The 125,625-nt window shown below is 42.5% G+C and overlaps 5 protein-coding genes and 1 long non-coding RNA gene across 30 annotated transcripts in view; 2 read left to right on the forward strand and 4 right to left on the reverse strand.

Annotated features, from left to right (window-relative positions):
- Window positions 1-1,631: 1,631 nt before the first annotated feature.
- On the reverse strand, window positions 1,632-15,340 carry CASP3 (caspase 3). 5 transcript variants are annotated; one of them, XM_052683107.1, is made up of 8 exons: window positions 14,794-15,337; window positions 9,762-9,898; window positions 8,567-8,659; window positions 7,404-7,528; window positions 6,831-6,959; window positions 4,810-4,985; window positions 4,256-4,373; window positions 1,632-3,084 (listed from the first exon to the last, which is right to left on the reverse strand). In XM_052683107.1, exons 3-8 carry the CDS (start codon window positions 8,638-8,640, stop codon window positions 2,858-2,860), a joined length of 849 nt encoding a protein of 282 aa, XP_052539067.1. In that variant the 5' UTR covers window positions 8,641-8,659; window positions 9,762-9,898; window positions 14,794-15,337; the 3' UTR covers window positions 1,632-2,857. The 5 variants fall into 5 exon arrangements, with proteins under 5 accessions (XP_052539067.1, XP_052539065.1, XP_052539068.1 ...); XM_052683105.1 differs by lacking the exon at window positions 14,794-15,337 and adding an exon at window positions 12,589-12,686; XM_052683108.1 differs by lacking the exon at window positions 14,794-15,337 and adding an exon at window positions 12,589-12,686 and having other exon boundaries at window positions 9,758-9,898.
- Window positions 12,767-27,065, forward strand: PRIMPOL (primase and DNA directed polymerase). 3 transcript variants are annotated; one of them, XM_052683102.1, is made up of 13 exons: window positions 12,767-12,892; window positions 15,881-16,065; window positions 17,067-17,158; window positions 18,074-18,215; window positions 19,445-19,592; window positions 21,556-21,846; window positions 23,458-23,620; window positions 24,659-24,753; window positions 25,329-25,415; window positions 25,489-25,597; window positions 25,908-25,990; window positions 26,074-26,120; window positions 26,376-27,065. In XM_052683102.1, the coding sequence occupies exons 2-13, from the start codon at window positions 15,886-15,888 to the stop codon at window positions 26,664-26,666; spliced, it is 1,728 nt and encodes a 575-aa protein (XP_052539062.1). In that variant the 5' UTR covers window positions 12,767-12,892; window positions 15,881-15,885; the 3' UTR covers window positions 26,667-27,065. The 3 variants fall into 3 exon arrangements, with proteins under 3 accessions (XP_052539062.1, XP_052539061.1, XP_052539063.1); XM_052683101.1 differs by lacking the exon at window positions 12,767-12,892 and having other exon boundaries at window positions 15,872-16,065; XM_052683103.1 differs by lacking the exons at window positions 12,767-12,892; window positions 15,881-16,065 and having other exon boundaries at window positions 17,077-17,158; window positions 18,079-18,215.
- A 94-nt stretch (window positions 27,066-27,159) lies between these two features.
- Window positions 27,160-38,482, reverse strand: CENPU (centromere protein U). Its single transcript, XM_052683104.1, has 11 exons — window positions 37,103-38,482; window positions 36,093-36,210; window positions 35,141-35,246; window positions 34,219-34,306; window positions 33,056-33,128; window positions 31,916-32,033; window positions 31,462-31,540; window positions 30,663-30,710; window positions 29,352-29,413; window positions 28,264-28,420; window positions 27,160-27,511 (listed from the first exon to the last, which is right to left on the reverse strand). Exons 1-11 carry the CDS (start codon window positions 37,151-37,153, stop codon window positions 27,374-27,376), a joined length of 1,038 nt encoding a protein of 345 aa, XP_052539064.1. The 5' UTR covers window positions 37,154-38,482; the 3' UTR covers window positions 27,160-27,373.
- Window positions 38,483-38,613: 131 nt separating this feature from the next.
- Window positions 38,614-73,742, reverse strand: ACSL1 (acyl-CoA synthetase long chain family member 1). Of its 4 annotated transcripts, none has more exons than XM_052683097.1 (21): window positions 73,619-73,742; window positions 64,118-64,345; window positions 59,317-59,431; window positions 58,835-58,899; window positions 57,449-57,550; window positions 54,443-54,542; window positions 54,109-54,287; window positions 52,587-52,619; window positions 52,359-52,410; window positions 51,543-51,616; window positions 50,201-50,278; window positions 48,371-48,505; window positions 46,664-46,798; window positions 45,695-45,790; window positions 44,533-44,605; window positions 43,759-43,847; window positions 41,964-42,080; window positions 41,298-41,441; window positions 40,576-40,677; window positions 40,428-40,499; window positions 38,614-40,240 (listed from the first exon to the last, which is right to left on the reverse strand). In XM_052683097.1, the coding sequence occupies exons 2-21, from the start codon at window positions 64,313-64,315 to the stop codon at window positions 40,100-40,102; spliced, it is 2,100 nt and encodes a 699-aa protein (XP_052539057.1). In that variant the 5' UTR covers window positions 64,316-64,345; window positions 73,619-73,742; the 3' UTR covers window positions 38,614-40,099. The 4 variants fall into 4 exon arrangements, with proteins under 4 accessions (XP_052539057.1, XP_052539058.1, XP_052539060.1 ...); XM_052683098.1 differs by lacking the exon at window positions 73,619-73,742 and adding an exon at window positions 73,058-73,081; XM_052683100.1 differs by lacking the exon at window positions 73,619-73,742 and adding an exon at window positions 73,002-73,026.
- A 34,737-nt stretch (window positions 73,743-108,479) lies between these two features.
- Window positions 108,480-109,781, forward strand: HELT (helt bHLH transcription factor). Of its 2 annotated transcripts, XM_052683111.1 has the most exons (4): window positions 108,480-108,710; window positions 108,786-108,890; window positions 108,983-109,079; window positions 109,182-109,781. In XM_052683111.1, exons 1-4 carry the CDS (start codon window positions 108,684-108,686, stop codon window positions 109,598-109,600), a joined length of 648 nt encoding a protein of 215 aa, XP_052539071.1. In that variant the 5' UTR covers window positions 108,480-108,683; the 3' UTR covers window positions 109,601-109,781. The 2 variants fall into 2 exon arrangements, with proteins under 2 accessions (XP_052539071.1, XP_052539070.1); XM_052683110.1 differs by having other exon boundaries at window positions 108,480-108,890.
- An 841-nt stretch (window positions 109,782-110,622) lies between these two features.
- Window positions 110,623-125,625, reverse strand: part of LOC128079965 (uncharacterized) — a 37,474-nt gene continuing 22,471 nt past the window's right edge. For 8 of the 15 annotated variants that reach the window (XR_008206398.1, XR_008206403.1, XR_008206394.1 and 5 more), the window contains 4 exons: window positions 117,086-123,721; window positions 115,859-116,952; window positions 111,379-114,975; window positions 110,623-110,944 (listed from right to left, as the gene is read on the reverse strand). This is a non-coding gene — a long non-coding RNA (uncharacterized LOC128079965). The remainder of the gene's footprint in view (window positions 110,945-111,378; window positions 114,976-115,858; window positions 116,953-117,085; window positions 123,722-125,625) is intronic. The other 7 variants (XR_008206408.1, XR_008206405.1, XR_008206400.1 and 4 more) reach the window with 7 other exon arrangements.

Genomic DNA, 125,625 nt, shown 5'->3' on the forward strand with positions numbered 1-125,625 from the left:
ATTTCATCCTCGGAGGCTTTCAGGATTTGGCTAAAGGAAACTGCTGCTGGGTGCTGCAGCGCTGGCAATGGGGCTGCTTTGAGCGGGACGCTGGAAATGCCCTCCAGAGGCTCCCTCCAAACACCACTTCTACAAATGAGCCAGCAGCTACCGAGAAGACAGCCTTATCAGGTTCCTAAGGCGCCTGGTACTGCTCCAAAAGCACTGCTGTCAGACACCTACAAGACAGAGACACGTATATGGCCATAGCTGAAACTGACATTTTGAGTATCAAGGGTGTGAGTTCTGTTCTACGCGTAGCACAAGGGCAGACTCTTTAGAAGGACTTATTGGCATCAGTGTTTAACTCACCTATTTTCATTTTTTTTTTTCTTTTAATAAAGGTAGATTTGAAAATATACACTCCCAATGGTTGATGCAGGAGAGGCCAAAGTAACTGCACTGAATATAAGGATTTGCTTTGCCAGAACAGAGTTCTTGACCTGCTATAATAGACCAAGCACAACAAATTGCCTATCCAGTTTCAACCTGGGTCTTGATTCTCTTTGATCTTCCATTGCATAGCAAATGCATTTAAAAAACAAACAAACAAAAAACACTGAATATTTCAGTTTTCCTGGTTGAATTTTTTCCTCCCCAGTTTTTCTAGAGAAAACAAATATCATTTCACCTCTGTGTCATCTTTGTTAGTTTCCTCACAGATTTATGGCAGGTTTGTGGTTCTGGTTGGCTTTTCAAATCAGCTAAAAACTAAGGTCAGCCTTCTTAAAAGCCTTTTCAGATACTATTTACACCAATGATCTAGGTAGCTGTGAGAATATCTCTGTTTAGTTGAAAACACAAGCACTTGTTTTCCAAGGTCAGCTTAAGAACTGCAACATTTGGTATGAATGCCTGCTCCAGAAGAAGATTCCAGTGAAGAGCTTCCAGAAAACAAAGGAACAAAAACCACAAGACAACAATTGCCTCCCTCATACTTCAGAAGTTTGTTGGACAGCATGTCTTCCAAATTACTCTTTCCCCAAGCCCTACATCTGCATCCTCCTCAACAGCCTACACCTGTTGTAGCTGAGCTCCTACTTAGTTTCTTTCCATTTTAAAAATACCAGACAAGTGATAGAATTATATTTTTCTTTAAAGAACCAAAAACCGAAGTGAGATCATTGTCTGTAATAACTGCTCATTAAGTCATGCTAAATCTTGTAAGGCAGGATTAAATAACAGTTCTGATATGCAACAGAATCTTCATTAACACAATGCTTCTGTTTCTCATAAGGGATTATGAAGCATTTGCTGGTAAGTCTTGGTTCTCATATTATAGAGCTGGAAAAGACAGGGTTGAGGTTTACCCAGCATTTCACTACACTGTAGCAGAGCCAAGCCCAAAGCCTGTATATCCCAGCTCCAGCTTGCAAAAGTTGAGTAGAATTCTGTAACACCCTCAGGACCTGGAGATGCAGGAACTCCTGCAGTCAGAACAGCTACTTTGGAAGAGTGGTGTACAATTAATGAATATACAGATGTTATGGTATAGCAGCTTCTGGTGTTAAAGCAGAAAAGGGACTTTTTTTTTTTGAGAAAAAGGGATGTAATTGATCAGATCCTAAACAAATAATACATATAGAAAAGCATTATACAGTTTAGGTGACAATATTTAATTAAAAAAATCCAAATGCCTCTGGAAGACATCAATTCGCTAACATCATTTATGCTACACAATACAAAGAATTAAGTCGTTTTGCAAGCCCCAATGCCTTCCTCTGTTCATCAAAAGACTGTCACAAGCTGAACCATCATCAAAAGCATATATGCTTTACAATTTTTTAAAAGTCAATTCCACTCAAAACTAAGAGACTTATATTTACTATTCATTAACATACTAAATTCTTTTAAAAGACGTGTAATTAACCCAATCGATAGCAGACAAGGAAATTTCACTGGTACCACCATATTTAGGCTTCCACAAAGATCAGATGTGAAATATCTGCAGAAAGCAGAACCACTCCAATTTAAGGGTCAGAAAGAGGAGAGCTAGCTTTTCAGAATGCAGATTTTCTCTTGCATTGAATCTTGTGGCCTCAAATGTGCCCCAGGAGTATTGAAGCTCTCCCTAGGAGCTGCAAAAGAAAGGCATTTGGGAAGACTGGTCCCTTAGTTACTCAGCTTCAAGGCTAAACTTACTTAGAAACAGATACTGTGTTGATAAAATTACCTCATCTAATGTTCCATATAAAAAATTACAAAATAATCAAGACAAAAATGAACTTATTTCTAAAGATGCCTCCTAAGCACATGTAAAAAATGAAACAGCCGTTTTTCACAGTTTACATCTTAAGTAACACAAGAAGTTTAGGCTATTAGGCTACCTTATAACCTAAGTTTTAAAAACTTGATTTTTTTTTTTTTTTTAAGAAGAAATGTGTAATGACACTACCATCACATTACTATAATTGCAAACAGATCCCATTCTGAATCTTCTTCCTACTGGTAAAGATATGAAACCAAAACATTTACAAGACCTGTTTCTTTTCTCTGCTCCTTCTGCAAAGTGAAATGTAGCACCAAGTAGGCCTTGTAAGTGATGTGACTTCCCTTCAGTCTCCTCATAATTTTTCCAAATTCTTATTGTGTTCAAATTTTCCTGTGTTTCACCTACCAGGTTTGCATTTCTAACTTAGCCATCCCATGGGTTTCTTCTCATAACGGACATAACCAACTCTCAGATAGTTCATTGTGCCATATGTGGCAGTGAACAGTAATTCAGAATTAAAAGTGGTTTTCTGTACTGACAGTGTATAAATTACAGATAAAAACCTGAAGTGAAAAATTGCAAAGTGCAATTATTTTTTTTTTTTTTTTAGCAAGGAAAGTAAAATTCTTTGGTAAGCATAGACACAATGCAAGGAATCTGTTTCTTTGCATTGAAATCCTGTCGAGTGGAGCAGGATTCATACTCTGCCACTCTGCGATTTACACGAGTTAAGATCTGCATGAGTTCAAGTTTCCTGGCATGTTCCCTCAGCATTCTACACAGAGACTGAATAAACCAGGAGCCTTCAGCTGCGTTCCTCCAAGAGTAATAGCCTGTGGAAGACAAAGAGATCAAGCTGATCAGATGTAGCAGCAGGATAGGATAGCAGTTACAGAATGACACAACACACCCAACAGCAGAGAAGGTCTTAAAATAAACAAATAAAACCCCCAATCAACACAGTTAAGATTTGATAGTCCCTTCAAATTTCAACCTAAAAGATTTTTCTAGCCATCCATTTTTTTCTAATGTGAGAAAATTTTAAATAGGTAGAAATAAATAAATAAATAAATAAATAAATAAATCAAGAGACAGGAGAATTATTGCATGGGAACTGCTGAATCACGGCCTGAACCTCTGGTTGATCACCTGAGGTGAGCAGTGAGTCAGCCACGGGAGCACAGGTGAATTCCACCTGCCAGAAGGGGTGGAGCATGGCTGCACCCCTCCTAGACCCATCTAAGAGCTGACTACCAGCTGGGAAGGATTTCTTTCTGGAGATCCTTCCTTTGGAGTTTTCCAGTGAGCCCAGGACAAGGGTAAGCTTTTGTGTGTGTGTGTGTGTGTATGTGTGTAATTAGCCAAACTCTCTTGTATATTTCTTAATTATAACATCTGCATATTCACTGATTATACAATTATCTTCTGCTCTTACACATTAATTGTTTATTACTTCATTACAGAATACATGTATGCAGGAGCAGCAATAGCACAATGAGAGCTGAAATATAAAACAGATTTCACTGTCACTATCTTCAAGTCCAAAAGCATGAATTGAAGACTGACTAGACTTTGCTTCTGAAAACTGATGATGTAATGGGCATACGAAGGGTCCTGTCACCACTAATTCACTTAGGCTGCAATGAAATAGAACTGACAACCAAGTAATACTTAGATGTTTATCACCATTTCTGTATGCATAAATATACACACATACAAATATATATAGATGTTCAATTGCTCTATTCTTTCAGAATTAATGTATTTTCTCCTGTTGCAAATTATTTGCACAACTCAGATTAAATCAACCTGCAGATTAACATTTGAAAAAGATCTAAAATGAGCTTTTTTCTGGGAATTGAGAATAGCAAGTGCTTCAAAGAAAACCAGAAGCTTCAGATTAATCAATCACTGAGTGGAGAACACTGCAAACTGCCTGTATCAGTACAAGCAGATACACAGATACAATTTCAGCAACAAAGATTTTCTTTGCAAGTTTCTCACCTGGAGCAGTAGAATATGCATACAGGAAGTCTGCTTCTACAGGTATTTTTTGACACACTGTTTCATCTGGTCCACTGTCTGCTTCAATACCAGAATCTAATTCTGTCCCTCTACAGGCCTACTTGTTGGACAAAATGGACAACAAAAAATAAATGAGAAAAAGGCAATGATCATAATGGTAAGAATATTGTAATATTTTCAGCTTTGAAGATGATTAGGATAGTAAGACTCATAAGAAAAATAACTAGCATTTATTTATATTAATTACTGTTTGGTTAGAATGGATATTCATATGAAAGTACATTCAGAAGCTCACTGAGATATTGGCTAGCGTTCAGAAAAACTTTGCATCACCTTAACTCATTCAAATTAAGGTGATTTCAGCTATTACAGATACTAAGAGGGCAGACTATTCCAATATTAGGGAATCTTATTCTAGAAGTAAATCCCTATAAGGCTATTTCAGGAATAACTACTTCGTACTTATAACTTGTGGGAAACAATTTTTTGAAGTATTCTTATGAACTGATGATCACTGTTCAGTTGTAGCTCACCTGAATGAAAAAGAGTTTGGGTTTCCCCGCTAGACTTCTGCACTTGTCACCTCTGAAAAGGCTCGTTAGTACCTTCAGTTCAAGAGGGCCATCTGTACCATAGAAGAGTCCTTCGTCGCCATGGCTTAGCAACACACAAACAAAACTGCTTCGTTTGCTGTGATCTTCTTCAGAAACTTGAAAGAAAAGGAGAATCAACTTACTGCACTCCCCAAGAAGCTTTGAACGTTGTGCAACAGAACTCATTAAGAACAACTGTTTGCAGACCTAGAAACCTCAAACACTTCACTCCTAATGAAAGGAGCCAGTGTACTTCACTTCATAAGGTCGGACATAGAACCCTAAACTTAGGGCCAATCCTATGCCTTGTAGAATGTGGCCACGTGGAAAAAATGGCTATGAACATTGTGAATGGACAAAGCGAGCTGGGAGCAGTGATTCAGCACACTATCTCAGATTCCAAATGATGCACCTCACTTATAATGGTCAATAGGATCAGGCTGATGGGAAGTTCTGAGTTTCGGGAAAGGACAGGGAAGTCTTGTTTCTCCTTACATTTCAACACTGGATTACATGGCAACTGCAGTATGAAAACTGTTGCTGCTAGATGGACCTAGCTACTAATGTTACACCTTTCCCTTTGCTCTTGCCTTCTAGAAGCAAGGTCTAGCAAGATTTTTCAGGCTTCCAAGTTTTGTACTTAAAGACCTTTAAGCAAGACATAAAGCTTTTCATCCTGTGGTATGTAAAGATATAGAAAATATGTTCTACTATGTTTTTTGTTGCCTGAAACCATGGGGATTGTTCTTGATGACCAAAATGATTCTTTTAAGTGTACAAAAAGATACAAACAAGGTTTAAAAGAAGGGATCCAAAAGGAGTTTCGAATGGAAGTTTCAAGAAAATGCAAGAGTTCATAGACAGAAGCTGTAAACTTCTGTTTTACAGCTTGCTGAATACTGGATTTCTATTCTGGAAAAACTGAACTATTTGTATTTTTCTCAAGCAATGCATGCTCAGGCACTTCTATAACCTATGGACAAGCACTGTGTCTAAAAGAGTCAAGAAAAGCTAGTTTTGGGGAATCTCTAGTTAGGCCAGAGTTTACACCATCCATGTGCAGGCCCTGTGTACACCACAGGAAAGACAGAAGCCTGGAATCAGAGAATGTGACCTTCCACTTTTAGCTACTGTCAACAGACAAGCTGCAAGTTAACGTTGTCTAAGAGTCTTCTCTGGTACAAACATTAACTGGCACTAAATAGCCAAATCCACACTAGCAAACATATACATTGAAAAAAAAAAAAACCAGGATTGCTGCAGACTAATTTACTGTTGGGAATACTCTCTGGAACACTTTGACTGCTGAACTGTGACCTGAAACAGTCTGAGAGTGTGCCACAGCTGTACCAGAGAACCTTCTGACAGTTTACCAGAGTAGACTATTTCAGGGCAAAAAAAAAAACACTTCAAGGCACCATTTAATTGACTAGTCTAGATGTATCAAGTCCAAACAAAACAAGATCAGCACAAACAGTGGTATAAAGGGTTTCACTTGTAAGAGAGCTGCTTTGCATCACAAGCCAAACAAAATGTGAGTTATTTCTCTAAAAGAGTAATTCAGTCCACATACAGAACTACAGTAGTTCTGATCCCCTGATAAGGACACCTCTTGGACCACACTGCCCACACTACCCTTCTACCCAATTAAGCAGGTTTCTTTCCAGCTCACAGTTTCTGTGATTCAAAGGTCAGAAAATAAATCTTCCTGCATTTAAATTTCAGCCTGTTTTTCCAGCCCTCTTTAGAAGATAAGAAAGGATTCTGAGACAACGGTCATGACACAAAAGAGGGAGAGACAGCAATGATGAATTAACATAGGAGCTACAACATATATGTTCTCTTTAGCAATAAGGAGTTGTGAAGTACTTTGTAAAAGAACCACAGAAGAAGAGATTTAAGTACTAGAAGTGATTTAGAAACAGTAGACTTGCACACATTCTGTTCATACCTGAACTTACCATTTTTCAATAGCTTAAAAATATCTCTGCTTGACAGATCATTGTTAAGCTTGACTTTATATCCCAGCTTCATGAAAACTTCTCTGACACTTGCAGCATCTGCATCCGTGCCTGAACGAGATGACAGTCCTAGACATAAAAGACAGGTATTATTTTGATATAAATGGCACAGTCTGAGCCAAATTATTTATATCTGCATCAGTCTAGAATATTATTCCATTACTCCAGATCCACTCTGAGAAAAAAACATCATACTATTCATGCACACTCCATCCCCCCGTACCTATTTCATATAGGTATCTATTACTTACACCTACCCATCTATATTGAGAAAATTACCTTATATACATTACAGAAGTCATGACTAAAAGGCATGGCAGATTTGCACACTGCCCATCAGCTTTTCCTCACCACCACTCCCCCTGTGCATATTTAGAAGAATACCCTGAAATACCCACTCAAACCACTTAATTTTTCAATACAATCAAAACTGGACTGCATATTTAATTCTGAAGAATAACACATCAAATTTATCTGAAATACAGAAAAAAAAGTAATAATTGAAAGCAGTACCAGTATCTCGGTGGAAGTTCTTGTTGTTTATTATAACACATACTCCCATCTCTGGATAATCCATTCTGTAACTGTCATCAGGCAGAATTCCAGAGTCCACAGACTTGCTAGCAGGTAAGTTCATTCTGAACACAAATCAGACAAGCTTCAAGTATTAATTTCTGTTCTCTCTTCTCTGATTTCTTAGTATCTAAATAAGCAAATGGCTATTTAAGAAAACAAGTGAAAGTGGCACTTGATCCATGGAAGTGATGCCTGTAAAAATCAGTAGACAGATCCAACGTGAGACTATTGAAAAACGCATTTGCCCAGAGGTTGGAGTAACCCATGAAACTGCTTTGTATGGTTGTGCTCCCAAATAATATGATTGATTCAAGTTCCATTAAATCTATGCATACACAAATAAACAGGTAAATAAAAGCAATTTGTATTTGTTGTAATCTTCTGTGCAATTTGTAGCAAGCTGAAAACTCAAAGCGTCAAGAACAAACTCTCTTAAGTGAGAACACATTGTTTTGAATTGAAAACACATTGAGTTTTACAAATAAAAAGTGAGTAATGGTGCTAAATTGACTCTTTCTTGAAGCACTAGAATGAATGACTTCAGAAGGAAATTATCTTCCCAGAGAAGATGTAATCTGATCATAGCACTACACCAATGTAACCACAATGTCACCAAGAAAAATAAGACTGCTCATCTTCTTCCCACTGCTGTAAATCCCTCTTGTGCCAGTCCTTCTGCACAAGTAGGTCTACAGAAGGGCAGTTTAAGAGACTGAACTGGCTGCTGCAAGTTCCAGCAAGATCTAGAAGCAGTTCAAGGAAAGGTGTGAACATTTGGCCAGGGTTAAGACAGAGAAATTTCTTTTCAAGAACAGTTAATGACTTGGTAACTGCTAACCCATATCTAACTGCATCTTAAGTATCCTGCTTTTTATTTCCTTGTTCGTACATATAGCCTGTTTTGTCAGAGATGGTATACTTTCAAACCCAGCACTTTATATAAACTTTAATATGTTGGGTTTTTTTTATGATTAGCATAATTTACCATATTTGAAAACTTAATTTTTAACAGCATCTTTTCTACAGCTCTCATCTTCAGTTACAGCACAAGATTCCTCAACACTTACATTGAGAACTTAAGCCCAAAGTATCTCACTTACCCTTTGGAACCAGGAAAAGATTTTGCATCTGACAGATCTTCCCCTAAGCGTGGCCCATCTTTTATGTCAGTCATTATGGCTCTTGATTACCAGCTTGAAAACAGAAGCAAACAGAAACATGTGACAATTCTCATGCAGCGTAATACCTTCAAGAAGACCTTCCACAGAACCATAGAGGTTGGAAAAGACCACTAAAATAATCCAGTCCAACCATTAACTCATCATTTTGTTAGTTTTTCTTAAACCTCTGCACAGAGAGTTATTTTGTTTTTGTTTTTTAAGATTATGGAGAAAACAAGAAAGTGCAAAGGCAATAGTCACATAGAATGACTTCAGCCTAAGGATATTAGTAATAGTAGGCAACTATAAGCATTTCTCAGTAACCTCTACATATCTTGTACTGTAAAGAAGAACAGTAAATATTTTTCTGAATTACTGCATTCCAAAACAACTTTGGAAGAAAAAGGGTAGATCTCATGAAAAGCAGGACAGACAAAGAAATTTAAAGTAATCTCCAAAATATTAAAAATATCCCTAAATGCTTTACTGACATTTTAACACTATGGATATTGTGCCACATTTGGATCATTCCTTGTCACGACAATGGAGAAATCCAAATTTAATTCTCATCAGTGTAAGTGAAACCAACTGCAACTTAAATTACGTAAAAAAATGCAACAACACATCTTTAAATAGTTGATGGAATGAGTTCTGCACTGTGGACTGCTACTTAATTCAGTGCATAGGGAAAAAAGTGTTGAATGATACCAAGGCAGAAATCAATTTAAAAGCAATGATTCTTCCTTCCAGTTGATGGTTTGATTTGGAAGGACCCTTAAAGCCCCCCCACCCTCAAGAAAAAGGCAAGGCATGAGAAAGCAAGAATTTTAGAAGAACTTGCTGAGCGACCTCTGGTGAACTGGGATCTATAAGTAACCAGGCCAATTAGAAATACTATTAAGTATATGTTGAAATTAGGACAAAGGTTCTTAATGTGAGGCTCACAGCTAAATTTGCCATCTTGTACAATCATTTTATTGTCTGCTATCTTCTTTCTTATATTCCAAATAACATCCCGTGAATATCCTTGGGACCACATATTTTCTGTGGCAGCAACTACCAATACATGAGAAGCACTATTCTGGGTATGTATGAGCTTTTCTCTTTCCTTGTTTCCTATGAGACATTTACTTACTATTTTAGTATCTCCAAAAGATCCTCAAGGTTATTCTGAATACTGTTTCTCTGTATCTTGAAGCACTGACGTAATTAGGAAATATGGTTCATAAGATGATTCCAGACTTGAGAACTATATCATAATACGTAGATCTCCTGAAAACCAAATTACAGAAGCAGCAAAAAAGCTGTTATTTCAGAAATAAAGCTTATAAAATGCATTATCAGTTTATATTTTAGAAATGTACCCCAAGTATCATGAGGTGGGAACTCGGTTGATAATTCTGAAGTTACCAGCCAAACACCATGATCTGGATTCACTCTGCCTAACTACAAAGTTTAATTTCTTAGAAGTTCCCTATGTGAAAAAAAGACACACACTTCCAAAGGGTAACACAAGTACAGAACTCTCTGCTTTTCAGTTGCAGTGAACTGTAGAGTTTGTGGCTGCTGGGAACTGGCAAGAACAGCTGCCATTGAGAAGAATGCCCAATGTCCCCCTGCTCCAGCCCAGGTATTTCTGCAATTCTCCAGCACTGTGAAGGTCTGCAGTACCAGCACTTAAGGGCTGGGCCCAGGCAGTGTAAACTAGCAAATATATGACCAGCTGAGATGTGGTCACACCTTGTCCATAGCATGAGCCGACCTGGGCTACCAAGGACTACTTTCAGAAAGATTCAGCCAAAGTATGGGGACAGCTATTGACTCCTTGGCTTACAGGGTGAATTTGAGATTGTTACAGAGGGCAAGTGGATTACCAGGCTGCTCTGGATTCACTTCAGACTGCTCCAAACAAACCCCTGCATCCCATTAGGGACTGGTTTCAGTAAGCAGCAACATGAATAACCCCGTCAAACGGCTGCAGACTTCAACAGACAACTTTAAGACTTAGCACAGTCTGCAACAACTGAATGCTTCACTACCACAGATATCAACACTTGCCACAAATGGTAAGAATAAAAAAGGATATTCAACAACTAAGTAACCTTAAGTTAAGGCATCTTCTTGACTTTTTTGTAACCCTGATTAACAACTGGTGTTGTTGATCCAATGTCAAATTGGATTATAATGAATTACAGTTATTTGCTCCACAGCACAGTTTGCAGTACCATACTACAAAAGTATGTCTTACTGTAACACATCCAAGCTTACGTTCTAACCGACAGTTTCAATTGTTTAATCAAGCATTAAAATCTACTGCATTCAGCTGCAGCTCGAGTGGAGCTTGTCAAAGTATCTTTAAAGAAGCTGGAGACATTATGCAGAAAAGCCTGGTATTCTACATTAGCCATTTAAAATATGTGCACTTCATCTGCAGAATCTGTAACTCACCTTTAACATTTGTGAGTTTCTGAATGCCTTAGTGCACCAAGTCACTTGCACTTCTCTAAAAAGCAAGAGACATCCACAAAGAGAGACCTGTTTCCTTACTAGGCACGCAAATCCATGCTTTCTGCTCTAAAGCACCCGTCGGTGACAGCAATGCTCCCTGCAGGATGATGCTGATTCAAACGGACTAGGAATTACCTCATCCTAGTCGAGGTAATGCAATGATGTCATATTCTGTCAAGCAGAACTCACATTTCCCTGTGGAGAATGATCTCATGCTAAAAGGGACAGGGAAAGAAATCAGGACAACGCTTCAAAAAAAATTAATAGAGAACTTCTTCTGCCCCTTGATACTCCTGAAAGCTTGGATAAAAAGAGCTTTCAGTCACAAGCAAATATAAAAAAAGCAAGCAGCAAGCAACTGCCTTTTAAAAAATCTTGCAGAGTATGTTCTGCAGATTTCAGGAAGCCTATTTTTACGACCTGTTTTACAATATCTTTGTTTCAAGCCACACAAACTAAGCAAACAAACTGTGAGATGGAGGTACAGGGCGTAAAGGTAATCCTACGGTGATCTCTAGCAGTACGATGCGGCAAGAGCAGCGCTTGAAAGAAGCACAGAGCTCAGCAAGCTATGAGGAAACAACCAGCATCTCCTGGACAGCAACAAAACCAAAAGCATATTTAGCTCTAAATGCAGTTGTTTCAATGCTTTTGTTGTGAGAGGGAGATGATAAAAATTTATGTATTTAGTTTGTGCAAGCCTGGATTGACTTACTGTCCCCAGATCTTCGTATATATCACTGCTGCCACATAAACAGCACCAAATTTGGCCAGCGAGGTGGTGGATGCCCCATCCCTGGAGACAGCTGAGGTCAAGCTGGGGGGCTGCGAGCACCTGATGGAGCTGTAGATCATTGTAGATCAACTGTAGATCCCTGTTCAGTGCAGGGAGTGGGACCAGGTGGCCTTTAGGGGTCCCTTAAGCGATTCTACGATTCTCTTCTCTTCAAGGCACTGCTTGAACGCCCAACCGCACAAGCCATTCAGCGATGAGAATAGCCAAGCTTCCGAGAAAGGAAGGGAAGCCGCTATCTGACCCGCCCCCAGCTGCCTTCACAGCCGGGCAGCCAGCTCCGCTCCTGCCCGCCAGCTGCTACAAAGCACCCTGTGTCACAACCAAAGCGCGTGTCCGAAATAGAAACCGCAATCGTACAACCGCAGTACCGGCGACAAAAGGGCACACTTCGCCGCGCGTCACTGCAAACGCACAGTTATGTGACTGCTAAAGACCGAAAGCCGGTATTTGATGCCCGCAGATACACGCGGCAACGCCACCGCAGCCGCGCTCCCTGCGGCCGCAGGGCCGCCATGGCGGAACGCTGGTTGGAAACAAAGAGCAGCCCGCCCCGCCGCGCCCCTGCCCTCCTCAAGCCGCACCGCCGCCGCGGGGCCGCGTCGCGCAGCTCCCGCCACACCCTCCGGTCAGCCGGCTCTATTCCGCCGCGCCTCCTCACCTCCTCCAGCGATGCCCGCTCCGCCGCGCCGTCGCCGAGGGGCCGGAGGGCCGGCAGCAGGCAGCCCCGCCCCGCGATCCCGGCCCCGCCTCCCAACGGCCGCCGTTCGAACGCCGGCGGCGGCAGCGCGCGGGACGCGGAGTGGCGGGAGGCGGCCGGGTCCCCGTGCTTCAAAGCGGTAACGCTGCGGTAACGCTCGGTGCGAGCGAGTAGCAGGCAGCCGTGCGGCGTGCCCCGCCGGGACCTGAGGTGGGCCTGAGCCGCCGGCTCGGGCGTGCTGCGGGCGAAGTTTGGGCTCTGCGCTGTAAGTACGTGCCGGCCGTGTGCCGACCTGCGCCGAGCGGCCTCGCGCTCTGCTTCGCTTCTGTCTGCTGGAAGGAATTGCGTTTCTCTGGAATGCCCCATCCCTGCAGGTGTTCGAGGCCGGGTTGGATGGGGCCCAGCGCAGCCTGGTCTAGCACTCAGTCTAGCAGTTAGCAAGCCTGTCTGTGGCACAGGGGTTGGAACTGGATGATCCTTGAGGTCTCTTTTAACTCAAGCCATTTTATGATTCCATGTGATGTTCCTTGTTACTGCTGAGGAAAGATGAGCTGCATTCATTAGCGTGCCACAGGTCAGCTCAGCATCAAGACAATCAAGCTGTGCTTCACACATTAAGAAATTTATCACTAGGGAGAAAGCTATCGAGTAGATTCCTCTAAGACTGAATGAACTTCTTGGCGGTGAGTGATACGAGCTACAGAGCTACTCAGAGCTACATGCCTTGAGTCATGTAGGCCAGGAAGCCAATGTAAACAAAAGGCATTATTTTAAACAGTGGCTGATTTGCATGTCTGAACTTCATTTCCCAGCAGGTGTGGAGGGTGTTTTGTCCATAAGCATAATAGCTTTTGAATATGAGTTTTACTTAACAAAAACAGTGGGTACACATGACAAAATTATGCATATCCTTCCTCTGTCGCAAGGAGAAAGTTACCACATCTGAAATGGCAAGTTCACTTGTTTAAACACACCACCACAAGGCTAAGGTATAAATAGTTAACAACTCTAATGTTCTCATCAATTAACGAAGCAGTCTTTCATCAAAGGAGGAAAATGAAATAGCACATCCATTAAGTCGTCTCCCAACAGATACATTTTCTCAGCATCTTCTTGCTATCATTCTGCTGAATCAAAACCATCACACACATTGCTAAGATGATTTCTTTCTTGAATTAAAAATAATCCTTCCTCCTACTTCTGGGACAGAAGTGACCAAAAGAAACCAGGAATTTCCTGATAAACCCAGAAGTCTGGCTGGTCTGTAGGTATAAGTGTACATGCTGGGAAAAACATGACATGTTGGACTGCTGAGAAGCTAAGAGTTGTTTGGACTGAAGTAACAGCAGTAGATGTCAGAGCCATCAACCTCTGCCCAGGTTCAGATATCACCCCAGCAGCTGTTTCTGGCAGGGAGCATTAATCTGAACAGGAAGCTGAAAAGGAGCACAAAATTAAGGGGATTAAGCTTTTTCCCCCTCTTCTTTTGAATGGTCACCTAATGGGAAGTTTCTGATCCAGGGGAATGTCTGTTGTGCTTTGACACCCACTTCGCTTACATTTACAGCAGGGCTATCAGCAAAGCGAAACCAAAGATTTACTTCTCAGAAATGCTGACTGCTGTTAGAATTTCTCTTTTTGTTTCCAAAGAAGAAACTAATAGCCTTAAAAGGAAAGGAGTAGAAGAAATTAGTATGACAGCAGACTGATAGCATCTGTAGACATGTATGAGGTCAAACGTGAAATTAGTACTCTTATTTAGAGTGGACTAAGCTATCAAAACACAGGTAACCAGGAAATTTTACTATGGAAAACTTGCAAGGGGGATTCAGAAGCCCTAACATTTGGGCTTTGAGGCCCATGAGGATATTTAGATGTGTAAACTCACATTGGGGGATGCATCTTGCTAAAGGTTTGAATGCTTCTAAGTAATACCTAGTTTCATTTTTTATCTTCTATTGCAGCTGGCACGTAGTTATGAGATCTAAGGACTGGATAGTGGTTGAGCCAGGAAGAACAGAAAATATACTTCCAGGATTTTTTTGTGGGCTTTCTTTTTCTATTTTACTACTTCCTCTTCCTGCTTTTAAAGTAGCAGCAGATACTGTTGCTTTAAACCCAAAAAGGTAGCAGTTAGACTTCAAGAATAAAGAAGGAATCACTTACCCCCTTTCTAAGGACCAGGGCTCACCAAACATTCCAAAGGAGATGACCTCCAAGTAGAGATGCTTCCCTTGTGGCTGCCAGCCCTTAAATGAAGTTAGGGAGGGGTGGAGCCAGGGTCTGCCCCCTGCCAGTCACACAAGTGAATTGCTTCCAGCTGTGCTCCCTGGGCTGGCTACACCTCCTCACCAGCTGCTCAGTTGCTGGTTCAGGCCATGACCAAACAGTTCCCATATACTGCAGTTTCACATTTTCCTAGCTATGCTCTTACCCATCTGCAGGAGTGCTGAGGGGCATTGGATTTTCAAGAAAAATAGTTAATATAATTTAAAAATAATTACACATGTGTTATGTTAATGTACTTATTTTGCTTTACTACTTTACTTAGTAGCATTTGGATTACTTTATATGACTGTGAGTTTAAAGGTTGCGTGATTATGGCATCACATGCTGTTTCTTGACAACAGATAGGATTGCTATTTTAAATCTGCAAGAAAGGATATAGAGTGTGAGATTGTAAAGCAGATGAAAATAGTAACTGATAGCAAGGGTTGGCAGCAAGTAACGGAGCACTTAATTTGAAAAATATTTCAAATTTTTTTACTTTGAGAATAAAGAAGCTTAGAGCTAGAGTCACTCAAATCCCTTTATCAGAAACCAAAGTGATGTTTTTCCCACAAAAATCAGTTTTATAATTTATCTGAGTGTGAAGCAGTAGTAGTTTTTTTCATTCCTTACTAGTGTTGTTTTAGCTGCTTTAAACCGCTCTGTATATATTTTCAGGAGGAATATATTAACACCATACTGTAAGCAAAAGTGAAGCTTGCTAGGCCTTCCCTTACTACATCTGTTGTGTTGATCTTTGATGATATTAATAGGAAAATAAATCATTTTCCAAAACTGTCTGAAAGTATTTAATGTTGAAAGCAGACTCGTAGGCAAGGTTAGGTGTTGATTCAGAGTATTGTCTATTCCTAGTCATTAAATAAAGTATGCTCAACAAGAGAAAGAATCAAAAGCTATGATGAGTACCAAAGAAGTTAGAAGTGAATCACAAAAATTGATAATGATCTGTTTGTAGTTGCTTTAGGACAAATGAAGAGAAAATGGGAAGAAAGAGTGAAGAAAGTTGAAGAACTAGCATCTTACTATGAAAGAAACCCTATTCCTACAGTTTATAAACCAAGGCTGTCCAAACCTTTTCAGCCATCCCGTGTTTGGAAAATATTTTGTCGGCAGGCTGAAGCTTTCAGATTTGTGAAAACCTGCAAGGAGGTAAATCGTTAGTGAATATCTCTGCTCTTTGGTGCTTCCAAGGTTGAACTTGACCGAAAAACTTGGTGAACAACAAAATCTTCATCACATTGCAAGATCCCCTTTTTTGCAGACCTGATATATTGTTATTTTTATTTTTTTGGAGATAGCTCTAAGAAGTACTACTTGGAACATAAGAATTGATACCCGGATTTAACCTCTAATAGGAACAATAGCTTTTGGTAATCTTGTAGTGATCATATCTTCTCTCTGAAGAGAAGGCAGCTTTCAGGTTTGGCAGAAGAATGGGAAGGAAGTGAGAGTTGCGTAGGAAAAGAAGCAAAACTGAGGAAGAAAAAGGGAACGACAAGAGTCAGAGACAAAAAGACAAACATTACAACTCTCTACTACCATCAGGGCAACAACATCAGATGCTGTGAAGTAATGATCCAAATAAATATATTACGCAAAATGTATCTTTTCCAGTTCTCTGCATTTAATACTTTTCAAATTGCTGCTTCTAAAGAAAGATAATGCAATGTATCATTTTCCTCTGCTGCATTACGTGTTCAAGTAATCCTGATTGTCTCACTTTCCTGAATGTACTTTGACTGTATCAGCTGTGGTGATGTTTTGGTTTTGGTTTCAGATTTCCATTGTTGTGGATCTAAATGACATAGGGTCTAAAGCCATATGCTGCCATCATGTCAGTGATGTCCTGTCAGGACACTGGCCTTCCTCCAATTACAGGCAGTTGCACTTCCTTGATCAGGAAAAAAGGACTTACAGAATTTATATTGATGCACAGCAAAGAAAAGCTTCTTGTTTTCACTCATGTAAATAAAATTAGGATGATGTTAAAAACAGATACTACTTCTGTTGAAAAAAGATAAGTGATCTATACTTAGAATTTCCTTGTGTTCACTACCTTTTGACCAAAAAATGGATGTTGAATAGGAACTTCTGATGCCTTCTGATTATTTTTTTTTAATAAATAAATAATTCTGTTTATGTTTTAAAAGGATGTTCATGTATTTGCCTTGGAAAAGAACACACAAAATGGACAGAGGTTTTACCTCGTGACTACATATAAAGAGCTCTGGCATTATTACACGTAAGTATTTGAAAAAAGTACTCTATACTTTATTGGTGAAGTGTCACAGAACTGTAATGGGATGACTAAGGTATGATCTTGGTCATAGGAATAATCTTAATAGTGACAAATCTATCTATTCTACAGTGGTTTTCAATTTTCCTTTGAGTTGAAGTCGGCCATTATTTCCTGTGAATTAAGGATTCCACTCACTGAATTTAAAACAGTAGATTTGACTGTCAGCTTTCTTTAGGGATCTTGTCAACAAGTGACACAAACATCTCTCAGTGATTAGTCCTATTTCAACTTGAATTGGCATTAGTATTAGTATAAACATCCAATTACCAACTGTCTTGCTTTTGCATGATGTAGTTTCAGATATGGAATTAGATCATGTGCTGAATATTTTTTTGTAATTTTTGTTTTACATTAAAATACCTGGTTTTAAAGCAAAAGACAACTAAGAGTCAATGTTTGTATGAACTGTAGACTTGAGGGTTTTTTCCTCAATTTAAAAACAAGATTTTTCTTAATATTTAATTTAGTTGAAAGAAAAGATCTACGTAACCTCCCCTTTTTTGTGCTTAAAACATATGAATGATAAGGTTTTTTTTCTGTAGTTTCCATCATTCCTTAAATTCTCAGCACCATTTCTGCTGATAGCACATACTGTAAGACCTGGGAGGATGTGAATGGGAAAGGAGATACTTTCCAAACTTAAACTCATTCTAGACCAGGCAAAAATCAGTAAACTTTCTGAAGTTAGTTACATTTGTTTTCAAAGTGTTAAAGAGCCAGTACTGGTTTGAATATGAGTGGCTGACTGAAAAATAAAAGAATGTTTAGGACTTGTGGGATTCATGCTTGCATTTGATGAGTATAAACATCTATAATGTTTATCATGAGAGGTTGTGATTTGTTTTTGTTTTTCCTTAGCAAAGGTTATAAAACAAGTCTTATGCATTGCTACGAAGTAATTCCTGAAAAAGATGTTTGCAAGCTTTATTTTGATTTGGAGTTCTACAAAGCAGCAAATCCTGGTGCCGATGGCAAGGATATGGTTGCAAAGCTAATTGAGGTAAACTGGAACACAGTCATGCTGTAGACTAATGGGAGTTTGATTTTATATTAAACCAAAACCAAAGTATTTAGCATTTCATCTTGATTGTTCTGTAGTAAAGTGAAGAATTAGAGAGCTAGTGGGTACTTTTAATGAAGTGAAAAGTAGATTTTAATTACAGCTCAGGTTGCCTGCTTCGTGCTAGAGCATGATGGTTGTCAGAACACTTGTATTTGCTGTAGGTTTACTGTTATGAATTTGCTTGCAGATTGTTTTATGTGCTCTGGCACTTCAAAGCTGTGAAAGTGGATGAGTGTTTTAGTTATTCTTCAGAATAGCATCAATAAAAGTTCCGTTTGAATATTCTTCAGATCATTCCCTATGCTAACGGATGCAGTCACATCAAAGCTCAGACGAAATCCTCCTGCTTTTAGGCACCTTCACTGTAGTTGATTTAGATAATGATGTAGAGAAAATCAGGTGACTGCACTCATCAGTTTTGATGCCTAAAGTTAAATATGTTTGCCAACTGCCAATTCTATTAAATATTGCAAATTTTTGTTCTATTGCAAATTTGGAAAATGAGACCCAGAGCAACTGCAAAATGAGAAGTAAAGCAGGCTCTTAGAATGTCTTATGTTCCATCGTAACACAACATCTCTTTGTCAGCGGCTGTTTATTTGTAAGACTTCTGATGCTTATGTGTCTCTAGCTAGAATGGAAAGAAAGATGACTGAGGCCATTCCTTTGTAAATAACCTTTAGATGACATAGAATCTGGAAGGCTGTACTCCAGTGTAGATAAGTTCTGAAATCTAGAGATTTCTAGGGTTAGGAAGAGATCTTTGGATTTGCTGGGGGAACATGAGATGCTATAAGTTAAGCTTCCAGACCTGTCAATTCTGAATCCCAGTCCTAAAAATGTTTAGATTGTAGTGGGTGTGCATAGCTGTGGGTGTGAACTGTTGGGGGCGGCCAGGGGGGGAATGAGGATAGAGGCACTACATTAGATTTTGACCTGAAAAACTGCTCAACTTATCGCTGCTAGTGATTTGCTCAATTAAAAAGGTACAATATGTACCAAACATGGAGTCCCATTTTTGTATATTGAGTTAATTAATTGTACCCACAAAACGAGAGAAAGACAAGTAAAAAAAACACCAGAATCTGCATTTGTGTTAGATTTCACAGACTCTGCTTTAAAAATCCTAGAGAAAATGGCCAAACTGATGTCCATATAATTTTCAGCTTGTCAGCCAGAAGTTAAAAGAACTGTATGACGTTAACTGCTCAGCCAGAGATGTCTTGAACTTAGATTCCAGTACTGATGAAAAATTTAGTCGGCACTTAATATTCCTACCCTGCAAGACTGTATTTAAGGATAACATTCATGTTGGTAAGTGTGTTCTTTTCCCCTACGCGCTAGAAGTAAACGGTAAGGTTTTGCCTCTTTGCAGTGCCATCTCACATTCAAATATTTATTTTTATTAATTTGTATGTGGAAGCAAACATCATCTCAGAAAAAAGACTATTGCTATTTAAGTGCCATTATTCCTCAACTCATCTTTTATTTGCTTTTTCTGTAATTATCATTTGTTTTTGTAAAATCATAACTTTTTGTGTTTCTGTTTACTTATAAAACTACTGGCAGGAGTGTTATTTGGCTTGAAAATTATTTTACAATAATCAGTTAATTTTCAGATTAATGAAAGGATAATAAAAAGAAAATAAAGTTAAGGCTGCTGGCTGTAAATATAACTGGTCTGGGCTCCGCACAGCATCAGAAAGCCAAGACAAAGATGGCTTCAAGCCACTGGTGCATATAAACATGGTTCAGAGAAAGCTGAAAGCAATTTTAATTGATGGAAGTTGGGATTTCCTGGGATAGAGCAATTCCAACACACAAAAAAATTTGCCACGTCAGGATTGTCTCAGAACCATTTTTAATTCTTAGGAGCACTGGAATCTGTGTCACTAAAACTTTTGAGGAGTAGCTCACTTGGCAAAGTAAGCAGACTGTTGAATTTACTAGCAACTTGCTTAGGAGATTGGCTGCCATTCCCAAATGTGACCCAGAACAGTTACTTCTTACATGACGCCATAGCAACAGCAACAAACACAAAGGAGCTGCATAGGATCACTGCAGTGTTTATTTCAAAAGTATGGTCTTTAATTCCTGTGCCACTAGAAAATTCTTATGTAATACATGGATGATAAATAATTTGGTATGACAGAAATTTAGCCTGTGATCCCAATAACTAAATTGTGTTAGTCAGTTCTTTCAGTAGAAGCTTAAACTATTTATTCTAGCTCATTAGCTAAGAGTTTTGTCTCTCGACTGTTAAGTGAACTTGACGTTTACTTTCAGATTAAAACATATAGAGAATTATATATGCTCTTGTTAACAAGGCCTTTGCCTTTTCAACAAATATTGTAGTCACGGTGTGAATGCATTTTATAATTGCAGTCTGTCAGTTAAAGTCACGCGTGTTACCAGTAATACTACAATCCAGACTTTTCATTAATGCATTTTAGTAACCTACTTGATAAACCCATCTGAAAACTAACTTCATACGTGGTGCAAAATGCTCTGTGGTAGGAAATAGCTAGGAATGCAGTTTCATAAAATAACTTCACATAAACTACATTAAAAAATATGTATTCTTTAATGTGACAGGAAGATTCCAGTCTAATGTTTAACTTAAAAGAGCTAATATATTTTTAAGACTTGTTCAGATGTTGTTAAATTTATCATAGTTTGTTGTTCTGGAAAATGAATGACCTCATCTTCAACAATACCATTTCTCAAGCATTTTGTTAGGAGTCACGCACAGAATGATGTCTTAAAAATGCGGCCTTGACTGGCAGCATGAAAAAACTGCAACAGTGCAGGTGTTGTGATGGGTAGGGGAAAACATTTGAAAGTTACAAAAGACAGTTGTTTCATTTTTGCTCTTTTATCCGAGACTGAATTTGATTCAGAATCTTGGCTTGGAAAACTGCACTGACAGCCTATGCATTTGTTTCATTATTTTTCTTTATTTCTAATGAGGTGGTTGCCAATGCAATTTGTTTCTCTGCAGTAATATTGCAAAGGGAAAGATAGCAGCCATATGACACATTTAATGCACACACAAAACTGCTTATTTTCTTGTGTTTAAAAAAAAAAAACAAAAAAAGTATAAGTTTTTGCCAAGCATTGGTTCCTTATTCACTAGCCACGACTTGCAAAATCCAGGAGATGAAAAAAAAAACCAAACAGCTGCACCCACTTCCATCTTGGCTGTTTTGAAAATGTTTGCACTAGAGTGATAAAGATTTTCTTGACTCATACAGTTGTGTTTTGTTTTGTTTATAAGGTAACTTTGTGAAAACCATTTTGCAGCCTGCCATAACGTTAATGGAGAGTAACGTCACTGCTCCCATTGCAGAAGGAGGAACAGGATATATTTTCCAGTGCTCTGCACCAACAGCTGAGTTAGATGGTTCTCTTACAAACTTCACCGCAGTCAGAGATGCCTCCAAAGGCTGGCCAGCCATTGCTGACCAAAGAAAAGAAACAGAAACATCATACCATGGAGAAAGCTCTGAATTTTCTTTTCTAATAGTAAATAACAAAGAAGGAGACAAGCAACTTTTTGTGGATCTAGGTACGTATAAGAAGTGCTTTTAAACCTGCTTAGGATGCAGCAACAATTAAGCAATCAGACCTTTAATCTTTGATAACAGAATTGTTAAGGTTGTTCTTGTTTTTTTCTTAACGTTCAGAATTTAAACCAAATACTATCCATGCTCAAACAACAATCATAAGCTCCAAAGGAATCACAGATTCTTGGCTTTGGAACTTTTTATATTTACTATATTGAACTACTTTGTTCAACAGTTTGAAGAAATACTCGCTATGTGGCTCTAATGGATTTTGTTCCAAAGGACTTACTGCTCCTATTTGATTGAAAGGGGACATATTGTTATCGTTTCAGTTGAATTAGAAACTGCCTAATTATAGAGCAAGCATTAAGGGTGTGGTCTTTTGTTTTGTTATACACATATGAATTGAGGTGTCTTCCTCTGTTTGGAATGACAGCTATTAGATTTTGATGACAGAATAATAGAAATTAGGGTTGGACACTTCATGCCCCACCTGTTCTTTGCCTATACATGGCATTAAAATGTTAATAATCTTTAGGAGCACAACACCCATAGTCAAACTGAAGTTGGAAATTGCCTCCACCCTTATGATCTGGAGTGTTTACCCTGAAATGAAAATAGCTTTGCACACTTTTGTGCAGTGATTTATGTGTCTGAAGAATTACCGTGTTTTTTCTTAGACTTCACTGAAGAACCCCTCTGACTTCAAATTCTTCTAATGGAATACACAGGATCATTTCTATTGCTAGCCTTTAGTACATCTTGAGTACATCTGATCTGTTGAAATATAATCCCAAAATTGGTATTTTGTTATGCTTCTTTATTACTGATTCAGGATCACTTTATACATTTAATAACTAATATTCCTTTGAGATATTAGTTAGAGAATGGAAACTAAAGGAAAGCAGACTGTTTAGTCTGTCAATCCACCTTTTAAGGATTTGATGTTAGTCCTCAAAATCAACTATCTTTAATATTTATGCCACCATCTTACCACAAAACTGGAAAGCTAAACCAGACTACCTGGAGTACTGAGTTACAGCACAAGGCTGCAACGATAGAAAGGCATGTGACATTGCAGAGTTTTTAGTTCCTTTTCCTTCGTGCAAATTAAATGCAATCCACAACTAAAGCCCCCACCTCTCTGATAAAGCTTGAGACAGATTAGGTGATGTTTACCTTTTTAATTGTGTTTGGTTTTGAGATTGGAATTACATTTTCTTGATACGCACTTCAGACAAGTCGTGTCTGCAGAACACAGAAGTCTGCTAAGCGTGATGTCATATCTGATTAAAATAACTGTAGCTTTGTATTCTCAGTGGTATTTCACAAAATTATTGTGAAATCATGTTTTATGTTGAAGAGAAACCTCCACAAATAACGTCAGAATGATGCTGATGTGAAAATGCTGAGTGTCTTACATATGATTTAAGAATTTATGTTTGCATAATCTTAATTGGCCACATTTCTTCTGTGAGAAGTGAGCTGAAACCACTCAGTTTTCAACCATTCCTTAAACCCTCAGTTAGGTCTCAGAAAAATAGTTCTATTTACAAATATACAGTAAATCCTAGCAAGCACTGTTATTTTATGAAGTACTTGTTTTCCTGTAGGAGTTTACACAAGGAACAGAAATTTCCGGATGTATAAGTCATCAAAAGCAGGAAAAAACGTGATTCTGACAATAGCAGAGGATAACAAGTTTGTCCCTAACTGTGAAGAGAACATTTCTTTGGAGGAAGCATATTTTCTTTCCTCTTTGGTCTGCAACGTTAGGTAATGGTTTAATTCCAGTGGAATTTTAAATATTTTAAAATACAATTTCAGTGATTTTTCTCCTACAGCACTTATGAGCAAGTGCTATGGACAAGCAGGGAATCCATGAACACTGTTACACTGCTGTTTTTCCTGGAATTCCTTGCCTTTGAAGAAAAAAATCTTGGGACTCCGTTTCCATTTTTAACCCACATTCAAGTGTCCAAAGTATGTTAACAAATTAAAAGATTTTTGTACATGTTTACTTGCACAACAGATTTCCCCTTTGTTACAGAGACTTCCTTAGATTGGTTGCTACCTCACATAATAATCTAAACTGTTTGTTTCTAACCTGACCCTCAGGTATGTTTTGCCCTACAGTGACTTGTAGCTTAAGATGATCCCAGTAAAATAGTGTTACTGAAAGAGGGCTAAATGGTATCTCTGTGTATAATTTCATGAAAACAAGTTTTTTGTTGCTTCCATTTTCTTAAGTGTTCATTTTCCTGGGCCAGTAGCCCAATAGCACAAACCATATATTGTATTTATATCACAGAATCAGCTGAATGTCATAAATATGGGTGAGAAGTTCTGCTGCATTGAATTTGGCCTCCTGTAATCAGCTGGCTCATAATTAACAATATGGAAGGGCAGTTCAGTGCAGACAGAACGGAAAGAAAAATAAAGCTGAAACATTTCAAAATGCTCAAATATTACACCTAGAGCAAACATTTCTGTGAATGTGTACCATTAGTCTCTAAATGGCTGGCACCTGGGATTTCTGCCAGGCAAGTTTGGCTTTTTTGAAGGAGTAAACCCTGCCCTCTGCTGAGCAATCAGAGGCAAGCGTCCAAAAGTGCCGCAGGGACAGTAAGAGGCATTATAGGGGGGTAAAAGAATGGAAGGGGCCTCTGGAGGCCTTGTGGGCCAGCCCCTCGCTCAGGCAGGGTACCCAGAGCTGCTGCCCTGGGCTGTTCTCTTATGCTGTGCTGTGTTATATCATAGTGTGCTATGCTGCAAGAATCATACATTTTCCTTTGCGTTCTCTCTTTTGTTCAGATCCAAAGATGACACAAGAATTCTATCTAGCTTTCTAGAAGAGGAAATAAAGATGTCTGCTTTTTTAAGAAGTAAAACCACCAGAAGCACCAGAGGTACTGCAAGCCTTTTCTGCTCTATAGAGAAGGGGCACAAAAACAAATATACATTTAAGTTAGATGTGCTGTGACTTACACACCCGATAGCTTGTATGAGAGCTCTTCCTCAGCTAGATTTCTGCAGAAGGCAGAGTAGGGATGATCTGTACCACCTCCAGCACTCTGCTGTGCTTGGATGCCACTTACCTTCCCTCTTCGTCCCCAAGCAGTCATGATCTGCTCCAGTTCTCCATCTCTTGCTGATGGTGGTTGGGGAGAGGTCCCTACTTGCCATTCCATGCAAAGCACCAGCTTGCTGCCACTGCACGTGTGGTTGCAGTGCTGGATACTCAGAATAGCACAGTGAGAGCACGAGTTGAGAGGCCTCTTTTCTCCAACCCTTTTGCCCCAGAATGCCTCACTAAAAATCAGAAGAAAGCTCTACAGGAAATGATCACTGGATTTACCCCTGCTTTTATGTAAGGAAGGGGTGGGATTTGTGCCTATGATCTATCTAGCATGTAACAGTACATTACCACTATGTTATAATTACAGAAGCATTATGCATGTGGCTTTTTTTTTTTTTTAAACAGAGTCCATGGAAGGCTATCAGGATTCACCATATCCAGAGATTGATTGTTTTGTTCGTTCTTTGATTAATAAAGATGGGGTGCAAGGAGGTAACGACTGTGCCATTATTTCCAGATGAACATTCAGCAGCACTATTTTTAAAAAAGTAATTTTCTTTTTCAGGGATAAGGCAATGGAATTATTTCTCAGGGGAAGAAATACTTGTTTATGATATTTCTGGTTACCGTTGGTGTGAAAATATTGGAAGAGCCCACAGAAGTAACAACATCATGTATGATCTTTAACTATTCAGTTTTCACTTCAGATCAGATCTATTACATATTTTTCTGCTCAGCTGCAATTCTATGAAAATATTTAAATTCTCATCACCTGTTAAAATTTCTGCCCTCTTACTCTGTCAGGATACAGTTCTCCTCTTAAATTTACTTTGTGATGTAAGAGCCACATATCAGTGTGAAATCATTATCAGTAGTTTGTGGACAAACAAAACCTGTTCCTTCAGTGTCAGAGTTTCAAAGCTGGGTATATTTATTTCCTTTACATAATGTTAGTAAAAACCAAAATTATTATTTCATTTGTAGGATTCTGGTAGATCTAAAAAAGGAAGTCTGGTATCAGAAGTGCCACGATCCGGTCTGCAGAGAAAAAAACTTCAAATCACAAAGTATGTATTTTGTTTGCCAAGCCATTGTACTTAACACTCTTTGGAATCTTAATTTTAATTAAACACCTTATCTTTGATTTTAGGTCTTCCATTGCCACCTAGGATATGTTTGTCTTCCCTTTTCATAGAGGTATGTGTTTTGTCTTATCAACATGCTAAAAGCTAAGCCTTCTTTAGCAAAAAACCTATATACAATACACTATTTTTAGTTTGCTGAAAACTAACGCATTCCTATTGGTATTAAAACAGGCTTCCATGGGGTAGTGTGGCTATAATTTAACTCCTTGGAAACTTGTTGGCCAGCTTTCTGTAGCATTCATTATATGTAACAGTTGCAAGAGTTCAGTTAGAAATACCAAATAAAGAATGGTCTTGTTTCTAAAAGGAGGAAGATCATAAGGTAACAGATGAACATGAGAACACAGAAGAAAAAGTAACATCACATTCCAACCCAGCAGATCTGTCAGACAGCCCAGCCTCTCGAGAAGACAACACATCTCAAGACACTCAGTGGGACACTGCAAGTGATGATGCCTATTTGGTAGAAAGCGCTGAAGATGTGGAGCTAGCAGAAGCAGCAGATGATAGTCTGGGTTACAACACAGAAGAAATTCCTGATGAAGTTCTTTTGGAATTGTCATGGAAACAAGACACTTGTAACAAAGAAGACAGCTAACCATGGACTTAGCTAGCAAACAGACTAGTAGCAACAAAGCTTGCTTTAATACAGCGTGGGTATCACATGCCTTCAGTGAAAGATACTGTGATGTAGTTCAAAAGCACTTTTCTAGAGCTGTTAGACAATAAAGCTAGTAACTGCTACAAACAAGCAACCCTGAGAACACATTAAACGGGTGTAAAGAGATCACAGGGGCTGAAGACTGGGCTGGAAACTCCTCATGAAGGCTGCTTCAAGACATTTAGCACTTTGAAGGCTTACTGCCTTACAATTTCTGTTTTCTTAGCTGTTTGTTCAACTTCTACCAATAAGCCAAATAGTAAATTTCTTCACTTCCAGACATGGAAGAAAACTACTTTTTTCTGATACAGATTTAATAAAGAGATTTGTCTGTCACTGGTTCATCCAAAGTCAGTGCATTCCCTCTTTAAGGTACATATTATTTAAGATCACATCACTTAAATAACCAAGGATTAAAAAAAAACAAGTGTTGTTGACAGGGTACAGGAAGTTTTACTATATTAACTGGAATTGTTATTTCATTCTGAATTAAGTTCTTAGGCAAGCTATTCTACCATACAAAGATACTATCTGATGAAGTCGCTGACTTCCTTTAAACACCAAAGACCAACAACAATTCGCCAAGCAAAGCACAGTCCATTACAATAATGATCAATTATTGTCAAAAAGCCTATTAAAAGAGCTTAATGTTCCTTAGATAACTTCCCTCTCTGTACCTCCAGGGCATCTTCCAGTTTCCTATTAATATTCTGAAAGTGTCTTTCTGCTTGTAGAATTGTCCGTGACTCCACCAGAAGAGCAGGTAAGCTGGAAGTTCCGTACTGTTGTGAAGGAAGAAGTTACAGGGCAATGTTTGGTGTTTTTTTTCTCCCCAAGAATTAAAAGTCACATACCTATCTGTATTTATTTTTCCTCTATCTGAAATAGTGCAATATAACTTCTAAAAGCAAAAAATAGCCGAGCTAGACAGTCTTCTAAAAGAGCAGGTTTCCTGCTCTTTTATATACAGCAGGCACCTAGCACTGTCCACAGATTAGCACACCGGGTCACGAGGACAGCCACAGTAAGAGGGGACAGAGATCTAAGACTAATGAGAAGTTAATCTGGTCACAAAAGACAAGTGCAGTTTTTACCAACCATTGACCACATTATAGAACATGTATGTCAGTACCAGAGCCTTCCCTAACATTGAACGAGCAAAAATTGGTTACCTGTTTCTCACTCTTAATATTCCTATAGTTTCTATTAAAAAAATGCTAGACCTGAGGATAACAGTTATGTTTACGTGCTCTTTAATTTTTGGACACAGAAATGGGGGGATCAATTTTCTCTCAAATATGTCAATTTCTAAACACAAGAGAAAAAAAGAGCGAGATGCTGATAGAGCAATGACTCGCAAGTTGGTTCCACAGAAGTGTTTTTATCAGAATACTGCTATTTAATGTAAGTCAGATGTAAGTAGAAATGCATGTCTGTCCAGAAGAAAAAGCCTCCAGAAGGGAGGCTGATCCAGAACAGTTCGAAAACACGCAGAAATATACTATTTCTATATAATATATAGAAAAGTACTCACTGCCACTTTCTTTCTTGGGTTTTCTTCTCTGTAATTCAAGTAGTCATGCTGTAGTTCCTTTAAATCAGCAAGGAATTGAACTACTTGCCTCAAGGAAGATTTCCTCTCCTCCACCTCATCATATTCTTTTCGTAGTTTTATCAGTTGTGGTTCAGTTCTGAAAAAGATCATGCTTTGATCACTATATCTGAATATTTATGACATGAGGAATTGTGAATGCATTTCCTCTGCAAAAGAATTAAGGAAAAAGTTGATCCGAAATATGAACAGAATAACAGAAACAGTTAGAATAACATACTATTTAAACAGAAAAATAGGTGGATTACTTCAATTGGAGTACAGGTCCAAATCCACAAGAACAAAAAAACCCTTCACCTTTTTAGTTCTCACATTTTTCCACACTTTACCATCAACACAGCGAATCTCTTAAGCACTTCTGTGCCTCTGATGTTGCTTAAATATGCAACCTGCTTCTGCAGACACCAGCTTGCAGGCTGAGGTGTTCTGGGCCTATGCTGAAGCATACTCAGGAGCTATAAACGAGATACTCCTCTGCCTAAGAAAGCTGAAGGACTCAATCTATTAAATGATGTTTGAAGCATGATCAGCACTCCAGCAACAGAACACCCAACAGCCATTTTCATTTCAGTATTGCCTCAGAAAGGCTTTCTTAAAATGATCAGATGATTAAAACACAACAAATAAGAAATGTGAAGACGGCTTTGAACCCACGAGAGAGGCTAGAGACATCAAATTCTCATACTATCAAAACAAATTCTGCACTGTCTTCGTTTCATGACTTACTATTCCAATTGTAACAGGGTTTTCTTAGAAACATACTATCTGAAGTACCACCCCTGCAACTACAGTAACATAAGAGAGAACACTGCAAGAATTACTCTAGCAGTCTGAAACATGGAAGGGTTACCCAAAGCTTCTGTAAAAACACAAAGCAGTACAGAACAGAATTAGAGTTTCACCAAAATAAAACGTAAGAGTTGCTTTTACTTCAGATTTAAAAAAAACAAAACAACAAACTAGCCTCCTCCAGCTTTTCAGGCTGCTGTTGTGCGTTATCAGGAACATACCTACTTAGCTTTTCTCTGACTTGCATCAGTTGCTGCCTTTTCTTGTTGATGTCTGCCACCACCTGTAACAAATGAGGAAACACTTTGAACTTGTTTGAGACTTCACAGGCAAACAACTCAAACATTGAAGGCTTTTTTTCTTTGAGACTCTAGTGCATGTGATTCAGTATGGCTGCTGGAACTATGAAATTAAGCATAACAAAGCTTTCTTTAATAGATGCTTTTTAAAATTCTCTAAAAATTTTCATTTTTGAGCTGTAAGCTTGAGTTGAAACAAATGTATAAAGCTCAAAATAAGAAAACAAAACAACTGTGAATGCTGGATGCATACTAAAATTTTTGTTTTTACAGAGTAGTTTACTGTATGAGCTCAAATTGCTTTTCATCCTTAACACATTAATTGCTACCTGTCAGAATATAATCTCTTCTTGTTAAAAGCTATTTAGCCATCAAAAAGTTTGCTGAAGAGGTTAATCGGTGCACGCTGCTTGCAGCTGTTAAGTAGGCTGAGTTGCTTAATCATTAAATAGAAAGATATTCAGGAAAGAGAACAAATTTCAATCTTCTGTTTGGTCCAACTGCCCTTTCACACTTAGAATTACAAGGTCCAAAGGCAAAAAGTTCTACAGACACTTCTCATGTGAGAGACCAACTGTAGCTATAATATATCATTAGAAGATAGGGCCTAACTTGCTCTTAAGTCTCCCTGCTGTGGGGGCATTCATCTCTATCCTGATGAAACCACTCCACAGTTCTCTGCTCCTACACTGGTTTCTCCACCTGTCTGTATTTCTTGTTTTGCATTTCAAGTGCAAACAGAGGAACTGCATTCTCTGAACAAAAATCTTGCATGCACTAAGAGAATGTATCTCCCTTAGACTTCTGTTATTTAAGCAATCCAGTGCTATTCCCATAGGGTTTTGCTGCTTTCTTCTGAATTTTACATTAATTTATGTTTCTGGAAGGTGAGTTTCCAATATTTCATTGGTTCTCCAGAGAGTTCACCAGTGCTTGCTAAAAATAAGTGAGCATTTAAGAAACACGGAGTAGTTCACATGCATGAAAACCACGCATGTCCTAATGTATGTCTGCAGTCCAACAGTACGTGCATGCAGTTTGCATTCTACCATGCTACTTCAGTCCCTTCCTCCAAATGTCCTAGGGTTCTTCATGCTGCATTTGTGCTCTTGTTTCTGTAGTACAGTACAATTTTTTTGTCACATATTTCTTCCACCCTACTGTCTGAATTCTCAACATCACCTCTGCATGCTGTAATTTCAGTGATAGCATGTATTTCAGACATGTAATTACCTTAGCATTTTTTTTCTTTATGTTCTTTAATTCCTGGACTTCTATTATCTGTGGAAGAAGAAAACATTAGGGACGAATCTGGATTTCATCTCTATACTCCTAAAAACATTGTTGTAAGAATTACTTTGCAATCACACCAAGAAACTATTCACTAAAACACTGTTCCAAAAGAATATGACAGGTATCTCAGTTGTTTATCAACTCTTCCCCCATGCCAGAGGAGGACTGTTGCACACCATTAATCGCCTGCACCAATTAGCATTACTCCACTGTGTAACACTGCCTATGCTATTTTTTCTATTACTTTACAGGAAATGTATTAATCTAGTCATTTTAAACCTGCTTCTTCTGGTGAATCACTTAGGACTATGATTGCAGTACTCATACATTTTATTCATCACAACAAAGTCTGACTTCATTTTACTAGCTATAATTAGTGAGATTGTACAGCTCTCCAGTTTTACTGCACAATGTTTTAACTATGGCACTAACTTCAAGATTATTAGATGCTTCCCTATTCTCAAAAACTGGCAGTTTTGCAAGGTGTTTCCATGATAGCAATATTGTCTAAACGCAATTCTTATCAAGGTCAGCACAGAGGCAACAAGTCATAACATACAAGTAACCATGCTTTCATTTAATTCAACCTGATGAGAGAGAGAAAATGTGAAGTATTAAGAAGTAAGCTTTTAAGGGACAACGTAAAGCCATCGGCATTTTCACTACAATGAAAATACATATTGCAGTGTAGCACACAGCTCTATAACCATAACCACTTTCTTCCTTACTGTGTACTTACAAGATCAGTGATTTGGTCCTCAAAAGCTGAACAGAAGGCACTGATAGCTTTTCTGCACGCCTTGGATTCTATGCTTTGTCTGGAGAAGTCAGAGGGATAAAACACAACTCATTTGTTTTAGTGAAGGAGAAATCCAGATATATTCTTGTGAATACAAGTACAACCCAATGTTAAACAGCTCGTAGCACAAGCAGCTGCAAATCATTCACGTGCTAGCAATAACTTAATTTCTACACTGGAGAACATCTACTCAGATGTGCTGTACTTATATTTGGAAAAACTCCAAATTCCCAGGATCACATGCAAAAAAACTTCAGAGAAACCTACCAGTCATTAAAACAATACCAGAATGTAACTAATGCTGCATTACTTAAGGGTCAGTCCACTAGCAGAAAAGCACATTATTTATTTATACTCCTCTGAGCATTCAGTCAAATGAAAGCAGAATGTTTACCTATAGTTTGCTGCTATCTTTTCAAATTCAGCCAGAACAACATCCAGTTCTGTGATATCTCTGGATGATCTTTTCAGCTCATTGGGACACCAAAGAGGTACAGAAGATGGGCTGTTAACTGAAACAGCACAATAAAGACAAGCATTATACAATTCAGGTACACGCTCTGAAATACCAGAAGTTATTGTACCCAGCATTAAAATAAGAATTAAGAACATTTAAATATAAAAATTTTATAAGGAAAATATTAATTAATTCCATGTTTTAGGCTGAGCAATTATGATGATTTTGGGAAACCATAAAATTATCAGAGAACACAGAGATTTGAATGATCAATCATATGATCTTATTACTTATTCTTCATCATTTCAAGAAAGTCCATTAATTGCACCACTGATAAACTACACAGTGCCAAAAACACTGCTGGCTGCAAAGAACTATCAGCCTGAGTTTGGGAAGCCTGCATTACTCAAAGAATCATGAATTGCTATGTCATATTTGTATCAATTTTCTATTGATAGCAACTTCTGAAACATGGAAGGTATAACAATATCTTCTTTTAAACTTTGAAATAACAATATTAATGATTTCTATAAAAAAAAATGTTTCTTCATGCACATCTAAATGTAAATCTAGCCTCCTTGGAACTATAATCCATTACATTCAAGTACAAGATGCCCCTGGGAAAGTTTCTCCCTACCAAAAAATGCCACGGTCTTGAAGCTCCCTGTCTCATGGGTCTTTACATTATGTCCTTGATGTAAATCTGGGGAACCCGGTGTGCTCCAGGCACCAAGACCAAGAGATCCACTGGGGCACATTACAGCTCCATACCCAGGGACCCAAGTTTCTCTCAAAAGGAAACCAAGTACATGCAAAGAGTAAAGCAAAACACCTCTGCTCTATCTCTCCAGCGAGGAATAGACAAGTCCAGAGATGCAAACCACAGAAATCAGAACTGTGTGGCACACCAGCTCCTCAATCCATTGCTAAAGAGTGTTCAGACCCAGATTAAAACTGGAACCTCCCAGAAAAGCGAGCGTGCTGCTACATACCAGAAATCAAAACCATTGAGTTAGGGAGAAGTATTGATCTTGAATGAGGAAAAGCTATACAAAAGTTCTGAAAGGTCTGCTTTACCAGAAGAACCTGGTGTGCTCTTCTTTGAAGGTCCCTTCTTTTTCACCTCAGATTGAGTAGCACTTGGAGTGTTCTGCAATTTACAGAAACAGATTAACTATTAAGAACCTAGGTGTGCTCGTTTGAAATTCTGAAAGATAGTAATTAAGCAGAATGCAGGGAAGTATTTCAGCACCTCATGACAGAAATGTTGGTACCATTTACTTAGGTCTGTTTCACCAGACTCACAGCGCAGTGACTATGCAGCTACCTGGCTGCACAAAGCAGGTACACAACAGGTACTGGCAGGAAGAACACTTGTAAGCAGCTTAAGGCCCCTCAGTTCAGCACAGGCACCAACCTGTGCCGACCAACAGGCACCAGTTCTCTGATCAACAGCTCCTTCTCACCTTTTCACCTACATCTGTCCCAATTATTTTCTGATTCTGAATGCTTTTCTGTAACACAACAGCCATCCTACAGCGGTTCTTCATATGTGCAGCTTACTGATGAAAGTCTAACTTAGGTCCTGAATTTTACAACACATATCTCAATAATCCAAATTAATTTCAGTACATGAAAAGCTTTTACACAAACCACTCCACAGCTTCTTCTACTATAGGTCTACTTTCTCAAGTCTGTGGGAAGGTAGGTACCTTCCATAGCCCCCAGAAGCTAAGCTGGCCAAAAGTATTTTGCACTAATTCAGGTCTGAGCATGGAAAAACATTCATTCAAAATCAATTGGCTTTAATCTAATTCTAATACGTTTTCAAAATTCATTTTATCAGCAAAAAATTCAATTCTCCCACGTGTGCTCTTCAGTACCAAACAAGAATAAGTAATTTATACATTATGTAGCACAGCACTTGAAAAAATATATTCTAGATATAATTAAACTCCTTGAAAAATTCAGAAAGTGAAAGTCACATATTCCCAAATGAGCAATAAAATGGACTACAGGACCCTGGCTTTTACATCCCCCACTGATGTGAGCAGTGCAGGTTTAAGAAGTTCACCTAACGCTTGGCCATCCCACAGGAATGAGTAGGTTTGCTTATTTGGTACACAACTAAGTATTAAAAAAAGCAAAGGAAAGGTCTTCCTTCCCTGCCATTATACTGTGCAGGCATGGCACAAAGCTAAACTCAAACTGACCAATACACTTGCACATTTTCTCCCTACCAGATTCTCCTTACGGGGCTCGTGTACAGAACCACTCTGGTTGAACTTGTGAACACCGCCCTCAGGCATCTTCAATTGCATCTTTTCACTAGAATAAAAGAAAAATACCCACATGTAAACCAACCACACGCTGAGGAAGAGTAGTTATTTTCCAGATACAATCAACAAAATCTTTGGGGAACATTTTGTACTGCTGTGTGCAGTCTGACCGCTTTAAATAAATTACATAAAAGGTTCCAATGGCATACACAGGGGGCAGAATCCTGATCCCTCTACAGAAAAGCTCACAAAAGCTTTGAAATCATTTCTAATCAACCACAGGAATAGCCGTCGTGTTTTCAGGAGAAACTTTGAACCAGTGAGAAAGCTATTACTTAGTATGTTTTAGAAGGAATGAAGAAGTCCTTTCGGGACTGGAGGGCTGAGGGGGAAATAAAAGAGCAATGCGTACCCTCACAAGTACTGTCTGGGTAATTCCTTCAAATCACACCTTCACTGAACTAAGGCTGGCACCAAACCAGCATTAACAGACAAGAACAGTATTAAAACTCATATTAAAAGGTGCTCTAAGTTATTTTTCTTGTTGCATATAGTTTAACAGATTTTTACTTGTTAACCTGTTGTTACCATTTCACCGCTTCTCAAACTCTGACACCAAGATTTAATGGACAAGTTACCTCACAAAGGCATTCTTTTCTCTAAAAAAAATAATCCAGTAACTATTTAAGTCAACATACTGCCAGTAAAATGCAGGCTAATTTATTTACTTACCTTCCTTGCTTTTCTTACTCTTTTTTTTTTCTTCCCATCTGAGAGATTTTAAGCATGTCTAACAAGCACTTAGAGAAACCAGACAAAAGTTTTCTCCATTTAATCTAAAAAAAGAAAAATTAAATGCTGGCAATTAATTTTTCCACCAGACCTTCTTTCCACATTTGTCCTTTGTGGAGCTGGAACACGACTAGATGATTCATTTTCTGACTGCTCCTCTCCATAAGCATCTAAAGCAGTGCTGTGCAAAGGCTGATCTGCAAAGAACAGAAAACAAGCTGTATAAAATTGTTCCTATCTGTTGAGACAAATACAGGTATATTAGCACTGTCTATCATTCAGCATTTAGAATTTCTGATGTTTGCTCACTCTAGCTATACTTGTTAGAAGCACATTTGGAGGTTATGAAAGGTATGTGTAATCAAAAGTTTCAGTGTCTATACTCATATCTGCTGTTGGCAGGGCCTGGAAAACAAGGCCTACAAGGAGTGGCTGAAGGAACCGGTGCTGCTTAGTCTGGAGGAAAGGAGGCTGAGAGGACCTCATTGCTCTGCAGAAAGACAGCGTTGGTATCTTTTTCTCAGGAGACAAGTCACAGGACGTGAGGCAATGGCCTCAAGTTGCACGGGGCAGCTTCATATTGGAAGTCAGGAATGGTTTCTTCATGGAAGGAGTGGTCAGGCACTCGAAGGGGCTGCTCAGGGAGCAGGTGGAGTTGCTATCCCCTCTAGTTGCTATCTAGAGGGATTTACAAGACAAGCAGATGTGGTACCCAGGGACGGGGCTTAGCAGTGGACTAAGACTTAATGATCTTGAAGGTCTTTTCCAAACTAAATGTTGCTAGAACTTTATTTCTCTACAAACTGAAAGTGAAGGTGCATGAAAGCTCAGCAAATACATATGTACACGCAGTACAGAGTAGACAAAGGTTTAGAGCTTTATTTAAAGTCTTTCTTTGCTATAGCTTGTATCAGTCTTTAATATATTTATCTGACTACTTTCTCTGAATTCTTCCCTCCTCCCCCAGACAACGCAGCACTGTTTCTTATGTAAACACTGAGATATTTAGCTGATGAAAAGCAGACATTCAAGTTCATACTAACCAAATGAATCACAAAGCTCCTCAAGTTGGTTTACACCTGCAACCTTTGATATCCTTGAGACATCAGGATCCTCAGGGAGAAGAAATTTCCGGCGAGGATGAGAACTGCCTTTGTGCTCCTGGTAGGGTACAAAATTAGCAGCTGTCATCCCACTGACTGAATGTATGACAGACTAAATAAGACAAAGAATTTCAAGATTTTTTTATTAGAAATTAATTTAACATGAACTGCTTTGACTATTGGCCTACAAAATAAAACATTCGGAGCATACTTTTTTCCCCTTTTATTATGCTTATTCCCTAGGGGAAGCAATGGTATAACATCAGCATGTACTGCTGGGTTAGGTTAGATGTTAGGCAGAAATTCTTTACTCAGAGGGCGGTGAGGCACTGGCACTGCTACCCAGAGCTGTGGATGTCCCGTACCTGGAGATGCTTGCAGTTGGATGAGCCCTGGGCAGCCTGAGCTGGTGGGGGGCACCCAGCCCATGTCAGGGGTTTGGAGGGGACCTTAAAGCCCTCCTAACGATGCCGTTCTATGGCACGTTACTATGACTTGTATGTAGCACATAGTTTATCTTATTTTATAAAGCCAAGCACACACACCTAGTAATCTTAGAGCTGTCTGATACTAACTTTCTATGACCTGTAGCCTTTTCCTCTTCAGGCATTAAAGCATCTCCTTTCATCTCTATATTCACACAACATTCCTGGTTTGTCCAGCTGAATGCTTTTTAATCTAAAAAAAGAAGAGTTCTAGTGCAGCTTCGTATATAGGTTAGAATTAGTTCGTAAGTTAAGCATTCCACAGAATAACTCAAACAGAAAGGGAAGGGCATCCGCTCATTAGGTGTCTGTAACCGTTCCGTTCATCCGCAAACACGGGGTGAAGTTTTCTCAGACGTTTGTGCATAAGGAGAGGAACTGACAGGAAGCACTGCTCAGCAGGAATCAACGACACAAGCGTACAGTAAAGCAACACAGGATTAAGTTCAGAGTGGAGAATTTTACCTTGAATTCATCTTCAGTACGATTTCTCTTCGTTCTTTTCTTAGAAGACATCTTACTAAACCGCTAAACATACAGCCGAATACAGAGCTACCGAAGAACAGCCCTGAATACAGATGCGCTTTCCTCGTCTTAAGACGAGCAGCCAGAGGCCTCGCTTCACCTCACAGCGCCCAACGGCCGCGCCGCTGCGATTCAAAGCAGCCGCGAGCACCGCCGGAAGCGGAAGCGCGAGCGGCTGAGGCGTCCCGCCCCGCCGCGGGAAGTTGCAGCGAGGGGATTGGCGGGAGGGGAGCCCTGCCCGCCCTCTGTGCCGCCCGTTGCCCCCGTTTCCGCGGTAATTTAGAGCTGTCCTTTCAACGCGTCGTCACAAATGCCATCCAACCGGAGCGGCAAATCCCGTGTTGTTCGGTGCTGGCTGGAAACTCATCGTTACCCAGTCACAGTCCTCCGGCAATGTTCTCTCTCGTCCTGTTTTTGCTGTTAACATTTTCTGGAAGAATCCCTCTTTATTAACCCCCCCCCCAGCACCCCCAGTTACTGGCTGCCTTCAATCCGCACAAATCAGCTCCCTGCAGTGGCACACAGCCCCCGCTGATGCCCTCCTGCACCCATACACTTTCAGCCTGAAGTCATAGTATCACATTAGTATTAATAGGAAATCTCTATACTCAGAATTCGTTGGGTATAGCAACAAAGCTCCATTTGGTAGACCATAAGCCTTAGGCAGCAAGCAATAGTACAGACGATAGTGCTGCTTGGCTCCCACAGAAAGCTCTCTCTTACAGGGTGAGAAAAATAAACCATAGACTCAGCTCCTTAAGCTATTTTCATCATGAAATATGGTAAAACTACACTGTCTGTCCAAGCAACAGGCACATATTTGAACACAGTACAGAATTTGTTGCAAAAAGGAACTTTAGAGTTCCTTCAGTGGGGGAAGAATTCATAAAGAACATACAGATGGTTATGGACAGTAGCATAGGAACAGCTATAAACATAATCTTGGTGACACTTCATCTACCATGGTTTGCATGATTTGCCCATTAACTCTTTCCAATTGCTCCCCAGATTAAAGCTAGATACACAGTATATGCACAGTAAAAGTGGAGATAAATACACACAAGGGAACAATGATACCAACCACCCAAAAGTAGTTTAAGGTTGGTAAAGCTACAGATTTCACTTAAATTACAGTGCTAAGTGCATCATGTGTCAAAGACTATAATGATGGCAAAAAAAAAAAAAAAATTTAAGGAATACTGATGGCGCAGGTTGCAAAATGATATCTTTCTTACGGACATTGGTCAAGAACTTGCACATAAATAACAGATCAAAGCAGATTTAAGCAGATTCACATTCCAAACAAAGCATCTACAGACAGCATTTATCTTGTACTATGTTAAATACAGTTGTAGTAACAAAGTTTTACAGCTCATCAGAATTTCTTCTGATTGTCCCTCAGCTTGTCCGTCAGCAGCATACCCACTTGATTAAAGAAACACTTCACTGAGTTGAAATGCAGAAGTATTTATTTTGGTTTCCTTCATTGGTTTTGAAAATTGTTTTGGTTTTATAAAACATAGAAATAGCCAACACTAAGCAAACATTTGAATTCCAATGTAACAAACTACTGCTCTAACAGTTGACTTGGATTCGTGTACCTTAACTGCACACAGGTATGAAATTATGCTACAGAGTAGTGCATTACAATCACACAAATCTTAGTGCAAACCTTGTTGTGCTTGTATCTTACATATATCCATGTTTTCAAAAAACAGTAATGAGTTCTAATGCAAAACCAACTCTGTTAAGGGTAGCAAAAGACTTATGTTGTCATAAGGCTTATTTCTGCTGATTTCTGAAACAAAGGGTAAATAGTTCTGTAGTTTATCTGGGAATTTGTTTCTTATCCCTGAACAAATACCCATTCAGTGCCAACACTGTTCATTGGCACATCTGAATACTTCCAATTACTGCAAAGCATCAGGCAAAAAACATTCTACCTGACCTATTTTGCTATTCCATGAAGAATACTCAGTGGCTCATACACAAAGCACAGAAAATGGAGGTTATGTCAGAAGCTGTTCTGCTTAGAGGACCTGGCACTTTTTCAAAACACATTTTAAATCCACATTCATTCATGGGGAAACAAGTGACTAGTACAGGTGGAATACTTACCTGACTGTCAGCATAGCCCAGCCTCTTAGATCACTTTTATTTCTAGATCTCTAGTGTTCTTGCCAGAGTTAGAATCTGCCCACTAACTGGACAGGCACTACTCTGAAATTGTGTTAATGCAGCAAAGGCTGCACTTGCTGAATTAACTGTATCTACACGTCTAGTGCAGAGTCACCAAATGCAAGCTTAGCCTGAACCTGTATTAATCAGTCTCCTTAGTACCGAGTCCTGACTTCTACCTTACAGAAGTAAGCCTCAGAACTGGCTGTAGATATAGAAGGGAAGAAACCCTTGCCTCACCCCAGTTAACATTAGGACCAATTAAGATGCAATATCAGCTATATAACTGTAAGGTTGTATATTGGTGGGTTCTCTCTCCCCTCCCCCCAACAGACTAAGTAATCCTCCTGAGGCAGCAATATACATAGAGGCATTTTCAAACCTGCCAAATTCTTTTTTGAACTGAGAACTGCAAGGTACACTGCAGACAGCAAACATGCTGGCAATAAGAAAATCTTCACTCCTTGTTTAAGGAGAGTCCCATTTTTGGCCAATGAAGTCTTAAATAACTTATATATAGTTACCATTTATAGTTAAGGCTCTTTTTGGAAATTGTAGGTCACCATAAAAACAGTATGCAACACAACTTGACAGTAAGGCAGTGTTCCATTTCTTCAATGTTCCTATGGCAAGTACCCATCCCATTTTTGTACAAGTTTATGATTGCACAGTTTCCTTCCCTATAATCACTGTAGTCAAATTACAGATATGACGACCAATAGTAGACATCAGATGTGTGCCACTTTACTCAATCCACCGTTACATTTTGGTATTAGCATAGAGTTCATCTATCTGTGACTGGAAATATTTCCGTAGTTCTGGTCTCTTTGCCTTCAGTGTTGGTGTCAGCAGGCCATTTTCAATAGAAAACATTTCTGTGTGCATGATAATGTCTTTAACCTGGAAAACAAACAGCTAGTAACCAAGCTACATTCTTTGGAATACACAAGACCTTTAATAGAGTCACCATAAAAAAGCATATTACTTTAAAATATTTCCAAATGCAAATTAAAACCAGTTCTTAGTCTGACTATATTGTTACAGACTGTTTAAAGAATTAGATGCTCAAGTCTAATCAGCATCTTACCTGTTCGAATGACTTCAAACCAGATTCTTTGCCAACTCTCACCATGTCTTCTAGGATGTGCTTTTTGACATCCTGTGGATACAAGAATACATTGTACAGCTCAAAAAAAGTTGATGCTGAATAGCTAGCTGTTTACTTATTTACTCACCTTGTTTTTGCATAACTTTTCATATGAGCCTTCAATTCCTTTTTTCTTGGCCCACTTGCACAAAGTCTCAGGATCAGGTACCACAACAGCTATTAAGAAGGCCTATAAAGAAATTTAAGTGCCTTTTTTTTTTTTTCCTGTTTTATTTATTCATTTCAAACAAAGCGACACTGGTTCCTAAATGCTTCTTACTGGTTTTCTGCCTGGTTTTGGGTGGCAGTTTTAACAATGAAACTTTTTTCTTAGAAGTTTCCACATACACTGTTGGCAGGTTATATATAGTGCTTAGTAATCAATTAAATTAATCCATTTCTACTACCTGGTCTGAAACTAGATCCAGAAGCATATTCTGTAACGGGTGGAATCCTAAGTGAATTGAGAGCTGAAGCGTGCAACACTAAACAGACACTAGGACAGGCTGCCCAGAGAAGCTGTGGATGCCCAAACACTAGAAGTGTTCAAAGTGACGTTGGATGGGGCTTTGGGCAGTCTGGTCTAGTAGAAGATGTCCCTGACCATAGCAAAGGGAAAGGTGGCCTATATCATCTTGAAAGGTTCCTTCCAACTCAAACCATTCTGTGATCCTACTGGAAGTGTAAAGACTAATCTCAAAGTGAGGGGCAGGGAGGAAGGAAGAAAGGAAAAAAGAAAGGAAAACCCTTTTCTACCATCTCTCTCTTGCATTTAACTTCTTTTTTTAAAATTACCAGAAGAATGCCTACCTGCAAACTCTCTCCATAGACAAACACTTGAGCAAGTGCTTCACTTCTCAGATACACATTTTCTATCTTCTCTGGAGCTATGTACTCTCCCTGGGCTAGTTTAAATATGTGTTTTTTCCGGTCAATGATCTTCAATGTACCATTCTGTTGACAAAAATAATTTCCACTCAGAAAAGGCACTTCAAGTGATAACCAGTCTACACAATGCATCACAGCAGATCACATAATGCCAGAATTCAAGTATATGAACAAGAGTTTGCCTCTACTTATTTCTATTTCAGAAATAAGTGCCTTTTATTAAGCTTTCAAGAAAGGATCAGAAACAATACTACTGAGGCTTTGTCTTAACATGACCTTAAATGCTGTGCATGATTCAAGACAGTTTATTGACAGAAGCTATTATCAGACACCACAGGAGAGCACTGTCAAACTAAGGTTAAAAGAAGCTCTGCACCCATCTAACCTGAACTAGAAACAGTCTCAGGTTCACATTATTTTTATTATATTTAGCCCCAGATATACAGATTTGTTTCATACGTAATAATTCTCCTCATAAGGTTATGTATTTGTTTTTTAATTCACTGTATTAATACATATATATTTTTAAATTGTTAAGTTATTGCTAATAGCCACAGAAATACCTTACAGCTATATACATTGACTTACTGGCAGCCATTTCCCAATATCTCCTGTATGAAGCCAACCATCTTTGTCCAGAGCTTCTGCTGTTTTTTCAGGATCTTTCAAATAGCCAAGGAATACATTTGGCCCTTTCACACACACCTGAAAGACAGCCATTTGTGTTATATATTACCATGAAGGAAAATAATCATCAGTTTTTGTAAGGAATGCTCTCTGACAGTTCTCAGCAACCACCACTACAGTAATGAAATATTAATTTAACTTTTTTTTTTTATTTTATTGTAGGGGCTTGTTTTGTGCAGGGGCAGGCACAGATTGAGACATTTTCCATTGATATGAAGTATAATAAAAAGCTCTTGCAAGTAGAAAGCTTTAAAAGTAATCCAAGGGTATACCTGGGTGTAGGGAATTCTAATGATTAAAACATGCCTATGAAGTTATGAGAAGTGCCAACATGATATTATGTTATCATTATTAATAGTTACCAGGATTTTAGAATAACCCTGGAAGAGTTAGAGAATCCAGTTCTAAATCAAGGCCAAATTAGTAATAAATATTAATAGTGACAGACAAATACCAGGTCAACTATTACTCTAGGGAATTAGTACAATTGTAAAATAGGCAAGGAACTGACTAATGCCCATTAATTCTCAGATTAGAGGAAGTTACTATTATAGTTCAGAAACTAAATAAACTCATCCCAAACATTTTTAGTGCTTGCCCTGGCATAAAATAGCATACTGGCAAACTGAACTACTGTACAAGTAAACAGAAGATATCATCAGTTTGAGGGAGGACAAAGCATTAGTGGGGGCCATCAGAACCTTGCAGGGACTGTACCAAACTCACAACCAAGCTTAAGTTTTAAAAACTAAGTTACTTTTGCTATAAGAACAGAGATTACCTGGAAGAATATGTAGAGTTTTCCTCTACATATCCTAGAGAATTGAAAAGCTGCTTTATTGAGCTTTATGACTCCTTCAGTCTTAGCTAGCAGTAGGTAATGGTTTCTCCCAGTAGTGACAGCAAATCATTTATCTATATCCTTCTAACTGGCACTAAGACCTCATCTGTATATAAGCATACATAATTCTACTTACAAGTTTTTCTTGAATGTGGATAACTGACTAAAGTGAAGAGAAGGGCTGACAGGGCTAAGAATATTGAAAGCTTATTCTCAGAAAGAAGGACTAGAAGTGCTGAATCCAGCTGATGATAGTAGCTAAAGAGCAAATTAAGAAGATCTATTTTAGGCAAAGCAAATTTACAGCTATGAATTTCTATGCTGTGCAACAAACTATCAACAAACTATACCACTTCTGTTAAATCCAAAGAAGTTTGCACCGAGGAAATTTGAATAAAAATAAGATACTTAATTCTAGGAGACTACCATATTTGAGTCTAAACTCACTCCTAATTCAGCAAAATTTAATAATGAGTAGAAGAAAAACATTAAAATATATATATTTTTTTACTATGAAAACACACAGTTGTTAGAGAAACTGAGTATGCTTTTAAAGCATATTTAAGATGCAAAAAAAACCCTCAAAAAACTGCTGAAGAGAACTAGCAATTAGGTCATACACACAACTGGAAAGAATCTGAATGCTGTTCTCCATTTGCCAAAAGATAGCCTTCTATCAACAAACAAAAGATAACCCTTAAGCATTTCTGGGAATTAAAATCCAATGATTCATTTCTACTCAAGCAAATAAAGCACAATCCTTTTGTTTGTCTTGGTTATTTGTGATGCAAATCAGTTATTTGCTCAGGCAATTTTCCCTTTTCCAAGAAATCTTGACATTTTGAAGTTACTCACCTCACCCTCTCCTTTGGCAGCCAAGTAATTCATCTCTTGCACATCAACAAGCTTTATGATATTACATGCCATCGGTGCTCCAACATGACCTATTTAACAGGAATTCTTTAAAAGCCTGAATGGATTGTTAGTCAGATTCTAGTAGCTATAAGCTGTCTATATACTAAAGTAATACAAGAAGAAACAATTTCTGGTAACACATTAAACTGTTACTGTACTGGTGTTGGTGTAATTTGTTGGGTTTAAAATGTTAAATTCTCAGACACTCCCAGAACATTGTAAACTGAACAGTGTAGCCAGGCTCACTATCTTTATAGTATAATCAGACTGTGGACATTTTAAATTAGCAGAACGATTACAGTAACTTTCAAGTATCAGGACTATAACAGTTAGGGAGCTAGAAGTAAAACATAACAAATGGAGACTGTTCCAACACTAGAAAGCATCATTTGAATTTCCAGTATTTATGAACAGATTGCTATTCTACAAGACTAGAAGTTAATACTACAATCTCTTCTCTCCTACATCTACTTCAACTCACAAGGGCAAAGTCTTTTGAAAGTTAAAAGAATTACTGAACGTTCCTGGCTATTTAAGAATAATAACTCCATAAGAGCCTTTCAAAGTTTTTTTTTGTTTTGTTTTGTTTTTTTTTTACATTACTTGAAAGGTAATCTTACTCTTCACAATGGGTGTATAATAGATAAAAATCCTGTAATTTGGCTTCTATAGCAATCAGAACTTTAACAGGCAGGTAGACATTAAACACTGTACCTGCTGTCCAGTCACCAGGCATAGACAGCGAGCATCCAGCTGTGCATTCAGTCTGTCCATATCCTTCATAAAACTAGAAAGGAAAACCAACACTTACTCAGAATTCTTACTTCTCAATATAGTTTCTTCATTACAGTAAGATTTTGCTTTCTTCCTAATCCAGATTAAAATTAAGTTTAGAAGATACTGAGGATTATGCTAAAGAATACTGCCATATTAAGAAGCTTTATTTTCAATACACACTTTTAAGTAATAATATTCCACCCTCAGTTCCAATACTTACTCAGTATTTCACAGTATTTCACATGCCATGTGTGACACCTGCACAGATCAGAACTCAAAGTGACAGAGTGCAACAGGAAGAGACTAAGAACAAAGGCACTAGAAATGACTTCATATTATTTAAGGACAAGTTTGCTCACGAAAGTCAAAAACAGGATCCCTATATCTCATCACAGCTCTGTTGTTACTATATACAAGACATAAGTCCTTTTCTGTGCACAACACTGCTATACTAGCACACTACTGAAATTCAAGTCACAGAAGCCTCAATTTTTAGTATGTCAGTGCTTTCCACCCCTGAAATTTATTTCACATTTATTCCATCCTGTGCCATTGTTAGATTTAGTCTCTTCAGATTTAACCTCAAAAGAGCACGTATTTGGAAGAGGCTTTGAAGAGAAATTGAGCAATCTAATTCTACCCAATCTCATCCTTAAATCAACAATACTACATGATGTTGAAGAGATCCTCTACAACAGAATCATAGAATGGCTTAGTTTGGAACGGAGCATGAAGATCATCTAGTTCTAACTTCCCTGCCGTGTACAGGGATGGTCCTGTCGTGAATACTTCTGTAAGGACAGCAAGATCCAGAAACTTAATCCAAGAACATTAATTACTGCTTACAGCATCCTATGAATCTTTTTTCCCCCCCTTTAGTTTAGATGTTAATATTTCAGTTACCTTAATGACTTTGAGATGAATATAGAAGTCTCAGAGGCATGAGAATCTCTAGAAGACAGTATGTACTTGTACAGCTTCCAAGAATACCAGAAAGCTATTTACCCATATAGTCAGATCACTAGAAGTGCTCTTACATTAGATCTTTAATCAGGCACTTAAAAGCATTATTGTTTTTGATTAAGGCTAGGAAACTCACCTGACAGCCAAGAGCTGTTCTCAGGAAGGTCAGTACACTTGCAGATACAGGTGCTGCTCCTGTGACCATTAGCCGTACTTTTCCTCCCAAACTTGCCTACAACAGATACAAGATACTGCAGACACCAAAAGCATTTTAGAGATATTTCCAGAGGTTTTTTTTTTGTTTTTGTTTTTTTTACATTCCACCCCCAGCTGCTATCCACCTAGAAGTGCCACCCACAAATGTTAGAGACTAAAATTTAGAAATGTTTCCGTTTCTTTAATGGCATCTCAAGTACATAACATACAGAGGCTATGCTGTAACGTCACAGACTCAGCCAGAAGCTGATATAAATTATGGCCCTGCAGTGAGGGTTTTTACTTTTAGCCTGCCTTCTATTAGTTTCTCATGCATTCTAAGTGCTATAAAAGCAGCCACAGGAGGGTGTTGTACAACCAGAGTTCGGGCCATTGCAAGAGAGCACCAGATACAATATCAGGCATACTTACTAGTGACCTACAGTGAGAAAATAGTAGTGTCTACATATAGTACTAACATTCAGCATTCCTCCTTCAAAGAAGGGTGTTCACTCTTAAAGAAGGAAGCACCAGACTCTTAGAGGAACTACGCAGTTACTCTGCATAACCTAATGCAGTTATCTGATGCAGTAAGAGCAAGAAGAATGAGAACAAGAGTTCAATTTTACTCTGAGAAGCCAGATAGTCTTCAATGAGAGAGGGAAAGCCATATCACATCACACTATAACTGTCCATATCAAATTCAGCAATTGCAAAGTGATACCTATAAACTACAAAGTAGATACAATGATGCTTCAGACTCCAGTATTAAGAGCACATCATACTGCTGTTCTGTATGAAAGCAGGCACATTTGGAGTTCTTTTCAAGATTAAAAAAAACAAAGACATCGATGCAACAGTAAAAAAGGTTCAATATCCATAATATAGAGACCTAGACTTCCAAGTATACCTGTATTTTTCGGAAGATAACTTTATCCCAGAAACTGTTGTTTCTAATTATACCACTTCTAAGTTCTGCTTCTTTCCTCTTGGAAGCAAAATCCAGCATCCACTTCTTCAATGATGTATCTGCCTGTCCGAAAATCTATTTAAAAGATTATATAGCATTAGAGTGCAATAGCCTGATACTTTTCTTCTTATAGTAGCATGCATAAAGACTCAGCCTAAAACAAGCAATTAGACAACTTCCTAGTAAGGATAGATTTTGATATTTGTGACTTGGCCTTTTTCTTTTGTGTTCATTTAAATTGGCGCTGAATTCTCTTCCCAGTCAACTGTGCACAACATTCTCATTAACAAGTTAATCCATTGAAAAAAATAGTTTAATAGATCAGCAAGCAAAACCATCAGTTTTTATTCTAGCTTGGTTGAAACGCCAGTTAAGCATAATCCCTATTATGTTCTAAAGTACATACACACCTCACTAAAACCTGGAATTTTGTAACGGGCAAACCTTTTTCAGAAATGCCTAAATACCAATTTGTCTTGTATACATAAGTTCCCTTTTTAGATCTTTTTAAAGACTCCTTCTAGTTGTTTCCAGAAAGCTACAGAGCAGAGTTAACACCAGACCATATTAGCATTTTCACTTAATAGACAGACCCAGCAGCCCTTCAGAATTATGAGGCTTCCCACGTTGATTTTTCACTTGCTAACTTTCCAGGCTACTACAGGGCTGTGAGAGGTTGAAAATGTGCCAAAGAAGTATGAAACTATCATAAGCACCAAGCACAACAAGCAAGAGAACACAGCAAAAGGAGAAGGGAGACCCAAGCCTTATCCCTGTTTCTAGAATTCCAATACAGAACACTGAACAGAATGAGGGACAGAGTTCTAAGCACTACCTGCAAATGGTCTTGGGATTTCCTCCCCTTACAAAGGGATCAGAGTTGTGCTATTTGTTCTTGGGGCTAAACAGAGGTGTTGCATTACTTGCTGTTCTTCTGGTCTCATGAAAAAGACAGCTGACGTCTGCCATTTATTTGACAACCACAGACTACTTGTATACTTCAGCTCCTCTGCCTACCCTGAGATATCCTGATACCCTGAGATATCAACTATCTGTATATAAAAAGGATCATTAAAAATCTTCCATACGAAGGGCCAAGAAAGACCCTACTTCTGAATACCCATTGCAGAAGATGGGAAGACTGAGAAGGCAAGTAGCAAGCATAGGAGAGAATGGGTCTATTGACACACCATCTCTCCAGCACTACAGACTGGCTGGTTTGTAGTTCTCCCCGCTAGAAATTGCTGGCTGCTATGTAGGAAACTTGTACGTGTCCATGCAAACATAGCAGACACCTGACCTTGATTTGCAAATTCCCTTCCATGAGTCAGCTGCTAGAAATGCAGCATGCAGATGCTAAGCCTTAAGTTCACAGTGTAGACTGGACTTCAGCTTGCTCAAAGCAAAACAGTGAGCCCTTAATAAAGCTGGAGAGAACGAAGTCTCCTAGTCATACTTTTCTATGCCAGTGCTGGCTGCCTGAAAATGCTTTAATACATTCAGCACTACTCCCTGTACTTTCTGGTCTTTTAGAAAAACACAGTAGTTCAGTGGCATCCCAGAACACAATTACTTCTGCTATGTCAGCACAGACTTCAGAAAGCCCCTCAAAACCCTGAACAGCTCTAGACTCAGCTTTAAACTTACCTTGTCAAACATCCTGTTCAACAATCGTGGTACTACTGGAAATACAGTTGGCTGTAGTGTTTTTAGGTCATCCATAAGTAGTCTGATATCCCCTTGAAAGAATCCTATCCGACCTCCATGGCACAAAACTACACACTGTTAGAGAAAAGTAAGATGTCTGAAAAATGTATAATATGTATGACGCACCCTGACTATACACGTACTACTTTTAAATGTGGAGTGGACTGTGCAGGATCCACTGATGTGGACAAGTCTTGCAACATTCTCTATTAAATGAGACTGGAAAGATAAATGGCAAGACATCTGTTGCACATGGACCAAAGGTTTGGAGACAAAAACAAATACTGTACAAGAGCCCCTAGCTGAAAAAGCAGTTGGCCAAATAAGTTCGTGCCAGGAACTCAGAGGCAGCAGAAGATTCAAAGCATTATTCAACAAACTTATTTAAAAAAAATATACTAGAACTTATTGCCTTTATTTGTACTACAAAATCCTGCATTAAAGTCAGATTCCTGCAGTGTGCTGCTTGTGAAGTATTCTCTTGCACTCTAGTTTTCCTTCCTGTTTCACAACAAGGATGTGAACAGTTTGTCATTAGGTGATCAAGATTACGTTTGTTGAAAAAAGTAAGCAGAGCCACTGCTTATTTCAGCATCTTTTTAGACTTGCACCCATGGAGGCAGACTTAATCCTTAGTGTTCTATGCTGTCTGATAGATTAGAAGCTCCACCTGTTGCACTTGTCCACAGGATCCATCCCTTCCCAGACCTCGTTTAAGGGCTGGCAGTAGAGGCTAGGCTGTCTTGCTGGAAATCCATGCCTGCTTGAGGCCCTCTAAAGGTAAGCAGCTTTTTTCTTTTGTTTCTGCATCCACAGCTGCTGCACTTGGGCTTATCCTCACTTGCTGCAGCCTGGGACTCTGCTACTCTGCCACCATTGCTGAGTTTTCCATAACTTTGATTAAGTTACATCTATTCCCAGTCTTCACAAAAATGTACATATATAGATCAAAGCCTTTGAGTAGAAAGCTCAGGGCTCCTATGTGAAATTGTGGAAAGATTTCCATTCCTATTCATCTTCTCACACTTGCATGGAGGCCGTTTATTTCCCAGTTTATGAAAGGGAATAATCAGCTTCAAAATTCATGTTTGCTATTTCATCTAAGGGAGCTAGGTTAATTGAACTCGAAGTAGAACTATACTGCTTACGATTAAACATCTGCGCCTCCATTATACAACATATTTAAGGAACCTTATTCCAGTTGGATATTGCTTAGTAATGATCTTTCAACCTATGACTAAAGTTGCCAGCACTGAGACAGCCTTGAATCCCCTCATCCCTAGAAGTGAAACTCCAGGTTTAGCCTTACAGGCAAGAAAAACTATTCAAGAAAACGTTGGCTTCCAATCCCATTTAGTGACAAATTCTATTTTCATTTCCTGGAAGAAAACTCAACTGAAACAAAATGCCTCTCTTCTCATTCAAGTTTATTGGAAGCAATAGTAATTCTAGACAAAGCTAATTGTAAGTTGGTTAAGAGAGTAGACCACCACATTACACAATTAATAGTTATGTAACTTTTGCAGATTAAATTCTAGTGCTGCATTGATTATATTAGAGGGAACTTAGGCAGTAAGCATATGGAGGACTTGTCTCCTGTTCTAGTAAACCAGTTTCTCTCTAACACTAGCTCTAAAATTAACTTTTGAGATGTTTTTCAAAGTTTACCTCAAGTTTTCACATGTATAAAATCCAAAACAAGTGCTGTTTATCACAGATCTCTGTAAGAAAACATGTTTCTAAGTAGTTCTGTGAAACAAACATGCCTACCTCAACGATTCTCTCGAACATATGAGCCAAGGGCAGGAATGATATCAGAACATCTTCAGGGGTAGGCATGAATGTTTTCTGAAAGTGAAAGTGTTAAGCAAAATAGAATTATTTTTGTTAAGCTAAACAATGAAGCCAGGCACTTGAACTCTAGAGCACAGCCCTCACTACAGTTTGGTTAAAATAGAGCTTTGCTGTCTCTCATTCACTAAAGAGACTATATGTACTAGAAGTCATTGCTGTAATTGTGTTACATCTCCATATAATAACTGCTCAGATTATCACAATATACATATGATTATGAACAAAAGCATGTTCTGAGAGAAGCTCCGAAAAGTTCCATTATACACACCACAGGGGATGGTATGGAGATGAAAGTGGTTTGTCCTTGGGGATAAAAAACACGTTCACTGCAGGTCACAAAGTTCATTTGTCCAGTTTATAAGCCATAAGTCTAATATCAGGAGTACCTCACATGATCTAAACATGAGACCAGTTGCTTAATTTAGAATTAATTCTATAAGCAGTGTACACAAAGTAGATATGCCAGAACTTCTGCATGAGAGATCTGCTTTTCCCCACATGCTCCTGGCCTACAACATCCTAAGTAGAGGACTTTGCCACTGGGGGGGGTCTAAATGCAGTCCTCTGCCCATAGTTTCCCCATGAAGACAACAGCATGTAACAACATGCCAGAAACTACAGCTGAAGACACCAGCTCACTTTTAACTAAGCAAAATGGGCTCTGGCAGTAGTGCAGTTACACTATTCTAGACTTTTTCTATACTGATAAAATAAACGTTCAAGAGAACAGTCCAAGAGCTACCCTATGGCCCAACTTCTGCCACATCTACACACTAGAAGCAAAGTTGCAAGTTCTCCAGCTGTGCTGGACCAATAGTTACTAACATAGTATCAGCTCAGTGGGGTTGGGAAGGGATGAACATCCCCCCAAAAAACTAGCAGACCTGTATTAATTCAAGAGCAATACTCAGTTGCTATTTCTGGTCCACAAGAAGTTACATGCATAAGAAACCAAGGAGGAGCTTACTGAAGAAAAAACTAAGATCCATGCAACTAAATCTATTAAAGTCTTATAGATTTAGAGAAGTCAAAAACACCCGTTAGGTTTAACATGAATTACATTATGCAGCTTCTCACATACCTATGAAGTAAAAGAAAGAGGCCTTAGGTAAACATTGACTTCTGAACCAGCATAGACTAAGTGTTGACAAGTCACATTTTTCAATTCAATCTTACTACATCATGACTGAAGCTTTTGAAATTTTAGTGTTGCTCCCCTCCATGCAAACAAACCCATAATGTTAGCTTTGCAGTTTACCTCTGTAGTTTTCAGAAAAGCTGAAGAATTGCTGATTATGTTTTTATGAGTGATCATAGCTCCCTTGGGGTTTCCTAAAGAAAAAGCACATCAGTATGTAACAGTGAATTTGTCAGATCCTGTAAGTTACCAAGCAGAGGTAAAAATCAAGCTAATAGCATTTCAATCGGTTCCATCCTGGGCATTAAAGAAAAGACTGAGCTAACTAATGTGTTAGTAAGAGAACTATTACCAACTGAAGTATTAAGTTCACATGTAAGTACTCAATTTAATAAAGAGAGCAAATCCTCCAGAAACAGGTAAATTTCTTAGATCAGCTTTTCAAAATTTCTGCGGAGGCAGCTATTAAGATCTCAGACAATTCTGCTCTTAAATCTGCTACAGAAGTGTAACTAATACCATTGTATTCTTCCTTTTCACGCCCTACCGGTGTTGGATATTGTCATATGCTTCACATTTGTGAGTTATCTAAACATCTGGCTTTCCATTTCAGTTCTTCACTGGGGGGGAGCACAATGCACATAAGCTACATAATTCCTGCTACTACAAAAAAAACAATTAAGTCAAAGTCTAACAGTAATACAGCTTCAGTACCTATTTTTCCAAACCCAGAAGTGTTAGATTCCTGTCTGACAATACTGCAACTTTGTACCGATCATCAGGAAAAACCAAAGGAAGCCTTATAATAAAATATCCCCAGATGCTACTTGCCCAAAAAATAAAAGGTTGCAGCAGCAGCAGCATAGGAAAGTCTTAGAAAACAAAGTAGGAGGGCTCTCTGTGCTGATCAATCATGCAGAGTGTAATTAGGAATACCTGTTGTTCCACTGGTGAAACAGATGACTGCTAGATCTTCTGGCTTTGGAGGCTATGAGAATTAAGAAAGTATTACTATGGTTAAGATTGCTGGAAAAAAAGAGACTTGCATAAAATTTTGAAATACACACTGAAATGGAGTTACTTTTGAGCTATAGGAGACAGCATTACACAGACCAAACTAGCATAGTCACCCTAACTTCAGATTCAATTTTTAAATCAACTCACCATAGGTTTTTGTCTGTGTGCTTTTCCCAGTTCCTACAGTATGGAAAGAAGGGAGACAAGTCATGAGCTTTAAATTTACAAGACCAAATTTGGTAACCTACATTACTAACTACCATAACTTCTATCATTAGACTGCCTGTTAAGGCTTTTTTTTTTTTAAAAAAAAAAAACAAAAAACTTACAGAAGCAGAACAAAGGCTGTGAAGGATATAGCAGAGTTAGTGTTCTACAAATACAACAATAACTAGAATTCATAGAATTCACCCTACCCCCTTCTAGCTAGTAAGCCAGCAGCCATTCATGAAAGAAGCTCAAGGCTGAGCAGTGCAATGACAAAATCCAACACCTCATGCAGAAGATGTGTGTCACTGAACAAGTGAAGCAGTATTCACCTCAGTGAGCACCTTGCAGGTTTCATCACTGCTTGTGATGAGAACGACTGAGGTTTCCCCAGGAAGGGGAATTGATGAGTTACAGTCCTTTTACACTAATATTTAAAGGCTTAAGTAAATTTCAAGTTGACCTCTTGTTAAATACAGTTTTGCCCTCAGTGTGCAAATGTATTAACTTGGCGACTGCCTTTACATTCTAAATCCACAGGAGTATTATTATGCATTCCTTTATTAGCCCTAGCTTTCCTTGCGCATGGGTAACTTTTAGATTCCTAAATTACTCACATGCATCAAAGTTTAAGGAAAAAAGAGCATCTGGAAACAGTTGAACTGTAAGCTTGCCTTTTTGAAACAGGGCCATTATACAAAAAAAAACCAAACACGCCACTACAACATAGCTGTCTACTCAAAACAGCATCTGCATTTCAAGCACCACCGACAGCTCAATACTTCCCTACAGTCTGAGTGAGCCCCATTATTTACTTTTGATACACAACTGAGATTTCTACACATTTTTATACCTATTACTACATTAACCCCAACCATCAAGTGTTCTTATAACAGCATGGAAAAGATCTTAGCATGTTAGTCGGAAGTAGTTACTTCAGCATCTAGATTAAGTATTTACCGCTAGGTTTTTTCTGTAGCTAGATGATTCAGTGGGAAGTATCCTCCTATACTAAAACTCCTGCTTGAGGAAACATTTACATTCTCCCTACTGGAGACGATGCCTTTTTTCTCCACTACATTACAAGAGCCTACACAAATTCTTTGAAACTAGTATTTCTGTAGTATTAGTCATAGCATACAGTTAAGTCTTAATCACAGAATCACACGGAATTGCAGAGGTTGGAAGGGACCTCTAGAGATCATCAAGTTCCACCACCCATGCATGCAAGGCTTTATGTTCAGATCTGAGTTACACGTGGACATATTCTTCCATCATCTTGCATACATGCTTTGACTCTTTGAGTACTGTGAAATAACACTAGTAGGTTATTTTCCTTATAACTGTCTCTTGCTTGAAATTAAGTCTACGTACTCTGCTCAGTCCTGATATCTGTACAGCAGACACTCTTATTCTTTCACAAGTAAATGGGAGATTGAAGCAGTAGATTGAGAACGCTTACCTCTATTTCCCTCATGCTGAAGATTTCTACCCCACACTTCTTGCCACGTTCCACAAGATCTGTGCCAAAAGGCTCCATGATCACAATGGTGCTGAGGATTGGAGTTTCCCCCTTTTCTACAGCAGTTAGCAGAAGTTTAGCCTTCTCAGGTGTGTCGCAGAAAACCAGTGATAAGTCAGCTGATGAAGGAGAACAACATTATCAACATGACAAGTTCAGACTAGCTCCATACTACAGAAGTCCGCAATGGAAGAGACCTCTGAAGGCAACTACAGATCTGTTCTGAGTCAGCTCCAGCATACGTTCACTTGCTGAGCTATCAGAAATGCCCTACCTTTGTTCACAATGTAAGTAATCGCTTCAGTTCCCAGTGTATCATAGAGTGGCACCACCACCATGGAGTACGTATAGCAACTCTGTTCAATGATAACCCACTGCAAAGAAAAAAAAAAGATGTAAGTCACTGTGTTTACCTAAACTTTTAAGAAAGACACAGAGGCATTATGATTATTATGCTGTTAGGAAAAAGTTCATTTGGACAAGCTCCCACTAAAAAAAAACTCAACTGACCTTAAGAGCAATTTTAAGTAGTCTTAAAAGAACAGTTAACACATTAATTCTTTAATTTACCTACTAACAGCTGGAAAGTGATTAGGAATACTATACTGTTTCCTATCTTCAGGTTCTCAATGAAGCCACTGAAGCCTTCAAAACTTTATATTATCATTTATGAATCAATAAAGGACTTCTAAGTTCCTACACACACAGTATGTTCTCACCTGTACGTTACCTGCATCTCATTTGAGGACCAGAAATGCAATACATTACAGATAACAGAATATCTGATAAAATTAGTACAATTTCAGCTAACTTACTGGTATGTCTTATATCTGCATTAAAGATTAATCAGGCACATCTACACCAGCCATAATGGGGTCTACTGAACATTTCTCTTCCCAGACAGCATCTATCTGCCCCATCCCTAGGGATGTTCAAGGCCTTCAGCCTTGATCTGATGGGGTGCAACCCCATCTTCCACAGCTGGGGCATGGATATTTAAGGTTCCTTCCAACCTAAGCCATTATATGATTCTATCATAGATGTTGATTTTGTAATAGATGTAACCAGAGGGGCAGCTGTACAGCAGTTTCAATTTTAGTAGATATGTCTACTACAGTAACAGACTTTTGAAGCCACACACACTTAAAGCTTCCCATTATAGCCTCCAACCATTTGTGCATACTGTGACTGTCAAGACAACAACCAACATCCTATTTTCTGGACCACCATGACATCTTGCTTCCTTTTTAGCTCCTGAAGTTAAAACCATACTTAAATAGAACTATTAAACCTCAACACTTCAGCTCTCTCTCAAACCCTAAGCAGATAGTACAGAACAGAGACAACAGGCTAGAAGTTTCAATTTCTTTCCTGATAGGGATGTGATCTTCTCTTAAGGGAAACTGCACATTTAACTGCACTGTCTTCTCAATCTGTAACACTATTTCCTTGCTTGCAGAAAAGATTCTGTTGTCCAGTTACTCAAAATGAAAGTAGATTTTAATAATCCAGATTTATTTTTCCAGTGATATTTCAGGAGGTAACATGCTAGGATTTCAACTCCCAACTCCAGGGGATTTTCCCAGCAGTCATTCCTGGAACTGAAAAGTATGAATCACTGACAAAAGTCTTTACGTAACCTGGACTACTGATTCTATTTGGAACATCACAACACTTGTTCAGTAGTTTTCAGTAGGGAAAGTTCCAGATTTAAAACTGTTGGTTTCAACAATTCTTTCCAGCTCCCTTCTGATCCAACTCAAAGTCTGCCAGAGCAATGCAACTCAAGTACATTTGGCTTTCATGATATTTAAGCCAACCACACCATCATGCTCTCCTTCAGAAAGTCCACTGACCAAATAACCCCAGAACTTATCTTTCAGGTCAAAAGTCGTAGTCGTGGAAAAGTAGTAGTTTCTCCTTGCACCTAAAGTCTAGTGTGACACTAACATCTGGCTCTCCTCCACACTTTTTTCCTAAAAGAAAAACTTCCACTTAATGCTATAAGCTATAAGATTCCTAGTTGGAGACAACCCAGTTGTTTATTACTGAAGAAAGCCTGTAGCTATTAGAACCAGTATTCCAGCAGGAAAATGCATGCAAAGTACCAGATTTAAGATCCAGAAAAAACATTTATTTGTCTGTACAAATTTTGTTTGTTTTTTTGTAGTGGGAGTTAAGAGAAGAAGTTGAGAGGAGGGTCCAACATCACTTGTCATCATGGTTTTTGTTTGTTCAGGGGGGGGTTTTGCTTTAAGTGCCAGAAGGGACGGCTTAGTGACAAACTGAAAAAAAAGTCAGAAGGGATCTAAAGTGGTGTATAACTGTTTGAATGGCAATATTATAGGTTGCCCTAAGTAACTCAATCCAGCTGCTGGTATTCATTGGAAAGAGTCAACATTTTAGACAAAAATTTATCAACCATCCTCCCATCTTGATACAGGTTTGGTTTAAGTGGCCTACCACAGCAAGTACCAGCTCACTATTAATCACAAACACAAGGCTGCATTTCTGTAACCTACCAGTTCAATCAGTAAGTTTTAAGAATCAACAAACATGTATCAGTTCATACTATTTTTAATAACAGCAATCTAGAATCACTGCCAGATTACTATGATAGATACTAATAAATCAATCTAAACATCCCCTTAGTTGTCTCAGGCTTGTGAGATTTGCCTTTGATAAATGATCTTTAGTTATACTACTTCTAGTCCATCTCCTTGAGTTTCAAAGAGTTCTCTATTTTTGCCTTTCTTAGTTTTCTAATCCAAAATCCTGATGTTCAGGACCTCCTCCACAGAAAACAAAGATGAAGATGACAGAACTTCGCACAAACATTTCATCATTAAAGGACTAAGCACCTTGTGACTTCCAATCTCTTTCAGTTACTTAGTACTACAATGCCATTTTAAGAGAAAGCAAATTGTGATGAACATTAAATCAAATAAGTGCTGTACTGACTTCCTATTAAACGTCTTCTCTATCAACTGAGGGGAGAAGTAGAGAGTTAAGTTCGTTTGGATTTCCTAATGATTTCTGGTCTTCTGCATACAACTCCAAGTCCATAAAAGAATATAACTAACAATTGTGTCAGTTATCCATTTCAATTCTTAGTTAAAGATGCTACATCTATGGGTCTACAATAACGGCTCAGCCTTTAGCCCCAACTCCAAGAGCACCCTTAGTACAGAAGCTCAGTACACTGCCAATAATTAATAGACTAAAATGGTGGGCCATTTCAAATAACAGCTAGACCACTAACAGAAACACTGTCAATTACCTCAGGTCTGTTTTGTGCAAAGACGCCTATGTAATGGCTGTGAGATGGTTTGAAGCCTCGGTGAAGTAATGCAGAGCCCACATACTCTGCTCTGTCTGAAACCTGGGGGGAAAATGAAGAGAAGCCAAATGAAAAGTTGAGACAAGCTCCAACAATACCCATGAACTATTTTTGCCTTAAGTCTAACAAGAAGGACAATAACTGATGTGAAGTAGACAGCGGCTTTCTAGAGTATTTTAGATGTTCTCTAATTTTGAGGAAACCAAAGATTGAAGTAGCATTACTATAAACTGAACATAGACACTACACTTACATCCAATATGAAGCAGAAGAGATGCTTAATCCAGCTGGACTTTCATTTGTTAAGTAAAAAGTTTTGACTCCATACTCTATATATGCAGGAAAGGCTAGAAATGCAATAATTCAGCTTTATACTGCTGTCTGCAACAACACCAAACAAGCTATCTTTCTGCTTCATTCTTCAGAAAAACACTGAACTCAATTGCCTACAAGAACATTTCACCCTTCAGGAAGCAAGAAAATAAAAAGGCGAAATCCAGTTAAATCTATAAACAAAGTTTTTGGGAAGGCAGTTCTCTAATTCCTCCTTCCACACAGCATATTACCTGAATCCACATTAGTCACTTGCCTCAACCAGAAGTGCTTTGCTGATGAGGTTGTACCAAAGAGATGCCCAGCAAAAGTCACCAGGAAGTCACCTCTGCTATCTACTAAAGGTCTTTAAGTGATCCTAGGGTCTTCAAGTGACCCTAGCAGTATGCACTAAATAAAGCTTATGCAAATTTTAAAGACATCAGCTTACTAAGTCAGAAACAGCCTGAAAGTGCAGAGTTGTTCAAGTTTAGCATGAAGATATATTTTTAAAGACATTTTTAGCGATGACAAAGCAGCAGTGTGCTTATAGGTAGAAGTACATTTATTAACATTATAATGTGTCCTTCAGCACTACAGAGACAGGCAGCCAGGAAGCACAGGTAAAATTTGTAAGTAGGGCTCTTTCTACTGTAAAACTAGTACCAGTCTGCATCCCTGAATACCATTTTAAAGCCACAACCCTTTAGAGGCAGCATCCAAATTCTAAGCAATTCAGCAGCAAGACACTAAGCTGCAAAGATAAGACAAAAACATTCAGGAATAAAGCACTGAATAAATTAAGTGCAGGAGGTGGTGTGCTTCCCTTCATATTTATTTTTGAGGCTATTCTTTTAAGATACTCTATTAGGAACTAAAAATCTTTCCACAATGTTTTGATACCAATTTAAGAACATCCATACATAATTAAGACTTCATATTGCAACTGCATGTTGCACCAATAGCCCCAGCAAAGAAAAGCAGTTCTAGAACTAAGTGAAAAAGACTACTTACCTGTTTATAGGAGATCCACTCATATGGCTGGTTTGGTTTTCTAACCCCTAGACATGGACCATTATCTAAAAACAGCAATTAAAAAAGTTACACAAAATGCAATCCCTGCCTTTGTCTTGCCACTACACTAATTACACATTCACCAGCATTAAGCCGACATCCTGTGAATTCTTTGCAAATACCTTCTGAAGACAGCGTTGGTTTTTGTTGTTTTTTTTTTTTTATTATTATTATTTTTGGAGGTTGAGAACAAGCAGAGAAGGAAGCCAGAGAAGGATACATTGGTAACAAGGCTTTATTCAAGCATCCCTGTTTTTCAGAAGGTCATAACTGGATTTGCCTTCTAGATAGCTCACACTCTATATATTCATCTCGCTACTAGGTAGACATCACTCTCCCCTCTCCAATCTCAACTGCATTTCAAGAGCTCGGACCTTTAGCTCTTAACATTGCTGATAAAATGCATTTTGAATTCAACTTACTGGATACATGTAGCCCCCTTTGGAACATATCATAGACTGTTCTCACATCATCATAGTAGCAAGTTATCAACTCATCACTGTTGAGGAGAGAGGACCTTCGAGCATTCTCTTCACCCTATGAAAACCAGAGAAAAAAGTTAGATTCTCCAGCACAGATTAACATGATGTTCTGAAGGAAATAGAAACCTCTCATCCATTTAAAAAATTTTGTTATGAGCCCTAGTAAACTGTTCAAGAGAGAGATCTACAAGGCTTCCCTGGACATCACTGAGATACATTAGATTTCTCCCTACATTACCACAAATGTGTTGGCAAAAAAAATTGATCTTCATCTACATAAGAGCACAGAACAAGTTTAAGTACCACAAAACGCCTTTTGACACTGCTTTCTCTTGACAGGACTTTTCTTTAGGGATATTTTACTGTAATCTCAATTGGAACATTCTAGCTATGTTACCGCTGAGATCCTAATCTCCAACTAGTAGTTTTCCAATTACTATTAGAAACCAACCATGCTCCAATTGAGCTTTCAAAATCTAAATATTTTAGGCACAATCAGCATGACTTCAAAATGAGTGGTCTCATAAGTAAAATACTTTGTACCAGATAAAAACTGAGTCCAGAAAAAGTTGTTTCCTGACTTAACTACAGGCATTTATGACAATACCACTATTTTTCAACACATGAGCACTTGCACATACTGTCAATTGTAGTAAAAAAAAAAAAAAAAAACTGAATAATTTCAACATAGTCCATCTGATAGTGGCAGATTAAATAAGCTCATTTTATACCAATTGCAGTTATGCAAGTACTAAGCAGACCAGCTCAGAGGACAGACAAGCAGATTCTTAAAAGGAAGTACAGTTGGTTAAACAGTTTCAAGTACACATCACTAAAAATCCTCTTTATAAGTGGTTGCTGTGAAAGAGTCAGGAGTTGATTAAGAGGTCTTGGACTACCTAAATCTATGCTTGTGTTGTGATATCATGGATGATGTCAAAAGGCTGGTCATGTGCAGTCATTGACACTTCTAGGCTAAAGATTTATTTTTTGTTTTCAAAGTACTCTACAAGAGAGAGCAACTAGAAAGAAATGCTTTATCTGCAGGGACATAGGTTTGTGTGTCATATCACACACATATCTGGAAAGGAGCAAGCATAGTAGCAGTTCACCAGAGACAAAAACATTTTAAACACAAAAACAAGTCTAACTTGTTTTAGAAAAGCTATGTGTAATGCAGTTCTTGCCACTCCTTTGACTGTAAGCAGAAACATACAGAGAACGTGGCCCAGAACAAATTAATGACTGGCTTACCTCTAAACACTCATACATCAGAAATTCAAGAGCACACTTGCCCTCACACCAGTGCCTACTCTGTAGGAAATGAACCAATCACTTAAACAGAAAAAATATGCATGACTGCTTGTTTTATTTCAAATGTTACACAGACCATGGATAACCAAGGTCAGCTTCTATATTTCCCAGTTTCACCACCTCTTCTGTTAGCCAGAGGAAGATCATGACACAAAGTTCATAATCACAGTCTCACTGTAGATGTCACTGCATCTATGGTGTAATGCATTAGCATCATTTGAGGCTCTACAACTCACACATCAGGCAAAATACCACACCCTACGCCATTCTGCAGCAACAGACAAGAAGTGTTTTCTTCTAATCAGAGCCAGTACTGTTTAGCTCATACATCCTATTACTTAGAACTACAAAAGCAGTTTTCACAGGGCCTTTATCAAACAGCACACTGCTTGAATTCAGGACTGACTGCACTGTTCTTTTAAAGAGGAACATTAGAGAAATTATAACGGACTACTATTGAAACAAACCATCAGTTCCAAATTTTACCAATAAAGGGAAGCACAACCAACATAAGGTCCTGCTTACTTGATTCCTCCTCCCAAAGGAAAGTGAAATTAATTCTAAGGTTGTTGGAAATCCAGTTTCCACTGGAGAATGCAGTTTCTCATAAGACAACAAGAGTGTGAGAGTTTAATGATATTCTTCAGTAGATATAGGTGTATTTCACTGCATTTTTGAAGATTACTTAGAATACAGCTCATGCTGCCAGCTTGAAGTCAGTTATTAAGCAGTATTATAGCATTGGTCTAGTTTTGGTCTAGGGATTCCTATCCAGAATATTTGTGCAACTATTAGGCAAGGGTTTGCTCACAGCAAGCTTTTCTAAGAAGCACCTCTGCCTGAGCACAGGTCCAAAAAAAAAAAAAAAAAAAAAAAAAAAATTTGCAAAATTACTCAATCCTGCCTTCCCTTCTACAGATGACAGGTTCAAGTGAATCCTGAGAAACTTTTACTTATCTCTGAAGAGGTTCTTCTCAAAAAAAGATCAAGTTGGGAGCTTTGAAAGCAGGTTTTATGTCAGTGAAGTGGAATTGTATCAAGTATACTTCAAGGACTGCGCTCCATGTATTTTAATGGACATTAGTCAAGAAGAAAGCAGATACTTTCAGTAACTCTGTACTCATTCAACTGAGCATACAACCACTGTGCTGGCTCAGGGTCAATTAGAACAGGTTACTGGATGCTGACCTACTAAATCAAAGCTTTTCAGAAGCTGGAAGTGACCTGGAACAGCAATAAATAGGATGCTTTTAGCTTCTTAGGAGAGAAGTTTTATCATCAGAACATATAGAAACACTGTACCGGTCACTGACTTCACTTAACCTCATTAGAAATGAAGAAAATAATGTACACATAAGAATTATAATTCAAAAAATTTTAACCAGTAATGAACAGGTAGATTTGATATTAAAAATTAGAAGAGAATAGTGTTTGCCCCATTTTTTGAAGCACATAGCTGACTCTGCAGATCTTTCAGCACATTTTCTGATTAAGCAACACAATGTTAAGGGATATTTTGAAAGCAGTGTTTTGTATTGTCACTTCCACAGGAAAAAAAATGCATCTTTATGTACTCTATTCTCTTATAAATGTATTAAGTGAAATTTTAAACAATCAGTGAGAAAGTGAATCCTAAGCACTGCATTACATTCAGTATTTATAACAGCTAAACTCACATCAAAATGCATTCTCATTTGATTAGTTTGGTACAGCATACAGCATTATATTGTAAAGGATTTTATCTGAACTGTCAAACTAAACAAGACAGATTTTGGTTACAGCGACATATTGAAGTTTGGGCTCTGTATCCCCAAAACATGCTAACACCTTCAGCTGTTTTCCATTTACTGCTCATGAGTCTTTTTATTGATGCATTTTTTGGAAGTAATGCTGCTCTACCTACATTGCTCTGATCAGAGAGCACGTTAATTAGCACAATATAGATAAAATTGTGAATTAATTATTTTAATGAGGTCACATAGTAAAGAACAACAATTTTTATCATAGATTTTAGCAACGACTAGCAATTCTGCTTGAAGAGGTAGAGGCAGCAAGCTGCTCCTGCAGGCTAGTCTCAAGCATAAATATTTGTCTGTGGTTTTAGAGTCAGTTTAGAGCTGCTGTTCCACTATCTTCCAATGCTAAGCTCCCAGTCTGCTACCAATGCGATCTCCACTGAGTGGTAAGGCACTCCACAGCCAGAGAGCTTTCACTACTAGTTTACTGCAGCCACTAAAACACGCTGTTCCATAAGGCTATTCCCCATAATGTTTAAATGGCTGCTATCCGGATTAGGAAGAGTCATCAGAAGTGAGTTCTAGTTTCTGGATCCTTACATACATGTGCTCCTCAAAGAGCTTTTTGTAGCGATCTCATCAGATCATGTTTTTGCCTCCCCTTTGTGCAATTCTAACAGCAGATCATTACTTACTATGTTTTCACTATTGTAACAAGAGCTGTGCATTAGCTTTACCACTATACCATATGGAAAAAAGGTTAAGAAATAAACAGCTACTAAAAAACCTTCTGGATGGAGAGACCAGCTAATGCTTCATTGTTAAATTCCAGTATCAAAGAACCAGAGAGAAAGAAATGCCTATTTTGAGGCTATGACAGGAGTCTGTTTTGCTAAAACCCATGAAAGCTTACATAGCATAAAATTTAAACTGCTGCCACATTTGTTTACACCACTTTACAATCATAGCTACTCTTAAGCTTAAAAAGAAGTCACGTAAACTACCTCTGACACAGAAGCTGCTGTAATGGGACACCTTGGTTGCAAGCATATACAAGAAAACTCCACAGCTGGTGTTTCTGAAGAATGCAAGAAATGCAAACAACCTGTCATCCTTGTATTCCTACATAAGGTAAGCATCTCACTTGAAGATCTCAACATCCAACGCTATCTCCCTCCTTTCAAAAAAGGAAAAACCACACAGGGAAATTGATACAACAGCTGCACACAAAACTAACCACATAATCAATTGCCTATACGGGCTTCTGACCAACAATCAGGCTGTTTCAATATCAGATTTCAACACTAAACACCACCTAACTGCAACACTGCACCTCTGAAATCAGAATACAAAGCTGAGCTAGCGTACCTAGAGATTATTACATGATTGCTTTAATTCCAGCTTACTCTATGGCTGGGATGTCTTGGCAGGACTCATACCTTACCACAGATCATTTCAGGACAGTCAGTACCCTCTTGATGCTTGTAACCTAATATAAAGTCTCATCTGACAGCTATTATAAGCTAGATATTGTAACAGAAGAGTATCAGTCCAGTCAGTATACCCCAGCATACATAATCTGACCGCAACAGTTAATGTAATAGGTCATCACATCAACACACACTTTAATGAGAACAACGCCGTGTCAGTTTTAACATTCATGAGTTTCTCCCACATCAGATGACACTTACCTCTACTTCCACAGACTGCATTGCTAAGTCACACGGTGGCTTCAGTGCTTTTGGTCTTGTTGCGTACCAGTAGGTTGTGAGGGCTGCAAAAGCACCAAAACCCACCAGGGTATTTGTGGGAAGGGTGCGCACATACTGCCTGACATCCACAAGTTCAGGAATCCGCATATGCCTAAACAAGTCGTGTGCTTGCATCATAGCTCAGTGCAGTTGTCCCAGTGCTGGAACCTGTTGACACGAGAAAAGTTGCACAGATTTGAGATTGTTTTGATACACTGCTGTAGCACAGAGCAACATATGCTTAGTCCTACTAGTTTCTCCCTGTCAAAATGATTTTTATCTGCCACTAAGCAGTCAATACCTTTAGAATTCTGTAACGGAGTTACGTAAACAAGCAATTTTTGGTTCAGGAATATCAGGTGAGACTGACAGAAGGCAATTTGAGTTTTAAGATCATTTAAAAGATACCACATGTTAACAAAATATTTGCTTTTTTTTTTTATTTGAAGGGCAGCATTTCACAAATGGTAAATATTTACCATACTGGCTGAGTATGCTGTGCTACAAGGCTGCTTTTAGAGTAAGTGTCAAACAGGACTCCAGGGAGGGAGGCAGGGCTGCTAGCTTTCCTGCACCAGCCAACAGAGTGCACCCTAACCCTGCAGTAGGGGGAGAAGGATCCTCTATCTCTGAAGTTCTGTCAAACAACCTCTCCTTTTCCGGTCTCCCTTTGGTCACACACAGAAAGCTCTGCAAAGAGCTCATGGAAGGCATCTCCCTATGGCTGCACTGTGCTGGCCAGCTTCCCATTTCTCTCAGCGTCACACTAGCAGTTTACCATTGGCCACAAAGCAGAACAAAGCTGTATGCAAAAAGCAGCAGCATCAACAAGCACAGGAAGCACGTTTTGCTCGTCACGTCCATACAGAGAGCTGAGGAGAGGCAACTCCCAGCCCATGCCTGACATGGATATTCCGCAGCAAGAACCAGCAATGGAAAAAAGCACTGCTGCCAGCTCAGCTGGTGCCCTCCTCCACAGCCAAGGTCTCCAGGGACGTCTGTCACATGCCACCACCAGCTCCTGCCCACTAGGTTAGAGGTGAGCAGCAGGCAGACGACAACCCACACCAGTAGCTGCCATCACCTGCTACACCAGGACAGAGCAGACAGCAGAGTTGCCTTGTCCTGTATCCAACTTGCTTCTTCAAGAAGAGAGATGCTTTTGTTTGGTTCATTTTGGCTGAGCAAAGAGCCCACAGAACATCAAATGTGCTTGAATAGTTGAGGAGTGCTGTGAAATGATACGTTGCTGCAGGGCGAGAATGCAGGAGGCCAGAATTAAAAGCATATTCCTTTTTCTAACCAGCTATAACAGGTCAAGATTTCTCATTTCTATAGAAAAAAATTTCAAATTTGTAAGCAACTATCAAAAACTATGAAGTTTTCATTGCTGTCATCAGCTAGTCAACTAGGCAGCAGAGGAGGAGTCCTCTTGTCCATAAAGGCTAACCAGTATTTGGACTCAGATTTGCTGCAGGCAGCAAAAAAGAAGCCATAAAACAGTTCAAAGGGCCCACAGTTTCACAACATTAGCAGGACACTCTGAAATCAGGTCATGGATAGGAGCAGTGTTAAGATGGGATCAATGCCATCTCTGGGCAGGTCCCAGATCCAGCACTCCCAGGCTAGCAGTCATTGCCCTCCTCTCCTCCTCACCTTTGTGCCTGACTGCACTACGGGGCACCCTGCATAACACTAGAGAAGTTACCTTTCCATCATCTGCTCTGTGGCACAAGCCTTTGGGTACAGCCCACTGCAACACAGCAAGCTGTAGTAATGGAAGGTAAAGAAGAACAGTACATTGAAAAAATCCCTCCATCTTCCCTTAGCATAGAGAAAGTAATCGATTACTGACTTGATAATTAGGATTACTGCACCACAGCTTTTTATGCATGAGATCACTCAAATATTTGCATCACAGATACAGAACTTCTCTCTGAAGTGTGAAATACACATAGATGAAAAATAAGAGAAGACATTCCAACATGGAAAGGCTTAGCCTGCAAATTAATATCGGACATCCTATTAGATATCATGCTATCAAATAAAAAAAAAAAATAGGGCTATAATGGAAGGGCTAAGAGCAAGCTTCACTCTTTCCTCCTCAAGCCTCACTACAAACACCTCTGTCTTAAAAACTGATACTTGCTTCCCCCGTGCATTAGTCATGTGTCCTGAATATATATTGCATAACTCAGGGATGCAGCATAGTCTGAGAATTATTCTTTCCAAAGGCTGTTGCATCATTATAGCTACCAGGAATAGAAGTGAACATGCTCATTTCATTCACATAGAAGTCCCAATGCAGCTAAGAAGCTGGCATGAGTTAGGACTGAAGAAACAAAAAGCATCACTACTTTCAATTTCCATGATCAGTTGTTTGCAGAGCAATGTACAACATACAATATTCTGGAGCAGCTATATCAGAATCCCAGTTAAGTAATGTATTTTACTGCTTATGTTTATCTCAAAGGAAACTATTACACCTGCTTCATCAGCACAAAAAGACAAGATTAGGAAGTTTTCAGCCAGATTAAGCAATTCCTAGCTTTAATGCTACCTGCTAGGTTACACCAACTCTTGTTTTCTGTATTTGATGCAAAGTCAGATGCAAGAGGGAGAATACACTCCAAACAAATGCAACTGAATACACCCCTCAAAAAAGACATCAGGTTTCAATGCCCTTCTTTGTAACTACTGGGCTCATGTCCCAGTCACATCCAACATCTGAGGTCTTCCCCATGACCAGAAGAAGCAGCTTAAAGCCATTATATCTACATACAAGTGTTATTTTCAGTGAAGTATGATCTGGCTTTCAATCCTTCTTGAAAAGAAAGGGCCCAGCTATGTTTGATTATTCAAGACAAGCAAAAGAGGCTAGCAACTCTATACAATCCAGTCTGTTACTTCTACCCTCCAGCACTAATCTACAAGACACTCTCCCAATTATGCAGCACACCCATGGCTGGGCACTCCTAACTGTCACCTATGGATCTCCACATTTCTGAACTTCATGCCTTCCTTCCATGTTTCACCTCAACCATTTGAAGACTAACAGAATGAACAGTAAGCTATTAACTTTAGCTGCAAAATCAGCATAGGTCATCCTCTTGGAGAAAAGCACTTTGAACTTTTGGCTGTGGGACACCTAACACAGAGGCAGAGCTGTATACACAAGGTCAACAAGATATATTGACAAACAGCATTCTTTACTACAAATGCAAATACTGCATTTGCCTCTTATCCAGATAGGGTCTGGACTACAGATAATGGACTGTGAAACCAGGCCCTGATGGAAGACTGTCCATAGTGATTGCATCACAGCTGGAAGTGTGTGACAAAGAAGTAAAGACAGGATGAGAAGTACCAGCCCATGATCCTCAAGATGCTACATGCAGCAGAAAAGATGGAATAGAAGCGACAACATACACAATTTTTCCTCAATGCAACCAGTAGAGCTTGGCTAGTTTGGTTTTAGTTAGGAGACAATACCAGATACATGAAAGTGGTTTTAATAACAGGGAGGATTAACCATGTCAGAGGTAATTACCCGTCACCTCCAGCAATAGCAGCTCCCCAAACACAGCCCTGAAAGCATCCCTCCAAACAGATCCTATGATTCAGCTGGAGTTCTGCACAGCTTAGACAAAGCGAGCTCTCTGTGCATATGCACAGCCCACAGTACCCCAGGCCCATTCTTTACAGTGGAGCCAGTATCTCAAGGCAACAACCCAAGTTGGCAGCTCTCGGCCGTTCTTTGCTGCTCCTACTCACGGCACACAATGGGCTATTTACAGAGGGCAGCAGCCTGCCTATTGTCCATCCATAGCCAGACATCGTTCGAGTGCAACGGAAGAACAGGAGAGCAGCCGTCAGCTTCTTTAGTGACAAGAAAACAACCCCAAGAGCCAATGGCCTCCTCCCCTCTACCCTAGCACTGAGAGCACACCAGCACTGGGGTGGCCTGTGACAAAGGCAAGCTTTCCACACAGTAGAGAAGGAGCAGCCACACAATTTTTAGAGCCCCTTGCAGACAGAAAGGCAGCTTAATCATGGAATGACCCAGGTTAAAGAGGACCTCAAAGATCACCTAGTTTCAGCCCTCTGCTGTGGGCAGGGTCGCCAACCACCAGACCAGGCTGCCCAGAGCTACATCCAGCCTGGCCTTGAATACCTTCTGGATGGGGCACCCACAACCTCCTTGGGCAACCTGTTCCAGCGTGTCATTGCCCTCTGTGTGGAAAAACTTCCTCCTCATATCTAACCTAAATCTCTCAGTTTAAAACCTTTCCCCCTTGTCCTATCACTATCAACCCATGTCATTCCCCCTCCTGCTTATACACTCTCTTCAAGGCCACAATGAGGTTTCCCCAGAGCCTTCTCTCCTCCAAGCTAAACAAGCCCAGTTCCCTTTCTTCATAGGAAAAGTACCCCAGAAATTTGTAGTTTCTTACCATTATCAGTATGGCCTAAAGACATTTTACAATGAAATTCTGAAATAGGTGATCAGCCTCCCATATATCTTTGAGTTAGCCTCAAAGCTACTGAGTATTATCTTGCTTTTCTTATTGCTAAAGGTTACACCACAGAGATCCCAACATATCTGTAGCACTGACGTTCTTCACCACACATCCTTCAGGAGATCAAGTGTTGAACCATGTTCTAACTTCTTTACAGAGTACAAGAGGGTGCAACAAATAGCTTTGGCAACCGACAAAAGAAATCTGCTCATCTGAATAGATGCATAATCCTAATCTCATGGTACAATCTGTAATCATCCTAAATTTGATTTCGTTCAATTGGCTCCAGATGTTCCTACAACCTTCTTGGTCAGAGACCAAGCTGGCCACAGACTCATCTGGTGGTGCAGTCACACCAGGAGATGGTCTACCAAGAAGGCCTTTCATAGGTTAGTACTGATGACAGCTCTCAGCTAGATTGGCTTTTGTCTTGAAGACCAGACAGCCATTACTTCCTAGAAGAAAGCAGCACAGCTGGGGAAAGCAAGAACAGTTGCAATATTACATCTTAAGCATGCAACTCTAAATACTGCCTGCAAGTGCTCCCAGGATTCTCTCCCCACCCTGCAGTCAAGGCAGTACATTGAGTAAGGTCTTACAACTACCTGTGTCAGAGCCCAGCTGTAACCAGCAGGGAAACCACAAACACCCTCAAGACACAGGAAAGGAGCATAGGTAACTAACACCTAAAGGGAATTTCTCAGTTGAAGTCTCCTTTAACAAAAATACTACAGTAAGAGGTCCCCTGCGGGGCTGCATCTTATCATGAGACTTAACATGCAACTCTGTCCTCAGCCACAAAGGACTTTCCCAAACACAAATATTGCTGAAATACTGCAAGGTTCCACTAACTATTCAACCTTCCTTCTCCCTCCCCACTTTCCCAATTAAAAATACCTAGATCACATCTTACCCAGAATCACATCAATGACCCAACCAGACTACAGAGCTATAACCCCCAATTTAAAGCAGTTAGTTATCAGATTCGCTTTTCTGCGAGAGCGAAGAGGAAAGAACCAAGAAGTTAGTGAGGTAACCATCCCTCACACACAGAGGAAGCAGCAGGTCCCTAATACTCACACCCCAACATTTCCTCCCACAACCTGCCCACACCCCCTGGTCTGGCTCAGAGCAAACACCAGGCATCTCACAGTGCTTTAGGTTGGCACTGCTGGCTCAGGCTGATACAAGGCAGATGACTGCAAGGAAGCAGCCTGCAAGTTGGTTTCAGCCCTGTGCTTGCTCACAGGACCTGCTCACTTACTTAATAAGCTGTAACTGAAGGAATGAAGACTCCTGCTGCAACCTAGAAGCATTACATGTGACACTGATGTGTGAAGGCTCTGTCCCCCACTGGGTAAAGTTACAGCCCTGTCCTTGGGCACTTGGCTACAATCCTCTTGTAATAAAATGGAACACCTGGATTCCCACCCTTTAGTGCTGTCCAACAGGAAACCTGAGTGCAGGGCAGTAAGGTCACTAAAGTTCAAGTGCAGAAGCCAAGTGGATTCCCATCACCTGGTTCAGTGTCTGGCACAGTTTGCATCAGCAGCACTCAATATCACCATGTCTCAAGGAAATTAGTACTTTACCAAAACTTGAGACAGTGACCAACTTAAGTGTTTCCTTTGATCTGCACTTACAGCCTCAGAGCAGGTCACTGAGCAATCTTACAATTTTCCCACCTTCAGTGATTGCAAAAGAGGCTTACAAATATATTTTGATGCCTGAATTACTCTCCCTGTTAGATGTGCATCCCTAAAGTTCAAGCTCACAAGTGTATCACAGCACTCTGTGTTCACTTCTCTCAATCTAAACACAATTCAGATGAAAATTGCACTGCAGAGGCAATTGCTCTGAACTGGCAGCTTTCTGGGGGCATTAATGGCTCACTTACACCAACTTATTCCTGCTATTCATCCCAGGAGCATTACCATTGAAAAAGCCCTGTGTGCACCTCAAGCACTCACGTGAGACTTCGCAGGAAAGGTTTTTATCCACCTGTCTGCCACCTGACATCCATAGCAAAGGGCAACGTGGACCAGGCACACTTAAGCCATGCTGCATCACACCAGATAATGTTTACATTCAGAGAAAGTTTAAAAATAAACAGAAGTGGTTACACTGAGGCCAGGCATATCAGTAAGTACTTACTAGAAGCAGTTTGTTCAGAGTGACTTCCCAATGCTAGCACTATAAGAAAGCTATGAAAAACCAAGCAGCCCCTTTATACTGGATAAGGCACTCCTTTCTGCAAATCAGTCCTGCTCTTGGAAAAAAAAAATATTCCACCTCACTCATCTATTAATGCAGCCCAAGTGCAGAGGACAAGCTGTCAAAACAAGGCACATGCAGTCTCAAGCTGAAAAAAGCTTAAGAGGTCTGGCTTTAAGAACTCTAATTCATATAAAAAGCCAAAAGTCCTTTTCTGCAGCTTAACACAGGGCTTCCTGCATTTTCACAGGAAGCTTTAAGAAAGTCCAGCAACAAAAAAAGCTTTTTTCCCCTTCAGATTTTTATAAAACCATATTAACTGTTTTCAGTGTTGGACAGAGTATCAGTACTACTAAGAATCAGATCTAACAGAAATTAGTATCTTGCTACCACATTTTTAACTCCACAGATAAGTAACTCCTAACTTGGAAGGCAGCAAGGGACTGCAGCAGCCTTTGTGTTCTCACGTATCCTTGTTTCATGAGTCAGGCTGGATCTGCAGAAATGCAAGCCCCCAGTCTGCAGGCAGGGTTCAGACTGCCATCTGCAAAGGTCAGTACTATACAGCACTGCTTCCTTCAGTCATGCATCATAGTAAACTCCCACACAAAGCCATTTTCCAGTGGTCAAACCATCTCCCCTCCTATTTATGAGGATTTCTGAGGCGTTACCACTGTTTATACAAAAGGTAAGAAATTGTGCGTTTTCACTTGTAATTTAGCGCAGTAAGGAAATAGAACACAGCTGCCAGCTCCACATCAGACTATCAGAACTCTAATTTATCTCACTATGTACATCCTTCACTGTGTTTCCCAGAGAGAATCCGTCCTTCTGTTGTGTATTCGAAAAATTTGATGCCTTAAACCTTACTTGAGTCTACCCATCCCCACTCATCTGCACTACAGATATCTGTACAAAACAAAAACCAAAACAAGCACTATTGCATTCCTTTGCTCACCTCAGTTAAAACATCTTTTTAGAGGAGTTAATGCCTCCTCGCTGGAAATTAATGCACCCAAATCTGAAAATATAACTCACCTTCATCTCCTCCAAAAATTCAATGCATAATTAATTTGCAGTAGAGTGATCAGGTAGGAGAGTCAGCCATAGAGTCTTTTCTCAAAGAAACAGGAGAGTTACTAACCCAGATAACTATTTTTAAAAGCTTTCCTTCCTTCCATTTGAATAACTACTTTTGTCCAGTGATACCAACCTTGCACTTGACCTTGAAGCAAAAGGCTACTCAAGGGCTTGCTTCAAGAACTAATGACCTACTTCCAACCTCATGCTGGCCAGTCTGTAGTTGTGAGTGCACCAACCAAGTTTAGAAGCTGCCTTTTGAATTCAGTATCATCACTGCAGCCCTCAGAATAGGCTAAGGCCACGTGCTCAAGACCTTGAATTGGGTACACAAGCTACTTGTAACTACAAGCTTTAGACCCTGCCCACCCCACTCAGCTAGTATTTTGCTTTTGTTATTCCAAAAGGCTAAATATTGGTGGGGCTCAAAGAATCAGTCAGCAACAGTATAATTCCATAAGGAACTCTGTATTTAGTTCTCCGCATTTTTAGTATTGATATTACTGATAAAAGAAAAGAGATTTTTTTCCTCTGAGTGCAATGCCCTCTTGCACTCGAAGCTTCTTTGAGCCAAGAAATCTGACCTGAATCTCTTGATCTGAGAAACTTCAGGTCTCAAGTCCAAGGGCACGTTCCAAAGTGCGGAGGTGAACACAAATGCTCCCAGGCCAGCTGAGGAGACAGCCCCGTTCCCTGTAAAGCAATGTGGTAAAAATAAGCTGCTACCACCACATGGTTTAACTCTTGCCTGGGCACAAGCACTGCACCATGAGGCTCCAGCAGCAGTTACTTTCAACGTCACTGTTTTCTCTCACAACTCTGACCACCTTATCTCTGACACCAGCCCAATGGAGACCAGCACTCAGCTGTGTCACTAGGTCCACAAAAGCTTTGCTAATACCCCAGACGCTTTGCTAACACCCCAGACGGCTCACACACGTGCCCTTTAGAAATACAGAAGGCTGCAAGTGTCGCCAGTCCTGTTCAACAGGAACAAGAAATGTACACACCTCGGAACAAAAGCACCGTTCAACTCGGTTAAACCCCCGTAGCGCTGTATTCCTACCTCACAGGGAAAGGAGGCCTGCAAAGACAAACTCACTCAGCCTTCCATTTTAAGGCAGGTTGCCTCACGCCACATTATCACACGCACTCGAGTGTTCAGAAAGGAAAAAAAAAAAAAAAAAAAACATTATTTCAAGAGGAAGCCTGCAAGCACGGCCTCCTGGAGACGGGCGAGGGGAGGGCTGGCGGCTGAGCGCAGGGCACGGCGCTCCCGGCATGGGCTCAGAGCCGCGTCCCGCCGGCCCCCGCCACGCCGGCTCCCAGGCTGCCTCCGCGGGGACACCGATCGGACACCGATCGCGCCGCCGCCAGCCGGGCGGCAAGCAGCCCTGCCGACACCCCCCGGCCGGGTGACAGCCCGCCGACCCGGCCCCGAGGCGGGGGTTGCAGAGCACAGCAGAGCAGAGCAGAGCAGAGCCGAGCAGAGCCGAGCCGGGGCCCCGGCAGGCCCCGCCGCGGCCACCCGCCCGAGCAGCCCGCGGCCCTGACAGCCGCCCGCCCCCCAGCCGGACCCCCGGCCTCCTCGTCCCGCGCCCCGGCGGCACCGCCGAGTTCCGCTCACCTCCCGGCGGCGACGGCAACAACACGCAGAGCTGCGCGCGGCTTCCCTGGTGCCGCCCTATTTAAGAGGAGCACGGCGGGAGCGGCGTGTGCGTGTGGCGAGCCCGCCCATCCGCCCTCACCGCCCCCCGGCGGGCGCTAGGAACGGGACCGCCTCCCTCCCTCCCTCCCTCCGGGCCGGGGCCCGCGGGCGAGCGCTGCCTGCCTTTACGGCCTGCCCAGCTCCGCGCCTGCAGCTCTGCCCAGCGCGGAGAGCGGCGCTGCGCTTCCCCAAGCCGTGCAGAAGCCTGGGAAGGCCGGTGGAAGTGCTGCCGTGCACATGCTGCAGAGGACGCATAAGCAAACAAGAGGGAAAGTGTACATGCTACAGGGTGCACCCCTTGATACTTGACAAATACTTTGTACCTTACAAAAGGTAACAGCTTGTGAGGGAAATGTTTCTTTACACCTCTGCAAACGACACTTAATCCAGTGCAACTCTGCTAAAAAGATGTACATTTTGTGAAGAAAGCATTCAGAAGGGACAGTGAGCTCCTGGCGACCACAAGAATCACGTTACCCAACTCTAAATATTGCTTGTGAGGGGACCATGGATTGCACGCTTGTTGACTAGAATGAGGGGTTACTTCAGCAACCACTGAGACCTGTCCTGGTTTGGCCATGTGCCTCATGAGCCCGCTTGATTGGTAAATCATCAACCCAAATCTCAAAGTTCCACTGTTCTGTACACGCTGTATTGATGTGATTTTTACCCTCTAGTGTTTAATGGGTTACCTGGGTTATTTTAAGGGGACAGAAGTTAAGACTACACACATTCCTTTACATACATAATATTTGATAAAGTATTGAATGTTCTTTTATTTCATGTAAAGACAACCCCTATTTCCCAGTGCTTCAGCTTTTACTGAACTACAGAAGAATGGAGACATCCCATGAGATGGAAGTGTGACAGAAGGACAGGGCCTGTGTTCACTTCTTAGTGAGTAAAGAAGAAGCCAACTCCGAATCAGCCCACAGTCCCACTTAACTGCACTTGGATCACTTTGTGGAGAGTCTCACAAATGCAAAACAGATTCCTTTCTCCTGAAAGGAAATGGAAACTTGTCACCCAGTAGCACATCCAGCTGCCAATGGGCATTAAGGCCATAGCACGGCCAAAGCGATAGGAATTAAGCCCTAGGGCACACACAGCATGGCCATCAGCTCTCTACAGCAGTTGCACTCCTGTGGTTTGTTCTATTGCACCGCACTTTGTGCTCCTGTAGACAGAGGCAGCCTCTGCCAAGGGATTTTTGCATCATGTCCGTAGTTTTGGATGAAGGCATCAATCAAGTGATGCAGGAAAAAAACAAACTCAGGCAGTGGTGAATTCACATTTTGCTTTTTTTTTTTTCATGAATGCTTCTATCTGCCAACCACCAAAAACTCACACTGATTTTATCTACTATGCAAATTAATCCTTCATTATCACATCCTTCCCTCCCCCATATCTGGGTTTCTGAAGGACAGAAACCACATCTTTCAGCCTTCTCTCTCAGAGAAACTCAAGTGGACTTTGCTGGAAAAGAGGGTTCCTAATAGGTGTATCTGTGTGTCCACCTTTCTCTATCATGTGTAGGTATCCTTTTGTGAATCCTGTCATCAACATGAAAGTGCAAAACCACCAGCTAAGTGGTATTTGAGTATGTATCTCACTAGTGCCATGCACTACACCTCTCTGCTCCTACTTGACACTCACCCGACTATACATCCAGGGACCACAGTTCTCTTTGAAATCGGCTTTTTCCTGCTGATTAGAAAAGAAAGGGACCTAGGCAGAACCAGATTACTTAGAAAGACATATAAAGAAAACATGGAAATAGCAGCTGTATGGAAATAAAATCCATAATAGCAATATTGGACTTTCTTGTGGAGGGGAGCTCAGGAAACAGCTCCTGTACTGGTGCCACTGTCCCTTGTCCTTTCACTGAGCAGCACTGAAAAGAGTCTGTCTCCATCTTCTTTCCACCTCCACAATAGATGTTTATGCATACCAACAAGATGTGCCCTCATCACAAGCTTTCCCTTCTTGAAGCTAAGCCCTTCCAGCTTTCTCAGCCTCCCACTGTGCGATAAAAGCTCCAGTCCCTTTGCCAATATCCATGGCCCTTCACTGGGCTCTCTCTGGGATGCCCATGTCCCTCTTGCACTGAAAAGTCCAGGCTGGACCCGACATGCTAGCCATAGCCTCCCCAGTGCTGATACAATAACACTGATGTTGAAGTACCATCTATTAGCTATCATGGATGAAGGAAATTAAGCATCTGACAGAGACATCACTTAGCTGCATTATTTTCACTTTGGGCATACCACTGTGTTGAATCTCTTCTCTTTGAGAACCATCCCAAGTGCATAATTTATGTAACAAATAGACTGTCTGGCCTGTACCATGTTGTAACTGCATCTGCTCACACTTGCTTAAAATATCAAAGGAAGAAAATACTAAAGAAATTCCTTGTAAATAAGCACTTCAAGATGTCTAGCATATAGTGCTGTTAAAAAACATGAGCTACTAGATCTGCAGAACAGGCATAATCCCTTATGTTTCTTTAATTCTCTCCATAGTGGGAAATGAAATAATTTTCATTTTACATTTGTAACTGTTTAATACACTTGGGAAACGGATTATAAATGCTACTGGCAATTGCTGAGGCACAGGAAGAAGGTCCCTCGGTGATGCAGGATGAGCAAGGAGTCCAGGGGGACTGCAGAAGCAGCAATGTCCCCAGAGCAGTCCCAGAGTATAAAAGCACAGAGAGAAAAAAAATTGTAAAACTTCTGAAGCATAGCAGAAAAGAGACATGATACATATATACATAAGTGCATGCTTGAATTTACTTAGGATATTCTGAGGAAAAAGGAGAAACAGAACTAGAAAACCAACCTGAAATTGCAAACATATGTTTTCTTAAAGTGTAATTGCATTGTTGACTTTCAAGATTTTTGTGTTTTTACTTTCAAACATATAAGGGATTTTCCAGCTGTTCCTACTACTATTCCTTCCACTTTCTGTTTTTGTCTTTGTTTACCAGAGTCCCTGCCTGGCTCCCACTCAGAACACAGGACCCCTCCAGAGCCCAGTGTGAATCTCCAGAACGGGAAGGAGATAGTGGGCTCTTGGAGAGTGGCACCCTGCCAAGTGAAAGACAGACACCCTGGCCACAGCTCTTTCAGCTTGCTTACGTCAGGCTAATGACAATGCTATTTCTTCATGTGATAAGGTACCGACGTAAAAACACAGATCTGGAAAAACCAAATATAAACCGGCAGCAGATTCAACTGTGCTAAAGCCGGTTTATTTGCTTCACATGCTGCATTTCCCCCCCTCTTTCACTCCCAGGCTATCTAATCCCAAGTTTACAGCTTCCCTCATATGAACAATCAACAGAAAGCTTTTCAGATTTGAGCCGTTCAAACGAAACCACAAGCATAAGGATGTTCTGCTGCTCGTTTATGGCAGTGTAATACAAACAAGGCAGACGTGCCCCTTTGTTAACTTTTCCTCCTATAAAATATTTTCCCAATGACCACTCCCCCTGTATGTCTCTTGGAGGGTTGAAGGCACCACAAAAGGAGAGAAAAGGTTGCATCCTTTACTTTTAAAACCTACTTCAGCAGAGAAGCTACAACATGTAAAGCCGCATTACAGAAATGCATAAACTGATCATAACACAGTCTGCATATTAAGTGAAATATTACACAAAGATAAACTGAGCACGAAAGCTCAGAAGTTAAATATTTATTTATCCTTAAACTCCAGCGGGGAAGTGAAGTCTCCATCCGAAAACAAATAAAAGACTGTCTTGGGAATATATCCTGAGCACCGTCCTTTCTGGCTGACAAAAAGATTGCGTTTTATTTGGTACATGATACAGTTCACTGGAATATGTTTAACACAAAAAAGAGCAACCATGCCCAAAACAGTACAAGACTATGGTATATTGAAAGTCCCCGCTAGAAAGGAGCTCCAAACACACAGCATGTTTTCACATTCTTCACATATTCTCCTAACTGCTGCAAGAAACACTAATGCACAAGTGCAATTTCAGCCCCAGGAGTGAGCAAGGAACGTCAGCTTCTAGAAGATGTCTGAAGAAGGTCTACCAGCGCAGCACTGCACTGCATGGGCTCATTCAGACCTCTCTGACTCCATGCTAGCACTCGCAGGAGCCAACAGGGGACTATGAGAAAAATTAATGGGGAGCAAGAGCTTGCATACAGTGATTGTGGTGTAGTGTCCTTCACACTTTGCTGCAAATTTGTGCTGAGAAAGGGAGAGAGAGAGAGCCAGTGTGTAGGTTAATGTGGTGTCAAGAAGGTGAATCTTGGGAATATTTTTAATAAAGGGTTTGTAGACACGGATAAGATCAGGATGGCCAACGTTCAAACCATGAAAGTATTTGACAACAAGGCCCGTAAGTAAACTACGTCTTCACTTGGGATAAATGCCAATCTGGGGATTAAAACAGCATCTTGTCAAGGCTCTTCATCATAAATTACCTGTATTGACTCTTGTGATGGGTGGAAAAAATTCCACCCTCCCTCTGCGGTGGTGTGATTCACCTAGGTATGCTGCGTGGCAAGACAAATAGGTCTGGCTTTTGAATAACAAGCCTTCCCATCCAAGCTCCCTTCTATAGGAAATGGACATGAAAAACAGGTTAAATATACCTCTCTCTGGTAGAATATTGCTAATAAGAAGAAAATGAGCATTGTCTGACCACGTCTATCTTGCCAGGAACCACCATTAATCAAACCAGAAGTTGAACATGTACCCATCTGTCTACAGAAACCAGCTACCGGGTACTGTACCAACACAATTTCCCTGCCAATGAGCACTGGACAGCATGCAGCCTGGCACTGTGCATGGACCCAAGCATAAGAGATGAGAAGCCATGCCATTCTTAGAAATGGAGTTTCCCTATCCTGCTCCTGAACAGCACAGGCGGATCAAGCTGTCACTTCGACTTGGTGCCTCCCCATCCCATCCTGATGACTTGCTGACAACATTCACAGCCCCACCTACTCACCTCAGAGACCTCAGAGTTTCGGATAGTACAAACATGCAGAACTCAGGTGATCATTTAGACTGGAGGGTCCTAAACCTAAGTGTGCAGTATGCTTTTGATACCTCTTTGTGGATCCCTTTTACTGTGCACCCTGTTGAGAAGGTTCATTTGTCTTACGTAGAAATGGTCCTGGGGGAATACTTCAGATACATTTTAAGTAACAAACTGCTTACTGTTACAAAACATTGTTATTTGAAGTGTTCAGCTTTTTTATTTTCTACTTGACAGTATGAACACCTACATATTGGTACTTAAGAGACCTGATTTTGAAAAAATCTCTGTCTAGGAATATCTAGTAGCAACAAACTCTGCTAGCGGCAAAGAAACCTAAATTGGCCTGTGTCTAAAACAAGTTCTTTCCTTATATTTTTTGCTAAGCAACAGCAGATCCTATTTCAAGGTCATCTAACCTCTGAATGAAACCACACATCTATATGACTAAATAGAATACTCCATGTTCTCTTAACATTAAACACACCTGACCATGTATCTCTCAGTGAGACTGAAAAGCCTTTTCTGGAGGAAATAGGAAGGAACCTGCTCTGCTACTTGTTCAAGAGTGAGACTCACAGTTCATCATCTATTTGGGTATCTCTTCCTTATCCAATTTCTTTTACTACAGAATTTAATGCACACTGTAAGTCCCAAGAGCCAATGTGTCACATATCTGGCCCAGCAGGATTACCAGGCACAAAAAATTCAGTATTTGCAAAAAGTACCAGTCCTCTTTTAATAGAAAGAAAAACAAAAATACAGTTCTGCAACACACATGTGTGCTCTGCATCCCTCACAAAGACCCAGGCTTCATCCTGAGCATGGCATTCTGTTGGAGCTAGCTAAGATCTCAGCATGCTGAGACACTGAGTAAAATCCCATCCTTGCTCCAATTGATAGTGAAATTTTCAGTGATTTCAACAAGACTGCTCAGCCTAAGGCAATCTAATGGGTGTGGAAGCTTGTGAATATACACATCCATATTTTATTTGAAAAACAGAACTGTAAGTTATTGCCACATATACATCACAGCAGCTAAGGGGCACTTGGGCACATGACCTACAGCACAATCCATTTCCAGAGAGTCATTAGCAAAACAGGGACAGTTGTCCAAAGATATGCCATTTGTAAAGCTTGAATTTAAGTTGCTGCTTCTGCTTCAGGCACAAAGAAAGTTTTATGTCCAGCTTTCCATTTTTCCAGCCTTTTTCTAAGAAAAAAAAGTTAGTCTTACTCTCTGGAGAACTATTTCTTACTATCTGGGGAACTGGGGCATATTGAGCTCCAAGCTGAAAAAGTTTAAAAGAAAATCAAAAGCAGTTTTGATTTAACATGAATTGTCTTCAAGCAATACTACAGTAGTGCAGTGCTTCCATATCAAAGGCTTATTATAAACCACTCAGCTGGTCATCATTCTTACCCACGCAGCATTCACTCACACTAACTTTTTACAGTGCCCACCATGTCTTCCTATTTCCTTTTCTCTCATTCCTAAACTTAATCCCGTGCCTTTTCTGACCCACTTAACCTTCTTGGTCACCTGATGACAAAGTGACGTGAAGACAAGTGTCCAGCTCTACCAGTCCTTCTCACTGGTTCTGTAATTCATTTGGCCCATATTAAACTACTAAAGAAGGCACATTCACTGGTTTACCTTACTCTTTTATATTCCAGCATTCATTTGTTTCATCTCAACTTCTCTACATTTTCTGTAGAGTGATCTCTTATTGCCTTGAATTAGTTTTGCATGGCAGCATCTCAAAATCCCACACAGGCTTCCTCAGCACTGTTTTTTCATTGTTTTTATGATGCTTGAGTTCTGCTTTTTGTTGAAAGAATCAACACGGATGACAGTCCTCATCTTTTTGAGCTCGTAGGCATTGACTAAGGAAACAGAACCAGAGTTATTAGAGCTGGCTAGCAAATCCCAGATGTTCACAATGAAACTGTATTGAAGACACAGGACGAGCCTAAATTTTGATACATAATAAAAGCACCCCAGAAGCTGAGTCACTACTTACATAACTATTTTTCCCCCAAAAAATGCAAAGGAGGCATGGCAACATATATATATTCTCCCTGTCTGAAGAAAAAAATGGACTTAGGAGCTAAGAAATCAATAGATCAGTGGGGTGAGTGAAAGGAGCATGCACATCCTCAGATTAGCACTTACACAGAGTCACCAGCATTGCCTGTGGTTTGTGCTCAGGGTAACTGTTTCTCCATGCAGACACCTTGAGGCAGCACTGGAAAGGCGAGCAGACAAGGGCTGGTAGGGGCAATGAAGGTGACAAACAGGGCTCTTGTGCCAGCCACAGGCATTTCTCACTCTCCAAAAAGGACTGCTTTGCCACTGGGCTCTGTCTGCTGCACTACGGAGAGGCCGGAGCTGGCTCTCCCTCGCTGGCACACATTGCTTTTCTGTATAAAGGGCAAGAGGTGGCAATGCTCACCCCAAGGTCATGGGGGAGCACACCTGTTGGTCACATTGCTGGCCAGTGAGTGTAATGCCCCATTCCCATTCCCATCTCACCTAGGTGGCAGGCAGCCAGCACTGCACTACTTGGACTCGCAGTTCCCGTTGGATGAGGATTTGCTGACAGAATTTCAAAAAGCATACATTTGGAACAGATTTTGTTTAGATTTTATTTGCCTGAAGCGAGCATGGAATGCGAGGACCCAGGGGCATTAGTGTGCAGTGCTGAGTACATTAGGGAAAAAAAAAAAAAAAAAAAAAAGCAAGCAAGATTAAAGTAGACTTGCAGCTGAAATTGGTAAGGCTCGAAATATATGATTTGGCACAAATCGTTGAGGAATGCAGCAGAAATCAGCTTGCCTTGACTGAGTTGCAATGACCTGAAAATTATCTAGTAAGCACAGGCAGAGCAGTTTTTGATTGAGCGTTTTTGTGCTTACTCTCCACACTGCTCACCTACAAGGTTAAATATGTGCACTGCTCTTTATACAAAAACCACAGCGTGCGTTGGTCAGATGCCAGCATGCCTTCCAGCCAACCCCAAACTTCCCAACTGTTCATTCAGCACATCTCCGCTGTGGAGATCGGCTCTGCATCCTACTGCTTCTCTCCAGCACATGACATCAAAAAAGCTCTGGCTCTCACAGGGATGAAAGGGCCTTTATCACATTCCCAGAAAGCAGTTTTGGGCATGGGTTTGCCCCATGCTGAAAGAGTTTTTCCTCCCACTCTGCTCTTGTGGAGAATGCCACAGAAATCTGTCAGTGCCCGACAGCCCATTGAGAACATAAAGGATAAACTATACTTTATTAACCTTCAGGAAATTCCACTCAGCCAAAACACGGCAACAGATGTTTCCTGCGATTTGTCATCACCTACTGCAGCAAAGGGTTGCTACCACAAGGGCATTTCTGACAGGTTAATTTGATAAGAATTGTGGAAAGAAACACAAAAATGGAATAAAAATTCAGAGACCATCTTCCACATTTTTCAACAAGTCCAACCCGGGCCACACACAGTAACAGCCCCCTTATTGTCACTATACCAGCTACAAAGAACTCAATTTTAATTACGGTATTACAAATACTGGTACTAGTTAGCAGCCTCATTCAACTTCTCCTAGAGATGACGAAAATCTCTCCTTGGGCTTCAACAGTCTAGATTAGGATATAAATCATTCAGAGTAGATGCAGTGTATTGTCTCTGTTGCTGTTTGCTGGTCTGTTGGGGTTTTTATCTGCAGTAAGGTGGTACTTCTTTTCCATGCTTGTAGTTGTATGTGTCCTTTGTACAATCAGATTTTAAACACGACTAGAACTTAAGAACGTATATGTCTTAAAACACAAGTTCTCCACATAGTGAAAAATTCCTTTCTGCATTCATGTAAGATTCCCACAGAATTTTAGAGTACCTATGTGGAAGGGTATGACCAAATTTTCTTTGACACTTAAAAGACTTCAGGTATCCACACTCTCCATGATGGAAACAGTTTTTCAAGAAAGAATTATTACTGAGTTTTTCCAGGAATAGAGCACATATAACATGGTGTTCTTCCCAAATATGATGTGAAGCCAGGATTTCAGCCATATTATGGGGAAGCCATAGCCTATGAGGTATAAGGAATATCTGCTTTCCTTTCTGTCTGGCATCCATGACACACACCCACCATTTCTTTAATGGACATTTTCCAGTCAGAACTCTGTGGACTATCACCAACCAAAGCCAAAGCAGGAATTTCCAGCAACTGCAGCGAGTGCAATGGACTCCAGCAGAAATGGTGTATAATAAGGAAACTTGTACAATGAACTAAATTTTGTTGCCTAGCACCCCAGTTATCCAGACATTCCCAGCCCTACTTCCACTGAAACCCAAGACAAGATTTCCATGGCTTTCAACACAGCAAGGTTTGGCAAACAAAATGACTGTCTCCAATTTGTTTAACACTTCCTCTTTGAATCAGCAACACCGAAGCCAAACTTAAATCCCTAATAAATAAAAAAAAGAGTTCACTCTTCTTTCTTTTAGACACCCTCATTAGCTCGATGTACGTCTGCTCATTCTTCCAGTAACTGCAGAACTGTTCTAGCCTCCAAATTAAGGTGTTTGTTTGGTTTTTTTTTAATAAAATCTCATATTAGAATTTAGGGGTTTTTTGGGGAGGAAGTGGACAGAGGGCCAAGAGTGAGAAGATGTGGTCAGTGGGGAGAACTGGGGGATTTGCAGCTCTGTTAAATTCCCCTTTCTTCCCCTGCAGTTAAAATTTCTGTCCAGCTTCCTTCCACGCGGAAACATTGATTCTTTTCCAAAGCAAGCAAACAAATGGGATTTTATTTCAGTCCTGCAAGTCATAGAAAAGCACTTGCTTGGGTAGATTAGTCAGGATTAGTAATTCTCTTTGCTGTTGCAAGTGTTAGAAATATGTTTATCACTCAAGTGCTCTGCCCCAGGACTGTTATGAAAGTTTCATTTTCAGCATGACTCCAGTTTGCAGACCATCATGTTCCTTTATCTGTTTTGCTCATTCATTTCTGTGTGTGCTGAAGGAAATCTGAAGGAGATTTATTTAGGAAACTGTGTCTATTTCACAACATTAGAGTTGGTAATAATTTCACAGGTGACAAGAATACTTGGGTTGAGTGGAAAGAAAGAATGTTAAATCAATAGCCACGTCTGTCAAATGATAAAAAAAGAAGGGAATATTCTCATTTATATGGACAACACCTCAAAGTACATAGTGTACATGAAATTCAGAAAGACTTAGGAGTAATGTTTAATCAAAAGGCCTCTGCACAACGTAAAAACGTGCAGTCGGCAGTATATCATGCCCTGTCTGAGCAGGCCCACAAACAAGCACAGTACATAGTGACTACCCACCTTATCAGTGCTCTAACATCATAACCGAAGCACTAGGCACCTACAGGTATATCTATCCTAAGCTTCTTTGGGTTATTTGTCATTATGATAACAAAGTGCTTTCCCAGCAACGTCGAAGGGAGCAGCAAAACTTTGGACTGTGGATCGGAAGACCTTGGCAGGGCAAATATATTACTTGATGAAAATTTGTTAATGCCTTAATCATTACTTGCTATCCTGTTTTTGTAGGGCTCTGTATATTGGCACCCTGCACACTGATGTCACACCACAGCCATGTGTCATACGGCCACCCCAAAATGGTCATTCCATATCTCCCATAACAGGACAACAGGCCAGTCTAGAAACTAATATTTACTCTGTGTCATTAGACATTATCAGGGCTGTACATTTTCAATAGTACATTGGTAAATTGTGGACCGAGCTGAAAGATGCAGTGTTTAAAATAGTTTTTAATGGAGGCTTATGTAGGGAGTAACCAATAACAACACAGTGCTGCTGGATAACCACATGGCTGCCAGCCAGGGAAGGTGAATTCAGAGAGGACAGCTCTTCAGTGCAGCTTCTCTTTAAGCAAGGTTAGAAAGAGAGAAAGCCAATGGTTTTCTGCAGGCTAGGAAAGGCATCATCCTCATGACAAAGCCTCCATCCCAAGCCTTAGGTACAAAACCCCAACCCAAAGGATCTGCCCAGAAACTTTCCATCAGGCTGTTCAGGCCTGCAGGCAGCTCATATGCGTCCTGACATGACGTATTAAAACACAAGAGCCACAAGTGTAAAGGGAATGAAAACTCTCATGTGAGTAAGCACTACAGAGCCATCTCTGAGCTGGTGCTATCAGTGGCACAAGGCGATTAGGCAATTGATGAGCTTAGTCCAGAGCCGACACTCCACTTAAATAGACAGACCAGTCCAGATGGCTCTGAATAGCCGATTATCTGGCCTCACTGCACAGAACAAGCACAACCTGAGGAGCACAGCAGCTGCAGCTTGCTCCCAGCAGTCACTAGGAGCTGGAGAGGCAGCATGGTTCTGCCTCCAGTCCCCATGTGTCACCGTGCCGCGGCAGGACGCAGCTCTCCAGACACCACTGCTGAGTGATGCTGCAGCCAATGTAGCAGATCCAAACCTGAGTTACCTGCAAGTGAAGTGCAGCTGAAAGTGTGCCTTCACTTCACGTTCCAGGCCAGCAGCGCTGCGTTCACCTGCTCGCTATCATTTGTTGCTATTCAAAGACAACAAGGTAATGACTGCTGTCCGTACTGTTCTGTGTGAAGGAAAAAGCAGGGGTGTATCCAGCTCCAGGGTACTCTTTTCACACTGTCCAGCCCTGCAGCATCCCATACCTGGCAAAGCCTCCAGGCCCAGCCAAATGCCCAATGGTGCATATCAGTGCATTTACTTCTCTCTGGTTCCTTCAAGAAAGCATGCAATTTTATCCTTAGGCTTGCAAGCATTTTTATGAGAACACAGGCTAAACTTCTGTTTTAATCTTTAAGTTCTAAGAGAGATTACAATCAACAGCAGTTGTTTCCAGCAATCCCCTCTTCTCCCTAATGAGTTGAGCCCAAAGCAAAGCTCAGTTGCCCCCAGGCCTCCAAAGGCATATGGGATCACAGTGTCTCTTTGCAATAACAGGCTGCTCTTCCCTACTGTTCCCAGCCTCACTTGCACATCGACCTCATTTCTGAAACTTCTTACATGCACAGGCATGCTATGCTGCTCGCACACATCCCGTGCTGCTAGTCCAAATGACTGTTATTTTTCTGAAATGCTCTAGCATTGGCTCACATGGAAATTTACATTCTGCTGTCCTCTGTTCCTCAGATCTTTTGTGGAGGGTTCCACCTGCACATCCAAAACCGGCATCAACTTCCATGAAACAACACTGACTGGACAATTCCCAGATGCATGAGGTTTGCTGGTAAGCTTCCTTATTTTTCATTCCTTTAACCAGTTATGCTTCCATTTTGCAGGAAATGCATTTCCGTGTTCATGAGGAAATACCCAATGCTAAGCATCTAGGTGACTGATTAATTCTGTTGCTCATATCTGTATCTCACACGCCTGGAGTCTTTTACCATCCAAGTGTTTTAGAGCCAGCAGTTATAAACCCCACTGAGACAGCACTGAGTAGTATCATGTCAGGTAAGATATGAGGACAGACGGCCCTGGCCACCTTATGGCAAATAGGGGATATTCTGACATTGTTACACATCAGTTATCGATCAACAAAATGTTAGCCCCATTCCTAGAAACAGCCAAGGTCAGGCTGGAGGGGCTCTGAGCACCTCATGTAGCTGTAAGTGTTCACTGCAGGACAGGTGGACCAGATGGCTTTTAGGGTCTCTTAAACTCAAATGATTCTGTGATTCTATGATTTTTAAAGCTTCGTCTATACTGTTCTCCACTCACATCCCCACTCACAGGTATGGGGTCTACAGACAGCAGACCTGGCAATCTGCTTCAGAGAGGCTGGGGTGAGGTGTGGCTGCGAGATGTGGCTGCAGCACCCCATGCCGCAGTAAAACTGAGGCCAAAACAGTCTTGAAGCCCTCAGTAAGCTCAGCTAACTTACACATGAGAGAAAGCTTTCACTCCCATCAGAGAAACATGGAGGCAGCAAAAAGCAAAAGCCCCTTGTGCACAACAGTAAGGGGAAAAGTGGGGACACACCTGAAAAAGAAGGACATGGACTCAGTGCTCCTGCACACAGTGCTCCTGCAGACCCACAGCGGCTGCCCAGACAAGATGGGGCTGGCACTGTGTGGTGCAAGGAATCACCAGCCTGTCATGCATGGGATGGATGTAGTAAAAGAGAAAGGGAAGTTGTCACAGACCCCGGATCTGCACACGCTTCTGACGTGTTTGGAAACTTCCTTCTAAGTGTAGTGAGTGGTCACTTAAATCTGAAAGGAGAGAATTTTCAACTATGATTTTACTCCTTGCTGTATGCATCAGTTCTCACTGAGCCCCACCTCCCCTGAGAGAGCAACTGGGGGCACACCAGCCCTGCCATCACGAGGCTATCTGGCAGAAGCCCTGGTGCGGATTTCTTGTGGTCTTCCTGCAGACTGGGTCTGCCCAAGGGGATGGTGGGGGAGCAAGCCGGCCTTGCTGCTGCTCCCTTTGAAGTCAGACATATTCTATTTCAGGTTTCTGGAGAAGACAGACACTTCTTGTTTTCTTGTAGACAGGGGGGAGGAAGAGGGTAATCAGTTCCTAGCACTCTTCTCAACGTTTTTCTTCTTTCACAACTGCATTTCCTAATTTCCTTTCAGCCCTACAGCTGCTGCAGAAACAGCCCGAAGGCACGTACATCTTTGATTACATCAGGAGTACTGCTTCCGTAACAACACAGATCTTTGCTGCTATTTCACTGCATTATTGTCACTAGTAGAAAAGTCACCATTTCAGACTAACCCTCCCGAGGACATCTTTTTGCTGACACACACAGCCCCAGCCAGGACTGCTCCCAACTAAGTCACACTGATGCTGACTCCCCCGGGTTCCTGAAACTGCCATGGGACTGAGCCCATCAGCATTGCCCAAATCTCAAATCCCAGAGCTGCGTTACGGGCATTTTGCAGATTGAGAAAGAAGGGCAAAGAGAAGTGCATGGATCTGTCTGCACAGTAAGTGAATGGTGAAGATATGAACAAAACCCAGACACACTTATGCCTCTGTGTCTGCTGCTAAGACTCGCTGCTTCAATGACAAGCAGCAGGATAAACATATATACCTATTTACTATTATTCTGGCACCAGAAAATAAGCCTGAAAAAATAGCGATCTTTTACTTGTATTTCAAATTCAATACTTTGGATCTTTGTTTCAAAACATGCAATTCAGAGAATTCACCCACAGAAAGAAGGAGCCATGCCATGCCCAAACTTTATTAACCCATTATTACATTAAAGAACACAAAAAGTGATATAAAAGTGATTCAAAGTGTCTCAGTACTCTAGTTTACTTTGCAGTTGTCAGTTTTGACCTTTATCACTGTATAAAATGCTTGTGATATCTGAGATTATTAACGCAACAGTAGTCTGAACAAAACCTAGTTTTCCTGCTGCAAATGGAGCAACAACAACAACTTTTACTCTGTTGTTGCTCCCAGTTGGACAAACACAGTATTTCTCTTCTTGTACACAGGCTTGTAGTTGGTGTGGTGACAACACGGCCCCGCCAGCACTGCAGACACACCAAGGCCAGCAGTCTCACATTCAAGCACACACCAAAACCATCAGCTTAACCCCTGTGCTTTCCCTATGTACTAACACTTCAGCATTAAGACCTCTTAATTCCAAAATTGCAAAGATTGTTGTCAAAGAGAAAGGTCTACAATACCCAGTTCAGGCAAAAATGAATGGGAAGACAGGAGATTGTGAGCCAAGGATTTTGGGTTTCTTTCCACTAAATGATGTGATGAAGCTGATGTTTTACGTGATGTTTCTCCAGCAGCAGACGAATACATAACCAGGCATGTGAAGGAATGAGGCCAAGGCTGCATGTCCAGTAGCTCATCTCATCAGCACTGAGCTGATGCATGGCTGTGCTTTGCCTTGCGTCAAAACCCTAGCACAAAGCTCTTCTGTGTCCTGTTCCTCTTGAGGCTCCCCAGCAGCTTTCAGCAGAACTCGCCCTTCCCAGGATTAGTCCAAATTAGGGCAGAGTTTATCTGGGAGGGACTGTGTGTTCTGATCTCTGTTTGCAGAAGGAGATCCCTATCTGCAATCAGGGCTCCTCACCACTGTGATAATACAAGCTGTCGTTAGAAGTGTCAGATACACTGCATAAATAGAGAAAACCTCCCTGCAGTTAAGAACACCTGAATGACTATGAGATGCTAATGTTGGAATTTGGGATAACAAGAACGTCCTGGGACTGCTCTTTGCACCTACAAACCCTCAGGTAGCAGCACGGAACTCTGGGGATGGCTTTGCCATCCCATTGAGAGCACAAGCCTGGGCCTGGCCTGCAGGTCCAATGGTGACATCCATGAAATTTCTGCACTTACTTTCAACATGTGGTGTCACTTTGCAGATTTCTCTGATCACTGCTGAATGCAAGGGATTGGCCATGCTTGAATTATTAGTAACATGGAGGAATATCTAATGTCTTCTGAAGAACAGACTTTCAGTTCACTGTGTTCCTTATTTGTGTGTTGCTTTTTTTTTAGAAAAAAAGAAAGTAATATTTCTGTTCAAAATGAACATGGCTCCTGTTCTGCTTGTGAGCAAATCAGGTCAGGAAGCAACACTGTATGCATGAACCAAGTTTACATTTACTTACACTTCCTTCACATCCTGCGGGGCTGCATTTGACTTCCTTTTCCTCTTCCCTGCCTGCCCTCCCCCAGCACTTTTCAGGTACATCTCAAATCTAGGGGCACACTCTTCCACGTTTTGCCCAGAATCCTATTGTTCCTGCAACGATGCTTGCTGCTGCAGGCACATAACTGTCATCAGAAAGCCAGAAACCCATTTTTGAATGTGACCAAGTCATAGCCAGATGGGGAAAAAAGAAAGAGGGGGAAAATAAAAACCTGTACCTTCCAAAGGCCACCAATAAAGGTCACGTTGGTACTATTCACCAGGAGGCATGCGTGCAAGATGCAATAATTCTAGGATTCTAACACAGGTAGTGATTTAGCCCAGGGGAATTTTGGATTCAGACAAAGGCATATTAAGAAGACCCAAACAAATTTAAAATGCACAGGCTAATACATAAAGAAATTACCATCCAACCGGTCTGCTGTGATAGACCCCAACTTCTGGCTTCTCCATAATTTCAGAGTATGTGAACCTTGCTCTTGCAGACAATATGCCTTATAAGGAGTTAAATCTGTTGCCTGCAGGCAGATTATTTTTTATGAAGGGTTTCTGGATCATGCCCTTACTCAGCAAATGGATCCAAGATACATACAGACCAGACCAAAAAGTTAAGTGGCTGCTGTTCACTTTACAACACTCCTATTAAGTCATATATATACACATACATAAGTATATATATGAATATAGATGGTCACATATGATATCCGTAATACCTACTGTCACATATATGTACATATAGAGAGAGATTGAAGTGCTAAGGCCTGAACAGCAGGCTCTCGAACCAAAGCTGATCTCTAGATGAACCTCACAACAAAGCACTGTATGTCATCAGTATCCAATCATTAGCAAAACATGTATGATCATTGGCAAAATATGTATCTCGGACAAAACGTCTAATTAGCAAGAGATGTAGCTTAGATGAAGGGTTATGAGAATGTTTTAACCTTTCCTTGTTTAGAAGCATAGTGTCAAGGCCTACTAGTACATGAACTACCTCGGTTCCTCCTTGAGCCCTGGCCAAGTTTGAGGTGGAATCCAAAGAGGGAGAATGGAACCAGATGTATCTACCTAACTGTCATGTAAATTTATTTATTCAACAATATAAAAGCTGGACCCTCTCGTAGAGAAGTTGGAGACCTCACCTACAAGTGAATACACTGCGTAGGACCTCCCAGTTGCCAGGAAAGGGTCTCCAAATCCTTCATACAACCGGGGCTCCTCAGTGACTATGGATCTTGATGATGGTGAAGTATTCAGGCAATTGGTGATGCATCTTTCTTAACCACTGTACTTTATCTTATTTAGTAATGGCTAAGTGCATTGCCTTCACAGAATCACAGAATGGCCCAGGGTTGGAAGGGACCTCAAGCATCATGAATCTCCAACCCCCCTGCCACAGGCAGGGCCACAAACCTCCTCATTTAATACTAGACCAGGCTGCCCAGGGCCCCATCCAATCTGGCCTTGAACACCTATAGGGGTGGGCTTTGTTTTATTTTAGTCTTTCTGTATCATTTCACTTATTTTCTCACTGCTTTAAATGTAAGTAAAGATAAACACACTTCTTTAACTTGGTGCCTAAGACCTTTGTGCTGACTCATTAGCAAAACAACAATATATATTAAATTCAGAGCGACTTTCTGTAATCTCCATTGGCACGCTACAGAAGGCCCAGACTTACCAAGGCCAAGCACTCTTCTTCATACAGTGCTGCTCCTAAGGAAAATTCATCTCAGATGGTGAAGCAGGACTGGGGATTATCTTTATGTAGCCAGATCTTGGCTGCATGACAGAAAAATTAAAGCAGCCCGCTGATCAGCTGGAATACTACAGCTCCAAGTACGTTTGGATGACAGCCAAAGTCTTGGAATTGTTTTGCCATGAAATCTGCTTTTAGACAGGAAGAACGGGAAGGTTTTCAGACGGGATGAGGTTTCATGATGAAAAGCTTGGAAATCAAGCCCATTATTCACATCCAATCAAGCGGCCCCTCCTGCCCCTCACTCCAGCTCTGTCCCAGCCAAGCACGCCCATGCATACAAGTGCACCCAGAGCACCACACATGCGCTGTGCCTCCTGCACGCCTGTGGAATTGATTCCAACCAGCCATGCAACCTTTCACTCAACATTGCATTGCTGGCTTGCCATTTGAGTGAGCCATATACGCTTCATCCACGCACTGCAGGCCATAGAGGTGCCTGCCCTCCGCTATCAGTTGTCTGCCAATAGGAGATGCACCTTCCAGACAAACCTCCTGGTTCCCAAAGATACTCTCAAGAGGCTCTGCACACTTTTTCCTCCCTCTTCCCACACTGCAGCTTTGCTGTACAGTTACCCCTCAGAGACTGCAGCCTCTCACCTCACCCCATGCTTTCTGCACAACCTGCAGCACAGATAGGTATTTAAAATGCAGATGTCACATAGAGCTGCCCTGTCTCGCAGACAGCAAGAACTACTGCAGGGCACTTTCCACAACTGCTGCTGGCAGTGAAGTACTCCAGTCACAGCTGGGGAGCGTCATCTGGGGCAGAGAATGAGGCCAGCTGCCCTCACCTGCAACACCAGGGGTGCCCTCCATCCCTGCCATGGGCAGGATGCCATGCAGAGGAGGCCCAGCACCCACCAGAGCACCTGCTACTCCCATCTTTGCTCCCATACAATCTGCTCAAGAGGTTTTCACAAGAGCAGCCTGTCACCACCTTGGATATGAGACTGGTTTCACAATGCAATAAATCCTGTTTCACAGCTCCTGCTATTGAGTTAAAACTACCTTGCATCAGAGGGCTGCTGTACGAGCTTTGCCACCTCACATTGATTTCAGGGGTTACAAGAAATTACTGCTGCGGTGGCTCCTTGCCCTCCTGCCCAGGCTTCATCTTGTGGAGAATATCATACAAGCTTTGAAGAAACTCTTAAGGAAGTCTTTCAGCATACTTTGCACTTGGCTACATGTTTTGCCTCCAAAAGCTGTCTCTCACTACACATTAATCAGAATCCAGATTCTATGTACATACATCCTATAATATACTTCATCATCCTACAGGTGATATGCACAAACCCAACTCACAGAGCTCAATCAAAATATACAGAAATAACCCATCAAAACAATACAGAAATACATAATCACTGGCAAAAAGAAGATTTTGCAGGATAACTCACCCACATCTGACTACTCGATCCTGACCTTATAAAAAGACCTACCATAGACCTTCAGAAATGAATGCATTAATTAAAATTAAGTACTTCAGTAGCTACTAGATACACCAGAATCAGAGAGGCAGTGCCTTTCACAGCCCATCATTTTGCCATCTGCTATTCCAGGTGATTTCCATCTGATCCCTTCTACTCAAGATGAACTCATGACATTATCACTTCTTCCTTTGTCAACAGATTTCTGTGTTCTACAGTCTGTTTTAAATAAAAGGTTAATTTATAACTCCGGTTAAGTTAGCTCACAGCAATAGTTTCTGGGCTGCAATTAGCCTGAGGTTTGCTGCTTGTGTTTCACTTGTAAAGGACATACGTGTCAGAGAGCTTAACTTTTTTTTCCAGTAGTATCAGTTGGCTCAAGGGACGGCACCAAGCTCTTACAACTGTTCTTGCTTCTCTGCTGTATTTATCAAGCTTGACATCACTTTTTCAGATGGGTTTTCAATTGTAAGCAGTATTTTAATATGCATATAATGGTTACAATAACATGGTCTTACTTACACATTGGTGGGCTACACTGTGCAGAGCCTTAGAAGACTGATTTGAATAAATATTTATTGTATTATCAAGGATTAAAGACCTTGATTGCTCTCCTTTAGTCTTCTTTATCTTCTAGTTCTTGGAAAGGCAACAAATTGCCCTTGTATGTGGACAAAATTCAGCATGCAGTGGGAGGGTCTGATGTCTGAGCATCTTTGCAGTTGCTCCTCACAAGTCTCTAACTGAATTTATATGACAAATAACATCAGACCACTGATGAGCTGGGTGGTAATTTGCAATCACGGGGCTGCTAACATTTTTCAAATTCTTCTGCCATTCATCCCTGATTAGCGAGTGGAAAGGGTAAAGAGACCCTGAATTAGGAGTCCACTCTGAATTAGGACAGCACAGAGTTTTTCAGTGGTTGGATTGGCTAACAGTAGATGAAATTAGGCACAGACCGCTTCCCAAAACATGAACTTCTGTGTGCTCTTCTAACGTTCTCAGAAGCAGTGAGTGGAAACCACCTCTTCTCTTGACCTGCTCTCAGGAATCCTGCTCCTGTTTTCCTGAAACCTGATTGCTACAAGGGATTCTTCTGTTGCAAGAACAAAACTAAACTTTAGGAGATGACCACTTGTTGACAACTTTTCTGTTACATGGGGTGACATCCTTTTATTATAAGTTGCATACCTGCTGGGACTGTTTTGTTTATGAAATTATGTCACTGCTTTGTGACTTCTTTTTGATCTTGAATATTCTCTGAAAAGAAATATTCCATCTGAATGCCTTGTCTGCCTTTAGAAACATGTGGAATCACTCACTACAAATGGTCCCAAAGGCAATGTCCTTAAGCGTTGTTTATTTCCTCCGAGTTCCACCAAGATTGTCTGAGTCTGCACTCTAATTACTACCCCTAAGCAAAGTGCTGAAATCCAGCACTGCAAGTCCTGTTACCTTCTTACCTATAGCCGGGGATTTGACTTTGCTCCAGCAGCCTTGTTTATCAATTGCACATAGCCAGTCCTGAGCGCTCAGCACTTCTCAACAGTCTAGACAACGTTGAATTTTGCTTGCTTTGAGGATGAAGCAGAATAGTACACTTTGCTCTCCCCATTGGAGGGGTCAAAATTCAATTTTTACAGCAGTGGCAGAAGAGCTCGGACACTGCTCCCTTGGAGAGGCTCAGGGTACTGAACCAGAGCAAGCTCCCTGACCCCAATAATGGTGAATCAGGGCCTAATTCAGCTCTTTGCACGCTCACTGCTCGTGTAACCTGTGAACCTGTGAGCTGGAGGGTCACCCTGCCTGATCATCTGGCCTTCTCACCTCTTCCCCAGGATGTCATTTTCTATCCACATCTGTCCACCGCTGGGCAATTGACTCTGCTAAACTAGTTACAGCTCCAGAAACAACATCTATTTACTCCATTATTTAGAGAGGATTGTTTTCCTTGATACACTGATTGGCTTTGTGGTCGATAGGGTGTGACACTATTTTTATGCTTACATGTGTTTGTACTTATCACTATCAAGGCATTCTGACATAGTGTGGTGTAAACAGACACGCTGCTGCATGAAAACCAAAGGTTGGTCTGTACAAAGAAATCAAACTCATCAGACTAAGCAGCTTTCAAATCAGTTCCACTTGGTGGATCTGTTCAACTCTCCTGCGTGGACATTTAAAAAACCACTTAAGAATACTTAGGCTGGCATCACATCATGCACTGCTATCAAAGCATTCACATAAAGAAGATCAGCTGAGCTACTACATATCAGCTGATATCATTTTATTAAGTCAGATTTGATCACAAGAGAGGTTGAGAAAGAGGAGAGAAAGGGAGTGCTAGGTCATTATCATTCTCTGCATCTTTTCTGTGCTGTTGGGTAGGTTTGTGGAACGGTTTATGTGGGTATTCTTGCAAAACCAATTCTAATTCACTTCGTAATCTGATTTGTTTACTTTGGTTCCAAAACTGAGTGCAACATTTCAGTGTACGTGTTTTCAAAAGTAAGGCCATCCTACATGTCACCACAGGCATGTTTCATCTTAAAGTTGGCATCTACACAGGTGCCAGCACGAACAACGCTGTGTGGTGCGTTGACACACCTGAGGGATGAGATGCCATCTAGAGAGACCCAGACAGGCTGAGTGGTGGGCTCAGGAGAAACTCGTGAGGTTCAACAAAACCTCAAGGTGTCTACTTGGGTCATGGCAATCCCTGCTATCAGTACAAGCTGGAGAGTTTAAGGACACCTTGACATGAGCCAGCAGTGTGCCCTCACAGCTCAGAAAGCCAACTGTATCCTGGGCTGCATCAACAGAATTGTGGTCAGCAGGTCAGAGAGGTGATTGTGCCCCTCTGCTCTGAGCTGTGAGACCTCACCTGAGGCACTGCGTCCAGATGGGGACTCCTTAGTGCAGGAGGGTTGTGGGCCTGCTGGAGTACATCCAGAGAAGTGCCACAAAAATGATCCCAAAAATGGAACGCCTCCCTACAAGGACAGGCTGACAGAGCTGGGGCTGTGCAGCATGGAGAAGAGAAGGCTCTGGGGAGACCTGAGAGCAGCCTCTCAGTATATAAAGGAGGTCTGGGGACAGACTTTTTAGCAGGGTCTGCTGTGACAGGATGAGGGGAAATGGTTTCACACTAAAAGAGAGGAGATTTGGGTTGGACATAAAAAGGAAGTGTTTTACACTGAGTGTGGTGAGGCACTGGCACAGGTTGCCCAGAGAGGTGGTGGATGCCCTATCCCTGGAGACAGCCAAGATCTGGCTGGAGGGGCTCTGAGCTCCTGATGGAGCTGTAGGTGTCCCTGTTCAGTGCAGGGGGTTGACCAGATGGCCTTTAGGGGTCTCTTCCAACTCAAACAATTCTGTGATGCTTTGGTTTTCTTTCCCCAAGAAGACATAGGAGAATGATTTCAGAGAGACAAAAAGAAAGTATCTGTTCTTGTTAGGAGTTGCAAGTGAACAGGAAAAGCTTCAGAGTACATAAAACTACATGGGTCAAAACTGAATCCAAACATTGTTTGTGGATAAAATCCAAAATGATCCCAAATGATGCCAAAGCCCAACTCATTTTGGCTCAAAGAATAAGACTACATTCACAAATGAGACAAGAAAGAGATGCTCAATCACACTTCAGGTTTCTGCCTTCAAGCACTGCAGCTAGACTTACAAACACAAATATACTCTGACCTGAAAATCCTGTACAGTATCTAGTTTTTCTCACACTTCTCACCATGGATCAAACCCAAGAAGGGGAGGAGAACACACTCATGGAGGTGGGTAGTCTCTGCTGTATTGCTGCTGGTTGCAATCCACACTATCTCCATCCTCTCGACATAGCCTGATGTAATCTCTTCTTTGTTGAGTTGTTATCTGAACTTCACTGCAGTGCAGTGCACTGCACTGTAGCTCTTTCACATCAGCCTCCCGATCCAAGAATTTTCTTTCTCTGTCTTCTCAATCTGTCACAATCATCCACAGCAATATCACTGTATGCTTGAGGAGCCACCCATCCCTCAACTATATGTTATGATCACAGCTTCATTCCATTCCCAGCCTTTTTTTCAACCCTTCTGTTTAAAAGAAGGGTGTTAGTTTAAGACATCCTTTGCAAACTGTATCCTCTCTGATTCCATAGCTAGCAATTCGCTGCTTTTTGTCTGCCAGCTGCTGGTGGCAATGCATGGGGCACAACCTTACCCTACAAGATCTGGTCTGCAAGCAATGATTACACTTCACCCCTTTCTTCACGGCTCCACTTTCACTTTCCCATTAGCATGGTACTAGCTTTCACTGCTCTGAAGCCTTCTCTCCAGCTAACCCAGCCCTAGTAGTTCCCAGCCACCCACCACCTGACTCTGTGATCATCTCTGGGAGAAATCCTGTAGCAAGGATTCATCCTGCCGCATCACCAGATGGGAAATCTCCACCTTCACAGGGGCTGACCCTGCTTCCAGCCTAGCTAGGACTAGCGCCCGGTCTCAGAGCGACCTTCAAGGTACTACAGTGACTAATAACAACAATGCAGTATACAACAATAACAACACCTGTGGCAATACGTTTCATAGTTTGACTGCTTTATGTAAGGAGAGATTTCCTTCCTATTCTGTCTTTAAGTATCTTTTATTTCACTGTCCTACTGACCCTGAGGTAAAATGGAAGGAAAGGAGAAGCCTGCTAGGTACCTTAGGATGGGTAAGCAGAATGGCATTTTTCCCTGCAGGCAACAGGCTTCATGCTGTAAATAATTTTGTCTCAACAACTACTGCTTTAATTCCAAACTGGACAGAGAATTCAAACCCCTGGTCACTGTGGTTTCTCCTGCAGCTCAGTAAAAGCACTCATGAACTTGCATCAACATCAGCAGTTCTGGGCCTCCACCTCACTATTCATTAATGACAGTGTTTCCTTTTACCTTCTGGCAGAAGAGTTCACCATTTTGTTTCACACTATGCTCTCAAACCAAACCCAACTCCAAACAAACTAAAAGCAAAAAGGCATTTTGTTCAAGCCAGCGTAGATACCTAGAATATCTTTCAGCAAAAAAACCCCAAACCCAGAAAACTGTTCCCATATCTCCATCTTTTCCCTATTCTCATCAAACTAAAAGATTATGTATTATTAGCACAACTACCCCAGCCCAAACAGTATACCCGGATAGTGTTTTGGGGTACTATGGATACATTTTAACGTTGTTCTTCCACCAGCATCAATGGTGCCATTGCTAGAGTTCTCCCACCACCAGCAGTCTACGTTACTGAAAGCTGCTGGTGGAGAAATCCAGGGCAATCTATCCAAGGAGAAACGGTTCTCCCACAGTAGAGCTGTGCCCACAGCTAGGAGCAGATCTGCTGGTGAGGGACGATGCAGGAACCAGCTGGGCCTTCAGGAACGGCGTGGGCTCTGTCAGTCCCCAGCGTGCAGCAGGGCTGGCCATGCAGGGAAGACACCCGCTCTGCCAGGAATCCTCTGCAGATTCCTGAGTGCCATCTGGTGGCCCTTCAACTTCCCATTCCATACACCTGTGTGAGCACACCTTGGTGGCGTGGTGCTCCACCAGATCGCAGACGTGGACTGTGTGCAGAAGGGCTGTCCCAAAGCTGCTGGGGCAGAGCTGGGAGATGTTCCTGCAAACGTTCAGAGCCACGTACCTGCGTAGGTGCTGGGTGAGACAACTACTGCATTCAAAGCAATGACACTGGTTAACAGAACTGAACAGTGCCTCTCTTCCATCAGCCCATTCTGCATTAGTAACTTGTTACTCTTGCCTATTGCCCACAGACTAGAGTGTTAACTAAAGAAAGCTCTCAGCTCAGTTCATTTCTGCAGTGTGATATCTCCCAAGTACTTAGCCACATCCCCCTGGCCTGTATGTGCAGCAGCCAAGACATTTCAGCTGCCCTTCATCAGCCCCTGCTCATTTTCTGTGAGCAGACGAGGTCATGTCCATGAAACTTGGCATGAATGTAAGCCATATTTTAAACACAGCACTCAGCAGAAGACATCTGATGTGTATCCTGGCCTCATAAATCACGCTGAACGGGCACAAGTAGAAGAAGGTGGACTCCCTCCTCTTGGTCTTTAGAATACGGGTAAGAGGACACAGTGCAGTCCGGCAGACTTTGTGACCCTTCCACTCACTGGGGCTTCAGCAGCCAATGTTGTGCTGGGCCTGGCCTTGTCCTCTCCACTCTCCCAGCGCGGTGTCAAAGTCTCACCTCTGTCTGACTTGCAACACTGCTTATTCCACAGCATTTCAACAGATTGCTGTAGCAACTCGAGCCTATTCTGTCTCTCCATCATTCTTTGCCAATCCTGTTGTGACACCGCCTCTTGGAGCAATCTGTGCTCGTCCATGAGCTATGGAGCTGTCTGAAGCAGTGCTATCTGCAGCCTCACCAGCACTGTGGGGGGAAGACAGATTTTTTGCTTAGATTGCCTAGGGCAGAGGGAATTGTAGTTGTTATGGGAAAAGCTAAGTAGGTAAAAGGTTGAAATAATGTCATTGGCTCGGGCTTTCTGCAAGAATGCAGTGAGTTATCTGAGATGTGAGTTAACCATTCACAAATGCTGAGGTGCCCTGAGGGGACAGAATAGGATTGCACTGCAGTCATTGGCACAGATAATTAGAGGTTATTTGGGAGAGGATAACTGAGGCAAGAGATAACCTGGTAGAGGAGGGAGGAGGTTACGAAAGCTGCGATGGCATGATGCACACAGGGTGCCCATGTGGGGATCCTACACCAGCGCACAGAAAAAATACACAACAATGTCAGGTCTCTCAGGAATACAACAAGTGCAGCGTTTACTGCATGTGGGGACGTGCATCTTCTTGCACGCTGCTATTCACAACTGCACGTTTCAACACGCTCACTTGTCCACACCTCCCTCTCACTGTTGGCCCAGGGCCTGCACAGCCATTACGATACACATCGTGTTTTGCAGGTGGGCCCCTCTGGATCTAAAGGGCATCCCCCTCAGGCAGGGCTTACACAACCCAGTCACAGCCTATGGGAGACACTGCCACTCAGTGCCACCAACACTCTCCTGAGAGCCTGCATCCCAAACCACTGCCTTCTCTGAGCATCCCACTGGGGAAAGTCGCACACCTCATGCCACTTTATGCAAGATTAGCTCTATTATCCTTGCAAAATACATCACCTGTGTCTAAGGAACAGCAGAACACTAAGTACAGAGTTTAAACTAAAGCTTCTCCAAATGGTTTGCCAGCTTCACACGTTACCAACCAAAAGATATCAGTCCAGCCACGCTTATTCCAGACCCAGCTCCTCCAGAGACACTGCACCTCTGCTTTTTTCCTGGGGCTGCCCACACAATCTAAGCAGAGAGAGCAACAGCAAGGCACTCTTGTAGGGAAACAGTGCTACTGCAAAACCAGTCCTAGAACTGTACACCACAATGCAAAGCTACATCACAGCTTTGGCTGCCAGCAGGACAGAAAACCATCTTGGAGATGTCACCTACACTTCACCATTCGGAGACCCTGCAAAGAGGAAGGCTGTAAGAAAGCAGATTAACATCTAGTAATAGGCAGCCCAAAAGTGCTTTGGAGGCACTTGCAGTTAACTGAGGCAGATGAAACCTCAGACTATGAAATGTTATACCAATGAATGAAGAGTAACGTGCCCTATGAAATTGAGACCTATGAGCAGCATGTTATTGAGTACAAAAAGAAAGGGGAAGCTGTAAGAGGAGCTGTGACCAGTGGGAGACAAAGAGCTGGGACCACGGAGCTCGGTGAACCTCTAATGAGGAATAGCTGAGATCTGAGACAAAAAGGCAAGCTGCCACGGGGAGATGCAGAACTAACATGTGAGAAAGGAATGAAAATGTCTGGCCCAGAGCAGGCAACCCCCACATTGACACAGGGTAACTTGGCTACTGCCAGCACAGAGAAGTGATAACAAGGCAGAGGAAAGCAGATGATCATCAGGTAGGTACAAAGGCGAGCATTGCCAAAGTGCACATAAAGCAGAGAACATCCTGGAAAGATGACCAATGCCAGCTATTTCCACACCACATGCATCAGCATCATTGCACTTGCAGCGTGCCAAGCCATTACCAGAAGGGCCTCCCTCTCCCTCTGCTCCCTGGAAGAAGGTTGGCTTTTTAGATTTGTAATTTAGGCTACCAACTTATATAACACGCAGAATGAAGAACAAAGTCCAGAGCTGTGTTTACATGTCAGCTTGAATCTAACACCTTCTGTTTGGCCACTCACGAACCAAATACTGCTGGCAGTCACAGAGCCCTGGAGGTGCTCCCACCTCCCTGCAGAATTAAAGGAGATTCCAGCTGCAGGTTTCCTGCACAACTAAAACAGGTGAATGGCAGCTGTGCAGCACTTGAAAAAAGACATGAAGAATAAGGTCAAACAGTGGAAAAAATGGAATTTGCTGTTTGTTCTAGGCTTAATGTTGCTGCTATGAGTCTGTGTGAGTTAGAACTTCATGCTGTGGGAGGTACTCTCAGCTGTTTACTACCCTCCAGTGTGCATTCAGAGATCAGGTTGTCTCACCTTGCATGTGCACGTGCTCTTCCCAGAACCAGAGCAAAACAAAAACCCCTCAGCAGCAGATCTCCAACTGCTCAGCTCTCTGCCTGTGGAGCTGAGCACTGGACAGAGATATTTCAAGCAGCTGAAAGAGCATCTATTCCATCAAGAAGCACACAGTCTTAAATGCAGACATATATAGCAGACTCCTAAGCAACCTCTGCATTGCAGTGTCCTGAGCAGAGCAGTCCCCTGAGCAGAGCAGCACGGTGCTGGAGGACCCCTGGCATGCCCTGCATGTGCCACATCATGCAGTATCACAGCGCCAGCCCGGCTCAAGGTTCTGCTGCTTCAGAGGGTGATTGAGGACAAAACTGCCATCTCCAGTACCAAGCTATTTTTAGGACCATTCAAGATCATTCTGTGGTATGTGATGCTCAGTTGGAAACAACACTCTCTGAAACATGCTCTCCCTTCCCTCACCCTTTTTTCCACCCCTATATTTTCTCTCTTCCTTCAGCTGAATGGTGAATCACCATCATCTAACAGTCTCATGTTCACAGAAAGGCAACTGCTGGCTGGCTGTTCCTGTGTAAATCATCTAAACCTGTAAATCTGCAAGCCATCTTCACACCTTTGCAAGGTTTAATCCCATAAAAGTCTGTCCAAAACACTCTTTAAAAAGGGGCATTTTTTACTGCTTAGGAAGCTACTCCATCAGCAGATAAAGCAAATGTTTTATTGCTCAGACATACCTCCAAAAATATCTGTAGGTTGCACAACACTTCTTCTTCACTGCTGCTGATTTCCTCCTAAGCCCCATGGCAGATGCCAAGAACTTTTGTAACCTCTGCCCCACTGAATTCTGAAGGCAAAGTGATGAGATACGACCCAAAGATGTTTTTGTATAGGCAATAAATTAATCACTGTGCTTATTCTCTTGCAAATAACTGGGAGAGAACTATCCTAAGTGACAATACGAATGCTCAACATGGCATGCCTAGGTTCTAACAGCTGCACCTTTAGATACATACCACTTGGTGCCTGCATCAAGGACATATTACCCGATGTAAGTCCTGAGACTTGTTGAATTCTGGTTCAGCAGTAATTTGTAGTATCATAGAATCACAGGACCATTTGAGTTGGAAAGGACCCCTAAAGGCCATGGCTCCACCTCCTGCACTGAACAAGTACACCTACAGCTCCACCAGGTGCTCAGAGCCCCTCCAGCCCGACCGTGGCTGTCTCCAGGGATGGGGCATCCACCACCTCTCTGGGTGGAATTTCATTACTCTGATCACACACAAAGGTAAATTTTAGCAGCTGGATAGAAGAAAGAGATAGAAACCTCAGGCTATGGTGAAATGAGCTGGATCGCTAGAGGGCAGTAGCCAACCCCTAATCTCCCCAGACTTGACCACAAACGAACACACAGAGCAGGCAAGGGATAGCAACGGCTACTCCATCAGATGGCTGTGCGGGAACAGCGCGTGCCAGAGGCTTAAAGCAATCAGCTCAGTGCTTCCACACTTCTACACACAGTGCTGGGAGGATTAAACACGAGCACAAGGCTGGGCAGCCTTTCCAAGCACATATACTGGGGCATGTTGTGTATGAATCTCCCTACAAGCGTGTGCTATGAGCATTAATCCTCTCTACATTAAGGTTTTTTGTTTGTTTGAATGTGTCTACAACACTGCAGAAATTCATACTTTATATATATAAAGACCATATATATCACTGCCTCAGCAAAACTATGCCAGAATCATAGAATCACAGAATGGTTTGTGTGAAAAGGGACCTCAACCCCCCTCCTCAACCCCAACCCCTGCTGTGGGTTGGGTGCCCCCCACCAGCTCAGGCTGCTCAGGGCCCATCCAACCTTGGGCATCTCCAGGGATGGGGCCCCCACAGCTCTGGACAGCAGTGTCAGTGCCTCACCACCCTCTGAGTAAAGAATTTGCTCCTCATATCGAACCTAAATCAGCCCTCTGGTAAACTATTAAACTATTAAACTATTGAAGCCTTTCTCCCTTGTTCTATCGCTATCAGACCATGTACAAAGTCCATCTCCCTCCTGTTTATAGTATCCTTTTAAGCACTGGAAGGCTGCAGTGAGGTCTCCTTGGAGCCTTCTCTTCTCCAGGCTGAACAGACCCAATTCCCTCCTTTGAATGATCTAACAGCTTCTTACCCTCTTCCTACCTGACACAAAAAAGTTCCAAATCAGACCCTGACTGAGATGAACTGCAGCCTGCCTGGATTCTGTATCAGAGCAGCACGATCAGAGTACCTCTAAAGGTAAGACCTTACCCATGGATACACCTACAGCAGGCTTCAGAGAGCTTCACCAAGGCTTTCTAGTGCATAGAAATGGGCTGACAAAAAGGACAGACAAATCAAACTGCAGCCAAAAGCCATCCAAGTGATGAGATAGCCCAGAAACACACTCCTCCAAGACAGTAACTGTTTCTCAAGTGATAGCAATAGCCACGGTTTGTAGCGGTGCAGCCCTAAGCAGAGCTCACAGACTGCACTGAGGGCTGTGCTTCCATACAGGGAGAGGTTTGGCCCCAGCATATGTGATCTATACAACGTCCTTGAAGTTTTCAGGTTTGTGAAGAAAAGACACAACACATGGTGTCGTGGACATGTTGGTTCTTCCCGGCTTCCTGACACAGTTTTGGAAGCAGGAAGCGGAGCAGGGAGCAGCACTGATTTGCTCAGCCTTTGGATAGCAAGAGAAGCCGAAGGCTGACCCACGGGGTACTGCTGTGCTGAAAGGAAGCCCATCCAATCTCTATCCCACACATAAGCCTCAGCGCTGAGGGGCTGTGATAATGGCTTTCTTGAACTATGGCATCTCTCAATTAGTGGAATACTCAGAATTCATACACCTCTCACAGGGGTCCCTATTCCACTTCAGCTAGAAAGAAAGTCACCCGCAGGAGTTATAAAAGACTCTGGAGGGAGTTAGGCTCTGAATTGCCATTGAATTAGCATTGTTTACACAGTAGTCAGAAGTATAATGGCTGTTAACGACTCTTTAATGAGTCAAGTTCTAATGCAACGTGTGGTGAAGCACAGTAAACAAAAAGGCCATACTTTCCTCCCATTTATTCTGCTTTACACAGGTGCAGATGCCCTGAATCTAAATGAGTTACATCCCGTGCAGAGTAGAGCAAAAGAGCTGATCTGTAACTTGAAACATTTTAAATATGTTTCCTTCATGCCAAACCGAACCGGGAGGGAATTACATCAGGGCAACTCAGAAGCACGGGACGGCTGAGGTGGGCAGGGCCCCCTGGCCCATCTGCCCCAATCCTGCTCAGGCAGGGACGCTCAGAGCTCAGGCCGCCTTGGGAGCTCTCCCCGGAGGAGACTCCGCAGGCTCTGGGCAGCCTGTGCTCCGTCACCCACACAGAAGCGGTACCTGATGTCCAGAGGGAGCCTCCTGCGCTTCGCTTTGTGCCCGCTGCCTCTGCTCCTGGCACTTGGCGCCACTGAAGAGTCTGGCTCCGCCCTCCCCTCAGGTGTTCATGGGTACTGATGAGATCCCCCTCAGGCTCTTTGGGCTGAGCCGGCCCAGCTCCCTCAGCCCGTCCTCCAGGAAATGTGCTCCAGCCCCTACATGATCTGCACGGCACTTCACTGGATTCTTTCTGGTATGTCCAGGCCTCTTTTGTGCTGGGCCCAGCACTCCAGGTGTGTTCCCCCAGCACTGAGCAGAAGACAAGGATCACCTCCCTCCACCTCCTAACTCAGCCAAGCATACTTTTGGCCTTCTTTGTGGCCACATCGCTGACTCGTGTTCAACTTGGTGTCCGCTGAGACTCCCAGATCCTTTTCTGCAAAAGCTGATTTCCTGCCAGTCCTCGCTTAGCATATATGGGTGCCTGGAGTTGTTCCCCTCCGGCTGCAGGACTTTGCACTTCTCTTCGTGGAGCTTCATGAAATTCCTGTCATCCCGGTTATCCAGGTCCCTCTGGATGGCAACAAGACCCTCTGGTATATCAGCCACTCCCCCGGTTTTACCGAGGATATGCTCTGCCCCACCATCAGACCATTAGTGAAGATGTGGGACGGGGCAGCCCAGCACTGAGCAGGCAGTGTCCATGGGTTCTCCTCCATCTGCCAAGCAGAACACTCGGGTGTACCTGGCACAGCCTGCACTATGGGACTGTGCGGAGAGGAAAACTCTCACCTTGCAGTCTGCAACTGGAGTGGACAGGTAAATATTTTATTGTTATTATATGTGGGTTGCTCCAAAATTAATGCCTCCTATTTACATTGCATTTCCATGGAAACTCTGTAGGTTGTGCCACAAGTAATGGCTCTTATTTATTTCCATGGAAACTACAACAAAGTGCTCAATAATGTTATTTAATAGAGCAAATTCTCAGGTACAAAACAGTCTTTTTCAACCCAGACACCACCACTAGCTCTGCATTTTCACTGAAATGAACAAGCGCCTGCATGCTGCACTCATGACAATTTGTACCAGCAGAGGTAACTCGTTGTCACTATCACTGCTGCTGAAAAGCACCACTCACCACCTCTCTGTGCTCACATTCACTTTAGTTTATTCTCCAGAATATTTATTTAGCTTATTAACTTATTTAGTTTAGTCTCCAGAAATGTCCAGCAAGTGTTGATGACTGTGAGTGGTTGCCATTTTCTTCTGCATGGAGGGATGAATCCCTTTCGCTGAAGCAACATCCCTTTGCTTCACATGTACTTTCACGTCAGACATCGTTCTGTCAGAGTGCCCTCTGCTGTCATCTGTCACACAGCAACAAACTAATGGAATATTGATGGGAAGCTTCAGCCTTTACTGCCATACCATCAACATCTGCCTCTGGCCTTGTGGGCCAACATCATACAACAGGAGGCATTACTTTTGGAGCAGCCCTTGCACGTACCCACATGGCCACTAACACAAGGCAAGCCGTGCACAGCGAGCCCATCTGCTCCCAGCACAGCACCAGCACTGGGTGTGCTCTGCACAAACAACGCATGCAGCACCGAGGAGGCTCCTCTGTGCACCACTGAAGTCAGGGAAACCCTATGGGTCTCCAAGCAGTATTGAGGGCCTCTCCCAGCACAGCACACAGCACACACAGCCTGAGCTGTGCCATAGGTGAGGAAATCTGATGCTAACAGTTGCCTCAGGTGTTGTGCCATGCGATGCTAACAGTTGCCTCAGGTGTTGTGTGACATGCGGCTCTGATGGATGTGGCAGTGCTGGCTGCTCTCATCAGTGCCAATACGTTTTTGTATAGGATTCCCTATCTGGTAGCTTTACACCTACGTTAGGAACTTTATTGTTGATGCAAAAGAGGCAGCGAAGGAGATGCTACAAATTACAGGCACGTGTTGGAGAAAGCTTTCGAGGTCGCAGGACTGCAGCTCAGCCTAAGGGGACAAAGCCCTGGGCTGACACGGGCTGCAGGAGGTGGACGGCGCCTGCCAGCAGCAGGGCCAGCAAGAGCGTGTGCCCCAGGGGCAGCTCCGTCTGCACCCGGCACGGGGACGGGAAAGGGGAAGTCACGTCCACCCGCGTGCCACGTCCATCCCCGTGCCACCTCGTTCCAACCCGGGGCGGGCCCAGGGCTGCATCCCGCCTGCAGCCCCCGCGCCGCGTCTCCCGGGGCAGTGTCCTGGAGCCGTGTCCCGGGGCGGAGCGGCCGTGTCCCGCGGCCCGGGCCATAACCAGCGTCCCCGGGTAACAAGCGGCCCCGCAGGTGCCCGCAGCTGGCGGTTAACACAGACAGTAAGAGGATCAACTCCGTCCTCGCTCGTGGAGAAAAGGAGAGAGGGGAAGCCCCCCTTCTCCCCCCCCAGCCCCCCATTTGGCATTCAGAGTTTGGTTAATTTGGATGATAACGGTGTGCGTTTAATCCCATTGTACGGCACTGAATGTAGCGCAACGCACCCGGGCGGGCCGCCGGCAGCGCGACGCGCGGGGCTCCCCCCGAGCCGCCCCCGGAGCCGTCCCCGAAGGCGCGACTCCGCTGCCCCCCGAAACCCTCGAAAGCCCCGAACCGGGTCCGGGTTCCAGCAGCGGAGCAAGCCGCGAGCGCCCCTCCCGCTGCCGCACGGCACCAGACCGGTGGCTGCGAGGGTGCGGCGCGGGGCGCACGGCCGGTGGGGCCGGGGGGGAGGGGGACGGCGGGGCGTGGGGAGGCGGCGGCGGCGGCGCGGGGCCCGGCGGCGGGGCGGGGTGCGGGGGAGCCCCGCGGTCGGGTCGGGCTGGGCCGGGCCGGGCCGGGCCGGGCCGAGCAGAGGAGGTGGAAGCCGTGTGCGCTCGGCAGCGCGGGGCGCGGGCAGGCGGCGGAGAGGGGAGCCGAGAAGGCTGTGAAAATATGTTTGCGGAAAATAGACAATTGTTGGATTAAACGTATTCAAGTATGAAATAATGCCTTTTTGTGTACAACCCCTCGGCAATGTGAGCGTACAAAAGTGCCCTGTGGCCGTTCCGTGCTCCCTTTGTGAGCTGTGCGCGCCGCGTCTCCACTTGGCGCGGTCCGCGCGGAGCCCCCCTTTAAACGCGATTGTTTCTTTCTTTCTAATGACATTTACCGGATCAAAACACGCTGTTAATTCGATCAGAAAGCTTTACTCCGGCGGACAATGCCACAATAATTTCTCCCGAAGTTTGTTAAATTGACCAAAATTAGGCAAATGAATGGCGGGTCTGTCGGCGACCCCGCTCGCAGGTGACGGCGCACAATGCGCTCCGGGCCAGCTGCGGGCCCCGCTTTATTTGCCCCTCTTTTCTTCGCCCCGCATTATTAAAATTTCGGCCCGATGCGACCATTCACGCTCCTCAATGGCACATTTTCCTATAGGATAATAGGCTACAAATTGGGCCTCTCCAGCGCGGGGCGGGGGGGCCCGGCCCGCGGCCGCGCCGACACAAAAAGCGGCGTCGTGTGCCAAAGGCCGCCCGCAGCCGCCCGCGGCCCCGGGGGGGGGGAGCGAGGCGGGGGGGCGTGTGCCAGCCGAGGGCCCACACCTGCCGGGTGCCCCAGCAGCACGGAGCGCCGGCACAAAGCCGCGCTGCCAGCGCTCATAAAGCCGCCCGTGTCACCGCGGCGCGTGAGAAAAGCCGGCGAACAAACGGGGCCACTCCGGCTCCGGGGACTCTCCCCGCCGTAGGGCGGAACAGCCTATTAAGGGCTTACTTAATTACTGTAATGACTCTGGACAGGCTTCACGAGGCGGTCAGCGCGGCCCGGCGGGGCGGTGCGGTGCCGCGGGGAGGTGGTGCCGCGCCCCGCACGCCGCGCCCGACCCAGCCCGGCCCTGCCCCGCTCGTGGGCGTCACGTGCGGGCCGGGGCGAGGAGGGGGGTGTGGGGGGAGCGGGCGGGCGGCCCCCCCGGCCCTTCTTTCCCTCGCACTCGCCCCTTCCTTCCCGCTCGCCCCTGATCTTTAATGCATACATTCCCCGGCGCGGCGCGGCTCGCCCTAATCCTCTGGGCTCAGGGGCCCGTGGGGGCCCCGTCCCCCCCAGGCGCGGCGGCTTTATAAGCGGCCCCGCGGCGCGGCCCCGCACTGCCGCCATGGCCTCGGGCCTCAAGGAGCGCAGGGTGAGCGCCGGGCCGCCCGCACCGCGCGCCCCGAGGGTACCCGCCGCGGCCCGTGACGCGCCGCCTGTTTTGCAGAGGACGCCCGTGTCCCACAAAGTGATCGAGAAGCGGCGGCGGGACCGCATCAACCGGTGCCTGGCGGAGCTGGGCCGCACCGTGCCGCTGGCGCTGGCCAAGCAGGTGGGTGCGGGCGGCGGGGCTGGGCGGGGGAAGACGGGACGGGACGGACGGAGCGCGGAGCGGGGCAGGGCTGACGGCGCGGCTCGTTGCAGGGCTCGGGCAAGCTGGAGAAGGCGGAGATCCTGGAGATGACGGTGCAGTACCTGCGGGCGCTGCACTCAGCCGACTTCCCCCGCGGCAGGGAGAAGGGTAGGTGTGGGCGCGGGGGGCGCGGCGGGGCGGCCCGGCCCCGTTCCTCGTTCCCTGCTCCCCGCTGAGCGGAGCCGCGCCCCGCCGCGCCCCGTCCCGCAGAGCTGCTCTCCGAGTTCGCCAACTACTTCCACTACGGCTACCACGAGTGCATGAAGAACCTGGTGCACTACCTGACCACGGTGGAGCGGATGGAGACCAAGGATACCAAGTACGCCCGCATCCTCGCCTTCCTGCAGTCCAAGGCGCGCTTCGCCGCCGAGCCGCTCCTCGCCGCGCAGCCGGAGCCCGACGCCGCCTTCCCGCCGCCCCCTGAGCGCCCGCCCGGCCCCCCCGAGCCCTTCCCGTGGCCGTACGGCCCCCTGCCCGCCCCTGCGGCCCTGGGCGGCCCCGGGCAGCAGCGCGCCGCCTTCCTCCCGTCCGCGCAGGGCCTGGAGCGCCGTTACCTCGGCTTGCTGGGCCCGCCGCCCCCCGGCGCCTTCGGGCTGCCGCCCGGCCAACACCCTCCCGCCGTGCTATAGGGCCGCGGCGCCGCGGACTCCGCCTGGATGGCGCCGGAAGAAAGCTACGGGCGCGGCCCCGCGTGTCTCGTGGGAAGCTTTCTCGGCTTACCCCGGCACGGAGCAACGGGGCGCGGCGCCTCGCCCCGCACTGGGCACGCACCGCCCGCGCCGCGGCCCGGTACGGGGCCCGAGGCGGTGGGGGGGGCACGGCGCTCTGTCCGGAGCGGGGCGGGCCGGCACAGAGCCGAGCACCCGCGTGCCCCCCCCGCGTCCCGGTGCGGGGCTGCGAGCCGGGCGCGCCGCGGGATGACCGCCGTCCGTGAACCGTCCTCCGCGCTTCTGCGCGCAGGCAAACGGGCTGACGGACAGACGGACAGTTCGCCGCCGCAACGCGCCGTGCGCAGCGCGTGCCTCCCGTCCGAAGTGCCGCCGCAAAGGAAGGGCCGTGCGGGAACAGCTCCGGCCCGCAGCCCCGGGCGCCCTCGCCGTGCTAACGGGACCCCACGAGAGTTGTGCTCCGAGCGTTGAGCGGGAGTATGACCCCCTTCTTCCCCTTTGGCATTGTAGCATTAAAGATACAGTGTTTCCCTGGACGTATAAATTATTAATAGATTCATTTCGGGCACTGTTAACCAAATCAGACAGAACTTCCCCGGCTAAGTAGATTTTCTCTCTAGGATTAGCAGAGGGCCACTACGGACAAAACTGCCGTCATTTACATACAATTTTGCCAACTAGCACTGGCCCGTGACAGTCTTTGTATCTCGAATGTTGCTATCCGGGATGTTTTTTTTTGTCCTCTCCGTTTTCATTTGGCCGCGGAGGATAAACCCCTCCGGCTGCACAATGACCCGGCGATAAGCCTCCCGCAGCCCCGCACACGCGCCCCTCGGCCCCACACCGCCGCTGGGCTCACCTCTGCCCGCAGCCCCGGGTGCTCTGCACCTCACGCTGACGCAGCTGTCACTCACCTGGGCAGTAGGTGAGGTTACACTCATCTCCGCAACGTTGCGTTACTGAAAACGTCTCCAACTCACCGATTTATCAGAAGGATTTATTTGAGCTATTTGGGAATAAACCATCACCAGTTAGGTCACAGAGACACACAAGCAGCTTGCATCCATCCACTCTACATTCAGAGTTTACATTCTGAACAGGCCCAGAACCAGCAAGAATGTTCCCATGCCATGCTTATTTCACAGTGAAGAGCAGGTTTGTGAGCTGAGCGTGCCCACAGCACAGAGCAGAGTGCTTCCCACTTCCCCTGACTTTGCAGCACACCTCATGCACAACCACGGCTTCAGCACCACACTGTGTGCTTCCCACCCTCAGACACAGAGCCCGTGCAACAGGGTACAGCCCCTAAATTGAAGCAAGCAGAGTAATTTCAGGATAACTTGTCAGCTGAAGGCAAGGTTCCTTTTATTTGACTTTGGTAGCACTATGACCCCTCGTCCCACAGCAGCACAGCTCCGGTCGGTCTGTGACTCCTGGTGTCTCTGCTCCATGGGATGCCACCACACTCCTGCTCCCCTAAAGCACAGAGGATGCCTACCTGTGTCACCTTCTGCAGGGAACTGCTTTAGCAAGGAGGTTGGACCTGACGATCGCTTGCGGTCCCTTCCAAACCCTGCCATTCTGTGGCTCTGTGATTCCACTAGGATCACACTGCTCACACCAGGAGAGCACAGGGTCTGTGGCAACTGGGTGCAAAGCCCTCCCTACCCACAGCAGCTTCTTTCCCTGCTGCTTCATTTGGAGACAGCTCATTAGTGCTGGAGCAGCTGTGCACTTACCAGCAACTCCTCTGCAGAGACGGTCTGTGGGAAGGAGCCCTCCGAAGCTGACAGGTGTGTGTCTGCTGAAGAGGAGCTGCAAGAAGTGGAGCTCACAGATGAGCCTGCTGCATCCATCCCCTCTGACATCATCACATTTATTTCTAGCAAAAAGAACTGCATTTTAATACACACACAGGTTAAAGCTCTGGTATCTACCCATATGCCACACAGTGGCACATTAAACCAAAACTCACAAAAAAGGTGAGAGACAGCAACATCACATACATCAAACGTGAGGAAAGAGGAGTAACTTAGGAGATTCCAACTCAGAATACCAAATCCAGTTGAATGTATTTTTAACATTCATCTTTACACTACAGCAATGGAAACGTGCAGTATATCTCAGCAACAGTAATGCAGTTAACTGGGATGAAATAAATACTCTCTCTAGAAAAAATTTCAAGTTTCAGAGATAAGCCATAAAAGTTAAAAGGCAATTTGATTTTTAATAACTAATACATACTTAAAAGTGCAGTCCTCTTCTAGGAAATGAGTAATGTAATAATAATAATAATAAAAGCCTTCCTTACTGAGGGCATCCTGCAAGGGAACGGGGAATGCATGATGGGATCCACAACTTAGCCATTACATGTTTGGTGAACATTGTGGAGCCTGAGGGCTGCACCCAGAGCCTGTGAGAGGAGTTACAGCCACTCACAATGCAGTCCTGTGTTTGGAGACTCTCGGTCCACTGGCTCTGAGCTCAGCTGTGAGCCTCGACGCACACCCACATTGTCAGCCCTTGAAGGGTGCAGGCATTTAGAGGAGGATGCAGCTCAACCCAAGCCCTCCCAGCCAAGCTTATGGCAGGAAGTGCCTTCAGTGGCTCAGCAGCCTGTGGCTCCTTATCCCTAACCCTAGGCTTAGGCATTCTTCTAGGAAGCTGAAGTCTCAGGCTTGAAGTCTTTGAGGCTAAAACCTGGGTCTTCTTTGAGAGACCATGTTCATAATCACTCTGTCCCTCTGAAGCCACTTCTGTTGAATTCAAACAAAACAGCGTACCCTGGTTAGCCCTCTGAGAGGCATAAGGTGATTAAGACATCAAATAGCAGACTTCCAATTTTGAATTGTGAGCATGAAGTTGAGCTCCAGACAGTGACAGTGTCGGGGTACTTTCTCCATCCAGGGAAGAGGGAGGGAGGACTGCTGCCCTCACACCAGCATACTTCTCTCCTGGACATGTGTGTGCTTGGGGTACCGCACAAATGAACAGCAGTACCACAGAATCCCAGAATCATCTGAGTTTAATGAACCTTTGAAGGCCATCCGGTCCAGCTGCCCTGCACTGAACAGGGACACCTACAGCTCCATCAGGAGCTCAGAGCCCCTCCAGCCTGACCTTGGCTGTCTCCAGGGATGGGGCATTCACCACCTCTCTGGGCAACCTGTGACAGTGCTTCACCACCCTTAGTGTAAAACACTTCCTCCTTAAGTCCAATCTAAATCTCCTGTCTTTTAGCGTGAAACCATTTCCCCGTGTCCTGTCACAGCAGACCCTGCTAAAGAGTCTGCCCCCCTCCTTACAGCCCCTTAGATACTGAAAGGAGGCCCTACATACACATCAAGCCTATATAGGACCTGTGCCACCATTTGGTTGGATTCAGTTTTGTTTTTCTCAGCATTTCCTAGTAGAGTGTGCTGATTCTTTGCTTAAATGTGGGTTTGCTGGAGCCTCATAACTTCCCACGTATGCTGCATTAGTGCCATTCCAGAGGATGAATTCACAGAAATCAGCCTGCAAGGGTCAGTATTTTATGGCTAAGATACAGGATGGATCTCTTTGTTAATTTTTTTCCCCCAAACTAAAATGTCCACCTGTACAACCTTACTGACTTACAACAGTGACATCATGATAGCTGCACGTGAATGTCAGTGTGCAGAATTTTGCTGTCAAAGGATATAGGACAGGAACAATTCACCTTTACTTCCAAATCCACTGCTGGGTTTTCAGGACCGAGATCTGTAGAAAGAACAATGGTAAAACCTACAGAACTAACCTCACATGTCTTCACTTTCAAAAAGAGGAAATCTATCAGGGATCAATGAGATTCATCAAGCACAGATTACACATTTTCACAAGCCTTTGGAGAACCTGAAACAACATACATTATATACAACACAAATGTATATTGGAAAGTTCTAAGGAAATCACCAGTCCTGCATGTTCCACTATAGAACCTCTTTTGATAGAAGGATGTAATAATAATTTCCTTACATGACACACTTTATTCATACATTACCTTCTTGTTTCTTTAAAAGAAGAAAGAGATTAAAAAACAAAACAAAAAACCTCCACCTTTTATTGGAGCTTTGTTATTCTCTTTGATGCCTGGAGAAGGACGGGGAAGTATTTGGAAAAAGAACAAGACCAGAAGTATATTTTTTGTTGTGGAAAGCCAAATAAAACCTGTTAGATGGCTAAGATGCATGAAAACCAATTAAATGTTGCTTAAGGGTACCAGTGCTTAAGTTGGTTACAAATTATTGTCTGCAGAAAAGTCATTATATTAAAGCAAATGAACAAAAAACAAGCTGTTTACCTACTTGTGTATATTCTGGACCAAATCCTTAGCTCCTGCAAGTAGACAAAGCTCTCTGGAGACCCCTGAAGCTAGGGCTGTTTACGTGAGGAGGAGGCATGACGGAGCTGCCTCAGCAGAGACCTCACCCAACAGGTAAGTGACCCATATTTCAGTGGCTCTCGGTGCTCAATTTACTAATTGAGCCACACAGCCCTGTGTCTGCAAACATGTATGGAAAATAAAAACCTACCTTGGTCTTAAACACTCAGTTACTCTGACGGTGAAAGTGAAGTCACACGTGCAGAAGAACTGCAGAGCAGGCCCTACTGCCTGCTATACCGAAGGCATGAACTGTTCCCCCAAGAAGAAAAGATGACACAACTAGACAAAATAATCTACTCTGCTACATGCATGTGCAGGACTCAAGCTAACTCTGTGAGGCCAAAGGAACACTCTTCTGTTGTGAGGAGGCTCCCAGCATCAAAGCAGCTTGAATATTTCACTTTCTCAAAGCAATCTGCTGCTCCACAGAGCAACTTAGCCTCTCCTTCTCAGAGAGCTCGTTTTCTTAGTCACATGACACATGTTACATACAGTCATAACTGCCTTATTTTCAGCTGTGCTTTAAGCTCTCAGACAGAGCTTCTACCACCTCTTCACAACACGACATACAATACTGAATATGATCCACAATCAAAAGACAGGGGACATAAATAAGAGAAATAAATGTGATGTAGCTAGAAAGATAGGCAACTGGGAGAATATAAAGGCTGTCATTCTTCTCAAAGGAATATTCTAATTTGTAGCAGTTTTAAAAATTATTTTTTTGCTTTTTGTTTGTCATAATTTTTTTTTTTTTCCCCAAAATGGATTTGGAATTAACTTGCCTTTTCAGATTGAGATGAATTTTGAGGGCATGTGGTCAATTTCATCCTCTTCTAGCAGAAAGCTGTGAAGATTTGGATGGATTGAAGTTCAGCTGCCAATACGTGGCTTCTTAAAGGCTCTTCAGAGAGTCTTCCAGTCACCATAACTGCAAACAGAAAAAGAAAAAAAACAAGATAAATTATTTTGGGAAAATGACAATTATGTTCTAGAGCACAAAACCCCATTTAGCATCTCATTAGAATTGCCTTATTGTAAGGTAAGGATATAGCATGCCTGTAGGTCCACCAATACACAGATAGGATGCTGGTGAGTTTAATTCTTTACCCAGATTAAAAACAAAACAACCAAGGATGGGATGAGACCAATGGGATTTTTTCATTCAGGTTCTTTGAAAGCTTACTTTGTCATAAGGCAAAGTCATACTGTAAAGGAAAAACCTTTCAGTGGTTTGCTAATAGAAGGATGAACTATAACTCGTGAGCAGCTGACTTTAATCAAGCATTAAATGTCTCAAAAGTAGAGGTGCAAGAGTGAATTAATCACTTTGAGCTCTTTTTCTAATCAAGAGGGAAAAACGGGCCTTTCTAGTGGGTGACTGATCAGACTGATTTCAGACTTTCCCTTAAAATGAGCTGCTTTGCTTTGGAACATGTCTCTTTCCTTCTGTTGAATCAAGAGGGAATGCAGGATCAATAGATCAGATTCACATATATAGGCAGGGGAAAAATCAGGGCAGCAGAATCCCACCCTCACTGCTGCCTGCCACATAATCTTACTTATCTGCACAGGTATTTCAGAGCTATAATTCTCCATGTTTCATCATGAGAAGTTCAGTTCACTCTTCAGCAACTTTGCAGCAACTTTGCCAACTAAAATCTTTTTGTATCTCACCTGCAAGACTTGTTGTTCACTAAAAAAAAAAAAAATCTCTTCTTGTGCATCTGCTATGCAGACTGAAGGTGTAGCACGTGAATCTGATGAACCGAAACAGCTGACGAATGTTTAAGGGTACCCCAGAGGCTGCTTACCCTGTGACAGATGTTTCTATTGTACTTGTTGCATGTATTGCTAGAAGAGGTGTTCTTATACATGGTCAAAAAGAAGCAAAAGGCTTCAGAACTCCATGTATGAACAACCTGCACACAAAATCAGTAAATCCTGAATTTAAAGTACGTACATAGTACAGGAGAAATTTGCCATTGGTTTCAGTGGAAGCCAATCCTCTTCTCTCTGTGTGGGACATTGAGCAGAGCTCCAGGCACAGCATCATCCAGAATGTTTTAGCTTATTTTTAGCAGGATTTCTTCAACAGAATGTACACAGCGTTCTGAATGAGACACTAGAAGTTAATTTCATCCAAAGCTTCAAGCTTCTTTTTAACTAATGTGTCAAGTTTATTCAGAAAGCTCGAATATCCCTAAATGGTTTGGGTGGAAGGGACACTGATGCAAAACGGTATAAACAAGACTGCCTGGTATCATGCTGACACAATTTCTTCTTGTCACATAGCTTCCACACTATTTTACCCTAAGTTCAAGCTGACAGCTGGTCAGAATTTATGCCAATAGAAAGAGTAATGGAGTTGGTAGTATGGAACCTGCAAGGACTTGCATACAGATCCAGCCTTATGCATTTGGCTGGCTTGATTTTATGGAGGGCTGATCTCCCTCAGGTTTCAGAGGAACTGGTAAAAAAGAGTGGAAGTAAATTGTCAGTATCATGGGGATTTCAGAGGAACTGGCAAAAAAAATAGTGGTTGCAACAGTATGCTATTCCAAACTAAGAAAGAGAATTTCTCTTGGCCTTGAAAACAGCCAGTAGCAAGACTAGTGGCTATTAAATTGTCGTTCCACATGCTTGGAACTGAGACCTTAGCTACAGTCCTGAGTTTTCCAAAACAGGTTTTAACCCAGGGGACTGGAAGAGCAGCTGCTTGTCAGGACAGGACAAGGAGAAATAGCGTTGCAGGAGCAAGACACAAAGTATTTGTCCACAAAAATTCCACTGGCACTGCTCTCTTTACGCCCTGTTCATCTTCCTTCTGCTCCTGAGTATTTCTTCCCTTTAGGCTCAGATCTCAGGCAAAGTAGAGATCCTTCATCAGAGACCAGGCAGCCCCTTTCTGAAAAGGAAAACACTTATCAGTTTGATATGACTTCTCCTTGCAATTACATTTTCTTTTGTGGACAACTGTACCAATTATACCCTCAGTAAACATCATAGGTAAGCAAGAGCTACAAGCATCACTGTAATACCTTCCAGTTTACTTTTGGGATGCTTTTCTTCTTAAAAGGCAGGCACAGGTATGGCAGTGCTGCGTGCCGGGCAGAAGTACTCAACAGAACAGCAGAACAGAGTGTGTAAAACAGCTGCTGAAAGGATGGAGCATCTCCAGGTGGTTCAACCAATCTCTGTCCAGGGCACCACCACAGTCTGGCAGGGTTAAAAGGGAGGCTGGCCAAATCCATCCGAGACCTGGAAATCTTGAAACACGTAAAGCCAACACGCATCAGATGAAGAAGGCAGAAAGAAAGGTGCCCCCTAATGAGTTTTTTTTGCGCTTGGGTGAGCGAAAGGGCTGCTTCAGGAGGCTAATAACTGAAAACCTTCCCGGCTTTTGTCCGGAGAAATGGCAGGCACTTTCCATCCCTTTGAAAAAAAAGAAGGCCTTTCGGAGTCTTCACGAGAGATGTGGATTTTAAGGGCGACCTTAGGTCATACAGAACTAATCAAGCGAAAACAATAAGAAAATTAGACTGACAGTCAGCAAGTATCTGAGGACTTTATCAAAAAGAATTAGGAATGGACAAATTCACTGGGAGCAAAGGATCAGATCTGCAAGGTGGCATTGTATGGTGGGATTAAATTATTTATTCATTGTTAATTTATTTATTTATGTATGTGCAAATGACCTAGCTGCTGCAGGTGCTGAGGAGTTTCTGAAAAGGCCCAGTTTTAGAGCCAAGGCTAAAATATTGGTCCATTTAACTCATTCTTTCCCTTAAGGCGATCAAACAGTGACTTTTATCTAGGAGATAGAGGAGGAAAACCATATGTGTACTGGGAATGATGCGGGGTCTGAGCAGCACTAAGTACCCAAGTATTCCAGCCTCATTCAAGAATGCTGTGCAGTTTAATGTCCAGCAAATTAGCAAATGAATGCTTATGTCAATATGTGAAAAATCCCTAGTTGGTTTAAACAGATAAAAAGCCTCTTGGGAAATGGCAGAAAATGCAGGCTTTTTCTCTGTCTTTTTTTAAAGAAAGAAATAGAAACAGTACTTAATAACTTTTCCCCAAACTTACAAAAGGTTGCAGAAAACAACAGTCTACAGGGATGCTCCATCTTCTACATACATGAAATATTTCCCGTGCTGCTGCTGCAGAACTAGAAGAAGCTTTTGCCAGGCACTCTTTGAATCGTGCATTTGCTCTTCACAAGAAAACAGTCACAATCTGGGACAGATACAGAGCATGAGATGTCATCCTGCTGTCCCTTTCTGAAAGGTGTGGGAAGCCAAAAGCCTTGGAGTGGGTCTGTCTTTCCCTGTTCCCGCTGTCATTATAAAATCAATCTCAAAGATGAAATCCATACAGACCTCTTCTTACCCCTTCTATAATTTTAACCATTAAGAGGAAAGGGCAAAAATCATCATCTCATGTTTCCCTTGACCCAGCAGAGCAAAGCCACAGTGGGGACTCTATGTAAGACATGACCCTGGGGAAAAAAGGAACATGAGATCTCAGCATGGGGGTTGGAGGCAAGAAGTCAAATGTATCGAAAATGACAGCACCACCTCAGTTAATGCCATGTGATAAGGGAGTCCTGCTGGGTTTTATGTCCTTCTGCAGAGACATACTTGAAGGTTGACACCAACTGGCAAGGAAGCTTTCTCCCTAAATCCAGAAATGAGTTGCAGGTTTTTTGGCTGGACAGATCACGATGAATTATCTCTCCTCAGGACAATCATCAGGAGCTACACTGGGGGTAACTGAACTGCTCAACAAGATGGACAAATCTACACATCTTAAAACAAGACAGGCAGGTTCGTGTAGAATGCGATCTCGCATACTTCAGCTTTGCTTTTATTTCTCTTGTGTGGGCCATTCTCGGGTCCTCTTCTCAAAACACAGTACTCTTTATGCCACTGGGGAGTAAGGGGTACTAATAAGAAAACTAAAGATATTCTAAAGAGCAAACATCTTTAATAATACTAAATCTAAAACATTGCCTCCAATTAAAAGGTCAGGGAAAGAATTTCTCAGACCAAGGCAAAAACACAGGTTATGCAGAAAGTCATCCCACAGACAACTTTCCTTTCTCCCTTGAATACTAATGAGCAAGGATGAATTTGCTCGATATGAACACCAGCACATCACAAACAAGCTCTCACTTAGCTTCTGCAGCCTGCTGGGACACGCTGCAATCAGGAGCTTCCTGAGCTCTGGTCTTAGTACACAGGCTGCCAGGATGCCTTGCAGAAAAGAGAATACAAACATACCTGCTCAAGTTGAGTCAGATGGAACTGTTTCATTTGATTTTATATAGATCAGATGATCCCTTCTGCTCTATTAAAAATCTAGTCTGCCAATCTGCTAAGACAAAGTCTTATAATCCCCAGTTTTTAAAAGCTTTTGCATGTACAGACAGCCACCATAACTCCTCCCATTACCAATTTTGCCAATTTAAAGAAACTAAGCATTCTAATCCCTCCCTATATTTTTCTCTCTTGGTCACGTGGGCATAAAATCTTGGCAGTTTCTCCAGTTCCAGTCCATTTTTGAAAAAGGCATATCTAGTCCTTACTCATAGCAGCTGAGTTATCTTTAGTGAGAACCACTTTCATATCACTGTAAGAGGTACTGGGGGACTTTGTCAGGAATGCTATGCTCATACTGTACACAGCATTTCACATTGCTTCTCCTCAGTGCCTTTGGAAATGGCGTGAGCCAAAAGCTGCACCTGCCTTTTCCAGAGTCACATAGCACCGGTAGCTCAGCCATCTCAGGCACAAGCTGCAACAACCCAGCCATGTTCCTGCTCATTATTCATACAGAGAGAGCCCCAGCTCACAAGAGAAATACTTACTGGTAGCAATAAGGGCACAAAGTAGTACTGAATTTCAAGTTCTGAAGACCATCCAATTCACCTGCATTGTCTCTGGCTTAAACTGTCTTAGTTTAAGCACTCATCAGCACTCACGGCCAAATGATGCCCAGGAGAGATTCCCCTTTGCTCTACACGTATGCAATTGCCCCCTGACTGCATAGCAGCCACTCATCAACTATTTCTGGCACCTATGGCCCAGATTGATTCATGAAGCTGTAGTGCAGCAGATTACAAAGACACCAGAGAGGCAAATCTAAGCAATGGAATATGGACAAACTAGAGCAGGGAGACCCTGGAACATCCAGAGCTTTCCATAGTTACATAGGCAAAGAGCTAAATTCATACAATTCAACATAAGTCTTCTGGGAATGCCAGGAATTCAACACTTAGCCTTGAAGGGAATCTTGTGAGCAAATGCCCTTATTGGCAAGTCAATACAGGATATAAAATTACCAAAGGTTTCTCAGAGCTCCTCCTGTGCAAAAGTTTTTCAATGGAGAACAGAACTGAGTGGAAAGTAGAGATCTCATGCTGCTGAACATTATTAAAATCACACTTCTCTAACATTGTGGGTTTATTTCAGTGCTCTCTTGTTACAAACAAACAAACAAAAATCCCACTCATTTTAAATTCAGAAACCACATGGACCACTCTGCAGGACACTAAGCTCAAAACTCACTAAGTTCAAAAGACTATGCTACAGTCTCATCCTTGCCAAGGGACAAAGCATGAGTTTATGCGCTGTTTCTGCCTCTACTTTCATACATGCAGGTCAGACACTCAAGCACCTTTTGCTTTGGGGTTTTTTTTAAGACATATCACAGCTTAACACTGTTTTCTTTAATTCTATCATTAGTGTATGATTTGGATGTACAGAGCCATTCTGCCTAGAACTTCTCAGCAATCCTGGCATTTTTAAAACACAGAAGATAAAGGAGTGTAGCTAGATATTGTACCAACCTTTCAGAAAGGGAAGGCTGGGCTCTCCTTTCAGCTGGAGGGATGTGGTTCAGGCTCCAGGGAAGTCCTCCCATGAATTCAAGCTGTAACATCTACAGCCTACTTCTTACAGACTCCTGGGATGTTTGCCTTTTCCATGTAAAGGCATTCTGTATATGGATAGGAGTGAAGCCAGTGCAAAACTGGTGTGGTGTTTTTATGTTCAGCTGGGTACCTCGATTTTTACAGCTCCTCAATGATTAAAAGATAGACAAAGTGATAAAATGAGTCAACAAAGAAAATTATGCTCTCAAGTGTCAAATTTTTTCCTTTTTGATAGAAGACCTTTCCTTGCAGGTCTAGAGACTTCACTAAAGCACAAGATGCTTTTAAACAAGAAAGAACAACAGATTAAGTGCATTTGAATGGATGGTGACTCTTGTTCTAACAGTCATCAGCTGAAGGCTAAGGGCAAAGGGACAAAATGCAGAAGACTGTAAAGAGAGACAAGCAAAAGCAAGACATTGTGAAGAAAGACATTATTTAAAAATTCCTGTCAAAGCCAGACAATTTGCACTAGTGAATATATCAATAACTGATCCAAAGACCCTTAAGAAGAGGAAGTTTGGCTTTGCTGATCACTCAGCAAGGCAAACATCGCAGCACTAAGCACAGTGCAGATCTGCCCTTTTGGGTTTGTTCCATGATGACAGTTGCAGCCTACTGTAGGGAACCAGCTTTAGCAGGAGAGTTGGACTTGATGATTCCCAGATGTTCCTTCCAGCTGCAACAATTCTCTGTTATCATGCATTTTCAGATATACTTTGTATTTTCCTTACCACTCAAAATGTGCAAGTGCTGCTCAGTGAAACACCGATTTAGTCCCCAGCTTCAAAATTTGGAGTGTCAGAGCTGCTACAGCATCTTCAACTAGCAGTGCATCTATTCACTGAAGCCCTGTTCACATTTAGTCCTAAAAAATGTAACAGTTCAGGAGCACAAGTTGTTTTTCAAATATTAAAACATGACCTTAAATACCTTCTGTAGGAGGAAGGATGAATCCTTAACATTCAGACCACGTGGTTGCTCACAACTTGTATGTGTTCTTTCACATAGTATAAATTCTTCTCAACTGTATCTGAGCTAATGGATAAAATAGTGCAGGGAGAGCTTCCATTGCCCAGCAGCCCAGCTCTGCTTGGGTGTCATCAAGGAATGACGTGAATCAGAAAGATGTCTGGCACTCAGTCTTTGTCTCCAGACATTTCCTAGTGGTCCTGCAGAATAACAGTTCAGTTTGCTATGAAGAGAAAACATACAGGAAAAGAAGGCACAGAGTTGGGAATAATTGTGCTGGATACAACAGAGGCCTCTCAAGAAGTTTACAGAAGATCATAATACAGACACTCTGCCCTTTCCAGAGACAACAAGCATGATGTGTCTTACACTTATATGTGAGATAATTATGTGAAAATATAGAATCATAGAATTGCTCAGGTTGGAAAAAACGTTAAAGATCATAGAGTCCAACCACAACCTTACCATACTATCCTAACTCTAACAACTCCGTTAAGTCATGTCCCTGAGCACCACATCCAGATGCTTCTTAAACACATCCAGGGATGGTGACTTAACCACTTCCCCGGGGAGCCCATTCCAGTGCTTCACAACCCTTTCTGTACAGAAGTTTTTCCTGACATCCAACCTAAACTTACCCTGGCGCAACTTGAGGCCATTTCCCCTCGTCCTGTCACCAGTGAGAAGAAACCAACCCTGCTCTCACTGTAAGCACCTCTCAGATATTGGAAGAGAGCAATAAGGTCTCCCCTCAGCCTCCTTTTCCCCAGACTGAACAGCACCAGTTCCTTCAGTCTCTCCTCATGGGCCATATTCTCCGAGCCCTTCAGAAGCCTTATTGCCCTTCTTTGGACCTGCTCCAGCACCTCCATGTCCTTTCTGTTCTGAGGTGCCCAAAACTGAACACAGTACTCGAGGAGACCTCACCCGTGCCGAGTACAGGGGCAGGATGACTTTTGCCCAGTCCTGCTCACCACACCATTCCTGACACAAGCCAGGATGCCATTGGCCTATAGTTTGTATTGATTAGAATCTTCTAGGAAAACAAACAAACAAAGCACTAAGAGTATCAGTTTAATTAAAAATCTGCCCAGCTGCAATAACTTAATGGCTAACAACTGCTGAGAAACTAACGCAACGCCTAAAAGCGAGGTTCTAAATGCTACCAGTTGGTAAAACTGCCGCGGATTGGAGATGCCCTCAGTTCAGGTCGGGGACGCAGCACCTCGCGTGCCTGCACGCTCCTCCCAGGCAGCGAAGATCTAAACGCGTCGGACGGCGACATGAGGACGCCGGGAGGGGGCCGGGCTGATCATGCGGCTGCAGCTGCAGCGGAGCCGCCGCGCCCCCTGCAGACCCGGCAGCGCCACGGCGGGGAGCGCGGCCCCCCATCCCGAGGCAGCGAGCGGGAGCGGCTGCCTGCAACAGCCGCCCTCCCGGCTGCCGCTCTGCCCCAGAGAACCTGCGGTAGGTGACTGCGTCACCCTCGCTTCCGCTGTGTTAAAGAAAAAAATCCAAGAAAAGCTATGCAAAATCTGAATTTGATCTAAAACTCATGGATGAGTAAGAAAGAAGCCAAGCCATGCGTTTGTCCGTGGTTTACCCCGAGGAAGCTGTGCTGAAAGGCATCCCCTGGTTGTCCATCAGCCGCCTTTTCCACCTCGTTGTACAGCTGCCGTGACCGAGGTCAAGTGATATGTCAGTCTGTCAGATCACACAGGGAGGCAGTGGCTCTTCTCGGATTAGGACAATTCCACACGGCCCTCTGAAAAAGATTTGTAACAAATGTCAGCCCCAACTGTCTGCTGCTCAAAGCATATGTTTAAAGCTCTTAGACATCTCAGTCAAAAGGTATTGTAAATATAGGGACAAAGCTAGGAAACGCCTCGTTGTGGAGTTTCAATAATGGCAAACCAGGATCTGGCATGAAAAACCCACACCCCAAACAGGTTTCCTTTAGCGGGGGATCCCTGCCCAGTTTTGCAGCTATTCTGAGACAGCAAAGTATTTCACTTTTTTCCTCCAGCCAAAGGGGCTGAGAGGCACTGGCTGAGCACAAGCTGGTGAGCTCAAAGGGCAGAGGGCACAAAATAACCTGCCCACAACTTTCTGGCTTGCCAGCATCCTCCTGCCATTGCTTTCAGTGCCTTTTTGTAGTGAAAAGGAAGTGTGCTCAAAATGGTTGTTTTGCTGTCCACTACGTCCAACTCCTTATGCCTGGAATGCTCTATAAAAAACATGGTCGTGAAGTAGCCTAAGAACCTATTGTTTAAGATGGGGAAAATTGAGGGTAAAAAGGAAAAAAAAAAAACAAAACCAAACACAACTTCAGACTGGGCTTGTTGATAAATACTTAACAAAAACACCAAAAGCTGCCAAATCTCACAGAGAATTCAGCCACCACAGCATCACCAGCAAAATACTATTGCACTGAAATACAACCACATCACTGGGCACTTTTCCTCTCTGCACAATCCAACCTTCTAGCTATGCAGAAGGATATGGCTCCTCTCTTAGCTCACCTCAGCTTCACGCTCATCCTTTTGAACTCATGACAACCTGGCAACATAAAGGAGCCAATGGCAGCTATCAAAGTGCTGCCAGAGGTGGAGGGATAGCAGAGGAGCAGCCCAGAAGAGAAGTCCCAGAGCAGCATTTGGGTTTCCTGGGAATTACGTTCTGGATTTTTCTTCTCCTTCTGGTCTGCAAAACCCGTTCCCCTCAAATGAGCATTATGTGATTTTCTTTGCCAAGGTTTTGCACTGCTTCATGAGCCACATGACACAGGAACAAGCTTTCCCCTTGGTTCTTCCGTAAACTACGCAGAGAAACTTCAAGTGATAAAGTATTTAAACTACAGGTCTTCTCACACATTCCAGTTTAGTAAGCGGGATTTCCTGCTAAAAAGAAACCCAGGGCTGTGCCATCACTGTTTCCTGATGCTACTCCATCAACATCTTCCTTTAAGGCACCATTTCTCTCATGCTGCCTTTGGATTTTGCCATTCCTTCTTTGCATAATGCTTTACTTCATAAATGATACCAAACAGTGCCAAAAATGGCAGAATTATACCCAAGATATTAATATAATGGCAATAAACGTCCCAATGAATCACATAAAGCTTGCAAATAAAGGACTAATTGTGAGTATGACAGCACATCTGGCAGTTGTTTTAAACAACTGAGAGTGTTGACAAAAAGTCTCTTTCTCTTCACACATTCAGTTTATATAGCAGAAGATGAATTTGTAATGTGCCTTGAAAATCCCTAATGAATGAATCCCCATCGAATGAATGCCGTATTGCCTGCTAACATCTGGGGCTGATTTGGGAAACATCTTGTTACGCAAAACCTGGTCCAGGACCTTGCCTGCAAAAGCTGAACACCACAACTTCTGCAAAGCTATTTGGTTGCACAAGTCATTACTGGGTAATGCATTTAATACAGGTGACGTACTTTATACAAAGGAAGTACTGCATGGAAATTAAACCTGGCACAAAGGCCAATGATTACAGAAGGAATCTGATACCACTTCCTGCCCAGATCAATTTCTGTTTAATTTGAAGGAAAGATTTTCCTTGGCTTCTGGGAAATGTAGGCCTTAATCCAGCAGCAAAATTACAGTGGTGACTGTTTTACGCATAGACTTGCAGTTACTATACCTATTTTC

This window comes from Tympanuchus pallidicinctus, unplaced genomic scaffold (genome assembly GCF_026119805.1).
Source record: "Tympanuchus pallidicinctus isolate F22 unplaced genomic scaffold, pur_lepc_1.0 scaffold2, whole genome shotgun sequence".
Lineage (NCBI taxonomy): Eukaryota > Metazoa > Chordata > Aves > Galliformes > Phasianidae > Tympanuchus > Tympanuchus pallidicinctus.

Coding starts and splice junctions, on each gene's coding strand:
- CASP3 (XM_052683109.1), bottom strand. CDS start 8,640: ATGACTGACATAAAAGATGGGCCACGCTTAGGGGAAGATCTGTCAGAT. Junction 7,529..8,566: donor TCTTTTCCTGGTTCCAAAGG/GTAAGTGAGATA, acceptor ATTTGTGTTCAG/AATGAACTTACCTGCTAGCA. Junction 4,374..4,809: donor CCAAACTCTTTTTCATTCAG/GTGAGCTACAAC, acceptor TCCAACAAGTAG/GCCTGTAGAGGGACAGAATT.
- PRIMPOL (XM_052683102.1), top strand. CDS start 15,886: ATGAAGAGAAAATGGGAAGAAAGAGTGAAGAAAGTTGAAGAACTAGCA. Junction 18,216..19,444: donor TGGTTGCAAAGCTAATTGAG/GTAAACTGGAAC, acceptor TATAATTTTCAG/CTTGTCAGCCAGAAGTTAAA. Junction 19,593..21,555: donor TAAGGATAACATTCATGTTG/GTAAGTGTGTTC, acceptor TTTGTTTATAAG/GTAACTTTGTGAAAACCATT.
- CENPU (XM_052683104.1), bottom strand. CDS start 37,153: ATGTCTTCTAAGAAAAGAACGAAGAGAAATCGTACTGAAGATGAATTC. Junction 30,711..31,461: donor AGGACCAAATCACTGATCTT/GTAAGTACACAG, acceptor CTTCTTCCACAG/ATAATAGAAGTCCAGGAATT. Junction 27,512..28,263: donor ACCCAAGAAAGAAAGTGGCA/GTGAGTACTTTT, acceptor CCTTCACAACAG/TACGGAACTTCCAGCTTACC.
- ACSL1 (XM_052683097.1), bottom strand. CDS start 64,315: ATGATGCAAGCACACGACTTGTTTAGGCATATGCGGATTCCTGAACTT. Junction 57,551..58,834: donor AGTGGATCTCCTATAAACAG/GTAAGTAGTCTT, acceptor TTTTCCCCCCAG/GTTTCAGACAGAGCAGAGTA. Junction 52,411..52,586: donor CACACAGACAAAAACCTATG/GTGAGTTGATTT, acceptor TAATTCTCATAG/CCTCCAAAGCCAGAAGATCT.
- HELT (XM_052683110.1), top strand. CDS start 108,684: ATGGCCTCGGGCCTCAAGGAGCGCAGGGTGAGCGCCGGGCCGCCCGCA. Junction 108,891..108,982: donor CGCTGGCGCTGGCCAAGCAG/GTGGGTGCGGGC, acceptor GGCTCGTTGCAG/GGCTCGGGCAAGCTGGAGAA. Junction 109,080..109,181: donor CCCCCGCGGCAGGGAGAAGG/GTAGGTGTGGGC, acceptor CCCGTCCCGCAG/AGCTGCTCTCCGAGTTCGCC.